General features: G+C 39.5%; 1 protein-coding gene across 1 annotated transcript; it reads right to left on the reverse strand.

The window, feature by feature from the left end:
* Nucleotides 1-2,164: 2,164 nt before the first annotated feature.
* SCAF8 (SR-related CTD associated factor 8) lies at nt 2,165-63,866 on the reverse strand (the record flags this gene model as incomplete). The annotated part of the gene is made up of 20 exons (XM_081997034.1): nt 2,165-3,642; nt 4,502-4,723; nt 5,337-5,417; nt 5,951-6,095; nt 7,734-7,864; nt 9,038-9,194; nt 9,854-9,967; nt 11,644-11,744; nt 14,265-14,458; nt 14,941-15,053; nt 15,210-15,341; nt 18,098-18,215; nt 18,646-18,725; nt 24,658-24,834; nt 28,328-28,458; nt 30,128-30,284; nt 33,372-33,533; nt 36,180-36,224; nt 37,764-37,847; nt 63,837-63,866. The coding sequence occupies 20 exons, from the start codon at nt 63,864-63,866 to the stop codon at nt 2,165-2,167; spliced, it is 3,852 nt and encodes a 1,283-aa protein (XP_081853160.1).
* Nucleotides 63,867-144,179: the final 80,313 nt, after the last annotated feature.

Below are 144,179 nucleotides of genomic sequence, written 5' to 3' on the forward strand. Positions count from 1 at the left end.
GGTACTTTTACCTTAAACATTGTTCATCTCAACTCCTGAGACACGTTCTGGTAATAAACACATCAGCAAGGTCTATTACAAAGCTATAGTTATTTAATGCATACCTCACTTCATCCCAATGACTACTACTTGCACAGTAGATAAAGAATCATTCATTCAAGTCCACTCTTTAAAAGGGCTACCTTCATTATGCTGATAGTTTGTTTACTATGCAGAATAAAAGTCCCTGTAGTTGAAAAACTGAACCATGACACAGCATGAAAAAATACCGCTCCTCCCAGAGGGAGAGGGCAACACACACATGCATAACTTGCTTCTACATTCAAAGGCATGCTTATGCTTTACACTCACGTGACATTCTCATGTTTTCATCCCTTTGGGGGAAGCAGAAGGGGAATTAAAACTGGCATGTTAATGCTTTAATATTAAAGATCAAGACTTTAATCTGAGCTAAAAATGCTTCTTCTACCAAAGGGGCATTCATATTAACCGAACCTACCCTTGAATCCTATTATGCAAGAGAAAAACAACTTTCTCAAAACTGAGTGTTCGGACACAGAATTTTAACAAAAGTTATGTTGAAAGAAGTTGGTGAAATGCACTTGAGTGGAACAAATTGAAAATCTGACATTACCATATAGCCAAATCTTTCACCACCAATTTAAAGGACACACAAGGAGCAAATTAGGTGAAACAGGAGAGAATAGCGCTACTAATTTACGTAAGCAGCCAATTCATCTCAACAATTTAACAAAAGCTTCTACTTCAATATTAAGCCATCAAAACACAAAGCCCCCCTTATTTCTGTTAAAAACATGTAGAGTTTTTTAGACCAACAACAGCTTTTTACTTTTCGTGCAACATTTCTGGACTTTGAGTCACTAAAAACAAATAACGACAAAGTACTTGAACACACTACCACTATCTATCCAGAATACCAAGTATATTACAAAATAAAACAACACAAATATTTGCTTAAGTTTTGGCTTCATGCATATCTGCATTTTAAAAAGTAAGCTAAAATGCTACTGTGTATTCTTACAGTATACCATGTTCCACCTTCCAGAAGTAGTAAGACCATCGTAACTATGAGCATGAAAAGGTAAATATAAGCTTGACAGTATTGCAGTGAAGTAAGTTTTGTTATCTTACTACCAAAAGAAGGTGAAAGGCAAATTTTGACAACCTACTTTCATTTCAGTTTTATTGAACTGTCTACAATATTCTGTGAGTGCGTGCACATACACAGGCACGCACAGAAAAAGTGGTATCTACAAACAGTTTACACAAATATTTACATACATACGTTATTTACATAAACTAGTATGACTGCATGATTTTTGATGTAAAAACCATATGCTTCTTGCACATATAACTGTTGCATTGGTCTTACAAAAGTAATATAAACCTTTTGCAACAACTAGCTAAGCACAAGTCATAGCTGATTCCAAGTTTTTAGAGCTTGCAGGTTTTTAAAAAAATACAATACCTAGAACACTGTTATCAAACAAATATGCTTTATTGGCATCTAAAAACAAAATGCACCCAACATTAAAATGTACTTTTTCATTTTTTTAAACCCACTGCAGTACGAGGAACAAATCACAAACACTTACTTTAGAGAAAACAGAGACTATAGTGTAGATTTTACAAAATCTCTTTTAATCTCTGTGTTATGCTCCTTAAATAACATGGGCCATTTCTTTTTCTGCCGAATTGTAGGAACATAAAGTATCACAGCTTTGTCTATACTTTAAAATTCTGCAGCAGCCTAAAAACACGGACAAGATACACCAGCACCTGTTTTCAAGTATAACAATTTCAATAGCCAACCTAAGGGTAGTATCTAAAAAATTCCATTTTCTTCCATAGGAAGTCTTTGTTGGACAAGCTGTTGTTTTCTCTTTGTGAAATTAAAAGCAAGTGGGGGCAAGTTTATGCTTTACCAGAGAAATAAAAAAAAATGTTTACCTACCATGTTCAAATTAAGAACAGTGCTCTATACAAGTCAGTTGTACAGTTATTTAAGTGAAAGATGAACATGAACATCAGATTAACTTAATTCTGGCAGACAAAAGTGAACTGCTACGGTCCAGTCAGCCATTTATCTATTACAGAGAGATGACAACTTTACAAAAGGTATCTTTTACCTACTGAGTGATGATTATGTCCCCTCAGTTTCTGTGCTTTCTACCACTGCTTCACTTTCTATATCAGCTTCTGTGTCACTCTTCTCTTTGTTTATCTCGACGGAAGATGTCAGTTTTTCATAAAGTTCTGGATCGTCCTGCACCTGTGCAGTTGGTGGCTGACTTTCTGTCTCTGCATTTTCACCGTTTACCTGGGGCATATTATCAGCTTTGCGTTGGGAAGTGGCCCCATCAAAATATTCAAAAACCCGTGGATGTGGAGGGGGAATCCAGTTGTTTGACATTCTGTCTCTTCCAAATCTGTTCCCATTAATTTCTCTGCAAAAATTAAAATCTCTGTCATCCCTGTCCCTCTGTCTTTCCCAGGGTCTTCTGCGGTCATCAAAATCTCTGTGAGCATCCTGTTCAAATCCTCTATTCCAATTAGGACCACTTCTACTATCAAACCTATAGTTTACATGCCGAAACCTCTCTCTGTCTTCATGGAAGCCCTTAGGGCCACCATAAATAGGGAAGGCATGGTGCTCTCTTTCATCATAATCTCCTCTCTGTCCCCAGTGCTTTTCTGAATTGAAACCAAAATGCTCCCTTCGACCAAGGTTATCTATACCTGGTCTCCCAAAATTTTCTCTCATGTCTACATGTGGTCTTGCAAAGTGTTCTCTTCCATCTACTGGAGGCCTTCCTATACCCTCTCTTGGATCAACTGGTGGCCGTCCAACAGAATCTCTGACATCCACTGGAGATGGTCTGTTAAGATTATCTCGGTTTTCCACTGGAGGAAAGCGATAATCTCTGTCTCCTTCCTGCTGAATATTATCACCTCCAAGTGGTAGTCTTTTCTCTGGATTAGAAATGCTATCAATATTTTGTCTTCCTGGTGTTCCAAAAGGTCTTTCTGTTTGACTAAAAATATCTCCTGGAGGAAAAGGACCTCGAGGTGGTGGGTGAAGAGATGGATCAAGGATTGCTGGAGGAGGAATACTACGCTGTGGTGGCATTCCTGGCTGCATTAATGGAAACCTTGGTCCAGGTGAATGGGGCATTAGGCCTGGACGGATATCTATGAGAGGCATTCCCGGCATCCTTTGACTAGTAATATTTAAATGAGGCATGTTTTGAACCCCAGCTGGATGCTGCATTGCCAGAAGTCCAGAACTACTCGAAATATTTGGTGGTGGCAATCCCATAAGTCCAGAACTACTTGAAACATTGGGTGGTGGCATTATGAGAAGCCCAGAGTTGCTTGAAACACTTGGTGGCTGTACTCCTGCCAGAACTCCTGAGCTGCTTGAGACACTGGGTGGCTGCATTCCTGTCAGAAGGCCAGGGCTGCTTGAGACACTGGGTGGATGCACTCCAGCTAGAAGCCCTGAGCTGCTTGAGACATTTGGTGGTTGCACTCCAGCCATAAGTCCAGAGCTACCTGAGACGCTGGTTGGCTGAACTCCGCCAGCAAGAGAAGAGCTACTGGAGACAGTAGGTAGCTGCACTCCTCCAGCAAGACCAGAACTGCTTGAAACAGGTGGTGGTTGCACTCCTCCTACAAGTCCAGAGCTGCTTGAAACACTAGGTGGCTGTACTCCCCCTGCAAGTCCAGAGCTACTTGAGACACTGGGTGGTTGCCCTTCTCCAGTAAGCCCAGAACTGCTTGAGACACTGGGTGGCTGCACTCCTCCAACAAGTCCAGAGCTACTTGAGACATCACTTTGCACTAAAATGCAGCAACAAGAGCAACAGTTAACAGAAAATTCCAGTATAACACACAGCATTCAAAACAAAATTCAGCTTAATCCATATTCAGTTAATGCATTCAGTAATGATACTGCTGACAGGGTCTATCTCAGTTTCTATAATGAACATACCTAATTTTAATCACATCGGTGATAAACAGATATTATGCCACAGAAATTAATGTCTCTACATAGTAAAAAATGTATAGCAGCTTAAAACTGACGAACCCCATAGCCATCACTCAATTTATGCAAGTGAACTATTAAAATCTTTGACATAATTCTATATGTTATACTATCCTACCCTCTTCTGCTCCTTTGCACTGCCACTTGTGTAGTAAGAATGCACTTTTAGGAAGTTTTCTAAAGGGATCCCAGTCTCAGCTTTACTTCTCGAGTCTACAAAGAAAAAATCCCTGAGCATAAGCTGCTAGAAATCAATGAGATGATGACAAAGACTGTTCCCACCACTCCTCCAACTTAAATTGAAAACGATACCCAGCCTAAAACTTCCTACTCTAGTTATCAGTGCAATGGACTACAATCTGCAAAAAAAAAAAACCTCCAGAAGTATGATGTTTCCTGTACGTGATCATAACAGACAATGACATTTCTTACCAGATCTATTGTTTTCACTGGAAGAAATCTGAAGGTCTGTAAGATGTGATCCCTTTTCATCTGCTTCTGGTTTGTTGATTGGCAGAGGATTAAAAACACTTCCAGCAGATAATGTTGGAGTAGCTAGATTGCTAGTAACTGAGCCAACTGGTAGAACAAGGCTAGTAAAAGGAACATCCTTCATCGTCTCTTGTGCAATTGGTAACGGAGGTTGCACTAAAGCTGTAGAGAAATAACAGAAGTGTATCACAGTAATCATATATTCAAGCCTTCAAGATTAGTTTGGCAGAAGTTAGGCTGATAAATCAAAGTAAGTGAAATTAATTACCCCAAGCATTACATTTTTTAATAATAATTTCTTATCTTCAGTCAGCACTGTAATATTTTTTTTTTTTTGCAGAGACCATGAACTGTAGGCAACCTAAGCAAGCGGTACTCTTTGACAGATATTTTTAAACATTAAATGAATACAGTTACAAGGCTAAACAGAAATAAATAATTATAAATTATTCAGTGACTAACACCGTACAGCTCAAGTAACAGATACATCTGTAACAGAAAGGTTCAAATATTGAACTATATGAACAAATTATAAATACTAAATTTGCCATATATTTTTTCCCCCCAGTAATTCCATGGTAAGCATCATTTCTCAGTTAACTTGAAAAGCTCTGTAATTTTTTCTCTCAATACCTGCTTAAACCAGCTAAATAATACCTTCTGTGCTGCTATTTTCCATTACACAGGATTAACTTGCTCTTGATTAAATAACAAGTCGTATATCAAACAATTAAGCTTTTCATAACACACAAACTCTTAGAAGAATCAAACTTACGTGTTGGAACAACTGGTGGGACAACAGGTGGTGGGACAACAGGTGGTGGGACCACAGGTGGAACTGGGGGAGGCATATAACCTATATGAGAAAAAAAGACAAATTATTACAAAGGAAGCAAATAAAATTTTACAGTAAAAGCGTGCCTACGTTATTCATCCTGAAAAGCTGCATCACTGAAGACTAGCAAACAACAAATGTATGGGAAGAGGCAATGGTGGTTATTGTTTCCAAAAACAACCCCATCTTTACTTTAGATGACCTGCGTGTGCATCTTTAAAAGCAATCTGCTAGCAATATGCGAAGAGGAAAATTAAAAGTTTCAAAATTTTCCAAAGAAAGGAGGTTAATCTTAAGGATTTTTAAATTTTCATTTTTATCAAGGTTAAAAAAAATTCTGATGTAATTCCTATTCTTGACAGAATACACTGGTAAAAATAATATTAAGTTAGACATAAGAAATTTCATACTATATTAAAATTAAAGATTCAAAAGGTCAACTGGCTCAAACAGTATCCAGTAGCTGATGGAAAACTGCACAATGCATTATGTACATAGAAGCACACAAACTGAGTATACTAATTACATACTCAACTTCATTTTTACTAACACACCTGGAGGTGGCTGTGAAGGGTTGAAACTCGCTCGCAAGAAGGGTGGAGGAGGAATTGCGCTATAACCAGGAGGAGGGACTGACATTGTGACAGGAAATGCAGGTGGAACCAAGCTAACAGCAGGCACAGCTGGAGCCACTGGAATCTTTTTTCATGGAAAGAAAAAACAAGCAACTTTAATACTTAACAGTATTCAATGACATTAGAAGAAGGATAAACTGATTTGACTGCAATTCATGTTAAGTGCTAAATGTGCCAAAGGCTTTGTATGTGTTCTGAACACCCAGAAGAATTAGATTGCATTCTGAAATGGTACGTACACTACAGGTAAAAAAGGACATTGGAAGAATCCTATGCTATCTTTTGTTTATTCTAAAAAGAACAGAAGACACGGTTAAGCACTATACTTATTCAAGAATAAAGTTATACCTATGGGAGAGAGGTGAATACAGAAAGGGAGAGAGAGAAAAGGAAGGAAAATGTAGACAGTGTGGCAATTTGAGAGCACTTAGAAAACAGTGATTCTATCCTCACTGAAGAATTTACATATTTTCAAACAGTACTGGAAACCTGAGTTTAGTGTATGTCATTATAAGGTTAATAATACTGACAAAATCCTGAAAATTACTTAATATTTCTCAAACTTAGTTTTGAACTATGTGTTTTGATACAGTGCAGCATAATTACAAGTAATTAGCAGCAGAATAAAAGTGTATATATGTACACACATGTGCTTAAGTATATACTGATCACAGTGTACACTAGCAGACAGTTGAAATAAGAAGACTGAAGACAATTATTGTGAAAAGAAAAAAGCTCAAAATTCAATACAAGTAAACACAAATACGTTAACTTTCATAGTAATTTTATGTCAGCTCAAGTACTGGAAATGTCTACACATGTTAGGAGAGATAAAAGCAATAATATGAATACAACGAAATTCGTATTAAGCAACTGCTTCTCATTTTACCATTTCATATGGTCATTATAAAATGGATTTAAAGGGTTTGACAAAGAGCATTTGTATTTACACTTGATAAACACGTGTAGTGTAGTATACTCAATAAAAATTATACTGTGTTCTTCCAGCCTTCCATAATACCTTGCAGCTGACTGGATGTTAATAAAAATTCTTTGTTTTAGCAGAGGAAAGAATATACAGCAGAGAATCAAAAGACACGCATGAATTACTGCATATAGAGTGCAACAGCACACTACTTGAATAATCATATCTTTTACAGATGAGAGAGTCTATATGAAATCCTTCCTCAAATGACTGAGAAAATAGTTAAACTTATATTCAAAGCTGGTATGGGGAAAATAACACAGGTTAAAGAGGAAACAAGCACAAGTGAAAAAAAGATCACTGCATTGCTTAGCTTACAGAAAGATGCTTTGCTCTATAAGCAAAATACTTTCTGTAAGCTCATTTTAATTTCTCCTTAAAAAAACCTCACGTGCCAGTTTTGTTTGTTTGTTTGTTTTGTTGTTGTTTTGTGGTGGGTTTTTGTTTGGTTGGGGGTTTTTTTTCTGTCTTCAACATTTAAGCCTTCATTTGAGATTGTACACAAGTTTGGGATATGTTGTGCATGACACTTAAGATGTTGCTCAACCACAGCTGCTGATTCTACTCTAAAATATTGCAGCGATAAACACACATGGATGCAGGACTTAAGTATTTTTGATTTAAGCACTTTAACTCAGCATTAAAGTATATCTATATTGAATAAAAAGTTTGTCCTCCAGTTCTGTGAGGTTTTTGCAAACTCAGACCAATACAAACCTGCAGCATAGTGACTGGTTGCGTGTACGCTTCTGTCTGAGTTGTAATTACGGTACTCTTATCAACTGCAGTACTTTGCGTAGTTTGAACATTTTCTTTAGCAGCTTCTGAGCTCCTGGCTGTTTCCCATTCTTTAAAAAAAAAATAAAGGGTGTATTTTTAATATAAAAAGCTAATTAATGTGCTCTTTTTGTTTAAATACTAAAAAGTCGTCTTCTCTCTTAAACAATAAATTTTAATCTGGTATCTATACAGAAAATAAGCCCTAAACTTATTATGAAAGGAAGCAAGTGCAATTATTCATTATGTATTTTAAAGAATGTAAAGTATTTTTAATCACTTGAAATACTTTGTTTAATTACACCCATATACAAAAGGATTTTTCAAAACTTGCTAAGTTTTTTCACCAATCATTCTGTATAATCTGTAATAGAGAGTATGATCCAGTTTTCTAAAAACTGCTGTTATCAACATGTCTGTGTTATCAGCTACTGTACAATGATAGAGAATCCTCATGTTAAACAAACCTCACTGAAATCCCCATTACTTCCTTCTGCCACTTCCTCAAAAAGTTTTGTATTTCAAGTACATCACAGTGAATGTATTTCAGTAATGTTCCACGTTTTAACTTATCTGTCATTTATATTCAGTTTTTACTCAAAGCAAGACTGTATTTTGACCTGAAAAATTGTTACTTTTATAAGTCTTAATCTACTTTTTACTTCAGTATAGTCCAGTCATTTGGTGCTAGATCCATTTCAAAACACAGTACTCGTGAATCTTTTACAAACATAACACACCTCTCAATTAACTGGGTTTCAGAGTAACAGTACTTGCTTTCCTGTCTCTTCAGCTTTATGAAGGAAATACCTTAAGGTTCAGCTAAGCGGTGCCTATTTAGACAAGTTCCAACTGCAGCTTAAGTGTTATACCGGAATATAAGACTTTTCAGAATCACAAGCAGTTCATCATTTCTACACAAATTAATATTTTACATACTTGGAAATGAGTGCACAGTAAATTCATAACTGTTTTAAAAAATGCTGACCTTTATTAACTTGCTTAAATTAATTCCCCTTTGTCACCAATTCCTCATCGTCACGACAATCAACTAGTTATTCATCTACAAAGACAATCTAGATTTCATAAATTGCAGTGTCATTTATATTGCAAACAAGTAGCTAGTAAAATTTATGCAAATTGAAAGAGAATATGTATTATCTAAACAATAAATATCCTGAGGATCTCCAATTACCAAAACAAACACATTAACAATGATTCTGATAGTTAGAAAATGTCCATACCTGTATTTACTGTTTCCTGGTCAATCATACCACCTTCAGCAAAGCCCTCCAAATCATCCAATTTTACTTTTTCCCAAGGAATATATGAAACACCCAGATCCACATCCCAGAATTGCTTGTATTCTGTTTTCACACCTTTATTCAAAGCCCAAGCAATCTGAAAATAAAACCCAACCAGATAATCTGGTTAAATCGTATAACCTGTGAACAGAATATGTCAGATAATTTCCTTCTTGTTTCTGTCACTGCAGATCAATCTTCAGTGCCTAGTAACAAGTTTTTAATTTTAAATAAACCTGTAGGAAATTTACTTGGCCTCTGCAAACAGGTATGTGGAAGATTAATTACATCAAAAAGCTTAAATTTGTTCTACATTAATTATAACAAATATATGGGGGAATTAAAAAAACAGTACTTCAAGGACTCATCCTAAAGCATCAATGAAAGTAGAAAAAACCAGAGCTTTTAATCATATACTTTATACAAATACTATCAAATTTAATATTGAAGTGATCACACCATCAGATACAGGACTTGTGATGTTTACAGTCTTGTACTTTTATCACTAGCATGTACATAAAACGTTCTCCAAGTATTTCCTAAGTATAAAGTCATAATTCCATTTTATTATCTTTCATAGCACTTGTTAAAAGCTGCATTTTACACAGCGAGGAAGGAAAACAATTTACATGTTATTGCTTCATCCTCCTTCTCCATATTGTACATTTGAATGAACAGCTGCTAAATGACAAATCATTATGTTAAAACCGTACTGTATGTGAAATGGACAGCATCCTTAGATTAAAATCAGCTTACCTTAATAATTTTAGATCCAATTTTATAGGACCCAGAACTAAGTTTCTGAAGAGCACGATACGCATCCTGTCTATGAACCATACAGACATAAGCACAACCTCTTGGGGGAATCATCTAAGGGAAAAAAAAAGCATCGATCTTAAGAGGTAGGAAAAGCAGTACTTCAGATTATGTAACTACACTAAGCGAACACTAATACTAAAAAAGCAAAGGCTTACACTGTGAACAATCATTACCTTAATCAGCAATATTAACAATTTTGAGCATCAGCAAACCTTAAGAGTGATACTGGCAGGGTACTTCAGTTATAACATTTTCAAGAAGCAGCAGCAAGCTGAAGAATGGGTGCTAAAAATGACATGAAAGATTTGAACAACATGGAGCAGGCAAGAACTGGGAGCTATACTATGACAACTTCAGAAGGCAGAGCTTGCTACCTCTTCTTAAGCTCCAAATTCACTGTGAACCAAGCAACAACCTTTCACAGAGGTACAGACGAGTGATTAAAGGTATCTTTCATTCTTCAAGGATAGACACCTCATTCCTGATGTGTGATTACCATTTCCACTACCTTTAATTTTTATTTGTGAAAGAAAAGTATGATGTGGCATGTAAACTTTGAAAGTTTGCAAATCATGTATTATTTCAGTTTTAGTCAAAAATATAGGTGTGCTTTTATGTTGTTTAGGAGCACACAGTAACATAATGAACAAAAATATTTAAGATGATAGATGTTAATGTAGTTGTTCTAAAAATATGTTTAAGATACACAACAACGTTATCCTAGGTACTTAAAGCTTTGTGGAATGTGTAAGGATGAACTGTTTACATTTTAGAGGCAAACCATATTGTAACAGGCACTGGGACATTACAGTTGTTACGTTACTTTCCTTTGAACTTTCTCATTTGCTAGTCCCTGCAAATCAAAATGAGGCTTAAATATCAGGCTACAGTTTTGTTGGGTTTTTTTGTTTGTTTGGTTGGTTTGTTTTGGGGGTTTTTGTTTGTTTGGTTTTGGGTTTTGTTCAATTGTGAAGCTTTTTAAAAGATTCTGTAACGCCACAAAAACTACTCCTTATTAGTTATATATTTGAATATCTTAACATGATAGGAAAAATGGTAAAAATATTATCCAAAATGAATGAGATTGCATGAGAAGCACTTCAAAATTGCTGGAGCAAGAGACAAAAATCAAAATTTCTCTCATGTAGATATGTTATTTTAGAAGAAGAATACTTTCTCTTGAAGCTGAATTACAGGCAACACTGAACTACGACTCTAAACATCTAAATTATTCTAAATCATGGGAAATGCATCTCCTAATTATATGCATCTTTTTAATTGTCTCATTTTAGAATAAACACTTGTTTACAGTACAATTTCTTTTCTTCTGTTTTATCCATATTGATTCCACTTAAGGAACCCTCTCTATGGAATGTAACCAAGAACAATGTGGATACACATCAGTATGTGTCCATTAGTCCAAGGAAAAATGGTACCTGCCCCATGCCACATCACAAAAAAAGACAAAACTTTTCGTTAAGACCATGGTTTAAAAAACTGTGTAAACTGTTAGTGCTTGGGAAAAGCCATTTTACCATAAAGTGTACTGTCTTTAGTGCTTCAAAAGAGAGTACATGGAAACAAACAAGAAAATATCATAGTCACAGTTCTTAAATAGTGACAAAAGTAGTCTCCTAAATACAAGCTTAAAGGACTTCAGAGGCATAAGCATGTTTAAGTTGCTAGTCTGTAATCCCTGAAAATGCATGATAAACATGCTTACTTACATTAATTGACTCTATTTGTCCAAATTCTTCAAACAAGTTAGTTAAATCTTGCTGTGTAGCCTTCTTGTCTACTTGACCTACCCAAAGAGTAGTACTGCAAACTGTCAAGAGACACATTCACATTGATCAAAATACTAGAATGTTAGCTTATAAAATACTCTATAGCATGGATATAAAAGTCTTTACAATTACACACAAAATCACTGATCAAAAAGAAGAGTAAATCTATTACTTACTATATTGAGATTAAGTACATTAACAAAAATGTTAAACGGTTAAAAAACAGATAGTCAGTACAGCATTCATTCTTCCCGTTTCATTTTCTTTTAAACAAAATAGTTGTTTTAAAAGAAATGAAAAAATAAAATGCTGTAGATTGTTAGCTATGGTAAACTGCAGTAGCAATTACTCAGGGAAAAAAACCAAATAATTTCTATTCCATGTTCCATTAAAAACATGCCTCTAGGATTTAAAGTCAGTTTTAATGAAGTAAGACTAAGTCCTAACTGGCTAGAACTGTATTACAGAAGAAACTTAACTGCAGTATTATGCACTGCATTTTCACCTGAAAGAAATGGAAACTATGCTTTTACTTTACCTTGGGGAACACCCCAGAAAGACAAAATTTGGCTGAGACCCACCACTGAGCTGAAGATGTCGATGATACTTCTGACTCTTGTCAATTCCACCACAAGCCCAGATCCCTGCAATTCGTCTCCCAAATGCCCATCCCTCTCGCCAAATATAAACTCACTGACATGTGAGCTAAAACTTCCTTCTCTCCTATGTACACGATTACAATTTTGTCTCCCAAATGTCACTCCATCTATGTGTGCAAGCCTTAACAAACTTGTAGCAATTATTTCCACTAACACAGGGTGATCTAAATCAGCAAGAGATTAGGCCAATATTGGTGGCTTTCCTCAAGTATCTTACTACTCTGAGTAATCCACCCAGGATCTTAAAGGATCTAAGGCAGAACAAAGACAGATGACCTGGATATCTTGACTCTACTCTATCCTGAACCAAGGAAACATTCTCTCTTCATCATCATCTTGATACATCACACATCCTTCCTGTACTAATCTTGGTGCACCAAACTGGAAACCAGTGTTGTGTGTTCCTCTGGCAACTGACATTTTCAACTGACAGCAGTACTCAGCAGTACTGAGAATGTCTAGCCTCAAGATTTCTCTTAGACAAAACTTGTGCCTCACACACTTGTTTTTGTTTCTCATGGTGTTAAGCTCTATGAAACAATTCTTCAGACCTCAGCAAATGATAACAGTGGCTATCACTGAACAAATTTCATGAAGTAAAATGCTTGTCATGTGAATTAGCTATTTATTTATTTATTCTCCCAAAGTTTACACACTTCACTTGGACTTCTTAAGTCCTTTCCATGAGCTGCATCACTTCACAGGACCCTCAATTGCTGCTGCTGTTCATCAGGTTACTTATCATCCCTGCGTCCCAGCTCCCATCCATTCTGATTATAGCTCCCTGCTTTGTGGACTACTGGGGGAAATCTGTACCATAAAACTGATCTGCCTCTTTTCATGTGAAAAGCCAGGGAATTAAAAAAAATGTACATCTAAACTGTAGTACAGTCTTGAGTTTAAAGCCATGTATTAGTGTGAAGAGAACAGCAAACACTTTCCTTTGCAAAAATGAATTCTGAACTGTTTAACTTGTCAAATAAATTATATAGTTTTAAGACACAAAATAAATGCAAAACTACATCAGAAACTGCGTATAACCTATCTAAACAAAGTTAAATTCAGGAACGTAAGTTCATTACAAAAATAAATTAAGTACAATTATGCATCCCAACAATCCAGTCTCCTACTAACAGCATCAATGGGATATACCGATACAGTAGAAGATGACTATACCCAATTTCACTGTTTCTAGTGCTCATCTCAAAATACACTCCCTTTGATTTAAGCAATTGTGTGGAGAAAGTTCTTCTCCTTCTCACTGCTACCTTCCTTCTTTAGTATGTAAATTCCTTTTAGCATGTAAATTCTCTGTAGAAACGACAGCAGTGCACAGCAGCACTCTGCAGAAGCTGAAATGCACTTGGGTTTTGGATACTTTAAGATATGACCATTACAGTTTGTCTTATAACAGCAAATTACTTGTTTCACATTTCCGTATGTTTTGGTCTATGTTCCTGTGAAATGCTATTTAAAAGGCACTCTAAAAGTTTAACAAAACCAGCCTATAAGATACTCAGCAAAGTGTCCAAAGTGTGTACCGCATACTTAAATGTGTTATCAGTGAACCAATTTTCAGATCAAGCACTGATCATCTTCAAATGCCCCACAGACGACAGCGTAAGAGAGAAAGCAGATTGTAACTTAGGGACAACCCTTGCTACTTTCTGTTCATTGGTGCAACAGTGCGAGCAAAATCATCAGTAGAATTGCTTTCCTCCAGGGTGAAATCATGCACCTGTCTAAATTGTAAGAAACATCAGAAATGAAACTTATAGAAAAGAATACGGTTACTGTATTTTCTAACAGTACTCATGCTAAATCTTGTTCTCTCAATGAAAAACAAAGCCTTCTTTTCCCTTTAATACTACACCATTAAAAGAGTAAGCAGCTGCCACTTACCACTGAGTGTTTTTGACCGTATAGGAGGCAATCCCTTTTTCTGACGTTCTTTCTCCCTTTCCCTAGCCCTTCTTTCGCTGGAGTATGACCGAGACGACTTTCTTTTCCTTTCTCTTGATCTTGAGCGCGAACGTTTTCTGTGTTTACGCTTACGAGAACCAGACCGTGATCTAGACCTTCGTTTTCTCGGTGACCTACAAAATACTTAATTTCAGTATGCGGAGTTAAAAAATTTCTAATTTCCTTGTCTTTTAACTACAAACTTTAAGCACAATACAGACATTTCCGTTACGTTCACTCAAACTGCTTTAGTAAATAAACTTCATGCCATTAGTGTGAGGAATAGAACACACACTTCAAGCTTGAAACAAAACAAAATGCATTCAAAATATTCCATAAGAGTATCTATTTTTCTGGCATAGAAAACCTGCCCAGCTGGTTGGCATTATTTTTGTTACCTGAACAGGTCTTAAAGAATTTAAAGTAAACCATAGATACGCAAAATGAATTGTCATGCAGAGTCTGCATCTGACACACAAATATTAAATGAATACTTTTTTCCTTGCCAAAAACTGTCACGACAATTTTGGTAAATACAGAGTTGAGAATGATCATCAAAAATTGCAACTTTGTTTCAGAAATCCTTTATTTACTTAAAACAAGTTAATTATGAAACCTTGAACGAGATCTTGAACGAGTTCTTGATCTTGAACGAACAGCTGTTTTCTTTTCTTCTTGTTCAAAAATCTCTTCTTCAGCAACATCTTGTCCTTCATCTATATCCATGTCCTGAGGTCAGACATAAGAGATGTTCAATCACATTTAATAAATATACTCACAATATATATGACTATATGAAAACATACATCCATATTACTCATTTTGAAATCATCCTAGTATGCGTTTTCCTTTCAACTTCTGTAATCAAATTTAAAATAGTTTTACCTGTTGTTGAATATCCATTGAATCATCTACATTTGTTTCCACTTCTAAAAACTGCTGCTGACTACTTCCTTGTGATGGTGATGCGGAGTGCTCTGAACCAAAGTTTCCTTCTTGATTCTCCTCAGGGCTTGCCTAAATAACAAATAATAATATAGCATTAAAAGCCTGATAATTCAAAATGCTTATTGTGTCAAAATGCAATACCACATGAAACAATTGTTCAAGTATCTCTGAAAAACTATTGATCAAGTTTCTCATATTTTGCCACTTCCCATTAATGTGAAAGCTGAACTGGACGTCACTCCATTGCACTCCTTTTTTTGTATCATACTTAATTGCAGAACTTTGAAATAATTAATTTTATTGACTAAAAAAGATTATTATCTATTATTTGCTGAATCAAAAACCCAAAGTACACTATTTGTTGCTTAATTTGGCTGGCTTAAAAACAAAAACTCACAGGACCAACGATAGCAATGGCAGCCATATGTACAGTGACACAGAAAGATACCCATTGGTCACCCATGCACATGCATTAATAAATTATATTTTGTTATTAATATAACAAAAATATTTGCAATACCAATTGAAGTAGTTAAAAATATTATATTTAACTCCAAACTTTCTTACAGTGCATGATTTAAGACAAGTAATTACTCCAAGATAAGGGAGGGTGTGTCATTTATGTTGGCATGTCAATTACCAAAACAAGCATTTCTGAAAAAACATCAAAATTTAAAAATATGAAATACTAAATGCATTGTTGATTTGCTAGAGAAAAAATTGCAGTGGCCTGTACATTGGACTGAAAGTACAGATTTGGAATAAGTATCTGTAAGATATGAAAGAAATTCAAGAAATACAGGAAATGCAATGAAAATACTCAGAAATCAGGACAATTTTGAAAAGTAATTTTAAACCTATAATGCAATACTGCAGGTAAATATTTCAATGATTCTCATTACATTTACTTTAATTAAAGAAATGCTAGGTATTCCATCTGTCAGGAAAATGGTAGAAAGTTAGCAGAATTACATGTATTATCAAGGTTTTTTTGGTTTATCTTTATATTTTTAAACAGCTAATAATGACAATTTTGCAGGAAAATAAAAAATTCCACTATAATTCACTTAATGCATTTGCCTTCTAACATTATCTGTTTTGTCTCATTTTTCATGTATTTATTTAAACTTCCATCTGTTTCTTGATATCTATTCCTACATTTCTTGTTGCACTTCTGTCTCTGTCTTCTATCCTCTCCTCTCCCTCAGCTCCTAATCAGATGCTCAGTAATTTTGTTTTGTGTTTTATTTTTCCTTCTCTTTCCCTTAATCTTTCTCACTGATGCTCAACCATGGAATTAAAGAAAATCTTCATCATAACACGCTGCAGTCACCACAGAGTAGTTCCAGCAGAAGTTTGTGTCTTTTAGTTGCTATCAAGGTGAAAAATAAAACTTTCTCTGCCTAATGACTAGCCAAGTAGCTGTGTGGACCTGAAGTTAAACAACTTCTGGACTTGGAATAGAAGATCAAATAATAAGGCAGAGGGGAAGAGTCATATGAACATTCTACCCATAATTGTACTGTAACTTTATTTAATAGATGAGATTAATTTAAACTCTAATTCGGCTTATTTTACAATAAGGTACACATTCATGATTTTTATTTTTAAATTAGATAGCTACTTTTAGATATGTCACATCAAAAGCTCCTAAAACAGATGCACTCTTCAAAGTTATATTCCTTTACAAGATTTTTTTAATGTTTAAAGCCAGAAATTGCTAGATATCCACCAACATCAAAAACTATTTAGTCTGTAACTATGTTGTACAAACTTTCTCAGTTACTGCTCTTAAATAAGAAATGAAAATAAAACATAGTAAAATAAAGCAGTAGAATAAGAAAATAATACCTACCAAAAATTAAAGTACTATTTTTCTAAACAATTAAAAACTCAAAATCACAAATTCAAAACTCAAATGATGTTCTTGATTGAAAGCTGAGTGACTGCACCTTTGCACAGGTTAAACTAAAATCCTCAACAGATGTTTAACCTTGTGGTCCCTTAGATTTTCTTTCAGTCTAAGACCTCTAGTTTACTGTGAAATTAGATCCAAATACTTCATAGGAAGTCCACTTTGTATCTGGTCAGTATCAAGACAGGTTAAACTTCTGTGGTTTATTTCTAATGGGAGCAGGAATTGGGATCAGGAGTGGAAAAGAGCAGCTAAATACCACAGACTAACCTCAGAACAATAAGCCAATTTACTCAATGTAGACTAGACAGGACCCAGTTCACAGAGTTAAGAAGAAATCTTGGATTGTCTTGAGCGTCAGTTCTTAATTAATCATTTCTCAGGAAACACATGACTCTTCTTCAGCTCAGATTCTTCAACAGAATCTCCGAGACATTTATTAGCCAAGACTTACAGCTTGGTAGGGGAAATTAAAGTTATCTGCAATCTCTAGTCTGTCCTCTTGATGATTCTCAGCAGCAAGCTTGCACACTGCTCTTCCTTCACGGACAGGAGCATAGCCACTTCAGCACTCACCACCTTCTTTCTGACAGCAGGGAAAGAACTTTCTTTCCCCATGTAAAGAGCTGAACAACCAAAGCACAGTCAATCTGTAACTCAGATCAAGGGCACTCTTTCCTAAGAGAAGCAAAATGTACACCCCACACATTTGGTTGGGGTTTTTTTTCTGCTTTATGCATTTTCTTCCACTTATTCCACTTACTCTGCAAGCTTCTGTTAGATATCAGCTAGTTACAAAGACTTCCATTACAAATATCAGTAAAGATGGCAATTTTTTTGGCCTGAAGTATGAATTTTTTTATAAGTGGAGAACATAATTACTATGATAGCCACAAGATGGAGTTCTTACCTTTTGAGGCTGCTGTTGCTCCAGAAGCTGTTGTCTGAGATGTTCTAAGTTTTGTTGCTGTAGCTGTTCAGCCAGTTGGTGAAAAAGTGAGTTGTTCACAGATTCTGGTACTAAAGGCCTAAAATGAAATAATTAAAAAAAACACAAAAAGCACAAGAGTTTTTCTCTTGGTTTAAACAGTTGGTAAACAGGTCTTCACAATGGAGTTTCAAGTTTAACTAAAAAAGTAAAATAATGAAGACAATGTAGCTAGTTCCACCTTCTGTGGAACTATCACACTAACACATTAACACTATGAATATAACTAACAAAGCAAAGAACACGCTATCTTTAAGATGAATTCAACAAAACTTCTGGCACACAAACTTGTATTAGGTATTTTTAAAATGTATGTTTCATTAATTTAGTAAACTGCCCTCTCTCTTCCTACTATTTTGGTATACTTATGCTCTGAAAGAAACAACATTTTCCTTACTATTTAATCCTAGTGTCCAACTAGTGTCATGGAAAATGCTACAATTTGCCTAATAAACATATCTTGGTCTTACAGTTGGGAAGTGGGAGTTTCCTTTTTAGGCTCTTCATTTTGTTCAGATTCTTCCCCAAAGTCAAACCTGTCCATCAGCTTCTAGGAGAAAGCGAAATAAACATTCCTGAGTACTCCTTATATGTCCCTTTACGAATATTTACCTTTCAAAACAAAAATGCTCTTATTTCTCAACTTAAAAAAAAAAAAGTTTGGCAAATAACCTGAATAGAAAATTAAACGTTATACTGTTACCAAACTGCTCAATGCATCAAATACTAAATTTTGTCCATGGCTTGCTTGAGCTCTGGCTGCTGTTACAAGTACAACCACATGTTCTTTCCATAGCAAGCAACAACTGTTTTGGAGGAAGGCTTAAGTAAAGATTAATTTTATGTAATTGTACCTTTAATTAGAAGAAATTACTATGAAGAGGCCAACTGTTCAATCCTTTGGCAACCAGCAACTGCTCTGATCATATCAAGAGTAAACCTACAGCTTGATTACTTTGCAAAAAGTTACTGTATTTTCACACACATGTGTCATTTAGACAACCTTAATTCCTTAAAATACCCTGCTCCTTGGAAACAACTTCTCACATAGTCTGCAAAAAATCAAAGCAAGCAGTTATCATGTAAGAAGAATAAGCCTCCAGGGGGTAAAAAGGAAGGTATCTGACAGGGAAAAAGAAAAACTTGGCTAAATTTCCTGTTTTATCTGTAAAGATGTCCACACTGTTGTTCTTCTGAACTAAAGAAGTTTATTAATTTTTTTAACAGCCCAGAAGCATTTCAGAAGCATTTTATTTTCTTGGAGACAAAACTAAAGAACAAGCATGAAGCAAATGTTTTTGTCACTGAGATTTTTTTCAGTAACTATTTATTGATACAGCAGTGCTATCAAACCCATGTCCATGCATCTTTACGCCTTGGAAGTTTTCTGAAAAGCAGAGTTAATGCTGTACTACAAATCACCATAACTTCACAAAACCTGCTCTCAGAACTAAAAACTAAGAGGATGAGAACATAAGGCAGTAATTTTGAAATACCAAGGCAAAACCATCTCCAGTAACAAACCCTGATGATTCAGTAGCCCATCTTCTTTCTCTAGATGCTCTATTTACTCTCAATTACTTCAGTTCAGCAAGAAGAACAAAGCGTAAGCTAACTAAGAGACTGATAAATGAAGAACGTTTGGAACTATTTTCCCAATGAAATAATCTAAGATATATGAAAGCAGGACTGACTCTGCGAAAACATAGCAGAAACATACACCATCAAGTTTATCTGAGATGGGATGCTAAAATCCAGAATAACTATCGCCATATATATCTAATTCATTTAAATCAAGGTGGCTGCCTTTTTATTTTTTTCATATTGTTAGAATATTTTCAAGTAAAGCATTTCCAAAATGCTGCTGCTCTGAAAAAAACTTGCATTTTAAAAAACAACCAGTCTCATCTTTAAAATACTAATCATCGTGTACCTTCTGTCATGACACAGTAGAAAGGAAGATAACAGAGTATGTACTATTTAATCATCTGAGAAAAGGAACAAATGGGAAGTAGTCAAGAATTCATTATATGCAAAAAACCTATTTAGTTAAACTGGGGTCAGAGAAAACCAAAGAACTTACAGCCAAGATATGCAAATGTACAGCATGATTTTTGTTTAAATTTGTTTTAAATAACATAGTAGATATTAAAGGGAAAAATCTGAACTGAAATTATCTTCATTTTTAAATAAATTGCAACAGAATACTCTCTAAAATAATGCAACAGAAATTAAAACAAATTAAATATTAGGACACCTAGGTTAACCCACCACACACACACGCATATAGAAGTACAGAACTTTCCATGAATGCTACAGCTGTTACTTTGATTACCTAAGAAGAGAATATGTTCAGAAAAAGCAATCAGAATAATTAACGACATGAAAAAAGCTTTTTATTACAAAGGAGACAAAATTCTTCTCAAGTATAAGGATATTCTTTTTAGAAATTGAAATAAAAGGAATAGGACATAAATAGGAAACATTCATCAAAAATCGTTCCGTACCATAAGACAACTATACAGTCATGTAGTAAGATCATAGAACACACACATTCAAGTGTTGACAAAAGAAAGGAAATTTTCATGTAATGCATATTAATTTGTACAACTTATTACCACAAGATACTGTAGAGACTGAAGAGCTTGAAAACAAAGGATTAGAGAAGAACTGCCAAACTTATTAAAAAAAGATGGATACTTATGTATTCATAGGAAATATTTTCCTACACTATTTATTTTTGTTATCCAATTCATCATTGTATTATGGAATGAGAACCTAGCTTTACAGTTTTCCTTGGATCGTGATGCTTACTGTTTATTCACCATAAAAGCTGTCTTTTTTTTATGTCTGCCAACTCAGAACATTTGCCTTTTAGACATTGCCTCCAACCGTGTAAGTATTTGTATATCCACATCATGGCCCCATTCTCCATTCTCTCAACTCCATCACAAGTCTGTTCAGTGTCTTCCACGAAAGTACTCAGTATTTCTCATTACTGCATTCAGGAATTGCTAGATTCTCTAATTTTGCTGCTGCAGGTTTTTTTAACATGTTTAGGATCTGTCACTGTACCTCAGGTAAGAATATATCATCAATTTCCACTAGATGACAGTCTCTCTTCCATCCCATTCTTCATAAATCTTAGGATCACAGGACAGTCCAGGTTGAAAAGGACCTCAGCAGGTCTCAGTCCAACTTTCTGTTCACAGCAAGCTTAGCTGTGAGCTCAGATCGGGTTATTCAGGGCTTTATCCAGTTGAATCTTAGAAACCTCTTAGTTTCCAAGAATTGAGACTGCACAGTCTTTCCAAGCAACTTATTACAGTGCTTGACTGTCCTCATGAGAGAAAAGGTTTTCCTTATACCCACTCCAAACCCTTTCATTTCAATTTCTGTCGTCCATAATCCTGCTGTGAAGAGCCTAGCTTCATCTTCTTGATGACCTTTCTGTAGGCGCTGGGGGAGGCGCTGCTTTTAGGTCTCCCCCAAAGCTACCTCTGCCCCAGGTTGAACCAGCTCCAGTCTTTCAGAGAGCAAGTGCTCCAGCACTCCATTAAAGTCACTCCAGTTTTTCAATGTCTGTCCTGTACAGGGGTGGCAAAACTGGATGTGATACTCTAGATGCCGTCTAGAGTACATGAGATGATCTTTCCCATCAGTCAGCTGTGTTCACACAGCCCAGGATGTTGTTGGCCCTCTTTGCTGCCAGGGCACTCTGCTGGCTAATGCTCTGTTGTTATAAGTACACTTGTTAAGATCTTATTATCTTATAAAGACTAGAACCCCAGAGACTAAGCAACTGTATGATACTCAAACAAAGGCTGTTAACAGCATAGCGTTGCTGTTCATTGTACTGTTCCGACACCTTGGTTTTTGGTATTTGTATCTCTAACAGTATCCCTGCAACTGAGGCATTCTGTGTTAAATATGAAACTATTGCAAGCTCTCTAAAATGCACACAAACACTCTAGAACACTTCCAGCATCCTGGAAGATGACTAACAAAAAACTAGATCTGTTGTGAGGAAGCAAAGCATTCCCAAAACTTTCCTTCTTAAAAAGTTTCATTTGTAGTTTTACTTTATTTGGGCATGCTATTTCGACTTTGTTACTAGATACTTTGAAGCAGCCCCAGTCTGGCCCTGTCGACTGAGTCCTCAGTAGCAGCTGCAGTATACCTTTTGTTTTAGCTTAATCCAAATGAATCTACTTTATGTATTCAAGATTATTCTGCAATGTGAAAAAACATGTGGCACATATAAACAATCAAAAGTTTCACCTCAAAAGCACACTCCCAATTCAAACTAACATACTGATGTAGATGCTTCCAACAAAAGTAAGTATTGCCTTTATTAAGGCTGCCATGTCTAGTAAAAAAAAAAATATACAATTATAGAATAAAAGGGAAGTAAAGAGTCTAATAAATATAATTATATTATTATGACTCATGTTCTTCAGCTATTGGGAAGTGCAATTCAGGTGGCAGATGACATTGGTGCTGAGAAACCATTAGAAAAAGCAAGAAAAATTATCAACCCCAAAGCTTATCAGTGCAAAAATAAGATTGTGCATTAATATATATTAATGTATATACTCTTCTATATCTAGACTCAGAAATCCTCAAACCTCTGAAAAAAGAGAAAATAGGTATGGTAGTACTAATATTATATTTAAAAAAAAAAGAGGAAATTCTAAAACAACATGCTATTTCTGCAAAGCAGCCTAAATAATCTTTGAGTAAAAGCCTCAATGGACTAACAAGACATACATTATCAGTTTATTCATAGAGATGCTACAGAACACTGAACAAGGCATTTGAAAAGTATTATAATCAACACTACTTGTATAATGCGGAACTAAGGTACAGATCACATAGTATAAACGCAACTCTTCCACAGCTTACAGGAACAAGTCAACACTATATACCTACTGAAAGCTCGTAAATTATCACGCTGCCACAAGAATCCCTTTCACAACACTTACCTTCAAAGTCCCAGAAATCAGAGTCATGTACATTCACTCTGCTGACACCTTTCATGGCAGCAAGACTCCTGCATACTATTACTGGCATAAACTATCTAAAGAGCATCAGGCTGAACTCACTCAAGGTACAAAAACACCTCATCAGAATGCCAATTCCTTCAATTTGCGCCAGTTACTTGTCCAACATTCAAGACAGCCACATCTATGAGTACATCTATCCATATAAATGCCAGAATTGAAGTCTGCAGAATAAACCACAATATAATGCAGTATTCTTAATTACTTTTTCTATCTAAGTATTAAGGCAGTCCCTATTACCTGATACATTCAGTCCCTGTGATTATACCCTACTCGAGTTGATGCTACAGCTGTGATACAGCATGAGTACAGGCTATTTTTTCCTGACTTATTTTTACAGCTGCATTACTTATTATTTCAGAGATTTGCATTTAGCTGAACAAATTCTAGTAATATAAGATAAATGTCCTAAAACTTTAAACTCAGCACTTGTCAAGTTCTAAGCAGCTAACTGCCTGAAAAGGATTACCTGGGTTAGGAAAAAAAAAGGTTTTTTGCTTCTCTGACTTCCGTATTCTTATTATTTATTCATTCCAAGGCAATCCTACCAAGATTATCTACTCACATGCTGCTTATTCCAAAGATAATGGATCATGATTCATTTATTTATTTTTAAATCTTTGAGTAGCAGTTCTTCCTTTTTTATTGTACTGATATTATACTACTACTACTACTGCAACTGCCAGCATGGTTATTGCTACCTGGCATTCAAGTACATTAGTCTTGTTAAATTCATGCATTCTTTACTTATTTTTGTTTTAAGATAGGCACATATGTTGCAAAACACACAAAGTTTCCTTGCCTATGGTGTTTGGGGTTTTTTTACATTTTTACCTCCTTTTAAAAGTGTCACATGACTAGTTTTAACTACAATCACAAATCTATTTCTTCACTTACTATCACTTTGTGGCTAAAATTACAAGTTTCTTGCCATTTATAATGTAAGAAAATTGCAAGTCCAACCACGTTTTACTCTTCTGGGAAAATGGTGTATATGGATTTCTACATGTTTCCCTTTCATTAGCTTGTAAGAAATACCTCAGATCACAAACACAGGAAGGGGAAATACAAGACATGCTCAGTTCTCACTGCTGTGTTATAAAGGGTGAACAAATCCATGTAACAATGATTTAACTTTGCTAAATCAAATCCATCTTCATACTTGATGACCCTTACGGGTCCCTTCAAACTTGAGATATTCTATGAAATGCCATTTAGCCCTAAACTCATATAAAACTAGTATTTTCATTTATACTACTCTATATAGACTTTAATTTCACATTTTCAAGATAAAGTACTTTATAGTATATTCATGTACTTAAAATCTCTAAAGTCAAACCATAAAATCAAAAAGATTCTTTCACTTACACATATTTTAACAATAAATATTTCTTCAAACTTCTATTATTCTACTTCTACCTTATTAAAAGAGACACTCTGTTCCAGAGGATTAAGTGTGTTAGCAGCAGCAGCTGCAGCTGTAAGTTGTGCTGTGAGGGCCTGTAACTGAACAACAAGACCAGCATCCAAGGCTTGAAGTAGTGAAGGCTGAGGTTTCTGCTGCTGTATCTGCAGTGTCTGTATCAACTGCTGAAGCTGAAAGAGAAAAGATAACAAATGCATTAAACAAGAATTTATTTTTTTAAAAGCAAAAAATAAAAACCAAACTAGTCTTTTCCCCTTCCAATTAGGAAAAAAAAAACCCCAAACCTCAGGAATGCAGTATCATCTAACCTATGGCTATTATTTCATCTTAATTTGTTTTCATTTATGGCAAATTTTGTTCCCACTTACTGGCTAATTTGTTTTCTGTGGCTGATAAGACATGCAGATGCTTCTTCCTCCTAACTTGCTCTGACAGGTTGCATGATGACCAGTCATCACTCAGGATTTCCTGTTTTCTAGGGTTCCCCCTCTTCTGTTTCTCCAGTTTGATTCCTTCTGACCTGAAAAAAATCTGTTAGCCTACTCCAGCTCCCTAAGGGCCCACCTAGATTAGCAAAATCTGTATGCTGTAACATCTGTGTGTAAGAGAAAATAAAGTGGAGCTTGCAACAGTGCAGTTAAGCTGATGCAACATGTCTGTATGAAGAGCTTGCACTAGTGTCTCTGGATTAGTGACAAGGAAAAATCTCATGCTGAAACTCAGGTTTGCACTGACAGAATGCAATTCCCTTGCTATGTTAACAAAGTATAAAAGGCAATTATCCAGGAACTGGGAATATAATTTGACTTCTTGCAATGTCACAGACTTCAAGTATAGCACTTAGAATAAAAACTGCCTAGATGCAATGTTGAACCAGAAGCAGCAGCTCTGGGGCAACAGATGTACAGTAACAAAGTATGTTACAGTAAAAACAAAGTATGGGTAATGCCAAGAGACAGACGTTAAAAAAATATTACTTAAAAATAGTGTTGGGCATTTCAAATATTATTTAAAAATAGTTTTGGGGGTGGTGTGGTAGTTGGTGTGGTTTGTTTGTTTAAACAACTCCACTCGCAACCCAAGAGAGGTCTAGGATTATACTGGAATGAGTACTAAGTATTATCAGAGAAGGAACTTTCAAAAGTGTAGTGAATGGATCGAAGACATTTCACCAGAGCATATAGGGATACCCTAAAAGTCTCCTCCTTCAAATCTAGAAGATGAAAATAAAGAAAAATACAGTATCTTCCATGGGTGTTTTTAGAACAAATGTACAATCCAATTGCCTGGTATATCTTGATTTCCTTACTCCAACTTCCTACTTGTATATAACTTTTTAAATGGAGCTCTCCCAATGAGGAAATAAAAGGCTTCTTCATGTACAGATCTATTTATCTGTTGAACAGAGATGCTCCCACAAAATTGTACAGATTTACCTTAACAAAAAAGGAAAAAATACTATTGCTATGGAAAGAAGTCCTCTTAAAGTACCATGGAATTAGAGGAAGCAGTCCTTTGACCTTCCATGAGGTAAACCCCTGGAGCCTTAGCTTTGAATATTTCTGAAAAAAAGGCTAAGCAAATCCAAGTAGTTCAAACTATGCTGACATAAGACCCTCATTACTTTTACATCCATATTCCACCTCCTCATGGGGTTCACCACTGAACTCTTACAGGGTTCAATCCCTCCCTTCTTCATAGGGCTCACTAGAAACTCTGCTTAGCCTTATTAGGTTGATCTTCTTTTCCGCAATACATCAAGAATGTATAATCCTTTTTCAAGATTATTTTAGAGTTACCTTCTGACAATGTGAAACAACTCTTGCTATTCTTTAAAAACAGTTACACAGACTCCTTATACAGCAGAGCCTCTGAAAATGCTTCAATTATTGTTCTACCTCACCAAGAATTTTCACTGATTACTGCCAACAGGCAAAGCTGAAGAGCTCCCCCATCCCTTCTTGGCTGATCCAGAAAAGATGAGCAAATATGGCTGGTCCACCTTGTGTGTTGCTCTGAGTAGGAAGGAATCAAACTGTAGAAGCAGAAAGGGAAGCCCTAGAGTGAGAAAATCCTGGGTGGTCACCGTTCTAGCCGTTTTCATATTTTTGTTGATTACATATTTCTTACTCTGCCCTCACCTATGTCTAGACTCTCAATTTACCTGCATGCATTCTCACCCATAACACACAATCTTAAGATGAAATCAAGGACTTTGGAGCTGGAGGGTAGGGGTAGGGAGTGGAGTAGCTTGGATAACAGGAATAAAAGGGCTGGACAGGATGAAAGCAAATGTTGCAGTTCACCTACCAATCACAAAGATCTGCATGTACATACTTATTGGGTACCCAGTCTGTCTCCACACTTTTCGTTAAAGACCATCTTTTCCCTCTCCCAAAATCCATTCTCTACTTTATTTTACCATTTTGAGATATATATGCAAATGTTATTCCTTTGTGATCTGCTGCCTTTAAAACTCTAATTCGCTCTCACCTTCATAAGAAGTTTTGCTTTTGCTTCATCCTTTTCTTTTTTTCAGAATACTCTCTAGGTAATAATCTTTAAAATTACCTTACTGACTTTCCATATATTTCTCATTCTCACTTCACATCTCTTGTTTAAGAGGTATTCCACTATCCTTCCTCCACATTTCACAAAGTATCCCACAGACTCATTTTGCTCTGCTTTTCAATGACCCATCAATTTCTTTCAGTGTAATCAGATGAAAATACTCCCTCTGCTTGAATTATGAACAACTGCAGACAAATCAGCTGGATACTGTAAAACTATCTCACTACATGAAGTTGTAGTTATTGTCAGCATCAGTGCTTTGTAATAGTTCACTTGTGACTGCTTCTCATTCACATGCATGGTATTTTTGTTTAGTAGCCCAGCAGATGAAACATCCTATTCCTCAGTCTAAATCAAAACCATAATGCCAAAGTTATGCTAGTGCCAGAGTTCTAGCATAAAGTGAAAAACAATGATCTACATTTTTACAGAAAGCCAATTGTGTGCACTCAACTTATGTGGCTGCGGGTTAACAAGCAGTTCAATGCTGCACATGAAGTCACTTTTTTGGAGTTGAGCATTTAGAAACTGAGGAACACAATCACTTCTAAGACCTTATTTTTGAATGCTGCAAAATAAAAAACATATTTTGCTGGTGGAAAGACAAAAAAAAAAAAATTGACGCACGATGTACTTCCAGAATGAGTACATCCCCATTATATAATTCTGTAAAATGTTTAGCTTCTTGGGGCATCCAGCAGAGAAATATGCTTAAAGTCTCATTCATTTTTATACCTATATCCATTAAATCTTAATGCTGCTCTTGATTTAGTCATCTGCACTACTACATAGAAAAGAAAAGTATGTATTACAGACCTTCTTATCTGAAGTCATATTCCGTGATACTTTTAAAGAACAAAGAGGGTTGGTTACAAGAGGAAACAGGAAGTTTTAGTTTACCTGGAACTTACTTGTGATGAACAACCTCATGGGATAGTTAGATGGATACTAGACACAAAATTAAGAGATTTTGTGTTTTTAAAAGATAACTTAAGAGATAATTAAGAGATATTCCTGAAAGCAATATTCCTTAAGTGTCCCTTGAAGACACAAAATATCAGTGTACAGTGTAACTGTCTAGAAAATATTTACCTGTTGGCCTTGAGGACTCTGTAAAATCTGTGCAACAGCAGCAAGGGTATCTGTATTAGCAATCTGAGATACCCAAGGATCGGGTAAACTCTGCACCACATTGGCTGGAGTAACTGGAGTCACAGGTGTTCCTAAAAGAGAAAAAATCCAATACTCCAGAATATTTTAACATAGAGACTTAGAAATAGTGATAAAGAAGGAAAAAAAAAAGTGCTGTTATTAAATACTGAGAAAACACTGCATTAACATCAATTGAAACCGTTTTTCTCACACACACACACACAGAGCACACAGTGATAACACAAACTCATGTCAACATGCCTCAAATAGCAGGATTACTTTGTGTAAGTGTAATTCACAGCTCTTTGCACTACTGACCTATGGGGACTACTAACAAAAACACTGACGAATGGAAAATAAATAGGTTTCACAGAGTAATCCAAAACACTTAGTGGAAACATCATATACCAAATTACAATTGTTAGCAATCTACTCAGAAACGTCTGTTAGTCCAGAACTTATTGGACTTGCACTTTATCCCCAGGAGAAGACTTAAGGATTCTACTAAAAATTTTAACATGCAGCAGTTGGATTCATGAGGATTGCTTGTTTTATCATGTTTTCTCAAGAGGAACACTGAGACTAAATCAGCAATCTGATAATTAGTTTCATGCCATAATCCAGAAGAATCCTCCATCCCTGCAAATACTCCTGCTTTTAGCTCAGAAGGAGAGATATGCTGATGAATGCTAAATGTAAATTACTAGATTACGGTTTTAAAAGACAATTTGCACCAGAATTTTAAAAAGCCTTAGAGTAAAGCTATGATTTCAACAATTTAAAGCAATCAAACTAATGATAATAAAAAATATTGAGACGTAAAATGCAGTAAATCCAATCCAAGAGCTGGAACTTCCACATATTTACACACACCAATTAAAAATAAGGTGGATTTGTCCACCTCAATGCTTTTCAGCATGGGATTAGCAAAAGGTGGGTGACAAAAGCAGATCCGTATGTGCCAAAACCCAATTTCCGTACATAAAATTTTCTATACATCCCAACCTTGAATGAAAAAAATCTCTACAATGTGAAAAAAGTTGGAAAGCTAGTTTCCTGCCATCTACCCACATAAGGAAGGAAGATGCTTACAGCACAAAGTGATCAAGTCTGCATGTATAATATCATTAGCATTTGGTAACTTAGGACATACTCCATGAGCAGTTTTTTTGCTCCCATGACTCTCCAGCTTGATTTCTGGCCCACATACTTCAGATATGAGGCAGAAAGAAGTACGTCGCTGGCTGCAGCTTATATTGTCAGTGTGTTTTTTTTCCCCTTGAAATCACTGTCTGTTGGCCAGTAAAAGTAAAGGAGCACTGTCTGACATTATCCAGCAAGCTCAATCCTATGGATAGCAAAAAGATACTGATGTATTCTCTTTCATTTCTCTCAATTGTGGGACCACTAATTAACAAAGATTGCATTAAGTGCTGTGTTGGGTTTTTAACTCTGTCAGTGATTTACTGTTTTGACTTTCGAGCGCAAAACTAGGTCTTATTGCACTGTTACTGAAGCTGAATATATTGATAATACACAGTTGGAAAGTAAACACAACAGGCTGCCTCTTGTTTCTGCTGTTTCCCTGATATAAATGCTGGCTATAATGTATTTCTTTCTAGCATTCATCTGATTTGTCTAAAGGAACCCAGCAAGATTTTTCAGCACATTAACAGCCAACATACCAAAGCTGACACAACTGTTTTGGTTCAAAGCATGATTTTAACCTGTTTTTGTTACCTGGTGTATTGTTGCTCATAGCAGCTGTAGTGCTGGGCAAGACAGGGGTCACAACTGGAGGAGGAATTCCTGCTGCCATATCTAAGAGAGGCTGAATAATTTCACTCTTGAACACATTATTCTTCTGCCATAAATTTAGCACTCTAACAATTTTACTCTAAAATGAAGAAAGGATAACAAGAGACATGAGTCATGGTTATCTTTCTTGTTATTATCAATTATGGAATTCTTAACTAGCAACGTCAATATGTCTAGATTGAAGCACCTATAGGTTTACAAACAGTAAGAACCATAAGAACAGTTATACTGGGTCACACCAAAGAAGTCTAAGCTATGAACCCGAGGCTGACCCTAGGCAACAGTAAAGATACCCTATGCACATAGTGACAGTTTTGTCTCAATGAAAAATGAAATATATTAAAACAAAACAAACATATCTGGCTCTTTTGTACTCTTACTCTTGGAAGATGGTATGGAAGGAAAATTATTTTAAGGAAGCATTTTAAAGCATAATTAGTAATTAAAACAAGGTATTATTAGTCTCCTAAACTTTTATAGTCAACATATATGAATGCAATTCTGATCTACCTATGAACCAAAATTATTTATGTCCACTGAAAAATGGACATATACTAATAAGAGTGCTAAATATTTTTATTAGAAAAGTAGCTTAATATTTTGCAAGCTCTCTTGATGAAGTGAGGAATTTAAAAGTTTAAACTGGAACACAATTCCCTGCCTATTGAAATTATGAATATTATGAAGTAATATTAAAAAATGTGGATCATGGGGAAGGAAAAAAATCAAAATGAAGACTTTGTACAATTCCGTAGGAATTGTTCAGCTTGCATTTCTATTACATTTCTATTCTATTGTTTTGATCTGCTCCCAAACGTTTCCTTTTCTTAGCAAGCAAGGTTTTGCTTTATTTTGAAAGGTTGGATAGAAATATATGTGATAGAAAAAGACACCTTGCTTATTCAGGGGCAAAAAAACAGTTAGTTGTATTATAAAGAGCAGAAAGTTCTTCATAAGATCTTGTGCTTGCAGTCACAAAAGTGGTTTAATGATTTAATTTCTATAAAACATAAACATAGAGTACTTAACCAGAGTGTTTAAACCAAAGGAAAAAAAAGTCTGTGTGCCCAGAACTCCAAGAGGATACCTAACTTTAACAGGGAGAAGTGCTGAATTTTCACTGCATGGAAGATGTAACTTAAGACTTCCTTTAAAGAAATCTCTGAAGGCTTCCTTTCAGCATTACATTATGCAAGTCTTTTTTCGTTGAAAGTTTGTTTTATAAGGCAGCCTTTGACAAGTCCATCACAGGCTCTAACTTCCCTCTTCTATCCAAAACAGGAATAAAATATTACTGTGCCTCAGTATCTATCTCCCCCTTGGACTTGCCATGGCTGAGCCAGATGAAGGAATCGGGGGGGGGGGGGCAGGGTTGAGTGTGTGTTACTTTAAATGAAGTGATATTGTACTTCTGCCTGGTTTAAAAACAAACACCCCCACCCCGATTTGCTCATGTAAAGATAACTGTTGTGTTTTTCCATTATGCCTTTTAATCAGCTTAAACATCAAAATGCTACCAAACAGGTACACACCTTGGAATCTCTGAGAGCACAATCTTTTTCTTGGTCAGATATATATGGTAACTACTTTCACAGTACACAGACTTTCCTGTACTACTGAATCCATATGCAAAAAAGCAACAAGACTTCAGCTTGCAAAATACATTTCCCCTGAGGTGAAAATCATCGTAAAAATGAAACTGATAGGAGCTTTACAGACCATAAACAGACAATGTTTTAGTATCCCTCTTCACATCAAACACTTCTAATATGACACGAGTTGCCATACATTGAAATATCACAGGATAAGTGGCTCTATTTCTTATCCTTCAATAAATTTACTATGTTTTTTAAAGCCAGACACAAACTGAGTAGTTGCGCCCATCCTTCTGCAAGCTCTTCTTCAGCAAGTCAGGCTATTTCTGTGTTCGTGTATTTCCCAGTTATTAAGCTAAATGATTATACATAACAAATACTGCTTAAGGAATACAACTAAATGAAGAAGAAAAGTTAACTACCATGCCTATATACATATATAAAATACCATGAAATAGAAGCAACACAAGTTGATCATATAGATAACCTAAAACTAGACTGGAAAAAAGCCATTTAACTTAAATAACCTGTTCAGCAGCACCTCCGCACTCAGTTGCAGAAGGTAAGACAGACATCCATAGCAGTTTTTCTAAACACTTAAAATTTGCAGATCCCAACATATTTTTTTTCTAAACACTTAAAATTTGCAGATCCCAACATATTTTCCTGCAGAGGTTCTAATTCCTCTAAAAAGGCAGGAATCCTAAGACAAATACAGGAGACACACAATGGCTGAACTTGCCTTAATCACCTTCCACAGATGCCTTGGGTTTTCAGATTTTTTGTTGAAAAATACAGCTGTAGGAATGCATGCAACTATTCAAAGAATAATGCATCTTTCTCTTCCTGCAGCATCATGCCTCACTTACTACTTCACTTAATGACTATTAGACAAAAGCTCTTAGCATTTCCCATCTTTTTGTAATTTTTCAATTCAATGAGAAAAAACTCTAGCTATTGTAAGATCAGTGACAAATACGAAGGAAGTTCAACTGCCTGCATGCTCTGTTATTTCCAGCCAACCTATTATAAAGATACTTTGGTAGCGATCTTGACTACTGTGGTCCAAGGGAACAGATGAACTATTGGGTCAAACTATTCAACTCGGGCATCATTCGGCTGTTGCTTGATTCAGTATCAAAGGAAAGAGAACTTTTAAGAGACTTCTCTGTTTTTCTATTGCTCCTTCAGTCCAAAACACACTAGCTTGTACTGAAGATACTGCTACCAAGAAAGATATTTATTCCTTGACACTACACAAAACCTGCTCACTCATTTTCTCACTAAAGAGAAGACTAGAATAAGAAACTGACTGCAACTCCCTGTCCTACCACATGTGTGCTTAATTTTTTCCCATCAAAATACATTAACTCAAATCCATCCAGTCTTCCCAAAAACCTTTCCAAAAGTCTAATTCATCTAATTGGATGTGTCTTCCCCCATCCCTACACTCAGACAAGCATAATTAAACAAACACATATAAATGTGTAAGTCTGTAATTTATAAACTTTATTCTTTACAGGTAACATACTAAAGACCATTTTAATTAGAAAAATCTGTAAGTGCTTTACCTTGTCATCCCCAGGACAACGGTACAAGTTCTGGAAAGTGCTGATGATGTTATTGCTGAATCTTGGAGCAAATACATCCTTTTCTTGTCCAAACTGATGCCGGGACTGTCTCACAATGGAGTCAATGACATACAGACCAGGTACCTTGTATTCTGGTTTGCACTACAAAAACCCAATCGTTTAAAATATGCATATATGAAAAATAACAAAAACCATTAATGGCAGAGTAAATATGAACAGTCCTCTCTAATTTTTAAATGGGTCAAAGTATTACTAAAGTGCTCTCTATTTAATAAAATTGTCCTGAAAAAATGAAACTCTCTCTAAAATAGCTAGCCTTTAATGTTCAAATTAGTATATTTATGTTTTCTGCAAATACATAAATGGTTTAAAATCAATTTCCTACCACTAAAAATATTAGCTTTTTAGAATCTAGCTATTAAGAGTTAGCACGTGAACCATATATCCTTTCTAAATGCACACATCTATTTTAAGAGAACAGCATAAATCATAACCAAATTCTTAATAGTACATTTGGACTAGCTGTAAATAGAACTCAAAATATTTTTGTCCTTCTTTACGATCAAAGTTAACATTAACGTTAACATTTGTTTATTTATTTTACATCGTCGTAATTAGTGTGTGGTATATCCCCTCCTCCCCCACCAGAACAAAAACATATTTATGTAGACATATGTTTGAGCATATACCAGTGATACTTATTTTAGAACTCTGAAAAACTTGCATAATTTACAAACAGCATAGTATTTATAAAACACGTCTGCTAACTACAACACTAATTTCTTAGGTAATTTTACTGAACAAGCTAAAATTTTTGCCTTTTAATTGCAAAGTAATTGCACCAGACTATTGCAACCAGTTTTAAGACGGAAAGAAAAGTGGTACAAAAATATAATGAAGCCATCACCAGAATATACTATGACATAGATTCACTTCATGAACATTGGTTGTACACAATATCAAACAAGGTACTATGGAAAACATGGGAAAGTACACTCATTCCCCCTCTGGTCCAGAGAGTCTATAAACATATTATGCAACACATTAAATTCATAATCTGTAATACAGTGCCAAAGAAACTCTTCAGACTACTAATTTTATTATAGCCTAGACACAAACTTCCTGTTTTGAAAAGTGCTGATTTGCTAGTTTTTTCAACCTTGATAAAGCATTTATTTAGGGTCTAAACATAGTTCAGGGTATTTAAGAATACTCTGAATACCAGAATACCCTGGTACTTAAGAATATTAAGTACCTGTGGCATCATTTTAAGAATAAATGTGCATTATCAAACTTACAAAATTGAAACCTAATTCAACACAATACACTGTCTTCAGAGAATCACTTAATGTATTGTAGCTACTGAAATTTTACCTAAGTTATTACCAAAAATAACAGTGTTCTGCACACAGGACAGGCATACAGCTTTTCACAATATTCAAACTAATAAAACACACAGATATTTAGTAAGAAAACTCTGCAAATATGTTAGGCAGATGTATTCAAAAACACGGCACATACAGAAAGCAAAAGATGATAATTAACATAACAATACAGATGATTAAAAAAAGACAATAAAAAATTAAATAAAGAAGAAGAATTACAACTGAGGCAGTGAGACTAAGTATCCCTAACCTCAAATGTGACTGCTTTTACACAACTACTTGATGAAACACTAACAGTGATGGTAAAGTATACCACTAGTGTTTACTACTGCCATGAAACATACATATGACACTTTTTCCACATAGGACTGATGTTCTAGTACCTAAATAATTAATTCATGAACTGTTCCGAGACAGTTACAAACACCAGACTGAAGCTGAACCCTGTTTACATTGTCCAACCACTGCCAAAAGTTACTGCAGCACACACTGGGCACCAAGGAATAAAAGGTAAGGAGGAAGACAGGTTACTGACACAGAGCAATCTAGACTGCTTCGTAAAATGGACGACAAGAAAAATTACATCCAACATTACAACAGTAAGACTAACTTCTCTAGCTTGTTTGTCAAAATAAAAAGGCAATATAATCATAATTTACTCCTATTGACAGAAGGAGAGAAATTGAGTACCAAAATGATCGATTGAACAATCGGATACAATGCAGACAAGCAGGAAAGACTCACAAATTGGAATCCATGCACTTCCAACTGGAGGTAAAATGCAGTTTTACCCAAGAATAATTAACTGTCGTAAGAAAACAAAATGCAGTAAAATTCTTTGTTACTCAGAACCTTTAAATTAATACTGCATCTTCCAGTAAAGAAATTCCAGTCTAGCCATATAAATATTTTTTATTACTAACAGGAAGCACCGACTAACATGCTACATCTCCTGCTACACAAAAGATGCTGCTGAACGGTCATCTTCCCTTCAGCTTTAAAATTTACAGGAAAAGCTAACAAAAAAGCAAACACAACTGTCACTCACCAAACCACCGTCAATTCTTTTCCTGTTAGGTGTTCACACAGGCTACACTGACAGCCTCTTTTAACATCAAATGAATACATACAGAACTAGTCCTAAGACAGTATCCACAGTCATTCAGATCAAAATACATCATAACTACAAAATGAGGAAAAAGTACCTGCCTTTCTGCATCATGGGTTATGATCAGCTACTGATTACTAGCAGAAATTGAATGTGACTAAAAGCTGAAATAAACTAACATGTCAGAACAATATTAATCCATAGGTGTACCTAAAACCCAAGGATGTTCAACACTCTGCAATCCAAAATGAGGAAATTCTCAGTGCTAACACAAAATACCTGTGACTGACTTACCTTTTGAATGAATTTCTCAACACTCTGTACAACGTGCTTGTAAAACTGAAAAATAAAATAATATTTCAACAAAGGAGAAAATGTGAAGATGCATATACTTGTTCAAGTCATGCAATATTGATAGAAAAACCAGAATTAGAAACTTTGGTTGATTAACCAGCAATCTAATAGCTACAGCTGAGTATGCTGTCTTCCTTAGAACATTTAACAGCATATAAAAAAGCTAAGCTCGCTTTTTCTTGCCTTCTGAAGGCTTTTTACACTGGATTTTTTTTAATAACATGTGCTTATATAGTAAGAACTAAGAGAATAATATAGTTGTTCCTTCAAAAACATGGTTATTTCATTGTACACAACTGAAGATGTCAGCCGAACGTTACTAAGCATAGCACTACTCTAGTTCATTTACTTTGCAACTGTTCACTTTAATAACCTAAAAACATGAGTATAGGAAGACCTTATAACATCTACTGAATACTTTTTCTTTAAAATTGGCCTGTTTAGGTTGGTTTGTTTTTTTTAAAATCTCACATATCATCCCAATATATCATCTCAATAACTGGTCTACGGAATTAAATGTTATTGAAATTGTAATAGTGGAAGCAGAATTTCCAAGTTAAATACATGATAAAACATTTTAGCATAATTTAGATTTTTAATTTATAGAACCATTTACTATCATTTATTACTTATTTATGTTGAATACAAGTGTTTATCATTTTTGTTATACTGCAACACATAGACTTTAATTTATATAGATTTATTTAAGAAAGCCAGTGAATTTCACTCTTCTGTCAAATTGCTCTCTCTCCAAACTACACAAAACACCAATATGGATTTCATTATCTGAAAATGTATCTGCATTCTCAGCAGAAGAATGTAGATAGGAAGAGCATAAGTTCATGGCTTTTTTGCTTTTACCCTATCCTCTTTTTCACCTCTCCAGCTTTCACCGAGTTTTCATTTGTTTTAATGCTTAACACTAATGGCATACCTTTTTCCTTCATCATTTTTCAGTGCTGTTTTGTGCTGCTCGACTGCTGTTTGGCCATTAGTTTTACTTCATGGCAAGAAAAGTCTTTAATTAGCATACTAATGCTAAAACTTCACAATCTGTATCCAAGCAACATAAAAAATAAGATCTATGAACAACACCCAAGAAAAGGTATCCTAGGAATTTATAAAAAGGAAATAAAACTTAAACAATTACATTGATCCAAAGGCCCACATATCTGACATTGGGGGTGGAACTGTAGTTTTATATTTATTCAGCTGTTCTCAGGCAATGTCAGTATTTCCTTTTTAAACTGAGGAAAAAACCCTGTCTTTCAGATCTGACTGAAGAGTCAAGTTGGTGTAATTCTCTCTCACATATGACAACCAGCAAATGAAAGTCACACAACAAATTAAGCCTTCTGCTGCAGTCCTGAAAATCCTATTATGATCACATTTGACTATAACTTGGAAATTGTACATACAACAAGGGAGGTGGAAAGTTCTGAAGCAAGTTCTTTAAGCTATTCAGTTATTTTGACACACATAAGAAATGGAAAGGAAGTCAAAAGAAGTTAGCCAACTTCTTACCTTTATAGCCTTGATTGCTGCCTTGGTGATCTGTGTCATTTTGGCTTTAGAAATGGGTGGCTTATAATCATTTAGCGAGTATAACTGCCAAAAAAAAACAAACCCAGTTATCAGAAATATATTCTGCAGCTGTAAGGAGTGTAAAAATACATTATTTTTCTACAAGAAAATGCCACTTTTAATTTTAATTGGATTTTAAGTATATATTACACCAGAAAAGCCATTCTTGTTTAAGAAAAAAATTAAAAGGCCCAATAAAATATAACGTAACATCCAAAATGCTTAAAAGATAACAGGTTTTTCTTTGCAATGGTCACTATATACCTAGTTTTACTAGCACTAAATACAGCAGACACCTGCAGGTGAAGTTACAAAGGAAATATATACAATGTGCAAATATAGTAGCTCTCATTAAGTTTTTCTTTCTAGGGCAAAAAAGTATTTGAATACCTTTATGGAAGCATAAAAGAAGCTTAATCAAATACTTACTATATGCATCATCATATGCCTGCTGAATCAAATCTTTTTATATTCCATTAAACAAAAAAATCCAGCCCAATGAGAATAAACATGTAGCCATTTTGACACTTAAAACAGCAGATTTGGAAAAAGTATAGACTTCCTTCATTCACTGCGTTAACTCGGAGAAATAATGTATCAGAAATATTATAAATGCTTAAGCAAAAATCCAGCTGGCTTCTCAATTTTAAACACAGCTTTGTAACTTCATTAATATCTAACTACCAAAGCAGCCACAGTACACAGGTAGCAGAATTTTGCAACAATTTTCTCCCAGGATGCAGAAATAACTCTATTCTTTTTACTAGTACATACATCTCCTGGCAGAAGCAATCCAGCATGACAGATACTCATCAGAAATTTGCTATATAGTGAGAACTGTACATGAACTAACTCCATAGCTGTGACTGATAGGTGGTAATTGGAAACAATTCCTTCCTTCACACTGACTCAGGACTCCATCATCCAATGCTATTTACATGCTGTGAAAACCTCTGATTATTCACAATATATGGCTTTGCACAAAATGCTGCTCTTCTCTCCTTCAACTCTAGGTGTTAACAGACAAGAGACTGCCTAGTATTTGCTGCTTTCATACATAAAAAGATACAAAATGCCAAACCAGTTTTAAGGATATTCTTAACTTACATTGTATTTTTGTTTGTAACACACGTTTAGAAGCACATTAGCTCAAAAATAGAGCCCTGATAATGGGAATGATCATCCGTACACAACTTTTTATTTCCTTCCTGAAGACTGGAATAATTGGAGTTTTTCCATAAAATGCTCATTGAAACAGAAACAAGGTCAAAAGACCCCTCTCCTCTCCTCCTACACACCCTGAGCAATGCAATATATTGTACTAGATTAATATCCATACAGATATTAACAACACCTTTAACTTCCTAAGATTCATTCAACTTTTGGCAAACCACTAGCTCAGAAAACATAATTCAGAATTGTTTACATTTAGCAAAGGAAAATGTAACAGTAAACAAGATCACACAATGGAAAGGATTAGACAATCTTAAATACAGGTCATGCTTCCCTAGTTGCTTATAATAATTAACTGCTCTGAAGCTAACGAGCAGATATTCTTCAGTCGTATTTGAGTTTCCAAGAGACAAGGATTTCTTCTCCCTGCAAACATGAGATGCTTTTCTATCCTTCCCTGTCAAAAACAGTTTTAGTTAAAACTTCGGATAGCTGTCAAAAGACAAACTGAAAAAAAATGGTCTGTCCAAGCATAAGCATCTGTCTTCTCAGCTTGAAAGGATTTCCATTAAAACAGTGACATTATAACCAGTTCAGAGCTAGACACCCTCTTTTAAAACAACTGTTACTACTTCTCACTAACGCTAATTGCTGTTGCAAAATATTCTGAATTACTTATATGCTTCTTATACAACAAAAAGCAATACACTTCTGGAATTCAAATATATAAATGCTATTCACTACCACAGGGGAAAGGGAGAAGAGAGGCAGAAAATCAAGAGTCTCCAATCAGTTTCTTCTCCTTTATACTCATTGTTCAACTTCCAGCTACTCACAGGTGATTTACCAGACTGGGTTGCTCATAGTGGCTACTGGCTTGGCTGGATGATGTGCAACTACAGCTAAACTACTTCTGGGTCCTCAACAGTGCCAGAAACATTTTGCTTGCATTCAGGCAGTGCCTTCACTGAGTCAGTTTGGGTATTACTGGTCAGAACTCTCAAAGCCCAAAATACTAGTAAAAGCAACTAGTAAAAGCTCACAGATATGTGAGCAGGTATCAAATCAGCCTAGATTGAAGAAGCCACCTTGCCAATCCGAAAACAGTCCCTGAAGCGATAGGAACAGTAGCTCCTTCACCTAAGACACACACAGCTATAAGGAGGCAGAACCACGGACCAGTCCATCAGCTTTGAAATGATCAGGAGAAAAAAAGGGGGACAGGACAGTTCAAAGCATCAAGAAAGCTACATCACAGTGCTGGAAAACACAGAAAAGTTGCACACAACTGATTCTGAAGCATCAGCTGCATGCAGTCAGGAATCTTAGTACGACACATCCGGAATATGCCAAAACACAACAGGATAATGTGGGTTGTTGCTAGCATCCCGTTACTGTATTCCAGGTAGCAGAGAGGCAAATTTACCATTAAGAACAGATAATTCAAGTTAGAAAAGGAAAAAATGAACCAAAAGAAACAGCAAAATTAGCAACATACTTCTGTAGAGAGAGATTTTTGGACAATGGATACACCTCTTCCAGGTTTTAACAGCCATTTAAAGGAAAACAGAAATGCCAAATTTCCACAATTTGTGGAAGAAGCCAAGAAAAAAAAAAATCCTTTTTCTGAATTTTTTTGCCTTAATTGTCTTTAAGAAGCTGTTGTGGTTTAACCCAGCAGGGAGCTAAAACAACCAACACACTCCATCCCTCCCCCGCAGCAGGATGGGGGAGAGAATCGGAAAAAAGATAGAACTCGTGGGTTGAGATAAAGACAGTTTAATAGAGTAATAGTAACAGTAATAATGATAAAAGACCATATGAAACAAGCGATGCACAACACAACTGCCTACCACCCACTGACCGAAACCCAGTTAGCTCCCAAGCCACGGCACCTCCCCAGCCAACTTGCCCAATTTATAATGCTCAGCATGACGCCGTATGATATGGAATATCCCTTTGGCCAGTCTGGGTCAGTTGTCCTGGCTGTGCCCTCTCCCAACTTCCCGTGCACCTCCAGCCTCCTCGCTGGCAGGACAGAGCATGGGAAGCTGGACAGTCCCTGACTGCTTAACAACAACTAAAAACATCAGTATGTTACCAACATTATTTTCATCCCAAATCCAAAACACAGCACTATACCAGCTATGAAGAAGAAAACTAACTCTATCCCAGCCGAAACCAGGACAGAAGCTTTTAATTTGCTATAAATACATTTCATTTTGAGAAGTACATTCACTTGGAAAACTGGTGATTTAGATCTGTCAGTGCACAGCAGAAGTCTGAAGTAGCAGCATTTGTACAAGGAACAAAGGGCCCAGTGTGAAACACCTACTTGCAATTTTGCAACATTTAATGCAATATTTCCTTTTTTTAAAAATTACTATTCCAGTTTTACTTAAAAAATTTAAAAATGTGACATTTCTTAAAATTTCTTAACTCAATCTTTTAGTATTAAACAGAATTTAACTACATAAAACACGGACCTCCCCGGCATCGTTTAATCCAAATGAAAGAGCGCCAAAAACACCCCCACTTTTCTGAATACAGATCTTCTAACATGCACAAACATCTTCCTCAATACGTACTGAAAGTACATGTTGTCAGATCTATCTTCAGCAAATTCATATTTTTACATTTATTAATAGTCAATCAGGAATCCCTCTTCACTTAGAATCAGTTTGGGTCAGAAAGGACCTTTAAAGATCACCTGGTTCCAAGCCCCCTGTCATGGGCAGAAACATCTTTCACCAGATCATACTCCTCAAAGCCCCATCCAGCTTGACCTTGAAAACTTCCAATGATGGGGCATCCACAACTTCTCTGGGAAACTTCTTCCAGTGTCTCACCACCCTCATCGTAGAGAATTTCTTCCTTATATCTAATCACAACCTATCTCCTTTTCGTTTAAAACCGTTTCCCCTTGTCCTATCACTACAGGCCCTGCTAAAAAGTCTCTCACCCACCGACTTTCTTATAAGCCCCGCTTCAGGTACTGCAAGGCTGCTGTAAAGTCTCCCTGGAGCCTTCCCCAGGCTGCACAGTCCTGACTCTCTCAGCCTTTCTTCACAGGAGACATGCTCCAGCCCTCTGATCATTTTCCTGTCTCACCTCTGGACCTGCTCCAACAGGTCCATGTCTGTCTTGCGCTGGGGATCCCAGAACTGGACACAGCACTCCAGGTGGGGTCTCGCCAGAGCAGAGTAAAGGGAAAGAATCACTTCCCTTGATCTGCTGGCCACGCTTCTTTTGATGCGGGCCAGGATATGAGTGGCTTTCTGGGCTGCAAGCACACATTGCTAGGTCATGTCTGATTTTTCATCTACCAATATCCCCAAGTGCTTCTCCTCAGAGCTGCTCTTAATCCATTCATCACTCAGTCTGTACTGATGCTGGTGATTGCCCTGACCCAGGTGCAGGAGGACCCTGCACTTGGCCTTGTTGAACTTCATGCTGTTCACATGGGTCCTCTCCTCAAGCTTGTCATGGTCCCTCTAGATGGCATCCCTTCCCTCAAGCTTATCGACCGCACCAAGGACACGCTCAATCCCACTATGTCACTAATAAATTATTTAATATTAATAGTATGGGTCCCAATATAGACCCCTGAGCGACACCACTTGTTAGTGATCTCCACTTGGACATTGAGTCATTAACTGCAACTTTGGATGCTGCCATCCAGCCAACTCCTACCCATCGAATAGTCCATCCATCAAACCCATTTGCTCTACTGCTAAGCTGGCTAGTGAACTTGGTTGCCTCTAGTAATGAAAACTTTGGCATAGATGATTTTTAAGATAGTGGGCATTTCAAGATATCATATATTCTTCAAATCTAGTTAAAGCAAAATAACTGCTATTTATTCAGGATTATAAAATGTTAAAAATATATTTATTCTCTTTGTTTTTAAAAGTTGTGCTTATATTCTGGCTCATTTTTTCCTGTATGCCTTTTTGTACAAATGCTTAGCCAAAACAGTTTGCTATAAATATTTCCTGATTGTGCTTTTGTATGGCATTCATGCTCATTGGCAAAAGGTAACTGCTTGCCCTCACATAAAAGAAGCCTTTAAACAAACCAGGAAAAAATGGCAACATGGCTAAATAGTAAAGTCAGAGAAACTATCTGAATTGATACATTTCAGAAAATTAGAAGTGGCATCCAAAGGGAGGGGGAGGGGGAGAAGTGACCATAAGCTCTAGCTGGTAATGTACATGTAAAAAATAAACCAATCAACTTCGAGAAACAAACAGGAAAAAGCATAAAAATCAGCCCTTTTCCGAAGACAGAAGGAACAGCAGATATATTAGAATGCTCCTCCAGGACAATCGGCACATAAAGAAAGACTTATAGGAGATAAAGACCTTCTGTTTTAGATCTGCATACTGAGGAAAAACTGTGGAGACTTCCCATATCAGAATCCTCCTCGAGTGTGTTTATAAGAAGGAAAAGAACAAGCTCACAATGTGAAAAATAACGAAATGCTGAATGGAACTCAAGAACGAAAGACCTAGTAGCTGCGATTCGTGAATACTCACTTAAAACAGTCTCAATTTTGTAGCTCTAAGAGACAGGAAAAGCAACATCAATTTCCGACAAGGGTTCAAGGGGAGAATTAACAGATCAGTTAGGTTCAATGTTTGTACCAGAAAAAAAATGTATAAATTACTCCAAAGAAAAAAATTAATCAGCACACAGATAATTCCATGCAGCTGTTGTAAGGAAAAGCCACATCTCAGTCTACTGTCCTCCTCTGAAAGACTCAGTAAGCACACTGAGAAATCACTGATGTAGTTCACCTGGACTATCAAAAGACATTTATCAAAGATCTCTCAACAAAAGGCTCTAAAGAAACTAAGCTCTCTTAAACAGGCCCTTGCATGACAAATAACCTGACCAATCACTCCTTAAAGACAGCCAGTGAACAATTTGAATAAACAGTCATTTTGTTTATAGTATAGAAGTCCCAACAGAGTCCGTTTGTGCTGGGGACTGTGCCTGTGCCATCAGATATATTCTGGATAGGACAAAGTCAGACAATCAAAAGCTGCAGAGGTACATCAGTGGCACTAAGAAAAAGTAAATAAAAGAGTAATAAAAAGGCAGACAAATTAAGCATGAGTACACATGTAGTGGACACTGGCTTTGAAACTGACTATTGCCATTCAGAAAAGGGATCTGCTGATATGAGACACTTCTTTGACAGCATTAATTCAACAGTAAACCAGAAAATCTCAGTAGCAGACTTACAGAACAACAGTATTATTTGTACTAACCCACACTGCACTCTCCACCCCTCAATACTCTTGGAATTTCTGCTCTCCCCACTAATCTCCAAGGCTGGCATGAAATCATTAGGGATAATGAAAATTATGGAGAAGCTTTTAAGTGAAGGACAAAAGTGGCTAGGACTCTTCAGCCTGCAAATGGGATTACTAAAGGGATGGCAATCTGAGTAGGATTGCCTACTCACTAGCCTGAGGGACTACAATCTGAGTAGTGGAGATCAGCTAGGAAGGACAGGACTGGTGGAGAGAACCAAATGAGATGAGCAGGGAGTGAGTGAAAGCCAGGCTGGTGGATGTGGCTCCAAACTGCCTAACGTGGTTTGCCTCAGCCTGGGATGGCAGCTCTGGCATGCCTCAGACCTGACTCATTCCTGAACTTGCTTAGTCTGTACCCAGATACCATAATGAAACACACCTACTCTTTTAAATAAGAGTAAATTAAATTTTAATGTAAAATATTAAAATATAAAAATATATTTAAATAAAAATATAGTAAAATATATTTTATTATAAAATACAGTTAGCTATCTGTACGCTAGTATAAAATGCAGCGCTCAGTTTAAAAGAATTTACTCAAAAGAAGTTTGAGCCTTATCGCATCAGGCAGCTGCATTTTTTCCACAATAGAAAATACAGTTCATTTAAGAGAGTCAAAAGTGAAACACTGTAATCTTCAAGTTGCAGACAAAACCAGAAGTAGTTTCAGAGTTTTTGAAGCACAGTAGTCACATTTACAACACAAACTGGAAGAAGAAAGCAAAGGAGTAGACACATAAACCATTATGCAAACTTCCAAAAACATGCTTTACTGCTGAGCTACCATATGATTCCATGAATTACAAAGAAAATCTGCCTAATTGCATTCACTAGCCATCCACCTGCTTTTCTGGATAAACATCAACTCATATGAAACACTTGCCCAAAAAGACAAAAACTGATCAGTATTTCTTTAAGCATCTGATCACTATTGATAGATATCTGACCACCAATAAAATCTGTTTTCTCTAGTTATTTTCATAGGTTCACAGTTGGAAGGACTTGCATAGTGAAAGTATTGGCATTACTTCTAATGTGAGAAACCAGTAAGTACAGAAACTTGCTTGTTGAAAATCTGAGGCACTGCTGTAGTGAGCACCAGTTTGGAGTCTCTTTTTAAAATGTATACTAATAAAAATTTCTTTCCAAACACTGCACATCTATCACCAGTTGATGATACATACACATACCAAAATCTACTTTAAAAAAACACTTCACACATTGTTGGCTCAGTTTATTTTCCCCATTCATTTAGCAATTGATTTTGCACCAGAAACTAAAAATAATATGCTAATCTAAACAGAACCAATTTTCATCTCCCATCTATCCTAATATCTAAGGAGGAGAAACGGTCTGCTGATATTTGCCCAGAAAAGAGCACTATTGCAAAGAGCTATGTAGTCACCCAAGAGTCTCCTGACCAAAGTCACCACAACACAAACACAACATCTGTGAGAATGCTGCTTTGGTAAGACCAACTGACTTGAATAAATTGAAAGGTTAAACCCTGATAAAAAATGGTAAAAATCCATTACAAAATTATACACAGCTTTGTTTTGGACTGTCCATTCTTGAACTATGGCACATTACTCAGAAAACTAAAGGTGAGACATTCCCTCTCTAAAGGTAGATGGCATTATCACACAAAAAACTAACTGAGCAACAGAAAGAAAGTGCATGTCTAATGCTGAAGAAAACAAAATTAATGACTTCCAAAGAACACAAACGTTAACAAGGAACACAGACGAAACTTCCACAGCATTTGATGGGGGAACAGGGAGGAGGTGTAACACAATCAGAGACAAGTCACAAGAAGTCTGACTGTACTTGTAAGAGAAGCCATTTCCAAACCATTGGCTCAGTTTTTTGGGGGAAAAAAAAGTGTTAAATCATCAAGTTAGAACGTGAAATGCAGGCTTCTCACATGACCTTTTGGGAATACTTTTATCTTCCTCCGTGAGTAAAGGCAAGTTACTGTAAAAAGTGACAGGGATTCTTTCAACTCAGCACACTTAACAGTAGTATACATTTGACTGCAATGTCAATGAAAATTTCATGTTCTATCAGTTTATTCTAGAAAGCTGTGGACAAGACACTGAACTGCTTATCTCAAGTATTCTAGATGACTGAACGTGCTCAGCTCCAGACACCTTGCAAACAATGTTGGAAACTACAAAATACAAATGAATGTTAATCTTCCCAACCCATTTATAGCTAAGGAAAACACCAGATGAATTTGCAGTGAATTTGTGTGTGGGGAAGTTGTTTTACTGCTTTCCTATACGATGACAACATCTAGCTATGCCCTACAAATGGCACATCGCCATTTTGATAATTAGGTGGGGGACAATCAATAAACCTTTGATAGAAGTATGCATGTTTGATTAAACACTGAATATAAATCACAGGAAATCCTTAAAGGGAAGGCTTGAATCTGAATGGCTCTTCAGGAACAAAATGAGTCCACAAAGATACTTAGGACCAAATCCTAATCTGTCTCAATGAAAGCAATTCCCAGGGTAATGATCTTGCAAAGTAAGAATCAGATGCCAGACAAACGGCCTTATAAGCACATAACAGCTTATTAGACAGATAGCACTAAAAGTCTTCAAGATGATCACAGGTAATAGCTAGTTTTAAGGGTGGATTTTTGTTGTAGTTTTATAAGACAATCTCTAAACCTGGTTTTTGTTACTTTGTTACTTTTGTTAAATTGGAAAAATAAATTTTGCTATTTTATAAGATCTTATCCCAACTCAATCATACAGAAATGTAACAGAGACACACAGAGGGCCAAACTTGCATCACATCTCCAATACTCCCAGTAATTCCACCCCATGTCTCTTTAGCAGGGTGTATAATAGCTAACCAATTCACCTTCAAATCACACCTCAAAAAACCTCCCTGTCCAACTGTACTTCACTCTTCCAGCTCGGCCTTGTGTCACACCAAAACATTCGTAGCATGACTTACTGCCACAGAAAGGTGAAAAACCCCAGTTGTGGTAGCTTATATTCTTAGCCAAGTCTACTGCTTAACTGCTTAACAGAACTGTAAGTTGGAAAATTCAGAATCACAGAATCACTAGGTTGGAAAGGACCTTCAAGATCATCAAGTCCATCCATTAATCCAGCGCCACCATGTCCCCTAAACCATGTCTTGAAGCACCACATCCACTCGTTTTTTGAACATTTCCAGAGATGGTGACTCCACCACCTCCCTGGGCAGCCTGTTCCAATGCCTGACCACCCTCTCAGTGAAGAAATTTTTCCTAATATCCAATCTAAACCTCCTCTGGCGCAACTTGAGGCCATTTCCTCTCGTCCTATTGCTGCTTACTTGGGAGAAGAGACCAGCGCCCTCGTCGCCACAACCCCCTTTCAGGTAGTTGTAGAGAGTGATAAGGTCTCCCCTCAGCCTCCTCTTCTCCAGACTAAACAACCCCAGTTCCCTCAGCCGCTCCTCATAAGACTTGTGCTCCAGACCCCTCACCAGCTTCGTTGCCCTTCTCTGGACACGCTCCAGCGCCTCAGCATCCTTCTTGTAGTGAGGGGCCCAACACTTAACACAGGATTCAAGGTGCGGCCTCACCAGTGCCGAGTACAGGGGCACAATCGCTTCCCTACTCCTGCTGGCCACACTAGTTCTGATACAGGCAAGGCTGCTGTTGGCCTTCTTGGCCACCTGGGCACACTCCCAACTCATATTCAGCTGGCTGTCAACCAGCACCCCCAGGTCCCTTTCCCCTGGGCAGCTCTCCAGCCACTCCTCCCCAAGCCTGTAGCATTGTGTGGGGTTGTTGTGACCCAAGTGCAGGACCCTGCACTTGGCCTTATTAAACCTCATACAGTTGGCCTCTGCCCATCGATCCAGCCTGTCCAGATCTCTCTGCAGAGCCCTCCTACCCTCCAGCAGATCAACACTCCCACCCAACTTGGTGTCATCTGCAAACTTACTGAGGGAGCACTCGATTCCATCATCCAGATCATCGATAAAGATATTGAACAAGATCAGTCCCAGAACTGAGCCCTGGGGAACACCGCTTGTGACCGCCCACCAGCCGGATTTAACGCCGTTCACCACAACTCTCTGGGCTCAGCCATCCAGTCAGTTCCTCACCCAGCGAAGAGTAAACCCGTCCAAGCCACGAGCCGCCAGTTTCTCCAGGAGAATGCTGTGGGAGACGCTGTCAAAGGCTTTACTAAAGTCCAGGTAGACAACGTCCACAGTCTTTCCCTCATCCACTAGACAGGTCACCTGGTCATAGAAAGAGATCAGGTTGGTCAAGCAGGACCTGCCTTTCATCAACCCATGTTGGCTGGGCCTGATCCCTTGGTTGTCCTGCAGATGCCCTGTGAGCACTCTCAAGACCAACCGCTCCATAATCTTCCCCGGTACAGAGGTCAGGCTGACAGGCCTGTAGTTCCCAGGATCCTCCTTCCGGCCTTTCTTGTAGACGGGCGTCACATTGGCAAGCCTCCAGTCTTCAGGGACCTCCCCTGTTAACCAGGACTGCTGATAAATGATGGAGAGTAGCTTGGCAAGCTCCTCTGCCAGCTCTCTAGGGTGGATCCCATCAGGCCCCATTGACTTGTGGGTGTCCAGGTGGCTTAACAGGCCCTTAACTGCTTCCTCCTGGATTATGGGCAGGTTATTGTGCTCTCCATCCCCATCTTCCAGCTCAGGGGGCTGAATACCCTGTGGATACCTGGGCTGGCTATTAAAGACTGAGGCAAAGAAGGCATTAAGTACCTCAGCCTTGTCCTCATCCTTGGAGACAATGTTCCCCGCCATATCCAGTAAGGGATGGAGATTCGCCTTGCCTCTCTTTTTGTTGTTAATATATTTGTAAAAACATTTTTTATTATCCTTTATGACTGTGGCCAGACTGAGCTCTAGCTGGGCTTTTGTCTTTCTAATTTTGTCCCTGCTTGACCTAACGAGATCCTTGTACTCTTCGTGAGTTGCCTGCCCCTTCTTCCAGAGGTGATAAACTCTCCTCTTTTCCCTGAGTCCCAGCAAAATCTCCCTGTTCAGCCAGGCCGGTCGCCTTCCCCACTAGCTCTTCTTACAGCACATGGGGACTGCCTGCTCCTGCGCCTTTAAGATTTCCTTCTTGAAGGCTGTCCAGCCTGCCTGGACCCCTTTGTCCTTCAGGACTGTCTCCCAAGGGACTCTCTCAATCAGTGACCTGAACAGGTCAAAGTCTGCCCTCCGGAAGTCCATGGTAGCAGTTTTGCTGACCCCTCTCCTTACTTCGCTCACAACTGAGAATTCTATCATGTCATGATCGCTAAGCCCAGGACGGCCTCCGACCACCACATCTCTCACCATCTCAATTCTCAGTAGAGGACTTGAGACACAGAGGCTCAGGTGTGTTTGTGTGATCCGGACTTATGCCCATCCCCTGCTGAGGGAGACTCTCTTCTCTCACCACACAGATATCAAATACACCATGTTCCTTTCCCTGTTCCTCCAGAACATCCTGAAATTGCATATACACTCCCCCTTTTTTTTTTTTTTTTTAAACACAACAACCCTAGTCAGCTTGGCCATTTCAAATGTCAGGAAAAGCAGGAAGCTGGACAAGAGACCTGGCCCCTGTTCCAAGCTCACTGTCTAACCATGCCTCTGGGATGAGCATCACCCAGGACCAGACACTCCTACCTGGACCCCACTGAGAAGTGAGGGTTGCTATCAGGACTGCTTTTCTCTGTCCCTCTCTGGTCCCCTCTTTTTAAACTGTTTTTATTCTTAGCACCTTTCTACATTCTCATAATAATTTATTTTTACCTCCTCTTTTTTCTGTCCTCCTCCTCTCTTACCTCTCCTTTTCTTTGCACTAGGGCATGGTGGAAAATGTATTATTTACTGATGCATACCACTAGTTCAGAGAAATGAACAGAAACAGCATTCAATAGATAACGTTTATGCAAGATAACATAAAGTTGCCCTTTTAGGGATACTTCCTCTGCATATTATTTTAGCCATCAGCAACCCACAGCTCAGTGATTCCTGAGCCAGCACTAACGGATCTTTTTCATATAATCTCTGAATTTCCTCCACATAGGGAATACAAATTTATTTATTTTTCAATACATGTCAATATTTAGCATGCCCAACATCTTTTGGTAAAGGCACATAGGTTAATCAAAATCTGTGCAAAGAAACTCCTTTTTCTTCATTTGAACCTATGCTCATTAGCAATACCAGATTTACCTAGCTTCTGCATCTGAAAAAACAGTATGTCACCTCTTCTGTATCCCTAGTACTACAGACCCCTATCTCATCATCTTCCAGTCATCTCTGTTGTAGCCTGAAAAGAGTATTATTTAGTAGTTTCTCATACAGACCTGTTCCATTCCTTCAACTGTTCTTCCTGCCCTTCTCTGTACACGCAATTCCACCAACATGGTCTTGAGGTGCAAACTAGACTGCACATGGCATAAGATGATAATTTCCAGGATGTTGATTGCTATTTTGACTACTGCTGAACTTTGAACAAGCATTTTTATTTCAGTTGCAAGATCTTGTTATCAGCAAATGATATAATTTCAGTGCCCACCACTGTGCACATAAAGCAAGTGTTGCCTTTTTCATACGATCTCCCCAGCATGCATTACCACATTTAACTTCATTGCAGGGTGCTATCTAACAGTCAGTACAGCAATGTCCTTTTGCAATCCTTCATGGCTAGCTCTTCAGTACCAATATCCTGACTAGCTTAATACTGTCAACAAACTTTTTTGCCTCATTATTCTACCTTTTTTTCCACAGCATTTATGAATACATTGAAATGCACAGATTCCCAGCACAAACCCATATAAGATTCCATCATGAAAAAAGACTATTTAATTCTACACATGAACTTTTCCCCCATCTCCCCTTTTAGCAGTCATCCATCAATGTAAGGATGCACTGTCTATAGCAATTCAAGTTCTTTTCAAACTTTTGGGGATGGATCTTCCCAAATACATTTTGGAAACCCAAGTAACATCACCTGGTTCTTCCCTGTCCACATGCTTTCTAATTCTCTCCAAGAACTCTCCTACATACACAACATTATTTTCTTTCATAAAAATCACACCAATTCGTCCTCATTTTATCATATCCACTTGTGTATCATTTCAAACAAATTCAAATTCTTCTACTTCTCATCACCTCCAATTGAAATTTCTGTTTTTACATTGGTTATACTTTTAAAAAAAAAAAGCCTTAAAAGTCAGGTTTTACTATCATATCCTAAAACAAGGGTTTCTTCCATACCACTCTCTTCATTGCAGTCAATCATTATCTGGAATGATTACATACTATCTGGAAATAGATGGGAAATTCTTCTCACAGGTATTTTGTATGCATTTGTTGGACAATGGAAAAAGTGTCATTTCCTTATGCACCATCTTCAGAATTAACAAGTTCCAAATACAAGAAGTTACATAGATTTGCTACATGAATGTACATTTAAGTACCAAGAAAAGATCAGGCTAGCAAATAAAGCCAATTTTATTCACAGTTTTGTATTTTCCTCTACCTGATAAAACAATGAAATGATTTGTACAGCAAAAGCAATGATACTGAGAGCTAAAAAACTATGTAAAAGGCAATATTCCAGTGTACATAAAAGTTTGGCTTAACAGCATTATTAATACTCCCTTTTCCCAACATGATTTTAAATAAACTAAGTCCTACTTCCAAACTCTGGGGAAAAAACTATGGGCTTGCTAAAGATTTAATGAGCTATATAAATTATATGTTGGGAATGAGGGAAAGGCAAAACATCAGGTTGATGCTATAGATAAAGCACTGAATTTCTGCTCTGTATTTTTTCTTTAATTCTCTTCAGAAAAGTGGTCTTCAAGAGAAGGATTACTGCAAGTCTGCAAATTCATCAGTGTATTTCAAATTTTGATCATTCAATAATACGAACAGTATTTTTATTATTACAACTGTAATTCAAAGAGTGCTTAAAAAGTTAGTTCTATTGTAAATATCTGTGAGAAGTGAACTCTATTGCAAATAGCTGTAATTTTCAAGGCAGTATGCTACACAGTGCTAAGCTATGGTCTTAAAGCTTGTCAAGTGAAGACCAGGCAGCATGCAGATGAACCACATCCTCTGTGGATGGTCAGTTGCTTACAGAGCAAGTTACTGCACATGGAAGGCAATGGCACACTACACTTCTACAAAGCCCAGCACTTAATTCCAAGATCTTTCACCACTCTTATTCAACAGACAAGAGAGACAGACAGCTGTTGCCCTAACAAAATTTTCAATAAAAGCTAGGACAAAGTACTAACTTCATCAACATACAGCTTCGTAAGTAATATATCCTTTTTTGTACCTGTGGCCACATCGTACAAAGGCAGAAGAGTGGCTAGGAAATATTTTTTCATATGAGACTAATTTTGCCTTTAGAAAGCTTAAAAGCTAGGAACACCTCTGGTCTCATGGCACCCAAAGGAACAGACATGCATATAGATGAATATCTGTTACACTGTTACAGCAACTAAGGGAATAAACATTTTGATACTCTAGGATTCAGAGAGATCTCTAGTATGAGATTATGACCAGAAACAGTGTCAGGGATATCAGTTACATATATCGCTACTGAAATATTTTTATAGTTTTCTCTGGCTACTACCAGGACACAACACTAACCAGGCACTGCATGTAATAATAAATGTCTGCAATTTCTATGTGCAAAAGACAAAATAGATACTTAGAAGACAAGCCTAATACATATTACCTTAACAAACTAGGTTAATTTCTTTCACATTTCAATAGCATTAAAATAAATCAAATCCAACTTTATATACAGAAATAGTTACTGAATTGCTTACCAAATATTTATATCACCACACTGCAAAGAACAAGAAAAGAGTATTGTCAGTTATTAGTTTTTAAAAAGGACAGAATCAACAAATTTCTGTTATGCTGCATTTTACACAGTCTCCTGAAATTTAATCTCTAGGAAAAGTTACTTAAATTACATGAGCCTCATTCCTCGGTAAATATAAGATTTTTTCCTTGATGCTAACTAGGACCTACCAGTGAGAACTGTTATTTAAACCCAATCAGCACCTTGTTGTTCTCTGCACTGCACAGAAATGTCAAAATACATACCAAAGATGTGCATGTAGAATGACCAGAATGGTAGATGTTCCATTCTGCGTAAGGTATTTCAGCTTGCAGAGAAAGCAATGAAAAGTTCTTTTCTTCCGGTAGCCAACCAAGACAATACGAGTTACCAAAATCCACATTAAAAAAACCATTGAACAAGAGAGGGTTGCAACGCAACAGCAACTATCTTAATACAACTGTTTTCAAACACTTAAAAGTGCATGACATGAGTTTTAAATGAACAAACATAAAACAATAGTCAATATGCTTGATATCCTTTTACTGTTGCATTTAATTGATTTATAAAAAATTTAAAAGCAACCGAGAACACTCACACAAAAAGCTTGTGCCCTACACAACAGTTGTATTATACAACGCTCTTCACATACATTTATGTTTAAAGAGGACATCTGAATATTCATCCTGAGTGTACAAGCAATTAAGTGAAATAAGATGCAAAGGTAATACAGCAGTCTCTGAAGTCAGGTGTTACGGACTTCAGCACTGCCTTTGCTCAGTCCTTCTCCTACTACTTTCATTTTGAGGAAGCACAATTATGGGTTTCAAATTTACTGAACCTGAACAATCTGAAATGGAACGACAAAATTCCATTTTAGTTTTCATGTATTTGAGCCAAAAGTTGTATTACTGCCTATTTACAATTTCCTCTAAAGCCTCTTCATTACCACTTTCAAAGAAAGCTTCTAAGTTCTGTTGGTACAGCCTGCTTTGTACAAATAGACTATGATCGTAAAAATGGAATTTCAAGAAGCCACCTGGATTCAACTCTAGTCTCCTGAATTGCATGCAACTACGAAACAGATGTTTAGTTCAGAATAGCCTCTAGAACATACTTCATTTGCTTCTAGTCCTTTACAAGCCATAAAATACAATTCCCCTTTTTGTCTTCACAGCAACTGAGGATGTTTACTGCACAAGAACAAAAAGCTTAGAAAAACCTAAATGGACAATATAAAATAACTAGGCAAGACTGAGAACTTTACCAACGCCCAGATTCCCAACAACAGAAAGACTGATCAAAAAGTCCAGACGATCTTTGAAGGCGTATCACATAAGAAAACAAGGAATATAACAGGGGTATTGCACTTTCTGCAATTTTCTCATAATTTCTGCTGTATGGCTAATTTCCATCATTAACATTTTATCATGACTTTATAGCTAATTCTAGATCACCAGCAGGAAAATCAATCAGCTTTAGGCACAATACTAATCTACCTCTATAGATTTCCAGAGGGAACTTGTGGGCTGCCCGCACTAGAGAGCTTTGTTCTTGTTGCAACACACTGGTTCGGTGAAGCGTGGCACAGAACAGAATAAATGTCTTAGAGAAGTCTAAATACAATCACACCTGTACAATTGTGAGATATGAAATATAGGGACAGATCCTAAATGTTATGAAAATCAAAGACTCACACACTTTCTCTACCAACTGTTTTTAGGGCTCACAACAAAAGCTGTCCTGTCGTATTGATTTCAAAATGTTTTCTCCTTAGATATGGTTTAAAATCCCCTGCATTCACAATGAAACGTCGTGTTTAACTTTTTTTTTTTTTTAATAATGGTTTATAACAGGTTGGATTTCTCCAACCAATATATTTATTATATAAATGTTCCTCCTTTCGTCTTAAGTGTTCTGCTTCACTTTTATGAAAATTAAGCAGCAGTAGCTACTACTGCCTATCTGGTAAGCAAGGTATGAAGTTCAACATGTTATCTGAAGCTGTAATTTAGAGCAGATTCACAAAACAATATATTCCTTTTCACTTTCAGCTTTGTTGTGTTAATATGTATAGAAGATTCAGTATTCTGAAAAACTTCAGTCTGATCAGATCTTTTCATAGGCTTCCAACAATCTGGTTAATACAGTCTAAACTCTTTGGACTTAGCCTCTGGAAAATCCAAAGACATTTAGAAGCATGATTATTTCTCTTTTTAAAATGCGATCACATCAATATAAAAATATTAGGATTGTATTTCTATCTATCATACTAGTTTCTAAATTATCCAGAGAGCTCCATAGTCATGCCATGAGGCCAAGATTTTTAAACCAACAGTTTTATAGTGAGCCGCAATTTACGGTATTTTGTACTTCTTTAAAGAAACAGCAAACTATAGAATAATAGGGATGGAAAGCAAAGGATGTACATGATTAACTTTCTACTTCAGTTTTTGAAAGTAACTAATAAATTAAAAAAAAAACCCAAAACAGAATCCCTTAGCACTCAACTCCAAACGAATGAGTATTCAGAAACATTGACCCCTAGGCCAAAGAACACAAGAAGATGGATCTTCTCAAACACCTTTCCCATAAATGCATGCTATTTCAATTATAAATTCCAATTCAAACGTAAGAGATTTTTACTGCTTTGCATAAAACACTTTGTGCAGCTGCCATCATTGTTTGTAAATGAGTATTTACTCCAATCTTTAAAAAGTAATGTTATAGCAGAACTTCACAATAAACAAGCTCAAGGCTACCAAAACAGGTGTGTTCAATCTCTCAGCTGTTGCTACCCTACACTGTTCTACTGCTCAGCCACCATCACCACAAACCACCATCCCCACAAACCACCATTCCTTACTGCTACTGCCTCCTCGATCTCAACTCTGCCCCTCCACCTTTACCTATCTTCTCTTGTGCCCTCATTGCAAATGGGAACTTGAGTACTCTCTGCCAACCCTCAAAAACCATCAACAGCAAACAAAATAACAAAAGTGCCAAGCCTTACCTCATAGGTATTTTATTATATTAAATGTGTGCATTATACTTCTGAATGTCAAAGCACCAGAAAAACACCCATCAGCTACCTGCTTGTATAATCACAAAGCTAGCAGAAAAGATAGCAATTTCACTATTATTCATTTGGAACTTAAAAAAAAAAAATCTCATACAATCAAAAACTGTACCCAGTAAAACCAGGTAAGCTCTGCAGACAAACTCTTGGAAAAAAGTGGAAAGAAAATGATGAATTCTTGTACGTCCATAGTTGCCATTTTTGTTACTTGCCAAAAGCCTAACAGCACAAAAAGCAGGCTATTACAAGAAATACACATATATGGTGGAAATAAATCTGACAGAGGGTCATGGTGGCAATGCACTCATTTCATCTTTCTTACTCCAAATTCTAACAATTCCTTTGAAAATTCTATCTTTTAAAAAAGTCTCCTTTTGGTCAGTACAACTGGCAAGGACAGATGAAGACAAGAACTAGTCCAGCAGTAGCTGAAAATCTTCCTCTTCTCTTAAAGAGCACATACTCTACAGTGTAGAAGCAGCTGCTGAATAAGGTTAATAAAATTACCTAGCTAACTGCTGCTGCTGTCAGTGCTGCTAGAGAAATATTACAGAACAGTGGCTCTAAAGAAGCAAAAAAATGGAAGGAAAGAAATGCACATGCAATTCATGAAAAGTTCTGATACAGGAACAAGGACCGATATTGTTTACAGAGTTCAAAGCCAAGCTTGCTGAACTCTGGATACACACGTGAACAGACAATTACACACCATTTGTCCCAGGCCTCACAATGGAGTTACACCAGTGGTTGCTAAGGCCAGGAATGCAGGCTCTAACCAAGGCTGAATCAGCCACTCAGGATAAATTTCTTGGTGGCTGTCTGAAGGTAGAATGGTAGACCAATTTTACAAACAAGAAAAAAAATGGGACTTTAAGTGAAAAAAATTCTATGAAAGTAATCAAGTGTCTAGGCCATATTTTTAAGACCTGCTTTATCAAATACTTTTGTTCTGAATGTTTTTTTTCCCTGTAATAAAGCCATTTGGATTACTACACTCCACTACAACTGCCACAGGAAAAGAGACTGCTCATGGTAAATTCAAGTAAGACTTGTTAATGTAATTTCAAGTACTTTGCCAAAGATTGTAGCCCCAGGCATGGTCTTAGTGAATAGGTGAAACTCAAAGGATCTGAAGTCATGAGAGTTCAGAAGTGCATTTGTTTTAAACTACAAAAATGGTTCACTGCTCTCTAAAATGAGTAGCAAACAGGATCAATACTTACACTTGTAACTACCCAGCTACAACTCAAGAGTGTTAGCAGAATCCAGAGATCTACATGACCCTCCCAAGCTCATAGGGATCTAATCTAGACCACAGTTTAAGAAGAAATTTAAAGTGTATGTATCAAAGACAGAAAAATAATCAATGTCTGTCCAATACGACTTCATGGAAGAAATTAAGTCCTTGAGCAACACATGCACAAAAAACCCCCTAACATTTCGGGCCTTTAAAAGAGTCTTGCATGATTATGTCTTTGCAAGGCCAGAAGTCAAGATTCTGTGTCTGGCAAATGTCTAAGGTACGATCAGTCTTTGAAAATGTGATATAAAACTGTAAATATTTATTCAGCTCACATGGAGATTTTTAATCAGGTGAACATCAAGTTAACATTTCCTGTATCTTGAAGAGAAAAGGTTTTCCTTCCTTATGCCCTTTTACCTAAAAGCAAATAGTTTAAAGCCAGCAAAGTTCAACTCTTGCTGGGATGCAACAGAATGAAATATTTACATTTCACTGATACTGCTCTTAATGTTCCTGTCAGCAAAAGGGAAATTAACAAATTCATACATATTTTGAGGTATCTTAAGGGAATTCATACAGTTTATCAAGTTTCAGTATTTTTTCTCTGAGGAGCACTATGGGATTATAAAGCAAAATAAAACTGAAGACCTTTTTCACATCCACCCCAGAGGTTAAGAATGAGAAAGAAAACAGGTTTCAGATGTATGTGTGTTCACATGCATGTGCAAATATCGAATTAACTTTTTCTTCCGAAATATAAGAATAGAGGTAAACCAAAAGCTTTCATGTCAATTTGCTACAACAAAATGTATGAATATCAGACCACAGATGCAGTATCAGATACATAAAAAAGAAAGCTTTAAACATATCATACTTGCAGAATCCTTCAAAACAGCGGAGGATATGAGAGAAGGTTGCACTTTTTTTTAATGACTGGTAAAGTATTAGTGAGAGAGAAGAACAAACAGACACAAGTTTTCTCATTTTCCCAGCAGCTAGCAAAAAAGCTCTGCAGATGTTTCAGGTGCTTCAGCCAATGTGAAACATGCGGCAGAATCTAAGAAAAATATCTTGCCAGGGAGTAGCTTACACACCCTTTCACCATTCCTCATACATGAACTGCTAATATCACTGCTTGCACTCATCAACGCCCTTGCTCCTCATTTCAAAAAGCATCCTTTTTTTCACTCTCCCCAGCTATTCAGCATCAATCTCTATTTAGCATCTTCATGAGGCATATCATTTAGCTTTTTTTAGCATCAACCGGCATTCTTTCATGAAAAAGCCGCCTCGGTGACAGAATACGCCATTTAAATGAAGTAGTCTAAAACAGATTATTTGATTTACACTTCTGTACTTTTCTGCACCTATACTCCAATGATCAGTAATTAAAATGTGGGTTATTTGCAAGGGTCACGTTTCTGAAATTGTAGTCAACTGAACTATTCCCCCCTGCACACACCTTCTAAAGAAACATCATGATAAAGGTGACCAACAAACAATGAAGTGCAAATACAGTACACAGACAACAGCACTGCCAGCAAATGATCAGTGACTGTTATGTCCCTACCACTGACAAATTTCAGAAGAACCCATTAATCAAAAAGTAGCAATGATCACTTTATATATCGCTTATCTCACATGGCTCTCACAACCATTCTGCACACCAAAAGCTCACTGTGACTCTGCTTTATGACGAGCTATATGAGGACAACTATTTTCATTGTCAGTAACAGCTGAACCCCAGCCTAGCAAGGCTGTGGAAGTTTTAACTGTGACTCTCATACCCTAGAAGACATTTAGATTAACAAGAGAAAATGCGTAGGAACCCACATCAATCTAAGCAAACAGTAACTGCTGCCTTCATCTTATAGCGCTTTATGTGCATCCTCATCTTGAAACACTCCAAGACAGAACATATTCCACATCTCCACGATGACACAAGTTTTCCACTCAATTCCCTCATATATGGAGAGATCAGCACCCAACTGTACAGAAAAGAGGAATTAAACTTTTTGTATAAAACATGCTCAAATGAACTCAGCATTTCTGAAAGGAATCAGAAGACACATGACTCTCTCGTTCCTGGGCTTCAAGGGAGATGCTTTGCCTTTATTCTTTTTTTTTTTTTAAATATACGATTGCCATTTTCACAATTGCCTCACCAGTATCGTAATATATTATGTTGCCTGACAAATACAAATCCTGTAATTTTTCCAGTATGTTTCAGCTCAAATTTGTAGCACTGGATGCTAACAACTATTGTTCACTGAATATGTTCACAGCCTTCACAAACTGCCCTAAGTAGGTTCTACCATTGCTAACCTTCTAAACAGCGGTAGTTCAAAACTGGAGGTGCCAGTCTCAGCAATTTATAAAGTACAAGTAACTTTCAATTATTTGACCACAGTGTGCATAGCTTATGCATGAGATATTTTTGTTTTGTTTTTAAATAAAGGCTACGCAAAACACACCAGTAAGGGCAGCATCATGGACAGCAAGACTTAATGAACCGTGTACATGAAGAGATGTGTGCCTGCATATGACTAAAGATATCGAGAAACTTTAAATTAATACAAATTCTGTTTAATTGAACTAGATCAGTGAATTACTGTTGCAGTTTTAAGAAATAAGCAGCTAAGCTGAATTTGCCCTTTAAAACTTAAATAAATGTCATTTCAAGGTTCCTGTTATTCAATAAAGATGTCATTAATATGGTTAAACAAAGTATTACTTCAAATACCCAGTTTGTGTTGTACTTAAAACCAATTTGTGATCTCCATTTCCCCTAAAATAAATTCCAGTCCTACGACTGCTTATGTGTCTGTGAAACTATTTACATGTATTCTACAGATTCATATCGAAATAAATTAAAAAAGAACTAAATGTATTTAAAAATTAAAGCATCCGTCAGTCCCCTTTCACACTTGTCTGCATACATTCTTCACATCACAAAGTGAAAAATAATTCAGAAATACAAAGCATGCCACTGCAAAAAAGACAAGTATTGCCAAAAAACTGTGAGGAGTGTAGCACCCAAAACCAACTTCAGGTACAGTACCTGAAACCAAACTGAGAATGGCTGGATTTGAAGCTGACAGCAAGACTAACACTGAACTATGTAACAAATACTGAGTTTAAATTGTGTAAGTCTACAACTAAACCATTACCATCGAATTGCTAGAACTGTGATGGTACATATGCTTGCCTCTAGTCCATCTCAACTCCTGTTTAACAAAATACATTTTATAAAACATATAAAGAATTTGAAACATTTCAGTAATTTTCTTCTGTCAAGACCTGTTTCTGACTTTGATGTTGTGCTTTTCAGAAAAAACTCAGGGCCTGAACAGAGACCTGGAAGAAAATGATTCTGCAATGGTTAGCCTTCATGATGTCAACTGTAGCAAATGATAAACTGTGTGGTATAAAGCATTGTCAACTACCTCAATGATACACTAAATCAGTTGTATAATATTCTATTTTTCCATTGACAAGCAGTTTTAATCAAATGGTAAAACATCAACCATTACATGAAAAAAAAAAATACTGTGCATGTTTTATTTAGGAGTGTGATTATTTCTCATCTTGAAATTTCCCAAGAGTTTAAATGTTAGGACTAATTTTACATATATGATTAGGTACAGCACTGACAAAGCCATGTATCATCACTAGATGTTGGAAGAGCTTTCTGCAATTGTTGGCATTACGTCCAGTAGTCAAGAGTTCAAAGAAACTTGAGATATTTCTTTCTAATCAAATTAATGAAAGCCTACATTAATCATTTCAATTCTGACTGTCATATAAGGTAGCTATAATACAAGATATTGCTCATCTCACCACACATCTGGAGTAAGCTATACCACCTAGCTGGACAGCTGCCTTTATTTTAGTTTCACTGCAGAATCCAAACACAAGTCCTTCCTTTAAAGAAGGACAAACAAACCAACCCCAGCCCAAGCTGCAGACTTAAATGTTTAAATGTATTTGGAATGTTCTTTCTAAAGTGTCATCTGGATTTCACCAGTAAGTTACATAAAGCATTGTAAAATTATTAACTGAATGCAAACTGTATAAAAGAAAGCATGGTAAATGTTTTTGTACAATTTAGTCTATCCCATCTGCTGCTAAATTTAATTTATATCTATTTTAAGCCAAAAATCTCTAGAACATAATTTCTGAAGTATAACGTGACCCTAAAACACAATATAAACAAAGAAAATTATTTTTTAGAAATGAAGTACAAATATTTTTTAAGTTAATCAAAAGCATTTAGGTACAGCAGGAACTACAATCTACAGACTCATACACTTCAGCTACTTTAAATATTTATAAATCATTTCACAGTTATAAAATGCAAAATGTGTACAGGTCAGTTAGACCACAGACAATGATGGAAAATTAACTTAAAAGGTAAGGTCTGCACTGGGTACAGCAGTGTTAAGAGTGACACTCAGGACTCCCCAAACATAGGAAGTCTTGTATCATTTACTTCCAGGGTAAGGGTTTTAGTCATAGCATCTTTAAAACCTTCCTATCAGTGTAGCCCAGCATTCAAATACAGACACAGGTTAAAACAAAACTGAAAGTCATAAAACCAAGTCTATTCATAGATGCTGGTATTTATATCATAGGAGGTGAGTTGGTTAAAATGTCATTTCCTCATCTTCTGCATCTTCTTTCCTGACAACCCAAAGTTTACTGTTTTTCAAGCATTTAGAAGATTTAAGGTATATATTGTAAAGCTCTCCTCTTCAGTACACCTCTCTCACCTTAAGTCTTCAGAGTTAATTATCTTTTACAATACTTATACCTGAGTGCTCAGAAAGTCAGCCAGAAGTTGTTTTCCATATGAAAGTAAAGATTTTTGCTCACATTAGTAGGAATATAAGAGAAAAAGGTTCCAATCGACTTACGTTCTTCTGTTCTTGTGACTAGACTCCTCCCTTTTCCACACTTAACAATATAGCACATGAGCCAATCATATAATAAAATAAGGGGAAAAAATAGTTTCTAGTATTTATTTTTCTTCTAGTGGCCACAATGTGATTTCCTCTACTTAAGAATCCAAATTGCATAAGGTGTAACACCTACAAATGCACACTACAACTGTTCAACTGCGCCCGAGTTATTAGAAAGTAGCTGCCCATTTTAAAAACCTATTTTATTATGGCTTGTAAAAACAACGTGGTTGGCTCATTGTTCCACTACAAATGAAATTAACACTTTTAAAACCCAAACCAGCATTGTATTGCTTAAAATCATTAAAACTGTACTACACCCCCACTGGGGGTAGCAAGAGGGCAAACCCAGAGCGCCAATATGTAAGTAGTCGGTAGAAGTATACGTTGTAACAAGGGCTGATACTTTCTACAGTTAACATAAGTTAAAAATCTATTTTTTAAGACGTATGACTTCCTATAAAGAAAATAGGTATTTATTTCCTTTGCTCTTACATTAACTTCAAAATATAAACGGCACAAACTCTCGCAATGAAGAGGAAGAAAGCCACAAGAACTATCTTGCAATAAAATAAACATTAACTACCGGCACAAAACAGAAGCCAGGTGCCGTACCAGTACCTGCGCCTATACGCGTGCGTTTGTGGGGGCCGCAGCCCACTCTCAGCACAGTGCTTTGGTGCAGGACGTGGGGAATGCCTACTTCCATCCCGACCACAGCGAATATACTGTTCTCAAATACGAAGACGAGCCTCCAGGCCTTTGTATTCCCATCCCCAGATTTAAAACGTAGCTCCACGAGGTGCAGAAGCGCGCGCTGGCGGGGAGCGGGTACACGTTTAACAAGCGAGGAGGAAGAGGGTGGCCGAAGAGGCGATGGGGAGAGCACTGACCCCGCGCCCGGCGAGCCCGGAAACGCCCCCCGCCCGCCGCAGCCGCCTCCGGCCGCGGCGTGAAGTTGGCCGGGCATCACCCGCCCCACCGCACGCCAGGCGCAGGAAAGAGGCCTCCTCCACCGCGGCCTCCTCCTGCTCCCTCCTCTCCTCTCAGCCCGCCGCCAGAGCTATTCTTCTGCTGCCGGCCCCCTCCCAGCCTCCCGGCGGAAGGGGGGGGGGGGGGTGTTTCTCCATTACCCTCTCCCCCCTCCCGTTTCCCAGGGACGGCGACACGGCTCGCTCTCGCCCAATACCGGCGGAGAGGGAACCCCCCCGGGCCCCGGGGCTGCCTGCGGGAGCGCTCCCCGGTCCCCCCCCCGGTTCCCGCCCCCTCCCCGCGGCGAGGCGCGCGCAGCGGGAGGGGGCAGGGAAGGCGCCGGGCCCCGGGGCCCCGCCCGCTCCCCGACCCCGAGGGGAAGGAGCAGGGAGGGGGTTACACACCTCGCTGTTAAAGGCTTTCACGGCCTCCATGTCGCGACGGAAGCGGGAGCCGGGCGGCTTCTCTCCGCTGATGGCGGCCGGGCCGCGGCCGGGAGGGGGCTAGTCTCTGTCTGTGTGTGCGTGTATGCCTCGCTCAGGGGCCGCCGGGCCTCCTCGCCATGGCGGGTGGCGCAGGGGGCGGGCGCGGAGGGACGCGGGCCCCCGCTCGTTTCCGTCTCCTCCCGGCAGCGCGCGACCTCCTCGCCCCGCTTCCCGCCCGGCAGCGCCGACGTCCCCTCCCCCGCTCGGCCGCGCCGGCAGGAGATGGAGGAACAACGCGCAGCGGCTGCAGCGCGGGCGCCAATATGGCGGACACACGGCGGCTCCTCGCAGCGCAGCTCCGAGAGGAGCCGCGAGCGGCGCAGGCGGCTACAGCGCCGCCTGCCGGGCAGCGCCCGGCCGCCCGCCGGGCCGCGCCGCGCCACAGGGGCGCTACCGGGATGGCGGCCCTGCCCCGCCCGCCCCCCTCCTCCTCCGCCCCGCCACACCGCTCCCGGCCCGGCGAGCAGGCGTGGAGTGAAGGGTTACGGGAGCAAGGTGTTAAATGCCGCTGTGGTTCGTCACTGGGGACAAATGCGGGAGTTCTCGAGGCACCGTTTTTGCTGTTTCCAGCCGAAGGCCGGGATCCCCGGAGACGACCGTTTGCCGCCTCACACCTTGCCCGCAGAGCCACACTTCCCAGGCAAGGCCCAGCGGGGAAAGCAGGAGCAGCGTGCAGGCCTGAAGAAAAACAACAGGACAAAGAATCAGCAGAACATAGAAGAAGGGGGGGCGGGGGGCGGAATCTCCAGCAATTAGCAGAGAATATTATTTATCAAGAGGAAAGGAGAAAAACAACAAAATTGGAATGCAAATCAATCACAAACCCCGGTATACTTACTATGTAAATATTAGAACTTGAAAATCAGACACCAAAAAGTCTCCAAATCCAGCACCAGGCATTAAGGCATTACTCTTTCATTACCCAGGGCATATTCCCAGGTTAAGTTTCTGACAGGGTGCACTTCCCTGGGAGGAGCAGCACCACTTGCATCCCCCCCCGCCATGCCAGCCTGGCAGAGCACCTGCCTCTCCCTGAAGCAGGAACACCTCACTCCACTGAGAAATCCCAGGAGCAACAGCTGTATCAAACAGGAGGACTTGCTTCCAGGGCATAGATTTTTGTTCCCTCGAACACAAAGTCTGCCATGTGACTCACCTTCGTCAGGGAGAGCCTCAAGGAGCTCAAAAGCATTGAGGATGAAACCTTAGGTTCGTCTTCAGCTGCTGTTTTTCCAGAGCTGGGTTATGTTCTTTCAACTCTACTGACACAGCAAAGGTATGACAGTGTGAATTAGGCTCCGATGTGAATTGCATTTCATTATTTTCTAGTCAAGGCTCTAGGCTATGCTCTGGATAGACTGTACCCTCCTGCCCTCAAAAGCACCCCTCAGACCAAAGCCGCAAGGGCTCTTCATGGACAGTGAATACTCCCACAACTATGGGCCAGTCAGGGACTTCTGAAGCGGGTTTTAGTCAACAAACAAAGTTACTTATAAATTAAGACAAGCCCAGCATTTGAGGCAAACCTGGAATCCTACAGTTCCATTCTTACAGAAACATAAGAAACATTATTAAACAGAATTGGAAGTTCCCCTCCCTCCAACAGGCTTACTTAGAGAAAAAGCCCATCTCTAGCAATCACTATTGTTGCAGTATCAGGCCACTAAGAGGGTCAGGAGTCTAGAGCAAATGCCCTGTTAGGAGAGGACGTGAGGACTGGGTCTCTTCAGACAGAAAAAAAGATGGCCATGGGGTAGGAGGGCACCCAGCAGCAGCCAATACCTGTCAAAGTAAAATGGCTGAATAAGACTCCTTAACATTTTTGATTATTCTGAAACAGTTGCATAAGGCTTTTTAACAGAGGTACACAGCAGGAGGTCAAGAGGCAGTGGTCTTAAATTAAAGCAGGGGAGGTTCTGACACAGACAAAGGAAAACCTTTTCCATTGTGAAGATGGCCAAACAGTGGAGCAGGTTCCCCAGAGCAGCTGTGCAGTCTCCATCCCCTTCCAAGGTCCCATGGGATAAGGACCTTAGTCACCCACTCAGAGCTCACAGCTGACCCTGCTTTGAGCCTTCCTTTGAGGTCCCTTCCAAGCTAACACTGTTACTGTATGAACTGTATAGCTCAGTGCAACCTTCTGGCAGTCTTCTGCCAGAACTGCCTCCCCTTCACAGATGATTTAAGAGAAGCACACTATGCTTATCAGGAGGTACAAGGTCACTGTTCCTCTTTTGTTCTTTCTTTTCCTGTGGTAACTGAGTGTAAGTAAAATGTAAAGAGGCAACGCTGTTCAAATAATTATGGAGGCTTTACATGGGATTCGTTGTATTACAAGAGTAACTGGTAAAACTATTGGCTTTGTATTCCTTTGAAAAACTTACTGAAACACCGTAGTTACAAACAATCCTCCAGGATCTGGTAGCTTTCCTTTTAGGTGAAATTGAAACAAGTCTCATTTTCCTTATTAAAATGGTTGGAAGACTACACTGCACAAGGAAGAGCTTTGCAAAAACTGTTTTGAAATTGGCCTTGAAGTGACCACAAAACTCCCACGCAGTTGCTTTTCCAGAGCATTTATTCCAGAAGCATAAGTTATTCCAGTGAAGGAAAGGGAAGAGTGAATAAATGAGAAACCAGAGAAGGAGAGGTAGGATTTACACGTAGAGATATATGCACAAGGCCTTGACCTCAAAAGTGCAGAGCCTTTGAATTTGAAACTAAATGGTTCTCCTCCCCGCATATTTAGCCTGTTTGCTGTAGGTCTGTATAAACATTTGAACAAATACATTTACCACTTAAAGACTTTAGGTAACAAAGCCTTTTAACAACCCTATTTAGTTGCAGCAGTAGGAAAAAAGCATAGGAGCACAGTACATCACTGATCTCATAAGGACATAGCTATCATCCAAGAATAAGAAACAGGCTACAGAATAAATACTGTAATACATCTCCGATTATAACTAGATGTTCTAAATTAAACAAGCATGCAAATTAAGTAATATCAAAACAGTATTAGTGCAGAAATACTGTCTCATTCTGAGGCAAGGCCACCTTGCCCCATGAGACTGTCTAATTCAATGACTTGCACTATTACTCATAACATACCAAAGCTGGGAGATTTCTCATTGTGTTGTGGAGAAGAATGAGTGACGGCTTGCTGCGCAACACCAGCTTTCAGCTGTTCCAATGCTCTGCAGAACTGCTGAAACTCATACCAGAAACTTCAATTTTGCAAATAAGATCCCACTTGCTTTCAAACATGTCAATGAATTATATGTGGGATTTGCAATGATGGGGCACGCTGCCTGTGTGGATGCAAACACCTAGCTTTGCAATTCTGAGAGAAAAGCAAGACTGAACAGGTCTTTAATCTGCTCTTTAGTGATCTTTTTTTTTTCCATAAGAGAAGGTAAAATAGGTATGCCTGCTTTTTTCCTGCTTCTGACAAGTCCAGATACAGACTCAATAGATCAAAAAAGCATCATACTGACAAATGCCCTTAAGAAATCCTCCATCCAAATAAGCAATTCCCTGTTGATTCCTCTCAGCAGAGGAAACCACATGCAAGTGTTAAATTCAAAACCACATGCAAGTGTAAGGAGGGAGAGCTGTTGTTCCAGCAGGCACAGAGAACAGTGGAAAGCAGATCTGTTGTTAGCCACCTATAACTTCAGGTAAGAGGATGTCGCTAAGTTTTTTTCACAATAACTCTCTCCGTGCTTTTATTGAATGCACAGCTACAAGTCATCCTCTGTGCACATTGCCAGTCTCTACTTAATTTTTCAGTGCATTTTCAAAGAGCTGCTTATGTTTTTGACTGAACGTTAGCACATTTCTCTCATCTGTCCTTTTTCACCAACTCTACCTCACCTTCCTCTTTCATTTGCATTTTCAGTTGCATTTCAGCTCATTCCTCCTTCAATACAACCATTACAAAAGCTCTTAATTTGTAACTAAAAGTATAGGAATAAATTATCTATTAAACTTTTCCTGAATTTGTTACAGACATATGTTCACATAAGGAGCTCTTTTTTTCAAGTACTTACAAATTTCAGAAATTCTAAGAGAAATTCTGAACCATTGTATTTGTAACAACATATTGCGCATGATAGCCTGATAATTGGGAACCCCAGTTAGTTTACTACACAATTCCTTCTGGTCAAGCTTAACTTACTCTGAATATCTTGCACTTGTCCTAGATGATGATGTCAGACTCTCTCAGCATGACACCACAGAAATCACATCAAGACTACTTCATTGGAAAAACATGTTCAAAAGCAATTGAAGCTTTAATTTACAGGCCAGCTTCTACTCTCAGAGGCACACTTTGTAAGTCTGTGTTGATTTCAAAGGGAACTGCTTTTGTCAGGAAAGCAGAAGAAAGAGACTTAGAAATTACCTTCAAGTAACATTTCTCAGACTTGCTTGTAGGAGGTTTGGATAACCTGATGCAAGTGTGCTGGCAATACAAGTCACACCTACTGTGGCATTTCCAACATCGCTAAAATAAACTCAGCCAGGAAGCATTTCCTAATGCTTTCTTATTCCGTACGGGATTCTAATCTTGAAGTTTGGACTTTGTGCCATCCTGTTTCTGATTATAGTGTAGAATTACAAGGTAGAGTGATCATTGTTTGCTATAGCTGCATAGTCACCCTTTAGTTCTGCTCCTAACAAGACAGTTCTTTTAAAATAAAGGTCAGACAATGGTTTTGAAGTAGCAATTATGGCATGCTTATCTCATTTTAACGTAACAGAAGTACAAAGATAGAACAGCCTTATGATATCAGCTTGCAAATACCGTAAAAGACATAACAAATGTTTTATAGCCAATTCCAACTACAAGCATATCCAGTTTTCACTTGAGGTAAGCTCAAACTAAAAGAAAATTATAAATAATTTTTCATTTTTTATATATATATATAAAAAGATATGTAATGAAATCTTCTTGAAGAATTCAATTCCAGTACTAAAAAATAAAATTTTCAAAAATACACTTAAGTATTTCAAGGAAAATTCAAGAAGGATTCACTGATAACTTTCAGACATCACAAAACAGCAAGACTGCTTATTTGGAGCAGTGTGGTTTGTAGAGCAAAAAGCCCAAAGTGAGAACATTAGAGATGATGGACTGACAATACTTTTTAAACTAAAAAAAAAAAAAAAGTGTTTACCACCTGACTCATGTTCCTTTTGACATACAGGCTGGCCACAAGAAGAGCAGACCCTGACCAGATATTTGGATCATTCCTTCGCATTGTATTACTTTCTCTATCCTGCCCATACATACCAAATCTCCAACTTGCAACAACAAGGCTGCAAAACTAAAGTTCTTTCTCCCAGTCTGCTAAGATAATCTTATACAGAGCATAACAGAAGTGAGCACAATACACTAAGAGTCACTTCCATAATTTCTGTCTTTACTGTCTCAAGCAAATAATGTAGGATTATGAGGAATTTTGGTTGAAGCTTTTTTCAGTCTTAAATGAGATCTAGACTATAACATTTGTTATCTTAAAAATTATCTACATAGACATGAAATAAAAATTTTAGCCAATGCTTAAGATCACTTTTTCTACCAAAAGGAAGAATGCAAAATACCACAAGAAAGAATAAAATCAGTAGGCAGATCTCCTGGGCATAGGCCTTTGCCACAGGTATATATGGAACTTGACGGGTTTTTCTGCAGTTAGCCTGCACTCGCCACATGCATCTGTTGCATCAGAGAATGACCTCAAAGGAACTAGCACGTTCCTCTAAGAGGGTGACACAGCTGACAGCCCAGCTGAAATGCCTCTACACCAATGCATGCAGCATGGGCAACAGACAGGAGGAGCTGGAAGCCACTGTGCTGCTAGAAAGCTACAAAACTTGCCATTACTGAAACTTGGTGGGATGAATCCCATGACTAGAGTACTGCTATTGACGGCTACAGGCTGTTCAGAAGGGACAGGCAAGGAAGGAAGGACAGAGGCATTGCCTTCTACATAAAGAAATGGTTAGAGTGTGAAGAGCTGTCTCTGAGGGATAGCCACGAGCAGGAGACTCCTGGAGTGCATGGAGGATATCTTCCTATGGCAGGTAATAGACAGTCCTACCAGAGGGGATGCTATACTGGACCTGTTGGTCACCAAAGCAAGTGGGCTAATTGGTGACATCAAGATTGGAGGCAGCCTGGGCTGCAATGATCATGCACTGGTAGAGTTCACAGTCCTGAGGGATATGGGGCAGGCTGAAGAGTAAAGTCAGGACCCTGAATTTTAGGAAAGCAAAATTCCAGCTCTTCAGGGAGTTAGTCAATAGGACACCCTGGGCAACTGCCCTCAGGGACAAGGGAGCAAAACAGAGCTGGCAGATCTTTAAGGATGCTTTCCACAGACCACAGGAGCTCTCAGTCCTCAGGTGTAAGAAATCAGTAAAGGAAGGCAAGAGACCAGTATGGATGAGTCAAGACCTGCTGGGCAAACAAAGGGTAAGAAGGAAATGCACAAGTGGTGGAAGTGGGGACAGGTATCCTGGGAAGACTGCAGGGACACTGCTCTGTTTTATAAGGATGGGGTCAGGAAAGCCGAGGTGCAGCTGGAGCTGAACTTGGCAAGGGATGCAAAGAATAATAAGAAGGGCTTCTACAGGTATGTCAGCCAGAAAAGGAAGGTCAAAGAAAGCGTACACCCCCGCTGAGCAAGACTGGCAGACTAGTAACAATGGATGAGGAGAAAGCTGAGGTACTCAAGGACTTCTTTGCCTCAGTCTTCACTGGCAGTACCTCTTCCCACAGTTCTCGAGTGGACTCACTGTGAGATGGGGACTGGAGGAGCAAAGTCCCTCCCACTGTAAGAGAAGATCAGGTTCGAGACCACCTGAGGAAGCTGAACGTACACAAGTCTATGGGATCTGATGAGATGCATCCCAGAGTCCTGAGGGAATTGGCTGATGTAGTTGCCAAGCCATTCTCCAGGATATGTGAAAAGTCATGGTAGTCAGGTCAAGTCCCTGGTGACTGGAAAAAGGGAAACATTGCACCCACTTTTAAAAAGGGTCAAAAGAAGGACCCTGGGAACTACCGACCTGTCAGCCTCACACCTGTGCCTGGGAAGATCATGACCAGATCCTCCTAGAAGCTATGCTAAGGCACATGGAGGACAGAGAGGTGATTGGAGACAGCCAGCATGGCTTCACCAAGTCCTGCCTGACCAACCTTGTGGCATTCTATGATGGAGTGACCGTATCAGTGAGCAAGGGAAGAGCTACTAGTGTTGTCTGTCTGGACTTCAAGGCCTTTGACACGATGGCCCACAACATCCTTCTCTAAATTGGAGAGATATGGATCTGATGGGTAAACTGTTGGGTAGATGAGAAATTGGTTGGATGGTTGCATCCAGAGAGTAGTGATCAATGGCTCAGTGTCCAGATGGAGACTGGTGACGAGTGGTGTCCCTCGGGTCCATACTGGGACCAGTGCTCTTTAATATCTTCATCAATGACATCAACAGTGGAATTGAGTGCACCCTCAGCAAGTTGGAAGACAACATCAAGCTAAGCGGTGCAGTTGACACACCTGAGGGACGGGAAGCCATCCAGAGGGACCTGGACAAGCTTGAGGAATGGGCCAGGGTGAACCTCATCAGGTTCAACAAGGCCAAGTGCAGGGTCCTGCACCTGGGTCAGGGCAACTCCCAGTATCAATACCAGCTGGAGGATGAAGGGATTGAAAGCAGCCCTGACAAGAAGGACTTCAGGGTACTGGTGCATGAAAAGCTGGACTTGAGCTGGCAGTGTGTGCTTGCAGCCTAGAAGGCCAGCCGTATCCTGGGCTGCATCCAAAGAAGTGTGGCCAGCAGGTCGAGGGAGGTGATTCTGCACCTCTGCTCTGCTCTGGTGAGACCCCACCTGCAGTGCTGCATCTAGCTCTGGAGCCCTCAGCACGGGAAAGATATGGACCTGTTGGAACGGGTCCAGAGGAGGCCACAAAAATGATCAGGGGGCTGGAACACGTCTCCTGTGAGGACAGGCTGAGAGAGTTGGGGTTGTTCAGCCTGGAGAAGAGAAGGCTCCAGGGAGACCTTTTTGCAGCCTTCTGGTACTTAAAGGGGGCCTATAAGAAAGATGGGGACAGACTTCTTAGCAGGGCCTGTTGTGATAGGACACGGGGTAATAGTTTTAAAGAAGAAGAGAACAGATTTAGGCTAGATCCAAGGAAGTGATTTTTGACAATGAGGGTGGTGACACACTGGCACAGGTTGTCCAGAGAGGTGGTAGATGCCCCATCCTTGGCAACATTCCAGGTCAGGTTGGACGGGGCTCTGAGCAACCTGATCTAGTTGAAGATGTCCCTGCTGATTGCAGAGGGGTTGGACCAGAAGGCCTTAAATGGTCCCTTCCAACCCAAACAATTCTATGATCTGTATTCCGATAGCTACCAAAGTCAAAAACTGTAGAAGACCAGCAACTAAGGAATAGCTAAGGTTTATTTCTTACTGAATAAACCTGACTGTCTGCAACGCCTAATCGACTGCTGACAAAAAATGTTTGAGGAATACATCCCTAGAGATGAAATATGCCTTCTTATCACATTGACAGTTTTCTCATGTTCAGCTGTTTAAGCCTGATTTTTCCACTTCCAGATCATCTTTTCTGGCAAGTTATGACCTCATTACAGTCATATCAGTTGCATTTTTTTTTGTCTAAAAAGATGGAATTCTTATCTCTTCCATTACCTCTCAGTAAGCAGTAATTCCAGTTAGTGAAGTAAATGATTGCTTTCACTTACTTCCTCTGTTAAATCTTGGACAGTGAGGCTCAGCTCATTAGCAATTCACACAGTAATGGGAGGCACAGAAGTCCACGGTGGCACAGACTATACAGAAAATCTGTTTTCTTCCCAAAAACATGCTTGTGCTTTACAAAAGAACAGGTCAGTCTGAATTCCAGCCTTGCACCAGAAAAGTTAAATGGAAACAAGCAGAATGGAGATGATTACATGTACATATGCAAGGTTTTGGCCAGCATAAAAATCCAAGCACTTTTAAATAGCCACCACCTTACCTGGGGTGATAAAGTAAATCCTGGGGGAAAAAAAAAAAAAAAAATCACTGGCTACTTTTGCAGAAGAAACTTACATAGCTGTGCTTTCTTTATTTTTTCATATTCCCATTCCAATGTGTTTACTGAAAACACATACTAAAATGACAATATTTGCTATTTACACTATTAAATGTGTTTTGAAATAGTGTATGTTCCTTGCATGGCAGTTATCTTTTTGTGTCACACACAAATTTCTTGCCAGATGCCCTAATAAAAATTACTTAATTCAATTAAAGCATATATGGTTGGGATAAAACAAGAGGAAAAAAGAGGGACACTTTGAGTGTAATGCTCCAGTTCTGCATCAGGAAACTGTCATCTTTCTTGAACATTATTAGACAACACTATCAGTATGCTTCAAGCAAGGCATGAGCACATGCTTACTTGCTTTTGCCATTAGCTGGACCATCTGTAAGACTGGTAGATCAGAACTAAACTGAAGGAATATTGGCAAATCCCTTTCTTCTTCCTCCTCCAGGAATAAGACTTAACCTGTCCAAGCTCACAAAGACAATACAAACATTTAATAAAGAAGATTGCACAGCAGATATTAAAAAAAAATCACAGGGTATGCAGATCAACAAGGTATCTTCCTCTTTTGAAAGTGTAGGCAGAAGAGAGTAAGCAGAATCCCTGATGTAGCAGGAGATGATAATGTGGCACACATGGAGCTTGCCAGGAAGAAATACAGACAGCCTCCAGTGTGTGCAGAATCCTTTGTCATTAAAGTCAATTGGTTAATAATGTCTAGAAACACCTCTTAATCCTTCACCTCTCCAAAAGGTTCAAGATTTCACAGACACACTCCTTGCACATCTTTGTCATCTCTTGGCCAATAACTATTGCAAGACGGTAACTAAAAGAAAAAATTATTTGTAAACTCCATCCAGGGAGGGAAATGATTGCCACTTGTCTATAGTTACTTTTAACACTCTGAACTTGGTGCTTAGTTTACTCTCATTAACTATATATGTGTGTCAATATGGTTATAAGCCTTTCATTATGAAGGATAATGAGAATCTGGGCAAACTAAAGTACTGCGTGGCTCTGCAAGCTACCACCTAAACTGTAGCACAGGCAGCACTCAGAGTCACTCAACTCAGCTGGGTTGAGCTGACACACACACAGTTACTCAGGTGTGCCAGCAATGCACTTCACAAACTCTTGCAGCCACCATGGCAAAATTAGCTCCTTCCATGCATCCAAAGTACTCAACTCTCCAGATACATATCCCTGGATTCAGAATTCAGCTCAGGAGGATGACAGACTGGGGACCTGGCTGGCTCAGGTCCAGTAAAACTTAGCTGTAACATTCCCAGGTGTGTCTTTAAATTTGTCAAGCACGAAAGCAAGAAGATGCCTTCTAGATCTGAGTGATCCCCAAAACAGTCTAGTTAAACTGGCATGATACTTTAGTCCATTTCCTTCTCTGGCTCACTTGAAGATCTCATCTCAGACCAGGGAAGAGGCTATTACCAGCTAATATGTATAAAGTGTTCTGTGAAGTTCAGGGAAGTTTATATTCTTTGGTTTTAAAGCCAAAAATACAGGAGCAACCTTGTTTTGTCAATACATTGAAACAAGTACAAAGCTGCATTTTCCCATGGTAATACATCTATTATTTGGAGAAAAAACACCCTCCAATATAGTTTAAAATGTAACTCATTTTAAAACCAACTTGAAGAAACAAAAAACCCAAACAAAAACCCTTATGCAATTGCCACAGTTTCCCAGTCCAAAACTGTGCTTGCCCAAACACAAGATGTAAAGAAACTACCCTTCTGGTTAACCCTGACAACCACCCTCTTGTGAGCATTAAACCCAGGACTGCATAAAATAATACTGGGAACAGCACATTTGCTGCTGGTACCTGAACTAGTGGAATAGGGTACACTGCTGGGGATAGAGAACTTTTATTCATACTGCCTCTGTAGAAACACTGGTATCGACTTCACAACCTATTCCGAACCACTCTGTTTGCTTTAGCTTTGATACAGAACAACTTGTAATCCACCTCGCCTTTTTAAGTAAATACCTTTTGCTAACAAGGTATGCTTGGCCATGCTCGATATCCCTAAGTACGCTCCACCTTCAACTCTCAGGCTCTTAAAACTTAGATTTCTTAAGGGCATTTATAGCCTTAATGTAAGATAATGAGAGGTATATGGCCTATGTAGCCTTTCAATTCCATATAAAACTACAGATGCACAGGTGAAAAATTTTACTGCTACAAGGATGTAAACACCGAGAAACTTTACAGTCACTTACTGTAAGACTTTTTCCTAATGTAATCAAATAATTGTATTTTTTCTTACTAAGTGGTAACAGGCAGATCTTACATTGGTCAGAACTTACAGAAGAAGGTATTCAAAAGCGTTTTGTCAGCTTTTTAAAGACTTCGTAGCTCTAAGCTCTGGACTGTTGACTCTCAAAGTTTTTTGAGAAGCAGCACAGTAGAAATCATCTCATTGAGCTTGATGTGTTTTATAGTGGTCACTCTCTTTAAGGGCAGGCCTTAAAAGAACTAGCACTGGTATACTCTTTTTGTCTTAATTCAAAGATTATTTTGCCTAGCTAATACTACTACTACAAGAACATTTTGTATCACTATATCTGCTCTTGATGTGAATGCATTAGTCAAAGAATTGCTTTCATTAAGCAGTGATGGAGCTAGCCCAGAATCACTCAGAAGTTGTGAAATGATACATTCCGAAGTGCAATAGGGCACAGCAAAGGCAAGGTTTGGATATGTTCATGGAACTTTTGAGCTTAACAGCAAAGCAATGTTACAATAATGCTTTAAAGACACCTTCCCAAATTCCCCCCAGAACAAGATGTAAAAAGGAAAAACAAAGCTTCTCTCTCCCAAACCAGAGCCCAGCCACTGGTGGAATGAACTGTTATGAGCCAGGTGATCCTTCTCAGTCTTACGCATACTCTGCAAAATTCACAAAACAAGAATCTATAATTTAAAAACCTCTTACACAACCAGAAATTTGATATGTGCCCTACTGGCCAAAAAATCCCTGCACTCACTTATGACCCAATTCATCATTTCAGGTATAATTAAACAGACAAGAAGCTAACCTACAATCTGCAAAAATACCAATCTCTTGAATGTCTGATCTAAAACCACACTGGTGATGACAGAGAGATAAGTGAAATGCAAAAAGTTGATCAAACAGCATAACTAATTAAAAAAGCATAATGTATTAATAACATTTGCCCAAGTTCAATCTTGCCTTGTTTTTGCTGTATTAAAATCCAGATATATACAGAGAAGTACTAAGATTTAAGTCCTTCAGATAAGAGATACCCAGAGTGTTGTTTCTGAAAAAAGTTTTCCTGAGCCTCAGTTTTCCCAGCACACTGACAATGTTTATTAAAGGCGTTACAACAGCATCCCCAAAGGAAAATTTGCACCAGCAGTTGCCACCTCAGGGGTTAAATGGCTTACAAACCCCTACCCTCCTGGCTCCCGACTGTTTTGGGCCACAGCTGCCTTTACCATCAAAACTTTTTTCCCCGCAAAAGCCTCATGAAGGAGATAACGGTTCTGTGGAGCTGGATCAAGACGTGGTGAGCCCTCAGCAAGCCAGTGTGGCAGATAACTCGGCCCACAGCCGGCCTTGGACATCCAGCTGCAAACAGAGCTACTGGTAAAGGCATTAATGTGCCTTGGCGCTGGGCTTAGACTACATTTAGAGCCCTGCAGGTTTGGGTTTTTTTTTCCCCCTCTCCTGAGAGGCAGGAAGTCAGCCCCAGCTCTCCGTGGAAGCAAACCTACAGCCCCAGAGAGCAAAGCTCAGCACTCGGCGTCCCCAAAAGCAGCAAACGTCGGGCCGTCCCGTTGCTCGATCGTTCAAGACGGTGCTTGCAGAGAGCTGCCTAACCCCAGCCCTTTCCCTCGGAGACACAGCAGTTTTCCACGCCTTCCTCAGAGCAGAACATCCTTCACGTCCAGCGCCAGAGCTGCCACCCCACCTCCGCTTCGCCCCTGCGAGGCCCGAGAGGGCCGCCCGCCCCGCCCCCGGCGCGCTCTGGCGCGGCGCAATGGCGCCACCTGGTGGTCGCGCGGCGGAGCAGGCCCCGCGGGCGGGCCCGGCGGCGCAGCTAGTTCCTCACACGTCTGTTTTCTGGAGGGCAGTGCGGTTCCTTTTCTCTCTGCCTGCCTGCGGTACTCCTCCTTTCCCTGGCCAAATAAACCCCTCCACACACATTCCACTCCGAGGGCAATTTTGCCAGCAGGGCCCCACGATGCTTGCCCAACGTACTTTGCAGTAAAACCCTGGAAGACTATACCTCTGTGCTTGCCCACAGGTGTTGACCCATCCTTCACTCTCAACTCTCCCAAAAATCAGTACATGCTCTCCAATAGCATGGCATTAACAATGCAGCTGAAAAGAGGTGGTTGGTTCAACTTTAGCAGGCCAGCTAAGCATGTTTAATTTTCAGAAAACCCTTCTATCTCCCCTTCCATTTCCCACAGATGGAAATGATTTAAAAGAGAAAAAAGTCGCTCTTCTGCTAGAGATCTAGACTAATAATTACTTGTATGCTGCTATGTTATCCTAATTATACATGCCACATCAAAACCAAAGCCAAATTATTAGCAAGAGTTTAGCACTTCAGCTACAGTTTTTACTTCTTTTTATTCAGTTTAGGTGTTGCAACTCAGCTAAAGTCTGCATGCATTTGCTTTGGCTTAGTAACAAGATTACACCCAGGGTGCTTTGCATGCTGAGGACCAGAACTTGTGAACTCAGCTTTTGTCCATCACTGTGTTCATACAGAGCTCTGTGGAAACAAATACCAGTCATGAACCACCTCTGCTAGAGATATCCTGCATTATCTCCTCCTAGTCATTTATGGAGAAATGATATGAAGTATAAATAGATACAAAATGAGAACTTAACAGTCCATTAGTGCCTTAATAAACCTATTCTCTCTCAATTTTAATGTCTTGCTTTCCTCCTCTTTAATTTTTCTCACATTCTGAGCTCTCTGGATCAGTCACAGACTACCTAACGACCAGGATAGTGACTGCTTCCCACTCAGCATACAGAGACAGGACTCCAGTCTTAACTTTGGCCTCTCAAAGCTCCTAGTTGTTAGCACTCATGAATTTTCAGGCTTCTTTATACAACTTTGAACCCCCTGATTTAGCATCAGGTAGTGCTGAACCTGTAATATAATGTAACCAGGCTGGGGCTATATGTGGGATAAAGTGCATGATAACTACAGGAATAAGGTCTGTCAACTGTAGCACCTGTATTTGCTTAATAAGGTGGACAATCCTGTAATTAAAGCACTAATTCTAATAAAGGGAACCCAAGAAGTAGTCATTTCTGCCTGATGGTGTCTCATGGCAATGTGGCAAATGATGACCCGAGTACAACAAAAAAGAAAAACCCAAGTTCTGTGTATGTTAGAAAACCCAACAAGCTTTAGTTGGTGCTAGAAAACTAAAAAAAATAACAAAAGGAGAATCATTAATAACAAATGCTATAGTACGGAACCATAAAAAGGAAACAAGCCTACGCTACTGTCCAAAAATACTCCCAAAATGATTAAGTTCACAGTTGGGTATTTATCAACTGGTAAAAATGTAATATATGGCAATCAGATCTGCTACGCATGCTGTAGTATCTGTAAGTGACAATTACTACCAAACTGATTTCTGAATCTTTAGTTAAATAAACTTTTGAAAGAGAAAAGGAAGTACAATGTGTCTCTACCTCAACATGCTTGTCTTATTCTAGAATGCACTCTGGACAACAAAGTAAATCAAAGAAAAAGCATTTAATACAAAATTTGGTCCTAATAAGTCAGTACAGCAATTCTTCTCAAACCTAACATCAAATTGTCTGCTTGTGTTCATGGACCTGAGCAATCTCTGAAGTTTTACATAAAGGAAAAAAGTGACATCCAATTATAGGATCAGACTCTGCACAGATGTAACTCACGCAATTACATCTGCACGGCTGTAACTGACGTTCACAATTCCCCAGGACTTCTCTTCAAATGTATTTGAGAAAAGATTGGCTGGACCTGGAACACAAGGAATCAGTCTGGGCAAAGCTAAATTTCATGCTTCTGTTGCTAGTGAGACCAAAGCAAGCAACAATTGTTCCTCTAATAAGGAAGGTACAATAAATGCTATTGCACACAGTTTCTTTATCACAAGTTAGATGTAGTTCTTAATATTTCGGCAAGCTGCCAGTGCAATCCTTCACACAGAGTTTACATATGAATAAATTAGGACTGAATTTTCATTTGCTGTGACTTATTACATATTTTTCTTTCTGTAATACCTGAACAAGGTGTAGGCTTTCAGATTTAAGGGAGACCTGAAGAAGAGTGGAAAGAAGAAAATACTACAGTAGAACTTCAGAAAGCATGTCAATACTGTAGTTAAAAACAAACCAAACTTGTACAAAATCATAGTATTCAGATCATTAATTCTGCATCGTTTCCCTCCAGAGAGGACTTCTATGTAAACTCCACTGCACAAAGTAAGGGAATAAAGATGGCTTACATTCATTTTACAATTATTATTAACATGGCTATATTGCGTAATCTTGAAAGTCCTGCACATTTATTTCAAACATCATTAATAGCTACACAGTTCCTCCCCCAAAACATGATTCCCAAAACTACAGTGTAACACCTTACATTTCCAGGATAGCAAAAGCCCTAATTCTACTTCAAACTATACTGTTAATACTAGGTTTTGAGGAGAAGAGAAATACAGCATCAGTTTTTCTGTGGAGTTCTTCTGAGCAAGAAGCCTGACTTAAACTTGAGGTATAGAGTAAATATTGTTTTAAGAAAAAAACATTGTCATTTTAACAAAAGCCTTAATTGAAAACTACACTTAACATGTTAAAAACACACTACAGGATGATCACTGTGTTCCTGCTAGGTATTTATCCTTTTTCCTATTCTCTTCTCTAGCAGTTCCCTAAAAAGGCTGAACACTTACCTCAAAGAAAAGTCTCTCCTAGAATAAGGTAGACAATTAATACCCAGTACTAGCAGATGAACACCACTCTACAAGGAGAGGCATTTATCCTGTCACACAGGATCTCCCTCTGCCACAAACACAGCCATATTTACCACGAAGTATGAGAAACCAGGGGAGGGTGCTCTAGTTGATCCAGAGCAGAGGAACTGTAGTGCCCTGGTTCTAGAGAGGTTGACACCAGAAAAGTTGCAACAGAGCCCTATAATCATAAAAAGACAGAAGTGATATGTAGAAAAGCTCTCCCAGCACTACTTTTGTATTCAAATGCATCAGTTTCGACACCTGTAGTAAGGGCCTTTTTTTTCCCCTGTCCTTTTGAGTACAGATTCACATAGATGTTTCTCCTCCCAGTCTATCACAGCGGTACAACAGCTTCCTTAGTAGAAGGCAGGACAAGGAAGAGGAGTGAATCACAGCTTTCCTACCCGTGAGAAACAAAAGAGGAACTTGCACTTTACCTGACTTCTCACAAGAAAAAAAACCACCTTTTTTCACTCTCCATAATTAACATACACAGCAGCGTTTATGGAAGACAAAAGTTTGTGTCCTATTTCTCAGAACTAAAAAACCCCACAGAGATCACCACCTTGACACCCAGAACAGATGAAGCACTTTCCTCACCTCAGACACATGGATTACTAATAGCACCTGCTTCACTGAAAGCACCTGAGATACTTCAACCACTTCAGTGATGTCAGTCAACCACCTCATTGACTCATGAGCATGGGCAGACTTAGCTCAGCAGAAATAATTCCACCCTGATTACTTGTCCCAGCCTTAGGGAAAGTGCTACTGAGCCACAGATGAGCATCTGCTGGCCTAATAGTTTGCAAAACTGCGTATTAAGTGCTGGTTGAGTTTAATACAGCAGGTTGTAAGCTACAGCTGTTGGAGGCTGGCTTTACACAATGTTCAGCTCTCCCTGCCATGGCGTGGCAGCCCCTAGAAGAGGGCAAATAGCAGAATTAGGTTGTTTTTCCATTTCAGTTCCACCTAGTATTCTTGAGCACCACTGGAGAGTAAACCAGGGAAATGCAGTATGTATTCTGTAGCAGTAGTAGAGCTCACAACAAAAATATCAGGGCTTTAAAATTGAAGTACTCAAACCATTAACATATTCATACTGGAATATTATAGCAATGAAAATAACATCTCTCTCTGTCACAAGCAAAACACATGCCAGATGCTTTACAGATATATTCTAACCTACATTACTTATCTAGCATAGAGGCATCCAAGCAGCAGAAAAGTACAACAACTATCCTTGTTTTACTGCTTCTCTTGTCTTCTAAGTGTTATTGTGGAAAAAAAACCCACCTGAAATAGATAACTTAATCTGCTTGATGAGAATAAAAGAGACAGGTGGCAGAAACATACATACTTTGGGTAAGGGTAGTTTGGGGTGGGGGCTTGTTTCATAGTGGTAAGTTATTAGAAGAAGGTAGTGTTATTTAATGTAAGGATGTTGGAGGGTTTTGCTTATTGTAGTATAGGGTTTTTTTTGTTTGTAGGTTTGCTATTTTATTTTGGCTGGATGGTGAAAATCAAAAGTCTTATTCTGAGGTTTTGCAGCTATGGGGTTCTGGCATATGTGTTCCTGCTAATGAAAGATACAGCTTGTGTATTTCTGTGGGAAAGATGTAGGTAGTTCTGAGGGCAGAGGAAATTGTGCTGTGGTCATATTTAAGAGTATGTTAGCCTGTAAGTCTTGACTAGGAAAAAGATAGTAATGCTTGCAGCTGATGTATTATTAGTAGTCTTCCATACTGTGCTACTAGGTAGACTTCTTGCTTGTCACTGATCAGGATGAATGCTCTGTCTCAAAGACCCACATAAATTAAGAAAGTGGCTTAATGGCTTATGAAAGTGTGATTGTGCTAGAAAAAAGAGTAAAGAAATGGGAGTACTGATTGTCTAGGGAAAGATTTCATATTCAAGGTGCAAAAAGAAAAAAACTTGTGCTATTTAATTAACTGACTTTTTTATTGTATAGTTTAATCAGTCTATGGCCTGTGTAGTAAGTAAAAAACCTGAACTAGTTAGTACTTTCAATTTAGATGCCTATAGTGACTTGATATGTCATTGTAGACTTCTATTGTAACATTCAGGGGGGTTTTATTAGTTTGCTTTGTTCAAGCTGTCTGTGCATGCTGTGTACCTGTCACGTTCCATCATCTCTAAAAGCTGAGGTGGGACTGTCTTAAGCTGTAAGTAATGAAACTTGAAACCCTGAAGTTTATGGTATGTTAAGAGGAGTACAAATTAGCTCAAAAAACCTACCCCTCCCTGATGTAAAATATAGCATTTCACATGGAAATATTGACTTATCTTCAAAGGCTGTACTATCTTTAACCTAACTGAATATGCCTGAACTCTATTACCTGTAAGATCATACTTGTAGGAGTCTTGGGTTTTTTTTAACTTCCAAATCTCAATGAAAATACTGAAAGTGTGATGTAGGAAGTAATTAATATTCCCACAGAGATATTTAGCTCATTACAACACAGGAGTTTAGAGAAACTAGCTTAATTCAAGCAAAAACTGATAACTGGATTATAACTGTATTTAAAAAGATACAAAATATAATCTTGGTAATAAACAACGAAGCTAAAACTGAAAATGAAAAAATAATCTAAACTGAAACAAGCTGTCCTTGCTTCAGTTACCTCCTCTTGGAGTACAGCTACAACTATAACATCAATTACGTATGTAGAGTTTGACCTTTGGATACAGGGATTTTCAAAAGCAGTAATACTGCCTTTTCCCTGCAGACTTTATATACACAACTTTATATAAAACATTGCCAATATTTTCTTTTGTGCATCTTATTGTTCAGGTCCAGTTTATGCAGACTCAGTAGTTCATAAAATCACTGAAAGATTTTTGCTACCACAAGTGGGTTTTCTTGGTTGTTATTAATTGAGAATGGAACTCCTCTGTTCCTGGATGCATCATTTGAAATAAGATGCATGCTTTGGAACAGGCCGGAAGAGATTAATAAAATCTGTATTCTGTTCAGGATCATCTGGTCTTCTAATGGAGCACAGCAAGCCCTGGGGAGTTATTGCAGCCTGGCAGTGTTTATCACTGGGTGGTACGTGGATTGAGCAGAAGATATCTTAGCTCAGCACAACAAAGAAATTAGAGTATTATGGGCAATAGCTATGCAACCTCCCAAATAAAATAATAGGTCACCTTGCTAGTACTAATCTGCAGTAAAAACCTGTTGGAGTCTTAACCTGTCACATCATAATGTCATCTTCATTGAAGCTGAAAGGGTTCCCTGCAGAACAAATCCTGTGTGTATCTTCCTCTAATTCTTTTTTCCCTTAAAAAAAAAAAATCTCTCACTTCCCAGTACTTCTCTGGGATTACTGACTGTGGTGGGGGTGGATATCTTCTGCTTTGAGGCCCTTGTTTTAAGGGTGGAAAGTGCTTTTTCTGTCTTCATTCTTCATATTTAACACACAATTTTGCTGGAGGTTTGTCATCTTGAGAGCTGGTTTCTTTTTCTCCCAAAAAAGAAAAAATGAGAGTAAGTTGTCACCAAGAGTCCTCCTAGGGAGAGTAAGAGTTGTACGTTTAGTTACAAATCTGTGCTCTGCCTTTGGTATGTGGCTGTCTGATGGGGACCAGGCTGCCCCCAGCACAGCACGGGGTGCAGGTGTCAGACCTGAGACCCTGCAGGGGTGAGGACCTGTGCTCAGGTGAGAGGCAGAGGTGGCTGCTCTGGTTAGTTAGCCCTGTGTAACTGAGTCTTTCTGCCAAAGTCCAACTATCGGTGAAAATGGCATGTAACGCCTGCCTAATTTCTTCTGTAGCCCTAAAGCCAGAGCACCTACCCACCTTTTTCTCTGCCTGTGCTGCTGGGGGGGTGGAACTCGGGCAGCTTACACAGAATAGGTCAGAATGGGTTTTCAGCCTTAGTTATCTGGCAGTCCTCATCCAATAACCCCAAAGACAGAGTGGCTGTTACCCTTGTGAATTCAGTCCCTTTTATTCTCAGTAGAACTTGTGTATTCATTCCCTTAAAGGGCCTGCACGTGATTGATGTTCTGTTCCTTTAAAATAAAAACACAAGAAAGTCCTCCTGAATAATACTTATCTGATGGAGGAAAAGGGAAGAACAGAATGAATCTTAATATGCACATCGTAAAAATGTTATAGCCCCAAGAAGTGGTACATGGGTGTGCTCCAGTTTGCTTTCACTCCGCCACCTTTCTGAGTGGATAACCTTTATTCTGGTACAATGTTACTATGTCAGATGTGAAAAGGTCCCCTGACATCAGATGGCTAATTGGGGCTCCTCAGTGAATAGGATCTGGCCTTTTAGCAGTAGCCTGAATGCACTATTGACTTGCTGACAGGAAGCCCTGTAGCGATAACAAAGGAAGAAATGATTCAGCAGTCACCGGAAAGCCTCCCTTGATTTCACATCTGCTAGTCCATCTATTTCCATGCCGGCAGAGCTGCCCTCACATGAGGGCAAAGTCTCTCATTGTTCAGTACTTGGTGCCTCTCTTTTTTTTTTCTTCTTTCTTTTTACTTTGAAATGTCACATTTTCCACAGGCGGTATCAAAACCAAAATAAAACAACTGCTAGGGTGATGGAGTGTCAAAAATATTAACTACTGCTAGCTGCAGCAGAAAATGGAGATGTGAAGACAAAGTGCTGCATTAGGAATGGCAGGGTGATTTCCAAAATTAGCTTAAGAAAGTCCAAGGGATTAGGGTATTGTCTTACCGAACTCTGGCAGACCATTACTGTCTCTAGGGTGACTCTGCTGCAGCCCTTTAATAGCAAAATCCCAAATCCTGCTTTAGATAAGTTGTTTTTGGTTTGTTACTCTAACAAAGAGGCACCATTCAAAGTTTAAAATGCTTTTGCTTTGTATTATAGTACTCAATGTGCTTAAGCAGCTAAGAAAATATTAGGAAATTATTTTATTTTAAAAAGAAAGCAATAAAGCCAGCCTTTCTGTTGATCCATGCTGCTTCTGAGAGGAGAGTGTATGCCAGCATGCTTAGCATGACTAGGAAAATTCTTTTGCTGTATTTGGGCAACACGTACACCAGGGCATTTTTATACTTATCTGGATGAACTCAAAACATCAAATGTTCTGGTCCAGAACAGCGTCCAAATTAATAAATATGCTAGGAAGCACATAAACAATAACAGCTGCCTAACCCTGATATGTTTATTTTAAAATGTGTAACACAACATAAAAGTTGCATATCCCTGTTTTAATGCAGTTCACAATGTAGGAAAGTACAAATTGAATATGAAATCAAAGCAGTTGTCCATCTACTTTGTCATTTCATCTCTCAGTTAAAACAAGTCTGAGGTATCCCTGAAGTTGTGTTCTCTGCCCTAAATAAATGAAAAGTATCATTTGCTCTGCCTGTTCACAGAGAAGTCTTTCTGAAGCAACTTAGCCTTTATACATTATGCCTTCAGTAACTCCTTGTGCCACTCCTTCTCTTCCAGCTCTTTTATTTTTTCCAAGTGTCTGTCTGTTCTGTGATGTTACATTGCTGCATGGTTTATGAGGTTTTTATCTTAATTTAGACCTCTGGATTATTTTCCTTTTTTTGTGGGGGTGTAGGAGGGGTAAGGATTGTTCGCTGAGTCATCCTTAAAATCTGGTGTGAGAGCTTTCTGAAGGGAAAATTTTGGCAGACTAACTCTTCTGCAGAGGTGGCAGGGGTGCAGTTCTGTGTCAGAGGCGCTGAAGCCGAGCCAGAGCATGGCAAATCTCAGGTTAATCCTGTCTAGGGAGAGTAGAAGATGATTATATTTAAAATAATGAAGGTAAGTCCCAACTGTAGGTCATATCTTTGGAAAACGGTAGTAGTCACTCAACACTGTAGGACTCTGTACTGTAGGAAGGGAGTGACCTGGGGGAGGGCAGATGGCAAAACACACTTTCCTCTGTGGCCTTAACAAGGTGGCAGTTTCTGTAAATTTTGGCAGGGTCGATATGGAATAATTATTAAAGGGGTGTTAATCTACAAGTGAAGACTTCACCCATATACTCCAAAGCAATACTGTTTCCAGCAGCGTGATGTCCAGTTGTGATCTTCAATGGGGGATGGCTGTGGACCCAGAAGGCATGAGGCCTTTCCTAGCAGTGCACTTCTGCTGTTCCCAGCAGAAGTCACACAATTATCTGTTGGGAAGTGTTGCAGGACTGTTTCAGAAGCCTTCCAAGTGTTTTATGGAGGAAAATGTGACTCAGGAACACAAGCCCCTAGCTGAAGGGAATGTCAAGCTTTAATTCTGGCTTTCTTGCTGCGTATGAAAGGTCAATCCCTCTCTTACGGAAAGGTGGGAATAAAAATAATCATAAAACCTTAGGAGAAGACCACCACCAGGGGATGGGGCGGGGGGAGAGAGCGCGCAAGCATGCATTTACAGAGCAGGATGTTCCCTGTTGATCTGGAATTCAGCTGTGAAAGTGAAATGAGGATGTAAAGCACCATCTTTGTTGCCTAGGGAGCTTCATTTGTCACAGATATGAGAATTGTTTGAATTATCAGTTTTCTTCATTCAGTCTGGCACTTTACACTCATGTGTTTATTGCTGTATTGTTTGTCCCCTGTGCTGATATCAATCCAAACAAGGATAAAGTACCAATGGACTGTGTGTACAGAAAGGTGTTTTTCTATGGACAAGTGTAAATATTTACTTGTGCAGTTGAGTCATATATACACACATATATAAAAATAGAAATTTAAAAATATGTACTTCTTTAGATGTATTCATAGAATGTGTGTAGATCTACGAATATATATAAACAGTCATAGAATATAGATAGATCTATGAGCATATAGGTCTATGAGCTGTGTCTATAGGCGTGATCCCAGGGAAGACGTGGTATGATTTCAGAGCCGCCTTGAGGCGAGGGGGGCGGGCAGGCGAGGGGCGGAGGTTGCCCGGGGAGGGGGCAGCGCTGTCCCGCTGCCGCCGCCGCACGGCTGGAACCTTCCGTGCTGAAAAAAACGCTTCGAGAGCGCTGGCGGTTGCTCTGAGAGGTCCCGGCACCTGAAGGGGAGGCAAAGGCAGCCCTGGACAGATGGCTCGCGTGCTTCACCCCCCTCCTTTTTTATTTTTTTAAGTTTAAATGAGAAATGCCGTTTTCCTTTTGCACCCCTCGCGCACTCAGCCTGCTGGAGGAGGGGCGGGAGCTCGCAAGCTCTGGACGGGGCTCGGGGCTCGGGCCGCTCTCCCAGCCCGTTTGGCAGAGCTCTGTCTCTGCCAGCAGCGGGGGAACCCGCGGAGGCCCAGCGGTCGCGCCCCTCGGGCTCCCTAGGAGGCTTGGGGCGTGCGGATCCCACCCGCGCCTCAAAAAAGAAGTTGGGGGGTCGGCCTGGCTGCCCCAGGTGGCACAAGCGTTGTCTATGTCCAGGTCTATGTAGGAAGTACGTAATAATACAGTGACTAGCTTCGTGCTTCTGCATACTTCGTCTTTGCATTTCGAGCCGCCTAGTGAATGCTGGAGCGAGCCACAATCTGCTGCTGCATTTCCAAGAGCAGTCTGTTACAGGAAGTTGCACATTATGCTTTCTCATGGAAACATTACTTTTTTCCCCCCATGTGCTGATATTTTTTCCATGAATTAAAAGTAACTTGAAACTTGTGGCTTGTTCTCTGACTATGTGAAGTGAAGTATTAGCCAATGTGACAGAAGATGTATCCCATATAAAGGAAATTCTTGATCACTGAAAGTCCATTCTAAAAAAAGCTAAATATTTATTGAAGGCTGCTCCTTACATGAACCTTTTAGCTGGCCTGCGGCGAGAGGGTAGTAAACAGTGGTAGGTATGTTCTGTAAAACTGTATATGGTATCCAGCACTTTTTCTGGCTCCGAGGAGCCTAAATTCTTCAGGAAGCATCTTCCTATTTTTTTTTTTTTCAATTGCCCTATTAGTGAAGTGTCTTATCTGTTGTTTCCATCACTGGATTTTTTGTTAGTGGCTTTAGTTTGTGTAACTGGGAAATAATCACTTTCTCTTAGCTACTGTTGATACTTCCTTTCTCTAGAGTTCCCTGGGGAAGCAGATTCTCCCAGACCCTATTCATGTAACAAAGCACAGAGATTACTTATGGACTTCATTTGTGTATGTAAAGATTGTTCAGGGTGCTAAAATCGCTGTGATGGAGCCATGTCTGCTGGGATTTCTTACATTGTGATAAATAATGTCTCACTCCTTTCAGTTTATAAATGCAGTTCTTATTCCCATGTGTAAAAACAGTGTTGTGGATGAACTCCATTTACATGTTTTATTTTCTGATGGAAGAGGTATATATTCCTTGTTTATTTTTAGGGTGTTAAAACCACAAATCCACATTGTGTATGTTTTATTTGGTCTAGCAATAATGATAATATCTGGTTCTTATATCATGCTGTTGGATAATCATAGAATCATAGAATGGTTTGGGCTGGAAGGGACCTTAAAGATCATCAAGTTCCACCCCGCACCTTCCACTAGAATAATGTTATTTCCATTTCATACATGGAGAACTGAGGCACAGCAGAGTAAAATGAATTCCTGGAAAACACCCAAGAAGCACATGGCAGAAGCTGGAAAACAATCAAGTATTTCCAGTACTAGTCATCTGCTTTGTGCACAATGGTTCTTCTTCATTAAAACTGTAAGGATTTTCTTTTCTTGGGAATGAGGAGGTCAAGCATTGTGTGAGAGACATTTAAACTCTAATGTAGCTCCAACTATCTGAAAAAAGAATGCAACAGTCAGTACTTTTTGAAACGTAAATAGCTTTAAACATTTTACTAAAAATAATTTGATGTAATGGAGGGAAAGAAGGACCAGAAGATGAAAAGTTAAGGGAAGGAAAGAAAGAAATATCAGTAAAAAAGTGAAATTGCTGTTATTGCGTTGCTATAATAACTATCCCATTCTAAGGGTTTGTAAACTTAATACAACTAACCTGACAAGGTTTCCTTGACCTATTGAAAGAATGCAAAGCTCAGGCTAAAATACATTTTGTAGGTACTTGCAGTTACAGATTCTCATTATTCTTTATTTCCGTAGTAAACAGGGAGGTGGCCTGTCCCACCTCTCCTTGCTGTAGGTGGTCCCACAGCCACAATGTGCTCTGAAAGGTGAAGGACCCTATTTACGGGACAGGTGCCATAAAACACATGCTTATCAGCCATGACTGAATAAAGTTTTTGATCCTAGCTGGTCACATTTTTCCTTTGAACCTACAAGCCAGAGAAAGTACCTTGTGATGTTGAAACTGTTTTTTACAAAAACATCCAACTTCCCACTTTGGACATCAGAAAACAGACTTGCTCTGTCGGACTGAAAATAGAAATTCTTCTTCTTCTATAATCTGCTTCTCTGATCTTGTGCCAGTAAGTTACAGCAAGGGTGGCTGTCATTATGGTACTGATGCATCCCACTTTTCTTGTCCTCCTTCTCTTGTGATTCAAGGGTGGAGTATTCCCCAGGACCACTAGCCTACCCTTCCTGTAGCCCTGCAAGGATTGTTCAGGGGGGCTGGCATTCCCTATGATACTTCATACTCATGATAGCTTGGGCCAGGCTAATATGCCTTTCTGTCTACACAGAGCTCTCATGTACATCATGAGATGCTTGCTCTCAGCATCCAGTGATCCCCATACAGCTGCAGGAGTAGATAGGTAAAAATTCCATTTGCTGGAAGCTGGCGATATGTGGGCTGACATTTTGGTATGGGCTACCTGATTGAAAGATTAATAAGAGACTGCAAAGAGATTCATATTATTGTTTATTTAGCCTTACTTTTTTGAGGAAAAAATGCATCGTCAAAGAAGCACTCACTTTAAGGCAACAAAGATTCAAGATTGCTCTGGGACTACTAGAAACTATTGGTACTTCTGTCTCATGGTTCTTCAGAAGGTGAAAAAAATGGCCAATCCTGGGGGCATTCAACAGGCAACTAGTTAATAACTATCACCTTGAAGAATACACAATGCCTGCTCACTGACAGAGTATGAAAAGCTGAAATCTTATTTCCATCTCATTGCTGTGATTAAAGTTGGGAGGGATCATCTGTTGTATTTGGGGTGTTCAGTCCTTTGCTGTAATGGGTCATGGGATACAGAATATTTTGGTAAGGGGAAACTCTCCAGTATTCCAGGAAGTCGCAAGACGATACCCAAACATGTGTGAAACACTGAAGGTAAGAGGATGCTGTTTCTAAAACTTGTGGCAGGTCTTATCTATGCTGCTATGGCCCATGCGTGACACTAGCAAGACTGAAGACAAATATTTTCAAATGGATTCAATCTGGGACATATTGGTTTGGCTGGCTGTGCTCAGGCAATGAGAAAGTGCACTGGTTAATACTGGTGTGCCTTAGAGACAGGGAAGGGAGAGAAGGGTTGCCCTGTGGTCTTGCACACTGGAAATACAGGGTGACATTCATGAGTTAGTGATTGGAAAGGTATGTGCTGCTTTCCCAGTCAAATTGAACTAGAGACCTATTATAGTTATTTCTGGTGATCACATGAGTTTGCTGGCAATACATTATTATTTAAGAATGTAAAAGGATGGCTGTTCTGGTCATTTGAGGAATAATTTATTCTTTGCAATTTCAGTGTTGCATTCCCTATAAGCCTTTATTTTGACTATAAAAATGTAGTTGGAAAGTTTATTTTAGTAATTTTTTTTAAGTCTGGTTTGGGTTTTGAGTGAAAGTCACAAACCTTTTCCAGTGATTCAAGCATTATTCAGCTCTAAGAAAAACCTTCAAATATATATATTTTTAAATTTATAAATGTTTTTGAATGAGCACTACTACATGGGAAAAAATTCTCAAGTTCTTAAAAATACAGTTGAGGTGTGTGAAGGTTTAACAGACTAGCTGCCTGTTAGCAGCTTGAATGAGGTTTTTTTTTGAAAGTGTAAATGAGAGCATACTTGTTTTTAATCAGTCAGTGTAGGTACAAAATACCTAAAACCAGCAATCATAACTAAACTAAATCAAAACATTGTAAACAGAGTTGTTAACTTAGGAAGGAGGGTTTTAAACCAGGTTTAATGGGGGAAGTAGGACTGAGGGCTAGAGGTAAGAGAGAAAACTTTAAAAAGTGGGCAGGTGTGCCCAGCAGAAAGCTGTAAGGAGGACTTTGGCATTCCCACTCAGGAAGGGTGCTCAGAGGCTTACTTTGTATGCAGGTGCACTAACATGTTGAGCCCAGGTGGTATTCAAGAAGGGCTGCAGGTCCATACACCATCACAAGGTTGCATGTGGATGGATTGTGCAGAGTGTCATGATAGGAGCTCTCTGATGCTCTTTGAAAATAGGCCTTTGAGCTGGTCAAGCATGTCCAGATCCTACAGCTGTGCTGGGTCAGGCTGAGGACGGGGAGGATGTAAGCATTGTTTAAAGCCTTTTCTCCCTGTCTCACCTTCCAGCACAGCGCTATTTAGTGAGGCCAAAGAATCTAGTGGATTTCATCCAGACTTCCCTTGTTCTTAGGGCTGGATTTACTAGAGTTTAAGTAACAATGAAATGTGAACTGATTTTGTCAATCTGGCTGCTCTTTAGGTCTCAGATCCCTTTGTCCGCTTCTACTCCCATAACAAACAGCCTCTTCCAAAAATGATACAACCACAGATCTGGCAAGCCAGGATGCTGCTGAAAACAGAGCATGTAGGAGTTACATCCCAGGATGGCAAAACTGCTGGCTCATGGTCTGTGCTAAGGATCCAGCTGCGGAGAGTTGTGATATTCTTGCATTAGTATCAGTAACATATTGGTAACTCTGGTTGATGGTGCTTTATATGTTCAGACCTTTGCATGCAGAATCTTTGCTAGAGCAGCCTGTGCCATGTGAACTGTTAAAGAGCTTGGCGAGCTAGGAGCACAGCCTAAATATGTTCTGGCCCCTTCCTCTGAGCTAGCTTTACCAGGGAGCCACCAGAGTAATAACTCCAGTCCCCATCTCAAGGAAGGCTCCTTCTGAGCAACACTGAGAAGTAGAACTTGTTGAGGAGTAAAACAATTTCTTTGTTACTCAAGTGCCAGCTCTGACCAGTGAGTTGAGGAAGATTTGGTGGGATGCCTACAAATGACCCCCGGGTTGGCTCTGGAGGAACTCTGGAGAGCTGTTACGTAGCTGAGTCTCCTTCTGTCCCCTAGCAGGTGATGATATGTGGGATATGTACATGTGATGCTGTGTGAAGGCAGTGACCAATTGCCTGGAAGAAGATATGAAAAGGTTAATGATATGAACAATGTGAGCTGGGGTGACAGTTCCTCTCTGGGCACACCGTGAGTGTCTTGCAAGAGTGTCTGAAGGTGTTTACAACCACTCTCCCCTCCAACCATCTTGCTAACCTGTTCAGAGCAGAGAGACCATATTACAAAGGTGGTTCCTGGGAATATTCAAATTTGGGGAAAAAAAATCTCTGAATTCCCCTTCTTAGCCAGACTTTTCCAAACCTAGTATCTGCTCTTTTTCTCCCTAATGTTCTTTTTTTCCAGTGCTGGTACAGTCTGAAACAATGCAAAGGCAGGTTGCTCATTTGAATACCAAAAATTTAAGAGTGCTCTCATATTCACAGAATGAATTATGGCCTTTGCAGGGTCTGAGACATTAGTTAGAAGTCAGGGGTTTGCAGGAAACTGGCCTGCTATGGAGTGCAAAAGTCTTACCTTTGTGGGTTTTTTCCCCAGCAATGGATACTTCTTAGTGTCTATTAAAAGGGATAAAATCAGAAGGGAAGAAGCACATGTTGCAGTAAGATTTTTTTTTTTTTTTAATCAACATGGGAAATGGTGCCTTAGTAGAGGAGCCAAAGGCTGTAACAGTTTCCTTGACAGAGTTTTATCAGTGCAACTTGTTCATGGTCACCAGTAGCCTGCTGTTTCTAGTCTAAGAACTCCTGTCCGTATGTGCTTATCTATTGAACACATTCTGAGCAGGCAAATAATTTTCTAGAGCATATATAATTTGTATAGAACTGGGGAAGGTATTTAGAAAATGGAGAGGAGCTAGGGATAGAAGTGGGTTTGTCTTCAGCAGGATTTTCTGGAAAACAGAAAGCTGAAGGTGCCAGAGGAAAGAGATGATCCAAAACAGCCTCCCCTTGTTCTGTGGGAGGCCATGCATGCTGGCTGCCACTGTTGTGCAATCATGGGGAAGCCTGCAGGGGTCTGCATCTGGGATCCTCTGCTGTTAGAGGCTGTGGATGCATGGCACTGGCAGGCAGTAACTGTTATGAAGCTGGAGGGACATGACTGATCAGTGACATTTTCCCACAAGATAAATCAGTAGTAGATTTGACTCTTGTCCTTTTTCCCTTGATGCTTCAATTGCTCTACCAATTCATACAATGAAGGTTGATATGTTACTCCTTTCTATTAGTTTATTTCTATTTTTGAGGTCCTTAAGCCAGTATCATCTGCTTGCTGTGCACAGTAGAAAAATTAGGAAAAAACCTAGTGGAAAGGTGGTTTTGACTTGATAGTCAGAAGATTTTCTGTGTTCTAAAAAGATTTCGTTCATGGCTTTGACCAGAGTACTGAAGCATGTAGAAAAAAGATGGGTTTTTTGCATAGCAGCAACAACAGTCATAATGTAGCGACGTTATCTGGAGGTATCATGTTCAGTTGGAGTGCAGCTGGGAAATCTGTTGTGCAAACACCCTGCCAAAAAAAAAAAAAAAAAAAATATCCCTGCTTTCAGAAGTTTCCAATACAAGTACCTAAGACAGAAAAGAAGGCAGTTATTGAAGTGCTTTGGGATTGCTGTATGTAGGAGGGAAGAAGGTAGTTTGCTTAAGCTATGTAACTATCTCTTAGATGGCTAGAATAATATAGAACATTCAAGCAAGTATAAATCTGTCCCTTCCATGTTTATGGGACCTCTCCATGACCTGAGAATGCTTTTCCATCAAAATAGACTGCACCAGAGTGAGCATCCAATTACAAAACCTGTGGCCAAAAAGCTTGTAAAAGCAACATTTTCTCTTTCAGTTAACACTGGATGTGGCTGATGGCAAATTAAGTGCTGAGGAACCTCTACAGCCAAGCAAAAGGAAAGGTTCCTCTACAGGAACATTTTCTGTGCGGGAAAGAAAGGGCAACTGTGAAGCTGGGTTGCTGCAACAGAAATACAATTGTATGTATTGTTTTATCTTTTATTTACCAGGAGTTGTCCAGAATATGAAATGATGGAATTGTGTGGGCTCCAAAGTTATGTACAAAATTTCAGCAGAAGGCTAAGAATTATTTTGTTGCCTTTTTTGTGAAAGTAAGGTTGCTTTCCCATGAATTGTCATATGCTGGTGTGTACTTTACAATTCTTGTCTGCTCTTACATAGGCTCGGGGTGAAGTGTTGGGGTGGGGGGCCAGCAATCCACCACTGCTGGGAGGCTGTCTCTGATTTTCATGCTCCAGCAGAGCACTGTTTGTAATCCTCTTCCCTGGCTTCCTCACCCTCAGCACAGAGAGATGTGAAAGTCTCCCAGACAATAGCTTCTGTATTCTGTAAACACACCAAAGGTCATAAAAATATACAGTGCTAACATTAGCTCCTGCTTTTCAGCCTCTGCTACCCCCATTTGACCTCGTAGGATTGCGTAAAAAGGTGACAAAGCTCACCTCAGGCTTAACAGTGAGAAAAAGTGAGTTTGGTCACTTTTGTAATAGGAGAAACTTTTTCTCAGTAGGTGCTACTGGCTTTGGGGAGTTTCGTTTGCTTTTTACGTTTCTCTCTCTTGCCAGCACTGAGGACAGTCATAATAGGCTTCTGCCCAGATATTTACTTGAGTGGTCAGAAAAGTCTTCAGTTACTTGTGATTAGATACCCTTGCTTAAAGTTTGCATATAGTGCTGTCTGGGGTCCTTCACTTGACTGCGTAAGTGATAAATGTAGCAAGAACGGGACATTTAGCAGAGTCTAAATGTTTAATGGCACAGGCCTGCCCTTTCCCAATCTGATAGGGTAAATAGGTTTTATTCTGTGAAAGTGATGAAAGAAATTTGTGAGCTCTTTAAAATATTTGATGAGCTCTTCCGAGAGAAGTATTAAGTAGCATTCTCTGTCATTTACTGATTTCAAGGCTTTGTGTGTGTCTCCCTTAAGCCTGGCCCAGGCAGTAAGGACGTTTGTTTCTATGAATGAGCAGAATGCACTTGGCCTGTGAGCAGAAGGTGTGTTTCAGGTTACAGTATCATGTTTTTGCTCTAACAGCTTCCAGGAAACAAAACTTCTGTGTGTTTAAGGTTAGTGGTAAACAATGTGAAGATATGGAAAGCAGCAATTCCTGCTGTGAAGTTGTTCCTTCCCGCCCACTCCCTAAGCTAGGGTGTCTTATCTAACCTCTTTGAGAATAAGCAATGTGAAGTTGCCAATGTGCCCCAACCTATTTAAAAGGATTCAGAGATATATAACTTCACTGGAAGCTGATGTTTCAAAGTGGACTGTTGAAAGAGCTGCATCCACAACTGACAATTAACACTTCAGACTCTTGATTTCAGTGTCTTTTCTCTGGAAATGTGTGATCTAGCAGAATAAAACATTTGCTGTTTTATTTAGGATTGCAAGGTTTGCCTTTTTTTGTCTTGTTTCCTCTGTGTGTCTGTGAGGATGCCATCCTGGCCCCATTGCAGTCAACAGTAAAGCCCTCATTTGATGTCAGGAGGAGCAGGATTGGACTCCTGGTGCTCTGTTGCTTGCTTGCAGTACACAACAGGCTTCTCAGATTTTTAAGGGATTCCTCCAGCTAGGATAAATCCCAAAAGATGATGGACTTGTGGACTTCCTGCCTCAGCTCAGTAGCTGGAGTCTTGGAGCCCTAGTTTAGGAAGAGGCCAATTCCCAGGGTTGCAGCTCAGGGTGATGGCTGCGGGACTACAGGTGGGGCCTGGCCCAGGGCAGGGAGGCCACCTCCAGTGCCCCACCTTGCATAGAGCTGGTGGGGCTGGGGCTCTCCAGAGCGTGCAGGAGGGTGAGGTTGTGACCATCCAGCCTGCTGCACCACTACTGGAGCTGGTGCCACTATGGGCAGTAATGTCATATTATACGAGCACTTCTACAAACACACGGGGCCATTCTCCACTGTCTTATGGATTCCTCTGCTCCTCTAGAGTCATGAAGAAGGAATGGCTTGGCTTAAGCTGTCTTAACTCTTGCATGATCTCATCCTTCTTATTTGGCCCAGGTTCATCTTTCACATGAGGCTTGCACTCTTCCTGGTCCTGCTCTGTACCTCTGGCTCCCGTGTTAATTCTGTCTTTACTTTTGGAATGATGTGAAACCCAGGCCATCACACACTGCTGCTGTTATGTAGACATGCAACTCCCCATCCCCTTAAAATTCTTTTAATTCTTTAGTTTTGCACTGAAAGCAATAATACCATAGAAAGAAAAACAGTAAGAGCTTCATGTAATCCAAACTTCACCTCCCCCCGATCATTGGCTCCACTTTCCTGGCTTGTGATGTTAACAGAAGTCTTGAAGATTAAGAACGCATATCGAACTTCACTGCCTGGCTTAAGGTTACCCTACTGGGAAAAGTTGCAGACCATTTTTCCCTCTGCCAAGTAAAATCTTAGGAAGTTTAATAAATAAAAAAAGTCTGAAGGAAGTCAAGGCTTCTACTGAAATGAAAGGGATGGGGGGCCTCCTGAGCAGGGCATAGTGTATAGCTGCCTTCTGGCCAGGATTTGTTTGCATCATGCCTGCCCACCACCAGGAGTGCTGCTACATCCTATGGTATCTCATGGCTGCCACTCCCCACTGCCTAATCCAGACTTGGACTTCCATCTGTTCTGGTTACCTGCCCAGCTGCTCCAGATTTGCACTTTCTTCAAACACTGGGAAGTCCTCAAGAATTTATCTTCTCTTTTGTGTCTTCTCTCCAGACCATCAAACAAGAACATCCACACTGCTACTATGGGTCCGCTTAGGCACCTATGAACTTTAATGCTTTGAAATGATTGGGGGTGGGTGGGGAACTTGGTTTCTTTGGAAATGAAATAAGCCTAAATTTTTGAATACCTATAAATGAGATTGTGATTAAGCTTAATGTAGAATGGAAGCAGTGGTGTGGGTTTTTTTTTCCCTAAATGTTGTTTATATACATCCAACACAAGTAGTGCTTCATTTGTTTTTAAGGAAATTGTATTGTTGTCAAAAGAGAAACTTTCCCTGGAGCCCTTCTAATGCAGTGAAAAACAGACCCAACCTTGCTCTCGTCTGCACTCAGCCACACTGCGGTAAGCCAGCGAGAAAGCTCAGTATGTGTGTATGTTTTGACAGAGGCATCAAATTTTATACCTCTGCTGTGCAGTAACTGCTACTCCCACGTGCTGCTTGTTATCTGCTTACTCCCATACTCTGGGATAAAAATGATGCCTTTTGGGGATGCACGACATGCACCAGGAATGACTTGTTCCAAGAGCGATCAGGCCCAGGGAGCAGAGGGTCCAGTTTCTGGGATGGCTCCTGCTTCCCCTGTCTGAGCAGACGCCGTCTGACGCTAATGGAGGGAGCAGAGCCCTTCTAATTCCCTGTTGTATTTGCATCAGATAAGGCAGTAATTTCTGACTTAACCTTTTCATGGGAGCAAACTTTCACTTCATTAACGCTGGTGTCATTAACAGGATGGGGTAATTCACTGTGGCGTCCAGACCTGGCTGCGCCCTGCATGGAGCCATCCAGTGGAGGTGCTAATTAGCGCCTTAGTGCCACGTGAACACTTCTCCACTGTCACTGTGGCCGAGACCATGGCTAATTTCACTAAGCAGCCATTGCCTAGTAACTAATTTTGACCTCTAACTGCTTCGGCAAGACCTTCAATCCCGCCACTGGGGATAAATGACATCCTGTTGTTGTCTGTCCTCTGGGCAGCTGCTCAATTCCCAGAGCAGCGCTGGTTTGCCGTCTCTGCCGAAGGATAGCGCTCCAGGCGCCGCAGCAGGTCCCTGACGTGGAAGCGCGTAGCCGGTGTGGTTGGGGGCTGACCGGGGAGAGACGCATCAGGCCCCAGCAGCAGAAGCTCAGGCTGGACCCTGGAAATGTTTCTTCCTTTTTGGTCTAGTTTTTGGATCAAGAAGCGGGGAGGGGGAGGGAGCAGGGGGTCTGAGGCAGGGCTAACAGCTTTCTCCAAATTCTCAGGAGACACAGCCTGATGCTTCTATGCATTTAATTCTGCCTCTGATCATTTGGCATGGCTGTGCAATACGACTATGTGCACGGCACTGTGAGGAGCTGCAGGGGAAATACCTACAGTGAAGAGGTGTTTGGGATCCCAGAGGAGGAGAGTAGAGTGTTTTGGCAGGGGTGCACACAGGATTTACCCAGGAGATGTAAGAAAGCTAATTTAAACTTTCTCATTAACTAGATTTTGCAGCTGGGCAAGGCCCTGGAGTTAGTGGTGTTAAGTAGGTTGTTACCTACAATAAAAAAGTGTCTTCTTGCCAGGAGTCTAGAATATTAATTTCTCTTGTGTTATTAAATTATGGTTTGGTGTCTATCCTCAAGTGTTGGTTTGTTTTTGACCAACATCTTGTAGCTATTTTCCTAATGCCTACTGTATTAGACACCTGAGAGAACCCCTGTTGCCTCGAGAACAGGCTCTGTGTGACTGGAGCAAGCGTCAGGGCGTTCACACACATCGCGAGAGCATGTCCTGATGGCTTGTGTTTCACTGAAATCTGCCACCAGATTCATCTCTATCTGCTGCTGCTGGCAACGGATAAGCTAAATGCTGTCTACATTAAACTTTTGGTGAACATACCAGGAAGAATAGTGAGAAACTTTTTATTGGAAAAAAGCAAACAAACACCAACACCAAACCCAGTGTTAGTACAGAAAAAACAATTGCTCATCCAGCTCTTTGATTCTTAAATCTAGTTGCTGTAACAAGTGGTCCCAATAACGCAATATTCAGAATGCCTGCTTCTGTAATTTTGTACTGAGGATGTATTCTCTGTTTTGGTGGTTGTTTTAGTGATTTTTTTTTTTTTTTCTCAGATGTTTAGCTTGCATTTCCCTGTGAGAAATCCCTTTTCCAGTGGATGCTTCAGAATTTCGGTAGGCAATACAGTAATAAGTCAAGGGAAGAAAATTAAACAACTGGTTTAAGATTGACATACACAGTATCTTTCAGAGACAGATTATCATGTAAAGATCTCCACACAGTTCAAATAAGGCTGAACAAATGTATTTACAGTCTGGATATCTAGCATTCAAGCTGTCAGGTTTCAGCTATGGGATTGGGCTTTACGCTGAGGTAGAAATTTATCTACTGGTAAAATAAGATGTGCTGGTGGACCCTCTGAAGTGAAGCAAAAAATCAAAGCCCCTGACCATTGCAGTCAATAAAACTTACATGGCCCTGTTTATAAAGGGCTTATTCTGTGGTTCTGGACATATTTCAGTTTGTTTTTATGCCTGACCTTCTTAAAATATTTTTTTCCTGGTCTCTGTACTTCACTGAAGTTGTGCTCTGTCTTTGCTTTACAGACCATCACCATATAATATATAACAGTTCCAAATTGATTAAGTTTAGTGAAGGATGAAGCGATGCCTATTTGTGTGTGTTTTTCTGAAGTACTGCCGACAAAAGCTATATAAATCTAACACAACTACTGTTTATGGTAGATAAAATTGTTCAGCGTTTGTCAGTAACGTACCCAGTTTGCAATTAAAAGAAAAGGATTTTGTGGTGGGGTTGTTTTTGTGATTTGGGTTAATAATTAACCTAATCTGACAAAAACTGTCTGGCAAAAATAGCTAGACTGGACAGATATGTGGCAGAAGGCTCCTCAGGGGGAAGAAGGTGACCTTTGGAAGCTAACAGCAAAGCTAGTATGTTAAGTCTGCAGACTTAGAAGCAGTCTAGGTAGATTTATTTTTTTCAACAGCAAAATATAGTTTAAAACATCTCTCTCTGTTGTTCCTGTCAGCAGTACGCTCTCATTTGCCTACCCCTCCAAGAACATGGCTCTGTGTGATGGCACCCAAGCCAAATACGCTATGCAAGCTGTTGTGCCAGATCAGGATATTTTCGAGAATTTGTGGACCCTGGGGAGAAAGCTCTATAAAGACTTTGACACATGGAACCACAACAAAGCTGCTGTGTTTCTGGGCTGATTTCACTTTTGTTTTACCTTTGTAGTTTACTTTTAATAGAGATGACCTCTGTATGAGAAAGGCAAGCTACGGTGGTCAGGGTCTAACAGTCTTATGAAGGCAAATTAAGAGGGAAACCAGTTTGGATCTTTAAGCTACGATGTGAGTGGAAAAGAAAGGAGGATGCTCTGACCGATGGCACACAGATTGAGGGGAAAGGCAATGTATGGCATGATGTCTTGGATTTTCTGGCATCTAAAATGTCTCCTTGACCTGCCCTGCATGTTGCCTTTTTGTATTTAAAAATTAAAAAAAAAAAAAGCTTATGTTCTTCATTATCAAGGCCAGTGGAAAATCTGCAAAAATTCGCTACTAGAAAAACAAAGCAGATGAAGTCAGTGGGTGGTCTGTGTTCACTGCAACCTCTCCTCAAGTGTCTGGACACTGAATTTGTTGTAATCACTTTCACTTTATAAGCATATATCTGGGTGGGAAGGGAGTGGGGGAAAGAGAAAAGTAACAAATGTTATTTACTGAGACTGTATGTTCCTACCAATACTGATTTTAAAAAAGTAAAGATGTTTCCGGAAAGGAAACATGAAATGGGGTATTGTTAAGAATCACATTGTTTATATTTTTGTATCACAGCCCAGCCTCAGTTCTTTTGTGTCACTGAATTTAATTTCGCTTTTAATCTTGCTTTTGTTTCTTATTTAAATGAATGTCATATGTTAAATACTTCTGGTTCCTTTAAAAAATGCTGATCAGCTGTAGGTCCTAAGCCCATGGATATTTCATCCTCTTGTTGGCTAGAAGCAGCAGGCTTTCCTTGCCTTTGTTTTTTGGGGAAATGCCTCCATTGCTGCGCATTTGCCAGTAGCAGCAGGAGGCTTTTCAGATGCAGAGTGGCCAGGTAGGTGCAGCCGTACACCAGTGGGCAAAACTTCTCATCTTACTGGGCGTCTGTGTCATATAAGCAACAGAAAAATGATTTTTTTTTTTTTTTTTTAAAAGAAGAGCAATGAAACCCTTTTTTAAAAGGGTTAAACCCTTTCAAAGGAGACTTAAGAAATCCATTTTGTATTTAGTTTGTATCTCTGTCTGGGGCTGCCTTCATTTTCGCTGCACAGCAAATATAGTACTGAGGTAACTTTCCTGTGCCAGGGATGGATGTCCTCCCATCAGGTCACTGAGGAGTTCCCTCCCTTCTGCCCATGGGTATCAGGCTCTGTGCTAGATTATCTGAACAGACTTTTAACAAACACTCAGATTTTAATCTGATCCTCATTTTGTCAGCCTCGTGCCTGCTCCTGAGTCCAGGTGCGTGTGCTGGACATCAATCCCTGCATTGACAGGGCAAGGGCTGGTGGGTACCCTCCCTCCTCCACCTCCTCCATGGGGAAACCCCTTCGCTCTGCAAGCTGGGGGGCTGCATGGTATTTTCTGTCATACGTGCAGTCTGAGGTGACAAGGAGGTAAGGTCCCACTGTACAGTTTCTACATAGCCTGAGGGTATTGGGGCAAACTCTACTGTACAAACTCCTCAGTGGATAATACCATGCTTGTAGATATAATTCCACATTTGTGAACACCAGCTCTACTACATCACCCTCTATTGTTATTGTTACGACCTGTTACGGAGCTTTCTCAACGAGCCATTTCTTATTTTTCAGTTGCTAGCACAGCAAGCAGGACTGTGAAGGTGAAATTGTGTTCAGAGTATTTTTGCTCTAAGTTAATGGGGTAGTGCTCTGTATTGCTGATAGCTGTACGAAGTTCCTCAGATAGTCTAATTCTGTTTCCTGTTCCTTCCAAAGCAAGAGCCAGGATTTTTTTTATGTCTACATCCTCTGTACTCCTCTTTCCTTTGGCTTACTGGATAAAGCTGAACTAAAGTAGCAAATCTGATTCTGCTTCATGGATGGGTGAGATTTGTAGCAACTCTGAGACCTAATATGGAAGCCAATTCCATTATTAAGTTGCCTCCTGAGACCGTTTTGTTCCTGACTACTGCGTCCCACCGCAGAGCTGATAAAAATTCAACTCTTAGACACTTTTGCACACTGTCTTGTTTTTGTTTTAATAATAATAAAACCGACTTTGGTACACACCATGGTGCAAGGCAACTTGCAGGAATATGCAGCATGCTGTCCCTGAGATGAAGTAATCTTCCCCAGTTGATGCATGCCCATCAGTAGCAAAGGTTGAGCTTCAGTTTTGGGACCATCTCCTTTAGGGATTGCAGAAGATGCAGAAGCAGCTTCCAATTGCTTCATGCTATCTTGTGCATGTGTGAGGATGTGGCTACAGGCCACATCCTTGCACATGTACAGCAGCACCATTAGTCCTGCTGCTTCTGAGCAAGCTGTTTGCAAGTGCAAGAGGGGACACTTGCTGCCTGGAGAACTGCTCACCTCCTTCTTCGGGGGGAAAACATGGTGGGTGAGGTAGGAACAATCCATATTCTGGATGTAGGACAGAGGCTATTATTCCTCAATAAAAATAAATTTAATTTTAAGTGTACATTTCATTCTTTGTAAAGGTTAAATGCCTCTTACATGTTATTGATATCACACAGGATTTCGAAATTCAAATGCTTTTAGATTGTTATGTGAGTGAATTATGCTCTGTGCTTTACACCATATATTATATAACAGCTAATTCAAGGGGTCCCACAATTTCCTAGGACCAAACAAATGAATGTGAGGCTGTGTATATAAATCTCCTTGCACCAGGTGCAGAGTGTTGCTTGGTTTTCTTTTTTTTTTTTTTTTAAACTAGTAGGGGATCTACCCTTCTTCTATTACACTGTTGCATGCAGCTTGTGTTGTGTACCTTCTTCAGTTTCATTAAGGTGTCTTTCCTTGCATAATTTATAACAGTATTTGTTAACAAAATGGTGCAAAAGAGCCTTAAGATGAATGCAGACCAAAGAGGGACTGTTTTTGCTGGACTATACAGCTTTTCCTGCTTTGCATGTTGCTACTGATTATAACAAATTTAGGTGGACTCAAACTCATATGGAGTCTACGTGCCAAAATTATGGATTTAACTGTAGGGTATATCCATAAAATTTGTAGTAGAAGTTCAGTTAATTGTAGAATTAAATGACTTTGTTTTCCACTGCTGTGGGTCTCTATTGAATTTGGCACAAGTTTTAACAGCCTTGTAGCATCCAGCCTTTGCTGGATCATAAAGCAAAGACCCTCCCTAGGAACACAAATGGAATTTCTTTCCACTACTACAGTGAGATTAATGACAGCGTTAGTAGGGTTTTTTCTCCTGCTTTGTCCTGTAAATCTGAGCTCTATTTGACTACACTGCCTTTTAAAGAAAACAAACTAAAACTCAGGCTGCCTAAGTTCTCCTGAGGCACCATTCAAGGGGCAGTATTTTGTTCATCCCTCAAACCTTTCATGGTACTGTGGATTTTGGGCAGGAGATGTATACAGGATCAAGCATGCTGGCAGAGACTACTGGGGTTTGCAGTTGTAGGAGAAAGGGGCCACACATCAGCTGATGCTGTTGATGTGATGGATTAACAAACAGAGAAAGGTTTGCATTGTGCTAAAAATGGAAAGATTAGCAGCTGCTCTTGTTGGGTCAGGCGAGAGGGAGAAGGATGAGGACGACAGCAACATGCTGTGGCACTGGTCTCTACTAAATTTACTATCAGCATGCTTTTTTACTGCTGATCTCCCTCCCCTTTCTTCAATGAGAAAAATACTTCTGGAGACTTTCCTTCATATCAGAGGAGAAGAACTTGTATTTTTATTCCTTCCCCTTTGCTTATGTTTTTTTTTATTATTGCTCTGCTGATTGCATTTTTAACTTTTCAAATCTTTTTAATCCAAAGTAATTTCCATATAGAAAAGAGGTAGAGGTGCTACCTTAACTGCAAAGTTAGATCCCAGCCTGAAGTAACAACCAGAGCTGTTTGTGCATATGGATATAAATGCTACAGCTGTGTGGCTGGACAGCATGTCCTCACTGAGATCTGTTCCTGTGATGTGAGGTTTGGGTTGAGATCCTCAAAAAAAAGGGTGAATTGGTTGCTTATGTTGATTTTTAGCACTTAGTTCCTTAGGGCTCCTGTTTCACTATTTTCATAGAATCTTGGAATCGTTTAGGTTGGAAAAGCCCCTTAAGATCATCAAGTCCAACCACTAACCTAACATTACCAAGTCCACCACTAAATAAACCATGTCCCTAAGCACCACATTTATACATTTTTTAAATACCTCCAGGGATGGTGACTCAACCACTTCCCCAGGCAGCCTATTCCAATGCTTGATAAGCCTTGCAGTGAAGACATTTTTCATAATATCCAGTCTAAACCTCCCCTGGCGCAACTTGAGGCCATTTCCTCTTGTCCTATCACTAGTTACTTGGGAGAAAAGACCAACACCCAACTTGCTAGAGCCTCCTTTCAGGTAGTTGTAGAGAGCAATAAGGTCTCTCCTCAGCCTGCTTTTGATATAGTTCAGCAATCCAGACCCTTATGTTTGGCACAAGACCTGTTTCAATAATGCCAACAGTTAGCATCATAGCTGATGGACTCAGGTGAGAAGCTTGCTCAGACACTTGCTGCCTCTTGCTGTCTGCTCTCCCCTCTGCTGGAGGCTGCACCCCCAGAGACTCATCAGGAGGGAAGGTGTTTCCATACCTGCTGATGGCTGTGTCAGGAAGGACTGGAGTCAAACCTTAAATCACTCCTGAGTATGGCCCTGAGCTCACTTATTGGGGTGGGAATGGGAGCAGCTGTGTTACCATGCAAATCCCACCTGCAGCTGCTGAGCGGGTGGTGGGATAAGCATCATGGTATGTGCTGCCCCAAAATGATGCAGCTCCCACAGCTGTGCTTAGGTGCTTTGCTGAATTAGGCTGCTGCCCCTTCAATGCCCCTCAACACTTTTAAATGCCATTTGGCCAAATGATATTGTGTTCCTCAAGGATAGGAATAGATTTGCATCAGCCAGATATCTGTGATCTAGCAGAGTGCTCAGTCTAATGGGCAGAGACAACTCTTTTCAGAGTTGCATTGCAATCAGCGAAGCTTCTCCCCAACAGATGAATCCAGAGGTAAGGGTTTGTCTGTAGAAAAAGAGGAGTAAAACAGGAGGCTTAAATTACCTGACTGTCAGGTGGTGAGACAATGCAGAGCACATGCAGGGCTCATCACTTCTACCCACTGCAACTCCCCGCTAGGTCAGCTGCATGTGGGCAGCAGCTTTTTACACATCCCAGAACTTCTACTGTGGGCAGCAAAATTGGGCTCATACTAATACAGGATAATGATTATTATTTAATTATTTGTATTTTTTAAATACCTGCAAAGAGCTTTGTGGATTAATATTACTATTTTAGATCAAATTATAGATAACTTTTAAAAAAGAAAAAACACAAGATTGCTAAAAATATGTCATAGTATGGTAAAGCAGGACAAATTGTTCTGAACAACTTTCCATTAGCCAGTGTGCAACATCTCTTGGCATTTCAGATTTCATTTAATTTAAGGAAAAATACAAGGGCAAACTTAAGACTCTAAATTGTGAAAATGGAGCACTTTTAAATAAAAACCTGTGTTCCATTAATTTTTTTTGTCTTCTATGGGTTAAGCTACTGCGAGCTCTTCAGAAAACAGGGTGATTTGCTTCAATGTCTCACTGTGAGTTAAATGCTTAATTTGGGTTTACCCATTCGAAAAACATTGTCTCTGTAAGACAGTTTGCTCATGTGAATAATTTTGTTTAACATGATGGTCAAAGAAAGTAAAAGAAGCCTTTTGAAAATAGCTTGATATAAAACATTCAGAGGAGAATTAAATGTAAGTGCTGTTTAAAACAGATGATCCTTCTTGTTTGAGAGCAGACCAGTCTCCTCGCAGCACCTGGGGGTGCTCGCCATGTGGGGTCTGCTCAACCATCTCTTCTGAACAAGGACAGAAACATTTGAAGACAAGAGGACTCCTGCTCACTTGTGAGCATCGTGACTTGCTGCCTTATTTTCTGTCACATCATAATCTAGTATATTTGGGATTTCAACCTGAAAGGAGAGGAAGAGGCATTGTGGGTACACACAGGAGCACTGCTCAGGGAAAATGATGAGCAGAACTTGCCAAGTGAGAAAGCATTTCACCACTTGTCATCTCAGAAAGGTACTTGGGAAGTTAGGACAGAAGAAGGCCAGGAAGAATTTGGCTACAGCTCACCTCCAGATTTTTCTTCTTCAGGGAACCAAATCCATTTTAAAAGCAGAAGTTGGAAAGAAGGGAGGAGTTCATTCAATGACATGTCTTATCTTGCTGTCTTTAGACTGCAAGAATGAGTCTTTCCCCATCTCTAAGCATTATTGTTGCACGAGACTTTCATTGTGATGGTCACTTGTCATAGATGTAAAGGGCATGCCTCAGGGACAGCTGAAATTAATACTGCAAGAACATGGAATCTTACAGACTTGGAAGTTATGTCTGATACTCCTTAGTTCAACCTCTCATGCAAAAACTAGCTCATGCTACTACACCATGTCAGCTGAAGCTACTCCTGGCCAAGTCTTGGACACCTCCTGCATGGAGATTGCACAGCTGCTCTGGGTGCCTGTGCCAGGCCTCCAACCTCTTCCTTGAGAGGAAAGTAAAGAACTTCTACAACACTTCTTCTCATAGCAAACATGCACACGATGTACAAGTATGTGTCAGTAGTCTCCATCTGCAAAGAGGCAAGGGGATTGAGGAAAAAATGACCTTTTTTTTTTTAAATCCCTAAAAACACAGGAAGGTTTTGTAGCCTCCGCAAAATGGGAAAGGTTAGAAAAATTGTTAATCTGTTTTCATTGGAATATTTATACCATGTACTTGAAAATGTAAGTTATTTAAATGGATAATATTACTGTTAGTTAAATGTGTGAGGGCAAAGAACATGTCTAGAGTGTGAGTTTTTTGTCATATTGTTGAAGCATTATATGGCTCTTCTTGGAGGCAATGAATAAAACTCACTCTCACCCATATTATATAAATATACCATCGAGACAAAAGTCAGTGGAGCTTGTTGAGGCACTTGGATGGATATGAGGTTAGGGCTACAAGACTCTGTGTTCAACGATTCATTTAAATTAATCCACTTAGAAACCAAAAGCATAATCAGATATTGTTATTTCCTCAGAGAGAGGGGACAATGACTGAGATCTTGAAGAGGTATCCAGAGTCCTTATTACATCCTGATATATGTGATTATCAGGACTTAAAGAATAAATTTTACAGAACAACAACAACAAAAAAAGTCCTCCAGCTCATGTCCAGTAACCTGAGTTGTTTGGGAGGTGGACATGAGCCAACAGAAATCTCTCCAGGAGTTACCCATGGGATCTCAAATTCATTCCTTCCTTTGTTACAGCTCAAGCTGTTTTATAAAGTATCCCTGGATTTTCTTTCTTTTTTTTTTTTAAGGCGCACGCAGACTGAGACTGAAAGCATTAGCTATTTGGCGTCCCTCCTTCTCTTCCAAGGTCCGATACGTTTCTTTCTCTCTGTGGAGAAATAGAAAGGGGAAGAAGCACTTCAACGTACGCTTCTGATTTGCGCAAGCTCCTCTGCATGCTCTGACAGACCAGGCTGTGGGAGCAGCTGTTGCCAGCCTGCATGCAGATGGCTGCATCCAGTCGGTGTCTGAGTATGCTTATGCTAAGATTAATCACTTTCTGATGTTAATCACTTTCTACCCCTTTAAAACCTTGTGGTGAATAGTGGTGAATCCTGCTTCCCCAACAACTCATGGCAGCTCTTTCATGGGCCCAAGGCAGCCTTCAGATGGGCTGGTAGAACATTGGCATGGTGTCTCTAGGGCAGGCACAACTCTAGACACATGAGTACTTGTGGTCCTTTGCCAGCTGTGTCTCTTGCACTTGTTATGGTTACCAGTGCCTTTCATGCAGCTCAGGTGCCTATGCTGCCCTGATGAATATACTCATGACATCTTGCATTTCTGCTGACTTCAATGCAAATCTGGCCTTTTAGCAAGTGCAGTAAAAAAGATTATGTTGAAATTGAAATAAAATTTAGATGTTATGTCCTGCATTATTTTAAGAAGATTTTGAATTATTTTGACATAGCCTGAGACATACCTGTTACAAGGGATGCTGAAGATTTGGTGATGGCATTTTTTAAGTCCTCACAGTCACCTGAGAAAATGTTTAACATTTCTGTGTTCTACAAGGTTTGGATATGATCTTTTTGAAGAATTGTACTTATGCACAGCCCAGGCACCAAAACTTCTGGGATTTTATGATATTTTCTTTCACCTTCAGAACTATAATTTTGAACAACCTTCTTCAGTAGGTTGGTAGCAACAAATTAAATTTTCAGCAATGGATCTCAATTCCTTCTTCTGCATACAGGTGGTATCTGTTAGGATTGTTAGGACATTATCAACACAAAAGGCAAATTCTTTGTCAGGAAACAACATTTCCTGAATAATTTATAGCTAAGTACTTCTCATAGCTGAATAAAGAATTAAAACATGTATGAATCCTCAGTTTAGTTTCAGTGATAGTGAGTCACTTCCCTTGTTTTTGTGGGTCATTCACAGCAAAAGAGAAGATATCTCAAAATGTGTGAAGTTTCCATTTTTTATTAAATGGGCTTCTAGTTGTCAGTGGTCCTTCAGAATTAACACTGGAAGTGAATCCCATCTCATGCCACTCTTGAAGAGTTTTTCATTTGAAATAAATTATCTCCTATACGTAATAAACAACATAATTTGAGAATAAATATCCTACTTAAAAAAAATCTCATGCTGTCCAAAAGACTTTCTTTTGCTTTAGCTCTGGGAGCTGATAAAGCTACAGCAGTGATGTCGGTGCATAAGTTTTCCATATGAGATAGATACACATGTGTATGTCCAGTTTGTGCACCTGTAGGGAGGGTCACCACAGTATCTTTGAAAACCTTGCTCTCCCCCTTCAGATAAATGTATTCTGCAGTTACTAACCTTCAAGTACTTTACTCCCAGGCAAACGGAAACGGGAGAAAGAAGCACAAAGTATTTTTGAAAAACATCACAATCTGATGGGAGTTGAGCAGACTCATAGATGTTGTTCTCCTACCCCACTCAGTCAACTGCCACAGTGCAGTGCCACAAAGCTGGTGAATTTTTAAAGTGAGGTTACAAAATCTTCAGGAGAATGGCAGAAGTTCCTAGATCTCTGATGATTGATAACACTGAGTCTTCATTTTACTGACTTTTGACAGCCAGCCCTGATGGCCTTTGAAACTCCCAGCTCTGAAGAGCCTTGAGTTTTGAAACACAAACCAAAATCCTTAATTGTCTAATGCAAACATGATCTAAGAAACTCCTGTCAGCATGCTTGGCCTTGCCTTGCATTGCTTTTCACTTGCAAGTCTTCCAGAAGGCTTTGGACAGGCCCAGCTCTTGGCTGAATGCCCACTTCTAGCCCCCTGCCTTTGCCATGCTGCTTTCACAGGCTCTGCGCGATTTGCTCATGTCGTGTTTGTGCAACAGTGACCACACCAAGGACGGTGGGTTCTCTGCCTGGTAAAAGAGTTTCCTTTAGAAAACATGTCCTACTCATGTCTATAGGATAGGCACATGTTGAAAAGTTTTTATAGCTTGGGACTGTAGGAGGAGTGCAAACAGATTTCCACCAGCTATCTGACATGTGCAATAAGTGCACTTTAGATAGAGACGTTGAGGAAAAAGGGGAAAAGAACAGTGGAGGAAGGAAATGCAGCAAATACGCTAGTGTTCTGATAGAGCTTGTGATCCCTTCCAAGTGTAACAAAAGCAATCATCCTCTTTATTTCTGTGCATCTGTCGTTAGAATTAAAGGAGTCTTTGATATACAGGATAAACTGAAACTAGACAGTAAAACAACAAAGTACTTCATCAAAAGGCAGCATGTTAATGCTTTTCATTTATCAAAATATGTGCCGTTGATACATGGAGTACGACAAAGTATATAAACCAGAAAATCTATATTATAAATACAGGCAAGAATTGTGCAGCCTTATTATCTGTTACCAAAGTTGGTGATTGTTCACCACTATTTGGACTAATGGTGTATCTCAACACTGACATTCTTTCAAGAGACCTTAGCTCAAATGCTGCTTGGGATCTAGAGATAGTAGCTAGCTCTAGTGAGCAATGCTACTGCAGGAATCTGGCTCAGTTTCAGGTATGCAGGAACTTAAGATTGTTTATCCAAAAGCTTGAATCACCCTCACATGCATCTGAGCAGTCTTGGCTGTCAATCAAGCAGGAAAGCAGAATTCTTCACCAGCAGAATGCTAGCGGCAGGGATGTGTTTTACAGACAGGGAGGATGGGAGATGCCATTGCTGGGCTGGGAGGAAAGGAAGCTGTTGCTATGATGAAGGAACACATACAATCAAGTTACTTCATCTTTGAAGATAACAGCATGACTGTGAACCTAGACATCTCTCCAACCTGGAAAATGCTGTAGTTGCTCCTCCATCAGTTTTATTAGTTTTAGTTCTTACTCATCTTCTTGGGAGTCTGTTCTTCTTACCATTGCTTGTCTCCCAGCAAGTCTATGGACAAAATAAAATTGTTGCTAACGGTATAGAATTTGTATGAGTTTAGATGCCAGTACGGGATATTGCAAGAGAAACTAACATCTGATGTCTGCTGGGATTAAAGTTACTTTGAACTATGGAGACTGCAAAACTGCAAAGCTCTGGGTCCTGCAAAGCTTCTTGGCAGCCCAGGACTGGACTTGCAAGGCACAGGTGTTAAAAGGCTTCAATAACCTTTTCTTTCATATTCTTCAGTAAAAAGAGGGATTTGAGTAGTAGTCACAGTGTGGAAAGAGAGGTGAAGTACAAAAAAGGAGAGAAACATTGGAACTTGAGAACTGGAATTAAGGCACTCTAGAAGTCTATCTTGGCCCAGCTGTTGACTTGTTGTGTGGCCTTGGACAGCCTGGTTTATAAAGCAGGGAGGGGAAACTGGCACAGGAACCTCTGAGTATTAAAAGATGTTTACAGAGTGCTTTGTACTTGCATAATTTTATCTTTTCAAAATGTTTATTAATTTTGATCTAATCTTTTATGCCACTGTAACAGCACTGAACTTTCTTCAACTGGATCTATTTCATTACAAAATAATTCACAAGGACATAAATAAGACACAATGCTCCGCACAAGTTCTAAGCAGTTATAAAAGTCTTAATATCATCTCAGTTGGACTAGGTAATCATTGTAGGTCCCTTCCAACTGAAATAGTTCTATTCTATTCTATTCTATTCTGTTCTATTCTATTCTATTCTATTCTAATCTCATGGGTATTTACTGTTGAAAAAATTGGAATCCCAAGGCAGGGAGAAGTCTTTATGGGACAGCTGTCTCATGAAGACCTTCTTATTTGTTAACTGCTTAGTTAAGAAAATATTTATTTGATTAGAAATATATTTTAAGTATGTTTTCTAAGTCTCTGTCATTTTAATTCATATTAACTTAGTGACATCTTGGGCATGAAGTCCCAAGAGTATTTTGCAACAGATGTTTCTGAGGATCCAAGCCCTGCTTTTCTGTATGAGAATAGAGTGAAAGTGGGTGCTAGTAGATCGTATTGCCTGCAGGCATTGCTGTGCTCATTTTGTGAGACAAGAAGCCACATGTTAATCATCATTACAGTATGAAACTACTAGTTGCAGTCAATTTAAGAGTTCGTGCAGAGTGATTCCCCTAAACCCACTTGTCTGCATGGCCTGGCTGTGTTCCCTGCGAGACACTGGCTCCCTTTGAGCCACTCTGGAAAGAAAGGCTGTGAAGAACATATGAAAGGGAGGAGGAAAATTTGCTGAAGTAATGTTAATTATTGATATTATGGTGAACAAAATACAATAGGTCAAGGGGCTGAAAAGATGCAGAAAGAGATATATATTATCATAAACATACACAATGAACACTCAAGAAAAACAGAATTTAGTCATAAAGGAAAAACTTTGAACAGGATGAAGAGTTTGTGAGCAGGTGCACAAACATACTCTATACTATGGATACAGGAGATCACAGTTGTTGCATGAGTACACTGAACGCCTGGAGTTCTTCTACATACAGTAGGTGTAAAGGAAATGTTTCTGTGCTCATTTAAGTGGCTTATGGAGTTCAGGAGCTCTGGGGGCCAGCTAGTCTCAAAGTCTGAGAGTCACAGCTAGTATCTTCCATTGTTAATTACATTGTATTACTGTTGGCTTTTGCAAACCAGCTCTGAATATTCAAGCAGTCACGTGGCATGTGTTTTGGATGGCTGGAGCCCTTGGTAGGTTTGTGGCACCTTCTTTACCTTTCACTAACCGTGGAACTGCAGGTCCATTTTCAATAATCTTGGGGAGCAACCAAGCAAGGACGGGGAATGAACATTCCTGCGGAGGAGAAAGGTACACCTAGTTCCCATCCTTGGATTTTTCAGGCATGAAGTCATTAGAAAAACCCCTTCAGACCCACGTGCCTTGGATCAGAGACCCACATTTAGCGGTGATGTGTACAGATAAGCAGTCTGATTTCCAGGAATGGCAAGAAGCACAGCAAACTACAGACATAGGTGAGATTTGTGTGACAATCAGCTCTGAAAACTAGGCCCCTGGTATTAAGTGCTTACCATCAGGCACCTAATCTTGAAAATGTTGGCCACGTGCCACAAAACTGTGCTTCTCAGAAAATGGAACCTGTGTTTTTTAAACACTAATCTGTAGTGCTGGAGCTTTGTAAACAATCTCAGATATTTCCACCATAACATTAATGGGTAAGTCATTTACCAATGGAGAAATAGATTGGCTTGATTTTTCTCTCATTGCCCTTTCTTCTGCGGTCAAGGTTGAAAGACTAGAGCTGAAATGATTACTATAGGAAGAATGGTCTTGGCTTCTGCCTTGCCAGCTAAAACCCTTGTAAGAGAAAGTGCATCTTGTTCCTGGCTCTTATTCCTGAGGGTTAGGCTGTTCTCACCCCAGACTTTTTTTTCCATTTGCTTGAAGTTCTTCCCTTGTGCATTTTTTTTTAGTGTCTATGTACAACTGGCATGAAATGTGTTCTTAGGTTGTTAATGCAGATTGCTGTGGGCATGAAGGGTATGAAATCTTCACGATTTAATGGTGCTCAAACACAAATTGCATGAGATTATTATGAGGGAAGCATGGCAATTGTATTCAAGAGCGCTGTTCAGTCCATTAGTCTGTTGGTGTTGCGGTATCTCAAGCCATCCCTAAACTTTTAATGCCTTTTCCCCATTCTTAAAGCAATTTTTTGGGAGTAAGATGAAATGAGACTAGGATGGGGCATAACCTTCCCAATGGATATATATGTTGGGTTTCTCTAAGTTACTTTGTCTTTGGACTGTCTCTTCCCGTCCAATAGGCTCTAGTAAAGTTTAGAACTCTGATTTAAAACATCCTGCCTGTTCCAGGTGCCTTGGCATTTTTCAGTAACATCATCACCTCATTAATCATTGAAATGATTAATGTCAAAAGATTAATTTTAAAATATTACTTAACTAAAGATTGACAGCAATGATGGTGGATCTGTGGGAGAGCTACAGGATTTCATGTGATAGAATTTAGATGTGGAAATTGAGGATGTGCATTTACATTTTCTCGGTGCTTCCCATTAAGACCTTCTGAACCTTGGTCTTGCCTGCAAACTGCCAAAATGCTTGACTACTGCTTTCTGCCATCAGGCTGCAGGCACTCACACAGCTACAGAGGAAGACATTCAGCTGGTGTCTTTGCAGGAGAAATATTCTAACAAGAATAACAATTCCTTTCTGTTGCACAACCAGTTGTATTAGATGCTCTAATAGCTGGGCTTAATGGTCCAACAAGACTTAAAACCTAACTGGGTGTGCGTATGTTTGGCTTAGCATGTGGCACTAAAAGCACTCTGCAAAGTTAATTGCCTCCCTTTCTTTATAGTTGTGAGTGTAAAAGCTCTACCTTGACAAGAAATTTGCAGTATGCATAGGTGATGTTTACCACCAGCTCAGTAATGTCAGCAACATCTTTGTATTAGCAAAGCTCTCAGGAAGACATTCTGGGTGTGCTGCTGTCAGGGACCTCAGTTTTCATTACCCACAAATGTCCAGCACTTGGCAGGGCAGGTTAGTTAATGAAGAAAAAGGAATGAGGAAAACTGTTCTGTCCAAGAATAGAGGGAAACCTGCAAATGGAAGCCTCAAGGTCAGCCACAAAAAGGTAACAACTTGAGCATTACTTCTTTGGGCTCTCCTGTGAAAGCAAAACGGCTCAAGGAAGGCACTGCCCTATTGACTAGAATGGTAGAGGGAGGAAAGTCCCCAGAGCCTTTCACTTTCTTGCCTTGCATTTATCTCCTGTTGACCATCATAGAAGGATTCTGAGGGCAAGGATGTCTTAGTATAACAAAAAAAAAAGAAATGCATAAGCAAACCCTTGCCTGGACACTGCTCATTTCAGAGTGGATATTGCCCAAACAAAGCAGAGCATAACTTCTGACTCGCCAGCATACTAGAAGCTGGTACATACTAGTATAGAACCAGAAGCTATTTTCCTCAGCTGTTTTTTTTTTCCCCTGGAGCATATACCTCAGGGGGCCCTACTTTGCATCAACATGCAGACCATATGTGAAGTGGCTACCGTATAACCATTATTTCTCAGATAGATCCTCTTCTATACTTTATGTCCCACGTGGTAAATAACTAATATTTGAGTTGCTGACTGCTATTTGTTTATTATTTCTTGCCAGCCTGACGCAGGCAAAGCAAGTTTGGGAGTACCAGGCTGTTCTCCGATAGTTAGGAGGCAGGAGGCAAGTGCTGATGGCTAGGGGTAATGTAACAGAAGATGAACACCTCATCCATGTCCAGCAGATGTAGATGCTCTGACTGGGAGCCTTACAACAGGGCAGAGGACTTAGGGACTGAGAGAAATAGGGATGCCCTAGGTTGTGGGGGAGAAGGGGTTGCGGATGGGAGGTGTTTTGGGGCAGGATTAAGGACAACGGGTCAGAAAAAGCAGAGCTGAAGCAGGAGCTGGGGAGCTGAAAAGTGCGAGGGCATTAGGACAGTAAGGAGAATGGGGGCCTGAAATCGGATGTATGGGGTCCATAGTGAGCTTAGGGTTGGCTGGGTTGGAGAAGGGAGTTAAGAGGAGCAAAGAGTTTTGGGGATGGTGAGGTTGTGTATGAGAGGAACATTGAGAAAAAGGTGTGGGAGGCTGGATATTCACCTTGGGAAATACAGGGAGGTTCTGAAGAAAAAGCAATGGGGATATTTGATCTCTTGGGCACTCTGGGACATGAGAAAAAATGTCAGCTGCAGGACTGCAGGACACAGCCCCCCTGAGTGTTTCCTACTTTCATTAGTGCGGCAGCCTATTTAATTTTCAATCATGTAACATCCCTATGGCTAAAAGTGTAGTGGCTTCCCTGTAAAGAGTTAGAAAGCTGTTAATATATGAAGTAATATAATGTAATATAGTATGTGTTATAATATAATTATGATATAGTAACTGGAAACAAAAAGAGCCAGCAAAATATCCCTCATGTAGTGGAACAGGAGCCCTTCTTCTCCTTCCCCAGTCTGTCAAAATTACAGAACTTAATCTCAGTTTCACTGGAAATAAAATCGCAGGCAAATGCCCTTCAGTCATGCATTCAGACAGATTCCTACAGGTAAAACTCAGCTCCTGGAAGCAGAAAGTCCATTTTACAGGCATTTGCAACACTGTATTGAGGTCAGCTTCTCCCCTGTGGAGAGACCAGCTACCAGTCAACAGCGTTGCCTGAGGAGATAATGTCAGTTAACAGAAAGCCTGGTTAGTTTTCAGCAAATTTTACTACTGCTTTTGAGGAAGCCAGTGTTGCTTAGAGAAGAAAGTTTTGTGGCACTGTCAATTGCCATTTTTCCTAGGAACGTTTCCCTTCCCAAAGACTGAGCGCCTGTCTCTGTACGGAAGTGGCAATGCTGTCTCTCTGTACCAGGCAGAATGAAGCTCACCCTGAAGGAGCAGCCTGCAGCCCGGTTTCTGAAGTCTCCCGGTGGTAGTGGAGAGCTTCTGAGGCAAATACTCTGGCAAACGCGTAGGCGAGCACATCATCTTACTGCTGGTACTCAGCCTGTAACCAGTGTGTGCTTCTTTTTTTTGCCTAATTTGTAGTCCGTTCACCTCAAGCTTGTTTATACCTAGCAAGTAGGTTTATTATTTGTTTGCACTTCGCTTACAGTTTGTTTGCAGATTACAGTAGGTTTACTGGCAAATTACACCCAATTTGTGATCTTCATATAATTAACTGATTTATTAATACCTCTTTTGCTATCTGTTTACAAAATTTGACAGAGAGGCATTTTTTGATATTATGCATGTCCCGATGAGGAGGAGGGGAGCTTTATACAGGGTCAAAATATACATGGGCTGGGCGTTATTTGGCTAAGCTCTTGAATAGACTGCCATGTTAGTGGCATAAAGAAATGGGCCATATATTTTAAGTGGGGAGAAAATTAATAATTCAACAGTAAGGATCAAATTGTCCTGCCAAGAAAAACCTACTGAAGAGGAAGTACACTGAGTTATAATTATTTGCATTGTAGATAATAATACCAATTATAGTTTCCAGCTGGAATCAAGCCTCCATACTTTTGGCTTCCGTACAACCATGGAGTAACAGTTCCAGTCACAACAAGTTTGAGCCAAATAAAGGTAAAGCTCAATTAGCGAAACAACACAAATTTGCAGAAGCATGAAGTTGGACAATTAGGGACTGATGTTTGGATACAGTTACATATGGCAGTTCAGTGACAATTAGCAGTGCTAATCAACATTTATAATTAATGTAATTTTGCAAACAAAAAGTTTTAACCCTCCCCAAAAGCTGGATCAAAGAAAATCTCTTGTTGGGCCACTAGGAACCATCTGCATAAGATTAAGTCTACGGTCTAAGTGAAATTGCCAACCCACTAGGCTTTGTTGTAAATGTCATGCTATCAGCTGCTTCTAAGAGCCCTAGCTTCTGGAAATTAGTTATTATGGGAGAATAATTTTTTCTTAAAAAAAAAAGAAAACCCAGTAGCACGGAGCATGCTGGCAGGTGCTGGGTTAAAAGGGGGTCAGACAGGTTTGAGACAAAGGCAAATGAAACAGCTGCATTTGTAGACTGCTGGGGGACTGTGCCTGGCACAGAGCTCTGAAAGCCAGGCTGGCACCACCACTGTCCAGGCAAAACATCAGGGGGTCTAGGGAAGCCATAATGCCAAAAGGTCTAACCCCGCTCCAGCCCCTCCAAACCTTTTGTGACAGCAGGAGCAGCACTCCTGTCTTTCTGAGGTTCTCCCCTAGTTTCCTTTTCCTTGTTTCCCTCTAGTTTCCCTATGTTTTCTGTTTCTTTCCCCACCCCTCTTCCTATAAAAATAGCTTTGGTCCCTCTCACCTGGTGTTGAAAAATTCAATTTTGCCTACACAACTGAAAAGCTTCATGCAGTTTCTGTCCCAGAGGAGGGGACTAACTTTTCCATGGGACTGAGCAGAGAGGCCCTCACAGAACTGAGAAAGGACAGAGCTGGATGAAACCCACCAGCCTCCTTTCTGTAAATGAAAATGTTGAAGAAGGGACATCAACCTCTTTGGGAGAGATGTCAAGCATTCATGCATATCACTAATCTCCATGGAGATTGCAAAGGTCTTGGCACTTCTTGTACCACTGCTTGGAAGAAATAATCTGCATATACTTCAAGTGGCTCTGATGGTCTGACCATCCTGCACAGAGTTCTCACGTCATGGGGAAACCCAAGTATGTGTCACTAACGGGGCAGAGGAAGGTACGAGGGTAAGATGAAGAAAGAAATAATGTAACTTGTCCCTGATAGTATGTACAACTGTGGTCAGCTCTCCGGAGTAGTTAGTCTTGACTTCCTCTTTGCAAGACAATTTTTTTATTTCAAAGCAAACCCAGCAAATTCTAACAGGTGGTAGCAGGGGAGCCAGCCAGAGGCTTCCTGCCTTCTTGTGCCACCTGACCCTGCCTATTGCGTAGCGTGTTGGTTTGCAGCTTGCTGATTCCTCTTCACCCTCCCTGTGTTGCTGACACCTGCAAAAGCTTCTTTTCTAGGACAATAATCCATGAGGTAATCACAATGGATTGCCATTTCAATGACTGAGTGACAGATGAGTAGAAACACCTCTTCACCCCTTCCTTTTCCAGCTGGTAGGAGAAGTCATAGCCCTCTCTTCAACTTCCCACCCTTTAGGAAGAGGAAACATCCTTTTCTTCTCCTGCCTAAAGGATGCAGCGAGAGGTCTCTCCTCTTCATTTCTGTAGTGCAGTTCTGGTCATCCAGAAAGGTGACCTGTGTTTGTCTCCCATTAATGCACCCTTTGGGAGATAGATGTGCCTGGCTACCTCATCCCTCTTGGGGGAATCATGCATGCTCCCACTTTCAGATTACATCTGAAGGCTTCAACTCACATGTTTACGGGCAAGGTTAACTTGACAGGCCTAACTGGATTTGGCACAAACACACCCTTTATCTCTGTTGTGACAGCAGTTAATTAAAGTGCCTCAGAAAACAGCTTCTCCAAAACAAAGTCATCTTTATTTGCCAAAGGAGCATCCAAAGAAGTGCCCTAGCAAAGAACCATAGCTTAGCTTGACCTGCTTGGCGGTCTGGATCTGCCCCAACTTGGTAGGGAAGGCTGTTACCTGCTACGCTGCCCGGCTGCCCAGAGCTCCTCTCTGCTCACAGTTAGTGGCAGCTTATCCCTCCTCCTTGCCAAGCCAGCATATGTGTAAAATCCACCTTGACCTCAGCTCTTGGCCTGAAGAAGCACCAGCACTGTCTGCCTGAGAGGAGCAAGCCTGGAGTAGACCTCTTTTCTTCAGAGGCACTCACATTGCCCCTTCTCTCCTTTCTTACTCACTTGGTAGTAACAGTTTCATTGCATTTTATCTTCTGGTGCTCAACAAGAATAAGACAAGGCAGACAAAATGAGACCTGCATGATACATGTGAAACAGTTCACATTTTTCTTATTCAACCCAGATATGCTAGGAAAAAGCGGATGCTTCTCTTTCTTACTCTTAAGAGTAGGTGGAAAAGCATGTCTTAGTGTAAAAACCACCATGTAAACCACAAAACCTTTTGAAACTGAGTTTCTTTCACCTTGTATCCACTTAAATGTCATGGAACCAGATGAACTCTGTCTTTGTACAGTCCTTCAGATCTGTGAAAGGTCTATACAAGCTTGCTACCTCAGCTGCACCTGGGAAATCTGCAGTGAGTGGCATTTCTGCTCACGCAGCAGCGATACCAGTGGGACACAGTGGGAATAGTGGTAGCGAATCACAGTCACCAAGGAGCATGGGATTACTCATGGGTGTCTACAAGACAAACATCAGTCTTCTGTATCTAAGGTCTTTCTAAAAGATAGTCACATGATGATGGACCTAGCCTCTAATTATGGGTATTTGACTGCCACACTTTTGCCCATCACTGGTGGTAAGCACAGGAACTGAAAAGAAATATCCCCTCTTTGATGAGCAAGATATGGTGCCAAATAAATACTGCACAAATAAAACTAATTGTAGTACAGAAAATGCAGTTACTAAAAGAAAACATACCATTTCCTCCACATGAAGAAATTAGGTCTGGAAACTCATGCAGGTATTGCTTGAACTGCTTTGATGATTGTAACTTCCACACATGGCGAAGCAAGCAGGTCAGAGGCTGTGGCTTAAAATAAACAGGCACGAGCTGAAGAAAATGAAGGTTCATTAAGTTCTTCTTGCAATGCCTACCTAGTCCTGTGAAGCTTTGGGACAGAAATCTGGAGGACCAAACTTTAGAAATATTTCTGAATTTGTAAAAGGAAACAGTAAGTCTTGTATTTTCTGCTGTGTTTTTACGATAACTGAACGTCATGTGTGAAGCAAGTAGAAACAGGGAGCCAACAGCTAAACCAAGATAGGTCAGGTCACTGAGAAAGAAACACTATAGGTATATAGCATATTACTGGTGATACTACATCTGGGGTCCCAAGACTAGTTTTATGTTTAACAGATGATTGCTGCATGTTAAAGAAATGATAAATTGTTAAGGGTCTGTTTTCTTTGTCCTTCTCCTACATAGTCTCCTTGGATATTTGGCTCATAGTCTTGTGGAGGGAATGTTTCACCCATGTTCAAAACCCTGTTTGAGTTCTTAAAAGGGAAAGCAGGGTTCATTTTTTTCAACATTTGCCTTTTCTTTCTTTTTATTTTTTATTGTTCTTGGTGTGTTTTAATTGCTTACACTTTTGGTATTCAAATGTTAATGCCAGGTTGTGAAAACAAATATTCTTTTTATATTCCAGGAGTTAATAAATGCAGTTTATTTACTTTGTTTTCATTATTATTTTTTTCATTGTTCAGTTTTGGGCACAGAGTATATGAAAACTTTTATTTGAGTATCTATCTCATCTCAAGCATTTTTGTGTTCCTTATATAGTTGTTAATTCTGCTGACACCCCTACTTTACTGAGGTGTTAGGGGATGCTTAGAATCTCTTTGAGCCCCAATGGCAATTAAGACCCATCGGGGACATAGTAATGCTTAGAGAACAGATAAATTTAAGAAGAAGTAAACAACAGAATAATAATTTTTGGCTGTGAAAAAAGTTGCATACATTGACTTGGAGACAGCAATTGCTCTATCCTAAGGCTGGAATCTCCGAGCAGTGTTTGAATATTGGGGAATGGAGGGCGTGCAGGACCATGGGCTTATTTCAACTTCAGTTTCTGGAGCAGGGCTTAAAGTAATTAGCTTCTTTGAGATGAAGTTTGTAGGTGATAGAATATGATGTTTTAATCTGTTTTTTTATAGCTTGCTTTCCTACTAAAATGTAACTAAAATTTTTACGCCAAGGTAACACTGTTGAATACTAGCTCTTAGTTGCCCACTGTCGAATATTAGCTTTTGGTTGCACTCTGGTTCTAAACAAATACCTTCTAATACTACTTTTATTTTTTGCTGTTGCTCAGGAATCTGCTGGCATTTTAAGTCCTTTATGAGGTGATGTAATTTGTCTGAGAAGAAAATAATTCTTACCTGAAATGTGACATGGAAAGTGCTGGTCCTTTATTTTTATGTTGATTTCAAAAAAAGAAGAAAATAATGACAGAAATAACAAATTAAAACAGTATTTATATTATCGTTTCTAAGAAATAGGTTTTCTAGAAACTGAAGACAGAATTGAAAGCTACTCTATATGCTGATCAGGAAAGGTTGATTCTTGAAGGACAACCCCCCCCCCCAAGCAGAACAGGGATTTTTTAAATGCTATCAACTAACATTTTATCTTCAAATTCTCAAAATTCAGTTTACCTCTCTGATAGAGAAAGAAGACTTCCTTCCAGAGTACCATGTGATGTGCCCATGTTCCATGTCAGGACAGCTTCCCTGTGCAGTTCACCATACAGTTTATGTATTATGCTCAGCATGTATTTAAGATTCAGGTAAGTTAATAGATTTGCTATATTTCAAAAGCATCTAAAAATAAAATAAGGAATACATTTCTTTAAGAGACAAGATATCCTGATCACCATTTTTTTCTTCCCTGCTTCTGAGCAACTGCACAATTATTTAAGCTTCCTGATTGCCCAAACATTATCTACAAGCTTGTAGCAAAGATGCTGAGATTTAAGCACTTTGGATGAGTCACTTCTGTGCAATTCCACTCTAACATGGGGGTCTCATGCTTAAACAACAGAACATCGTGTGACATAAGAAGGAGACATGCAGTAGTGAATCAAGCTCTTTTCAAATATTCTTCCCAGTTATTTGTGATGAGAGGTACTTGGTGTGTGTGCATGTCAGTGTGCATGTATATATTTATGCATTAGATATTATTTATATATTATATATTTCTCACATTACTCTAATGTGCAGTCCCAAATCAGTAGAGTACAGAATTTTTGTTTCAAAATTTATTGATGCTCTGGAACCATTATTGGTAATTGGAGGAAGATGCTATTCTCCAATTCTTTACAGATGTCCTTTGCAGACTGCAGTGGATTAAAGTTGTTATGGTTATGGCCTGATAGCTAAATGGTATACTTAATCATTTAATATTAATTTACACGGCAGACAGTAAGAGTTTTTAAGAGATTCTCTTCCCTCCTTGTGTCAGGAAACTTCTCTGTCAATCATTTAAAAACCATTTCTGAAAGAAAATGTAATATGTATGCAATAATAGATCTAACGGTTAACCTGAGCAGATGTTTCTGATGAAACTTTTCTGTTTGCCAATCTCAGATTCTCTTTCTATCAGTTATCACTGGGACAACAATCTCTCAGTGACATTTCCGTTTGGGTTTTTTTAATTAATTAATTAAGTTCCTCTCTCTGTACAGAAAAAAAATGCAATGAAATCTGGTTTGCAGGAATATAATTTAAAGCAAATATATAGAGATGTATTTCCTTGTCACTTCAGAGGTAAACCAACTTTAAATATTCATTATTACTTATAAGGTACACTAGTAATCCGAAATCAATCTTCAGGTATCATTTATTTTATGTGAGAAAGTTGCCAGAAAACTGGTTAGGTTTACTGGTCTTTCCATAATGGTATGTCAGAACTGGCATGTAAGAGCTGCCATTCATTGTCTCACACGGGTTATGAGAAATATTATTTTTCTAGCAAATCAAACTTCACTGTTAGGCTAAAGATTATGCCAGCAATAGTTTTTTTTCCCCCCTGAAGGCTCCCCACCATAATGCCGGCTAATATTCCAGTGTTGGAAGCACTCAAAGCAGTAACATAGACCAAGTTCAGATGGTTTCCAGTGCTTGACTTAAAATATTGCCAATATGTTGTCTAGATGGGCAGGTTACCACTTGAAAGCAGTTCTTCTTTCATGCCTGTTAAGTAACAGAACTGTGTTTTTTGAGTATATCCATGTTGTAATGATCTAAGTCTGGTTATGTTTTGCTATGACATTTTCAGTGACAGAATTTAGAGCATTTTAGGTATTGATCCAATCCAGTTAGAAGACAGTCCCCCTACAATGAGGTTTTGCACCTTCAGTTTGTGCCTGGCCTGTGCATCTGTCATATGGATGATTTCCAAAACCCCTCTATGTCACTCGCTAATGCATGGATTTTGACCGTCTGGGAAGAATCAGGACATACCACAAACTTCGCAATATATTAAATCTATTGCTGATCCTCTAGTGTTCTGAAATTTAAATTAATGAGATTACTACATATTAACTGCAATAATCCTTTACCATAAGATTTGGCAACTAGCAAAGACGTAAGAAAGCATTTGCAGGGCAAGGAGAGTGGTTGGGCTGTCTCTGGGAGGCTCTAATGAAATCGCCTTCCTACAGCTCCAGTTCTAAGGCACAGAGGTTCTGGTCTTTGAGCATCTACCACACCACAGAGGAAATAGTTCCATTTCCAGGGAACTGATATGCCCTGTTCTTTCTGTCAACAGATGTGACATCGGTGGGATCTAGCCATGTGCTACAGGACTGTTTGTTCTATAAATATTTTGTTTCTAGGGTTCAATGTTAATGGCAAAGCATGTTTATGCCCTGCTGTCTTTATGGAAGCTCAGAAATATATTACAAAAGACATGTCACAACCTTTGCGAAATACTCATATGTATTATTATTGCACTAGGCCTGTCCCTGTCCCTACCTGTACTTGAACCGCACCAACATTAGAGGCGGTGGAAGCGCCAAAAGCCTGAGAAGTGCTTGCAGCCATTGAGCGGCTGGCTCCAAGCCGTCCCCCAGAAGGAGGGACCCTGCCTTTGCGCTGACGGTAGGACTTAACTATGCTGCCAGGAGAAACTCCGTTGCTGAAAGAATTTTTTAATAAAATCTATTGTAACTTGTGACTTCCTGGTTTGCCATGGAGATAAATGCCGATTCAGGGGTGGTGGAATGGACCACCATCCTCACCCCACAATTTGTGCTGTACCTTCATCTACAAAGACATATTGGGGAGCACGTACAGACACCTGCAAGTCCTAGAGGGACAATGCAAACTGCAGTGAGTCACATATACTTGACTTATAGTGAAAGGTGGAGACTCCAGGCAATGGGAATTGCCGGTTTTATGACATTCACTGCTGTCCTCCATGTGCCAGTGCACAAAGAAATATTTCCCACGGTTGAGCAAGATGTTAAGTTCTGTGGAGAAGAGCAAGACATTGTGGGAAAATATGTCTCGTCACATACCTAATACCTGGCAAGTCTGAGGTAATAGTTATGCCTAAGATAACAACAGCTAGCACAGTGGAAGTAGGTTGGGCATGCAAAATGTTCACTATACCCTGAGGTCCTCAAACACTCCTGTGATTAGATATGCCCACCCTCAGATCAAGTAAGGATTAGAGGAAGGGTGTAGCTGGCACATGTATCAAAAAGAAAAAAAAAAAGAGTCCTTAACCTACTGAGTTCACAAGCATAGGCAAATAAAAATAGCAAACTGAAACTCTTCCAAAAAAGACAGGTGTGCTTATAGTTCCTGCTGAAGGGAGGTATAATGCTGTTTACATTGCTGCTCTCAAGCAAGACTTCACTTTGCCACCTCCCAGAGCATAAATACTGAGATTTTTAATGAAAGCAGCTGCAGTACATCTAAGAAAAGGACAGTATCTTTGGATCAGAATATATTGACACAGGCTATGTTAACCTTGTAAGTCAGGAACAATTAATGAAGTAATTTAGTTTTTCTGGTTCTATACTCAATAGCAGAGATTAGCAAGGCAGAAACATTTTAGACTTTTTTTTTCCTATGTGTAATTCCCTCTACATTTTGATAGCTTAAGATAGATGCAAATACATAGTAACTATTGTGGGTCAAAATGCCCAGCTGAATAATTTGGCTAAGTTTGTTTTTAATTAGATTCTCTATTCCTCCAAAAGGATCAAATCTGGGGGAATCTTCTGGAGAGAATAATGGCAACAAACTGGCTGTTGTAAGGTTGGTAGGGACTCCAGCTAATCAAGCATGGAGAACTTCTTGTAAAGAAACCTTTTAGGCAACCTGACTCAGTGGTGAGAAGCTGGAGGTTTTATGCAGTGAATGCTACAGGAGATTGCATTTGTAAATGGACAAATATGGTGAACTTGTAAAAGTAGAGAAATTTATTTCTGTGCATCTTTCATCTTTATCCACTATTTTCAAGGCGTAATACCAAAAATAACCTGGAAAATAGTTCATATCTCCATACTTTCATACATAAGCCATTTGGGATAGTTACCAGTATTGCAGTTTAATTCCACCAAATTGCTCACAGAACCTGCTCTCCTGTCCAATCTCAGCCCATCCCTGTCTCCAGGGAGGTGCCCAGTGTCCAGGGCTGGGGCTGCCCCAGATGCTTGATCCTGGCTGGGGCAATGGGATGGGCCTGGCTGCCAGGTCCTGCCTGGCTGCCCCCGTGGGGAGTCCCTGGGGTCCCAGACACCCAGGTCCTGGAAAATCCACTGGTGCTGGTGTAGTGCTACCTTGGCTATGTAAGAAAAGAACAAACAAAATAACCTCACACCTCGCACAGGGTACCAGAAGTGTTCAAGAGAGATGAAAACCTAGTGCGCTCCCAGGCCCATGCCAGCTAGACAGCCATCTCCATTATTCGTAGCCTAACAGCCATTCCCTGCTCCAGTGGCAATAACGACATTGTATCAGATGCTTCCAGTTATTTGCTAGTGCTAAATATGGAAAACTTTTAAATAAATTATAGTGCTTGAGAAGGTAAGAAAATAAACCCCAGCATTTTATTCAATTGCCCTTTTCAACCCTTGAGAGAATGAAATGCTCAAGCTGACCCTTTTGGATCCCAAATCAGTTGTCAGTGATGGACAGGGAATGATGTTGCTTGCACGCATCACTGCACATCAGGCTTTAGTAAGGCAGAAGAGGACATGACTTCATCTAAAGCAGATCACACTAGAGATGGACAAATGCAAATTACTAGTCAAGAAGGACCAGCATGTCCCATTTTTTTATTTGATGTGCATACCTACCTCACAGAAAAAAATAGACTATAATGTAACTATTAGTTAAACTAACACTGAAATCAAACAGCCCTACTGCTTGGCTATTTGTCCTGAAGACATGGCATAGGCACTGTGTTATGGTGTAGCTGCCTGGGACACCTGAAGAGCATGAACTACATTTCAGTAAAAAAGTGCTGTAACTGAATTTTGTTTTTCTTAAGAACTACATGTTGATATATTTTTAAACTAAGGACATGAACCGGGTGGGAAATTTAAACTGAAGGCTTCCAAATTCAATAAAACTATTAACTTTTTTCTTTTTCTGTCGTATTTGTCAATGGCCTTCTAAAGCTTTTGACCCATTTCAGCTACGTTGGAAAAAGGCATAAAGAGCTTAGAGATAGGAAGCTCCTGCACAAGTAAGTAAACCAAGTGCCTGCGGAATGGAATAAGACCCAGATGGAGTGTCCCCGCTGAGGAAAAGGCTGCAGCATAAGGGTGTCCACGGACTAGTGGCGATGTGGGCAGTGCCTGGCTGGCCAGCACAGAGCCAGCTCGGAGCCAGCCACGGTATCTCCTGCCCCTCCACAGTTATTAGCGAGAGAGCACAGTGTGGAACCAGGAATCTTTTTGTGGTGGGGGGAGGTGAAGGGTTGATGTAAAGGGGAAGCCCGAAAAAGAAGCCTGGGAAAAAATGCAAATTCAAAAGAAAAAAAAAAAATCCGTGAGTTTTCTCTTCATGGAATAACTCGCTGTTTTTTGGTATTTTAAAACATCACAGTACAGGAATTATTAAAAAATTCTCTATCTGATAGTGCAGCACATTATCATACTAAGTTACCATGCTGCCTTAGTGAGCAAAAAAGTATTTTTCAAATGACTGGAGGTTTCAGAGAACCATAATACAGCTCAATTTCCTTTTGAAAGGAGCCTTTCTCACAAGATTCCTGGCACCTTTTGGGTCCAGCTGGATCAGAAATAAAATACAAATAGCCTCTCTTTGAATCCAGTGTTCCTTCTCTGGCCACAGCATCAATTAGGAAGTCAGTAGGGTGTGTATGTGTGTGGGTAGATAAATGAATATGTGAGATTACTTTAGTTATTCCCATAGATTTAGCTGCCACCTTTGTGACGATGACGTTAAAAATCTATTTCCAACCTCTCCCACTTTCATGCATAATACTAGATGTGTCACTGTTGTCTTCCTCAATCAAATTTCCTCTATCTCAGTTCCTCCCTCACCCCACCTGGGCTCCTGCCAGGTCACATAGCTTCATAGAAGCCCTGGAATCCTTTTGCACAGCCACCAACCTGATTCATCCTATGACTCCTTTTTATCTTGGCTATTGCAGGTTCTCTGTTTCTATTTGCACAGTCCATAAAGTCTGCATTTGCACAAGTAGCCGTGTTAGTTATAGGCACTAGTGATGTCCTGGCCTTTCACTGACAGATGAGAAAGGAATTGAGTGCAATAAAATTGTCAGTTTATTGTTTGTTCACCTTTGAGAATCTAGTCAATTTTACTGACTCTGATTTTCTTAATTAATGCAGCTTTAAAAGGTCAGAACATGAACAAGCTGAGGTAGCCTCTTCATATTATCATAATATTGGGTCAGTTGTGGGAGGCTCCAATTTACTTCCCATCTGGTGGCAGTGGCCTGTGTGGCTCTAGATACCTCTCTGAGTGACAGAGGATGAAAGACAGGATTCGAGGGTGCTATTCTTGATGTTATATTTCTATATGGAAGAAAAGGATTTTCTTTTATTCCTACCCACCAGCTATCTAATAACTCTTTTTTCCTTCCTGCATCCCTGAAAAAGGAAAGCAAAAAGCATATTCATTCAGATTATCTTACCTGAAGTGATATACACTCATATCCAACAGAGGGTCATCTGTCTGTTTCTTTAGGTGGGATATGGGAATTTCTATCAAAAGAATTACTATGTATTACACAGTATTTCCTGAAGACACTAGTCAAGACCCTATTGTGTTCAATGGTGTTCATACTTACAGTATCTCCAACAAACTTGCCATGTGAATAGCCAAATCCAACAGAAATACAAGGAGCTGAAGGGCACTGCTGAGTCATACATGCCCCATGGTTGGCATTTCTTATGAGAAAAAACATGATCATCCAAATCTCAGTTCTTGGCTTTTTCCACTGGCTCATTATCATTGAGAGATGACATGGGTTATAAACCCCTTTTAGAAAGAGACAGATGGAAATTGCATTTAAGAACAATCCATAATAGCATTTTCCCAGCTCATCCTTCTAATTGTCCTGTGACACTTGCAGGGTTAAAAGACAAGAAAAAATAATTAATATATATAGAGAGAAATCCTAGTAATTACATTCAGCTGATGATTTTGGATAGTCTGAGGAAATAGGCCTTGACTGCCAGGCTGTGAATGAACCCATTTTTTCTGGCCTGTTCCCTGCAGCAGAACACAGGGAGTGGGACAGCGAACTGCAGGGTGCTCAGAGACCTTGGGCTGAAGCATGACACTCCCAAGTTAAGCTTCTCCCTTCTTTTATCTGGAAGTGTCTCATTGTTTTGAAAGTGTTATAGCTCCCTACAGTCACTGAAACCGAAGCCTTGGCTTGGCCATGGATCAGGCACATGAAGAACGTGTGACCTTCTCAACATGGAAAACCTTTGTCGTGCAAAGAACTTGAGTAGCAACACAGGAAAATTGTACTGGGAATAACTAGAGCCTCTCTGCTCCTCCCATGAAGGAATATATAATTCAGCCAGTGTTTGACAGTGGGAAAAGAAAATCATATCAGACAATTTTTACTTTTTTAGTCTAAATTTTCCAAGACTCTTCCTGAGTGAACAGTTATCACCACATAATGAAAGGACACTCAATTGTTCTCACACATAGAGCCAAGGGAAGAATTTACTGTTTCTTACTGCTTTGTTTGCTTCCATAAGGCCAGCTCTGCCCTCAGTGAATGAGACAAGATGCAATGTTGTAGCATCATAATTTGAAGGGCAAGGGCAAAAACCTTGCTGTTTGAATCATCCTCTCTTACTACTCCAACATGACTGTAAATATCTGGATGTAATTTTTACCCTGTCTACTGATTCGACAGGTTCTGCAAATGAGAATATCTCTGATGCTGTGATAATACTGACCTGGAAAATTGGTCTGTAGAGCTTCTGTATGAAACTCTAAAACCCTCTTACAAACATTAATGAAAAGCATTTCACAACCTTCTTGTCGGACAGGTAAGTGTTTTTGTCATCATTTGATGTCTGCAAGAACTGGAACAGAGACAACATGAGTCGCTCAAAGTCAAGTGACAGAGCTGAGAACAGCATCCAGCTCCCTGTGCCACAAACATATAAAATGTGGCAGCTTCTCAAGCCATTTAGTTTCACTAACAAAACAGATTAGTGTAATAAAAATTAGTGTAATAAAAATAAAAATCAAGGTAATCTGCATGATGACACAAATAAATTTTTTTTCCAATAGGAATTGTATGAGAATGCTTCAGAGAAGTCGCAGGGTTACAGATACAGATACAATGGATGATGTGTCAGTGCAGTGTCCCTGTGTGAGTGGGGGCATTGAGACACTGGTCTTCTGTTTCTGCATCCTCTGTTGATCTTCTGGCGAAAGCCAGTGCTTGTCTGTGCAAGGATGCACAATTCTAACTATTGCTTGATCCTTACAATTGCTGGAAAAGTCTTAAAAAGAAGTCTGTGTTCAGGGTTTGGCTACTGACAAACCTGCTTGGACTGGCACTGTCCTTTTTGCTATATGTAGGAAAAGATAGCAAGAAATGGTTAATTCATCCGCGCCTGACTTTTCTTGCAGCAGAAGTAAGCAGTGGTTCCATTCCCATGTGACAGTCACCACATTTTCTTCTCACCTAGAAAGAAATGGGTGAAGTTTCTTCAGATACTAGGCAAGTTGCATCACAGTGGATTAAAATGACAGCTTGTTCTACAAATCCTTAAGGATTAAGAACATTTATTTCTAAACATTAAATCCCAGCAAAAGGACAGGAGGAGTTTGTTTTTGCTATCACAGCTGATAGCAGAGACACTGAATGAGAATATTGTCAGCAAGGTTGGGAAAATGTATAAAAGCAGAATTAGTTTTCATTGTTTTTACTTTCTTTTGTTCAACAGTTTATTGCATTGCCATATGTTTATAGTAAAGAGTAAAAACTAAGGTTGTACTTTGATTTTTATTTCAAAATTATAGGTGGAAATAATTACCCTCACTCATTTGCTATGCATTCTACCTACAACAAATAAATTCCTGCTGAATTTTGGATGCTTACCAGTTTGAGCTATTCCATGCAAAAACAGTGAAAATGCATTTTCCCTGGGTTGCAGTGCTGTAAACTTAAAACCAGATGGTGGGTTATCTTTAAAATAATCTTATTATGCAGTTCGCTTTATGATCTTGTCTTATTCATTGTATACCCAAGAGTCTTCTTTTCACATGAACTCTTAACAAATACCAGGGAAATAAGATGTGTGTATCTGAGGGCGGCAGGATGTTGTATTGTCCTCATTGAACTGAATTCAGTCAGGGCCAAACAGGTGTCAAATTTTTCCAGGGTTTATGAAGAAGTCAACCGCACTGGGCAAACACCAGTAAGTGCTACTATATGTCTACATCAGAGGTGTACGTTGACGAAGCTTCCTAGATGTAAGAACAATTTAGCTAAACTTTTGGGGGTTGAATTTTAGGCTGTAATGTATTTGCTCTGTATTTTCTCCAGTATGGTTGACTTAGCCTTTTAGTCTTCTGAGAAAGATGTAATAGCTGGGAATCTTCCAGGTAAGATTTGGGTTTAAAATAGAGTTTGGTTTATATGTAAGGACCCAAGTAAATAGTTTTACAGGGAAAAAACTATAACAGTGTCTTATGTTCCTTCCCACTTTCTCTCTTGTTTGGTATGCGCTGATGCTGCCTTACAACCTCAGGGCAACTACATTTCAATTGTGTTTTGTTTGTTTTGGAACCATTTGGGGATGAAAAGTTATATTCCCCTTAAATGGTAATAATTATGTGTCCTTTCTACTAAATGAAAAAGAATGCCAGTACTTACTCTGGTCTTCCAATGCACAATAAGATGTTTTAGCATCTGTCTAAATATTGCATCCACCTGATCTGTATTTTATTGTCATCTGGTACTTGTATTTCAAGAAAACCTGATATATTAAGAAATCACTCAGCAACTAGAAGAGCAAAAACAATGAAATCTAGTTGTGGAAACTTCTGGCTGTGCATAGACTGTCAATGTGTCTGTAGCAGAGGTCCTCCCTCATGGCAGTGTTATATGGCTTCGCGATTGCAACCCTGTCTAGACGTGCAACACTTACCCACGGTGTTTCATTTGGAAACTTGCCTGCAAGCACTCTGATGTGACAGAAATATCTCAAGCTGATGAGCTTTCAGGTAAGTATGTTGGTGCTCCAGCTTATTTGAGTTCTTAAAACTCAAAAAAAAAAAAATGGAGTTGCATTCTTTAATGCAGCTCTTTGGGGGTAAAATCCTTGGCAACACTCGCATCAAGAATAGGATTGAATCTTCTGTATGCCCCTCTGCGGCTGTGACAGTAAAACATTGGAAGCAGATATTCAGCATTTAGCAGTTACTGTAAGAACCACCTGTTGGTAGACGTTACAATATTGATGGATATTTTTGAAAACCATATGTGTTCCACAACCTGCCCTGTCACCTTCCTGGGGTTCTCACAGTTCTCTGCTGTTTTACTTGGGAAAGGGTGGCAGGAGGTAAAAGCTTGGCAGTGACTGATTTGCCAATGTGGTTGGTTCTGGGTGTTGAAGAATTCTTGCTCTTTCCCTTTGAGTGTCAACACTGAAGTACTTTAAGAAGATTCTTGCACTTTGACAATTTGCTTCTGAGATTCAAAGCTTTCCAAATGATCAAGGTTATGCCTAGACTGTGAGAGAGATGCATTCATGGCACTCCAACATCTTGGTTTTTTGACTGTCCCAATTGTCCGTCACTATGTTTTGGCATTCATACCATGCTGATTATTACTACAGACACAGTTCAGTTCTAAGTACGGTGAAATAGGCCATTGCAGTAAATTTTATATTCTTACTTGACACAGCCAGGTATTTCTGTACTGGATGGCTCCAGAGGCGTACAGTCCCTCCTCTGACTGTGCTTGTGCCTGTCCTGTGCAGTGGCTGCTGTGCTGGATCACTCCTACTGTAAACAGGTTAGCTGGTCCTCCTTGCGGAAATAATACTGCACCATCAAATTATCTTTGCTAAATGATCAATGCTTTGATATTCCTTTCAGAAACTATTGAAAATCTCCAGGAATGTATAAAAGCATAACAGGGATGAAGGCAGTAGAATGCTGTAACTCAGTCTGATTCTGTGATAGAAGATACTACAGAAATGTAAATTTTGAGATTGAGGAATTAAATATTTCTTTATTTGCCAGATTTAGTTTGCATGTAGGTCTATTGTATATATCTATCATAAGACACACAGATGGTTTGTGCTGGATTTCCTCGGTGCATGAAATAAATTATCTTTTTTATAATAGATCTATTATTCCTATTAAGGAATATTATTCCTATTATTATTCCTATTATTAAGGAATATTATTCCTACTAAGGAATAATATTAAGCAGCTCTTCTATGAAAATTTCTTCCAGGTAGAAGTATCATTTATGATAGTAATATTAGATGCATAACTTCTATTTCTCAGGCTGGAGGAAGCTCTGTGTACATTTCAGTCCTGTGAAGTGTTGTAGGCCTTGGACTGCCACTGACTCCAGAGAAAATGTGAGCATCTAAAATGAAAGTTTAGCACTTTTTAAAACTGAAATCTGCTTCCCTCAATGGGGTTGTGGGCTGAAGAGTAGGTAGTGTGAAAAACTGAGGACTCTGCTAGCTCGTTGTCTAATTTCAATGTCTGACTACTGAATGATAGCTGAAGCTGCTTTTTGCTCTACTGTTTGTGTCACACTGAAACAAAAGAATTCCTTTTCCACTCACTTTTGGGGGGTTTAGCATCCCTATGTCTACAGCCCAAGAAACATTTGTCCCCTAGTTTCTTTGTGTCAGAATCTGGGATGTGTTCTCCTTTCAAATACAGTCTTGGGAACTCAAATGTTTAACCTATAACACTATAGTATAATGTTATTTTTATATATATATATATATATAAAAAAAAAAACAAACCCTAACACTATATAACACTATAATGCAACCAAAACACTGTTACCCAAAAGTGAGCTTCCACTGACTCAAATTCACACAGAATGTATAAAAACTGTACAACTGATGCAAAAAAGAACTGGACTGTATAATTACCATTCTTGCTATATCCTTTCTGGATGAAAGCTGTCTAGGCCAATGCTTAGACAAAACATCTTCCAGCGAATTATTTGGCTTTTCTAAGAGTTTGTTGTTTCTTATTTTTCCTCTGTAAAATAGAAATGGAACCTCTCTGCTGCACAGAATTTGAAGTACCTTTCTGGCCTTCAAACACGAAGAAACATTACATAGCAATTACTGGACTGGATGTTCCTCTCTGTCTTCCTGTACATCAGCACGTTGACATTTCATCAGTGATATGAATTTTCCGTGTGACTCTTATTTGGTTTTTAAAACCTGTCTGCATATAACTGTTTCAAAGTTATCTACTTTCAAAATCATTATTATGTTTTAAAATGCTTGCAACTGTGAAAACCCATAGACAGATGTTTCCTAATGAACAGTGTGTGCCATGGCTGGTTGCATGTGAACAGCAGAAATACAAACTTTTCAAAACAATACACATTTTGTGGTCGGGTTTCTCCAAACTAGTGAGTGTCCCCACCAAAAGCAGTTTCCTGGCAGAACGTAAGGGTACAGCAGCTGCTTGAGCAAAAATACCCCACCCCTGTTGCTGGGGTAGTTTTCTATATCCTCAATAGATCATTTTGAAAACCACCCAAACTCGCACTGGGAATTCACAAAGCATACGCTGGGTATGGGACATCACTGCAATTAGGGTGTCATTCATTCTGTATCTCAGGCTGCTGCTTTGGGGAGCTGAGTGAAAAGTTTCTTGTCTGGGAGTCAGGCACAGCTATGAGGAGGCAAAGATGTTTTTCTGGTCCATAATTCCTCAGCAGAGTAAGCCTGACTTTTGGAAGGTTTGCATATTTTCAGGTCCCATGAAATCAATTCGAAATATTGAGAAATATTGAGAATATTAGAGTATTACTCAACATCTCAGCTAACTCTTTCTAAAAAAGCAAAACAACCAGAAGTGGTAATTTCCGTTTCAAGAAGTATATTTTGTTAACGAAGAATTTGCATTTGGGTGCTTTCAGGTACATAAGTGTATTATTATTACAGAAAAAAAAAAATCCATTTTACCCACCATTAATTACAGCCTTTGTTTATGTATTTGTTTTAGCTTCTGTATTTACCACAGAAGATTAACAAAGTCAGGTATCCCAGGTACATAGGATGCTTCACTGATCATCAGTATTTTTCTGTTATTCATTAATAATTTTTTCTTATGCAAAAGAGGAGAAGGCATACACCGTGTCGGTACTATGATGTTCTAAAAAGCTCTAAAATGCTATCTGAAGGCATTCCCTTACGTAAACCAGAACTTTACATATTTCTTTGGATTATGCCTAGAACTGAGAGGCTTTGGAAATATTTTTTTTTTCAGAAGCAGTGAAAGACATGTATTTCTTTGTCTTCTTTATTCTAGGCAGCATGTAATAAGGAAAACAGATTTAGAAAATAATCTTTATACTTTCAAATATATTTAATATGTATGTATTTGGATACATATTGTTCACTTTTGTATTTTGTTTTATTTCTTGCTTCCCAGAACAAAGAAAGCAGGGAGGCTTATGAAAATACAAGCCAAAGAAATAGCGTGTGAGAGCGTGTGTGTCTGCATGCAATAATTTATATACTAACTTCATTACATAGTAATACAAAACATCTAGCCAGCAACGCTCCCCTGCTTCATTACACTTTGCAGAGAAAAATTGAGCTTTATATTAGGGATCTTGTTGTGTTCATTGCCATCTGAATCTTTTGCCTCTTTCATTGTTCTGCTCATCTCAATTTAAAACGCAGTTCCGATTTTGATCTTGGAGCACTATAAAACCAAAATAAGTCTAACAACTTCAAAGAAGTTTATTTCTGTTTTACATAGTTATAACTAAGATACAAATCTGGCCCATAGGCACATTCATTTTAAAGCGAGTTAAAACATGTACCCTTACTATTGGCAAATCCTTAAGGTTAACAGACATGCATATGCTGTTAGAATAGCAGCTATGGTGCTTTTTTTTTCTTCTTTTTTTTTTGCATCCAGAGCTATTTTTGGTTCCTTCGCCTTTGACACACATTCCTGGTAACAATTAAAAGCAGCTCTTCTTAGGATAAAATTAAAGCTGATAGCTGAGCACTTTATGAATCAAATATATTTTCTGTTTAGATGATGATTATCATATATGGAAAAGAAATGTGAGGTCTGATTGTCCTTTTCCTTACGGTGGTGTAAACCAGCCGAGGTGGGGTGAAAGACAGATAGGAAAATGTTCCTGGGGATCTGGTCATGTTTGATGCTTGGCTACCAAAAGGAAAACATGATGCAGAAACAGGGACTGCTTGTGCCTTTTTGGGCTCCGAACGATCCCTGTCCCTGCTCGCTGGAAAATCTGCTTGGAAGGAAAAGCAATGCACAGGGTCATTCGCAGCTTTCCCCTCTCGAAGGAGGCAGAGCTAACACTGCAGCACGTTGCATTAATGGCGCTTGCCTTGGCCTAGGTGGGGGTGTAAGTCTTGCTGGAAAGGGCTGCTACCATTGTCCCTCTGGGCTGTCACACTGGGGTTACAGGTCCCGTCTCCCCTTTGACACAGCTGTTGCCCTTGCAGGTTGAGAGGGACTTGGTATCTGTGCTCTGTCTGTGGACAGACTCTACCCCAAAGGTGAAAGGAGAAGTGGATGGCTGCGTCCATCACAAATTCCTACCGTGGGCCTTTAATCTGCCTTAATCTCCAGGTGCTCTTACTGACACAAACTGAGTGACCCTGCGTCTAACTGGTTTCCTCCAGGAGCTCCGGGAAGGTGTTCCAACCTTTTTCGGGGTCAGTCTCAGGGACTTGGTGCTCTCCTCATTTCGTATGACCTGGGCTAGCCAGCAATATTTCCTGGGATGACTTCAGGTTTACTCCCCAGATTTGAATTTCCAGGTGTCAGCAACAGAAGGTTCTTAGTGGAAAGTCCCTGGGATGTTGACTCATTTCCTCTTTTTTTTCCATTAAGGTCCAGATTTTCTGACTTTCAGTGTGCACAACCAGGAATACTTATTTAATTTAGCATTCCTGAGTCTAGGCAAAATGCCAGGAATTCATTTTATCAGTGGGTGGGGTGGGCAGATGGTGGCACGGCTTTGGGCATTTGCCAGCGGTTGGCAGTTTCATCTGTTTATTTTTCTTTAACTGTGCACTCCGCCTACACATGGCATTATGATAATGGGGGCAAATACCCATGAATAGTGATGAAGGAGATCAACTTCTAAGAAGATCTCCATTATGGTGTAAGAGCGTTAAACTCACAGCCTACAGTCATCTGCATGGACTCCATGCAGCCTATTAACCCAGTTCGAAAATGTAAGTTGATTAAAGTATCAAGTTTCCCTCCAAGGGTAGTACGAAGACTCTAAGTTTAAGTCAGTGGGATTTAAGCACATGCTTGTTTCTTGAAGTAGGACTTTGCTAAGTTTCATTCTTTCCAGCTAAGCCACAGCACTGCTGGCTATTCTCCAGAAAGAAAATGCAGTCAGAAAGTGCGTTTTCACTGAGATTAGCTCTTGCACCCAGAATCACTGGGTTTCCAAGCAGACTGGAACAGCATTTGGAAATGGCCATAAATAAGGGGGAAAGGATCCCGTTCCCAGGGTGGGTGCAGGAATAAATGCTAACAGTGTGGTCACCAATGGATGAAGAGGACTTGCTGTCATCTCGTGATGTTTTGCCAAACACATACTTCAGTGGCAAGAGCAGAGGTACTGTATAGTAAGGAATATAAGAATAATTAATATGTTCCCGTAATAAAGACTAGACCAGTTTTAGGCAGGGCACAACATGCAAAGGAGAGCCTCATTCAGTGTCAGTAAAGATCATACAGCTGGGCCTTAAAAGCAGTATCTGGAAGCCAGGAAATGCCATCTGTATCACACACTCTGCATGTGTTATTTTCCCTGTTGTGACATTGTGTGAAATTGCTCCGGTGCTTGCAAGCTTATGACATTCCAGGAGACCAGGGTGCACACAGCAGCGCTTCGGGGATCCATGGTGCCCACAACATGGTGTGGCAGTTGCCTGGGATGCAGAAGGCTGCAACCGATGTTCATGAAAATGCCATCAATGATTTTATCAGGGCCACATATAAGTAGTTACCTTTTTAGGATAACACTTTCTTGTGTAAAGTTGATTGCTAGAAAAACTTGCAAGGGATAAACTTCATCCCAGCCTTGAAAGGACAGACTGTTTTGTGAACATTACTTACACATTTGACAGCCTGTGTTTGAATCTCAGAAACTTTAGGTGACTTTTTTCTGTGTGTTGCACATGCTCTGATTATAATTCCTGTCATACTCCAGGCCATAAACAGCACAGTATGTAACCAACACTGTCGGTGCAGTTGAGCCTTGTGTTTGCCTCATGGTAGTCAACTTTCATCCTCTTTTAAGGGCCAAGCTTTCTGGTTAGGTTACACCTCTCATTACAAACTCTGTCCAAGTGAATCCTATAATGCACCATGTCATACAGTCAGGTGATGTTGTTTTGCAGCACCGGAGATGTTGTATAACCACAATGACCAGCCCAGCCCTAAGAGAGCAAGGTGCTTGGTCTAGAGCTCCTTTGAGGCAATTTGCCATAGGAAGGAAAAACAATTTAGCTAACTGACTTAAAATGAAACATCTCGAGTGAATGCAAGAACTCAAAATACTATTTTTCCCAGAAAAGGATATTTAAATATAATTTTCTTGTGGGAAGCAACGGCTTTATGGGGACTGCATTTTCTGCTGGAAAGGCATTACAGTGTATCTAATCGTTTAAGCAGTGTAGCTTTATGGGGTATTATCATTGACTTTGACAAATAAGCAAATGTGTCCTTTGCTCCTTTATTTTATCTGTGGTGTTCTCCTTTCCCTTCCTCTGCTTCCATTAGTTTACATTGGCTCTAAAATGCTGACTAGACAAACAGATGGCCCAATCTCACCCACGTAGTCATTTTTCTGCTAATTACTTTATGCTCCCAACCCCCAAGCAATTTTCATGTAAACAAGTTTCAGGAAATATGTTTCATTGTGGATAATTCCCTTACCACCCTCAAGTTCAGGCAGGTGTTTTGTTTGTTTTTATACAGGTTCTTATTCTCTATCATTAGTCTTTGTAAGTCATTAGTTTTGTTTTAACTGCTTTGATCTATTCACTAACTTAAAACTAGCCTAAGTAAAAGTTGACTCCTGTATGTTTTCATTGATTGATTTTCATGTTAAATTAATGTTCCTAAACACAGCTTAGCTTCATTCAGCTTTTCATCTGTGCTCAAATACATGAGATTTCTGCCACAAAGAGGACCCACAGACCTCTCTTTCCCACAAGAAGAAATACAGATCATCACACGGCAACAGCTATCAGGTAAATCCCAAGCCGAAGTCTCACTGAGGATGCATGTACTGTGTACTGGTCCACAGGAGAGCTCCTGCAGCTCCATGGGATGCTGAGCTGCAGCAGGTCACACTGTGGAGGTTCAGGTGCTTCAGAAGAACAACAAAGATGTCCAGAGCGACGACCCCACTCCAAATGCCAACCTTCAGCTTGCGCAAAGGAGAGAAATGAGCTCAGGTAAAGCAAATCAATGCCCCAAAATCTTCATTCTCACGTCCAACTTTTACCTTTTCAATCTCTCATCTCCAGCTGTGACTAAGCTTAGTTTAATTTTAAAATAGGTGAAGTTGCTTGATGATTACACTGATGTATGTAATTATCATTCAGGATTCTCCAGAAGATGCAGTAGGCAAAGCTCCTGTTTTCTCATAAGTAGTTGAAAAAATTACACAATCCTAGAGGAAAGGCAGGGCCTCTTGGTATACAGTCTTATGAAGAAAAGCAGGTAAATATACTGCCTTAAAAATGTGAGTTTTCAGAGGCCAAATCACATGACAAAATAGACTACAGGGCAGTAGTTTGCTGAGGTTGCCAGTGAACATCAAGTCTTCTCTCCTGACATGCTGAAAGCTGAGATGACATGTCAGACCACTTCTAAATTAATTGGAATTTTGTGTTTGATTTGCTCAAAGTCTCCTTAAAAACAGGAAAAAAAATCTTTGTTTCTTTAAAACTGCTAAAGGGAAGATGTCAAGCTAAAATATTGCCAAGTTTTATTGTAATTAGTGAAGAACATTAAGAAAGGATGCAAAAGCACTGAGAGAAAAAATAGTATCTAAAGCCTTTCATCTCTACACCTGGTCTGACCAGGTACACATGAACCTGTATCAATGTCATTATGCTCTTCCTTCCTGAAGTGAGCTAAGTGGGTTTTTTTCTATTTGTAAAAGAGAAGCAAGGGAGAATCCTTAGGGTAAGTTTTCTCCCTCATAACTGATGTTAGTAACATCTTCATTGGCCCCCAGAGGGAAATCCATTAAATCCTTTGTAGAAATCCTGCTGGCTTCAGCCAGGAGAGCAGCAGGGACACTGCAAGTTTCCAAGACCCAGCTGTCAAGTACAGTGCATGGAAAGCTATGATTTAGAATTTCCTCTCTAGGGTTTCCCGGTAGAGAGCCTAAATGCAGTGTGGCTTAGGGAACCCACATTCTCCCCGGGGAGATAAAATAAACACGCCCAACAGTCAGAAAAGAATCTGTTCTCATAATATTTCCAGCTTGCTTTCAACCAGCTGGGATTTCCATGCTGTGAAACTTGGATCCACATGAGAACAACTGTGTACTACTCTGACCCTAATTTTACTTCCAAGCTTTAGAGTTTTGTCCACCTCAGGGAATAATGCAAAATGGAATCAGGATGGACCTGGAGGAATAAACATATTTGTGCAACACGTTTGGCTTCATGGTTAGGCATTCTTGCTGCTAAACTCAGTCAGCAAGTCATTCATGGCTTTCATGGGAGCTTTTGCCTCTTAGCACAAAGACAAATAAATGCAAATATTTCTTCCTTCCCAGAAACAGAAGTTATGTGGGCATGATTGGACCTGACAGTAGAAACAGTGCTGACCTGGCTGTACCACCATGGTCTAATGGGCTAAAGCTTTAATTCTCTAAGCTACCATGCCAGCTTGGCTTTCCCTTTTCAGCTGCTGTGAAGGAAGAACTACTCTTCTCCTAATTCCCTATGCCAGCCTGGTCAATGTGCCCTTCATATGAACATAGCAGACCCCAAGGTAGATCAGTACATATTTTGTTATTGCTGTCTTCAGGGTAGTTCAAAGATGGACATATTTAACTTGGCTTCTATTTCTGTGTCTTGATGCGTTAGACAGTGTTGAGGTATGTTCTGACTTTCTTGCTATAGGGTGCAGGTGGGTCTTTTTCCAGGTAAGCGTAATAACTGCCTTTTCAAGGCAAAATAGAATGTATTGCCAACACTGTTAGTACAGCAGTAGTAGCAATAACATTACTGTAGCTATGATGATTGACAGATATGAGAGGCTACTTTCCTGAGCACTTGGAAGCTTTCCCGTGTCTTCTACCTACATCACACAAATTACTCTTTTCCTGCAATGCTTACTCCTGTTTGTTAGTAACCTTAGAGAAAATATCCAAATAAGTTCATTCATAGTTAGGATTTTTGTTTACTCCCTTCCCTAGGCCTCTGAAACTAATTAGGACTTAACTACTTATTCAATAAAGGATCCCTTTCTTTCCCCACAACTTGCAGATCTGCAAGCAGAGTTGAAACAGACCTGACTCAGTGTAACCTATAATACTACTTACTTCCATTATCTCTTTTTTCCCCTTGAAATCTAGTTCCCTAGGGCTTACAAATCTGGGGAAAATTGGCTGATGATATTTTTCAATTATTTGTTGATCGAACAGGGTGCAAACTGATCCATGTAACTGAATAAGTTTTAAAATAAGTCTTCTATGACATGCAAAGCCCTGCTTTGTCTTCACAAAATTAGCTTGGTCTTGTAAATAGGCAGTGCTTAACAGAACACAGAGAATTTTTTTTAAAGTGTGTTTTATTAGTGTTATAATGTAGTGCTGTAAGGTCACAGCAGCAGAGAGGTGCTTGAATTTACTCCAGATGTTGCTTAAAGGAAACTAAACTGGTTTTTGGCAGATGTTTGAAAATAAAATACAGACAACTGAGAACTTTTGAAAATGTGACTTTATGGTATAAACTTCTCATCAAGGTGCAAAGGCTCACTGAAATTATTTGGTGCAGTAGAGGAAAATCTGTGCCCCTACTGAGGGTAGTTTCTATAAATGAGCTGAACTGTAATACCAGTCACTAGAAAATACCACATGGGAGACAGACGACAGAAATTCAGAGTCACTCTGATCAGACACCGCACTTTGTTACAGAAGGAAATAAATCACATGTCATACAGAGCCATAAGAAACTGATCTTCACAACTCCAGCTGCCAACTAGTCTCTTTGATTTAAATGAACTGTGTTGCATACATCACTGTTGAAATATTATTTTGATAAAAACAGAAGTAGAAGATTTAGACTTAAGTTTATAACAAGGGAGTTGTATAGGATGATAGAAATCTACAACACCATGTATTCCATCTTTTATTGATTTTTTTTAATTTTATGAAACCTATAGAGCACCTTGTGCTGGGCACTTCTGGGATTGAAACTACCACTAGTTTCCAAGTTTCCAATCTTTACTTGAGGCTCTGACAGATGCCTTGCGCTGAATCAATCTGTTTCCCCCCCACGTCTTCCCACCAGCTGTCCACTGCACCTTTCTACTGGAGCTTATCTTCTCTGCTGATGAGTTGCCATGCAGCCTGAGTGCTTGTGCCTGGGCTGTTCCAGTGCACACAAATAAATAAGGCTTGAGTTAGGGCTGAGATGCATTTCAACATCCTAATTTAAACCATCTTACCTATAGTCATCAGCGGATGGTGGCCACTCTCATGAAATGAATACGATTTCTCTTCTTTGGTCTCTTGCAGTGATGCCTGTGTTTGGATGAGGCAAGCCGGAGCCTGAAGATTTTTTGTTTGCCAACTGAATGGCAACAGAAGTCAGATGTGGTGCAAGCTTCACTAAGTTCCCTAGCAAACAAAGTTAGACCACGATTCAGGAATGTGTTTAGGTATGTTCTCTGGTTTGAGCACCTGGGTAGTGCTCAAAATGAACCTGCATGCTTAAGCCAGGCATGATCTTAAGTGTGCTGTTGAATCAGCAGCATGGCTGTTGCTGCAGCCATGAAAGTGTGAGCTCTGGGCCTTTCTCTGCTCTTGATTTTTTAATGACTGTGCACAAATCAGTCAATGTTTATCACTTTCTCTACTCTCTGAGACTCTGTTATTTGTGAACTTCCTTGAGCTCCTTGGGTGAAAGTCTATGCAAGGACAAATAAAAAGACAGTATCATGATATAATTCAGTGAAAGGAAAACATTCCTTCTGCTTGGCTTTGCCTGATAAGGTCAACATTATATTTTTTCCTTTCCTTTTGAAACCAGACTTTCATTAATGTCAGTGAGAGCTTAAAATGCCTTTTGCAATAATGTTTTTGAAATATCTTTTAGTAACAAAAATAAAGTTGCTGTTCTGATAAAAGGATTGGTTTCAGCAGATCCTACTCATGTTTGTAACATCATGATAAAACAGACGAACAAGAGTCTTTCTTCTCTGCTAAAATACATGTGACTGTGATATACATGAGTCTTTTTTCTTCTCCACTAATATACACGTGATACAGATGTCCATCTCAACTTGTTGCATGAGAATTGGGCTGCTCAGTTTCCACTAGCATGAGGAACTCCATGTATTTATTTGGCAGCACAGATTTTGATCTATGACAACACTGCCAAAGCATTTTGGGAGAAAAAAATTATCTTTCTAGTTAAACTTGGACCACATTCTGTCTTACATCATATGACAGAGTTAATTGTATTTCACAGGATTGCTGAGCCCACTATGACAAAATGACCTTTGAGAAAGAACTGAATATAGACAAATGGCCAAAGATCATGACAAATATCTAATTTGTATTATCTGCTTTGTCAAAAAGCAAATTTTCCTTTTGGTTCTTCTCTTTTCTTTCTCTGTAGAATGATTTTTTCCCACACATTTCCAGAAATATGGGATGTAATACAAACAGTTATCTTACTCCTTATATACATGAGTCTTATATACATGAGTGGGACTCATTTCTCGGGACTAACTTTTATATTAGCTCATTCCTAGGGATATGGGGGACAAAGGGCAGCTATTGGAGACCGAAAGTTTAAGTTGCCAAAAAGTAGGCATTTCAGCCTAACTGCCCAGGTACCCTATAGGCATTATCACTTGTTTCTGCAGTATCTGTGGGTTTATTTACACTCTTTGCTTTTCTACTCTTTGATGTGTTGGGCCTGCCGGCTCTTTTCCCTAGAGTTTCTCCATTTTTCTATCACACTGTCCCTGGCAGTCAGAATACCCTCCTACAGCAAGCAAGGCCCCCTTGGGCCTTCAGTTCCTTCTCTAGAACACATGAATGTTGCAAGGCCAGTACCAGCTCCAGCTCCACTGAAACTAAACAATCTTGCCTTCTTTGGGCACCTCCACCCTCAGGAAAATGTGATTTCTCCACCACAATACTAGGCAGGTGTTTGCAGTTTGGTGGTTATCTTGGTCTGGTTAGAAGACAAGCTCCTTGAGGCACAGGTTAACCTTAGGCTGTTGTCTGTATCAGCCCAAGTACACCCCTGGCACATAGCTCCAAGTAATAAAGTGTAACGCCAGCCCACAAAAATCAAGAACTGTTATGCTGTTAAAATCTTTCCAAGCTGCAGGTTTCAAAAGTGAAGTGCTTAAGGAATTGTAATATTGAAA

Source organism: Phaethon aethereus (assembly GCF_964289735.1).
Source record: "Phaethon aethereus genome assembly, chromosome: 3".
Classification (NCBI taxonomy): Eukaryota; Metazoa; Chordata; class Aves; order Phaethontiformes; family Phaethontidae; genus Phaethon; species Phaethon aethereus.